Below are 144179 nucleotides of genomic sequence, written 5' to 3'. Positions count from 1 at the left end.
AGTGAAGGAGAGAGTGGGCTCCATAAGGAACAAGCAGGGTAAGCTGCTCACTGAAGCAAAGGATATGGCAGAGGTACTAAATAAATATTTTGCTTCTATCTTTACAAAATTAGAAAATGGTGATAATGATCCATGTTGAAAATAAGGCTATTGAATAATAGATTTGATTTATTTATTTGATTTGATTTATTTATTGTCACATGTATCTTGTTACAAAATACAGCAAGAAGTGTTATATAGTGTAGCCACTCTCTGGTGCCATCTTAAAACATGGAAAAATAAACCAAAATGTAGAATAGAAAGGCAAAGAGTAAAGGAATAAAGAAAAAGTGTTCACCCTTACACTCCTTTTTGTTCAGTGCTCAGCTAAGGGCCATGGACCATGGGCCTGTTGGCCAAGCAGAATTCCTTTGCGTGCCACGGCTGCTGGAACAAAAGTTTTCACTCTTCAATGCCATCGCGCCCCCCACTGATGCCCTCACCACTATGAATCCTCACTGGACCTTGCTGATGCAGCCGCTGCCAATGCTGCCAGGTACCACACTGGCACAAACTCCCTTCTCCTGCCAACTCCATGAATCAACGCTGGATGCAGATGTCGCTCTGAACCCAAATTCACCTCCGACATGGCTGCCATGAGTCCACGCTGAGCCCATTTGCCACTGCTGGTGCCTTCACTGTGACCAAACTGTTCAACAAGAGGTAAGTAAAATAAAAGAGGAAAGAAAAGGGAAAAGAGAGAAAAGAAAAGAAATGAAAAGAAAAGTGGACTGAGCAAATGAGCCCCGGTTTCTGAAGCCCTGCTCCACAGTCATGTTACCAGAAGTTCTTTTAGAACTGAGCAGTATCGTGATAAACAAAAAAGTTGTGTTAAAAAGTTCAAAGTTTGTGAGAAGATTTGTAGCTCGGGTGCTCGTTGTTGTGGTTCTGTTTGCCGAGCTGGGAATTTGTGTTGCAGACGTTTCGTCCCCTGTCTAGGTGACATCCTCAGTGCTTGGGAGCCTCCTGTGAAGCGCTTCTGTGACCTTTCCTCCAGCATTTGTAGTGGTTTGAATCTGCCGCTTCTGGTTGTCAGTTCCAGCAGTCTGTTGCAGTGGTCGGTATATTGGATCCAGGTCGATGTGCTTATTGATTGAACCTGTGGCTGAGTGCCATGCCTCTAGGAATTCCCTGGCTGTTCTCTGTTTGGCTTGTCTTATAATAGTAGTGTTGTCCCAGTCGAATTCAGGTTGCTTGTCATCTGCGTATGTGGCTACTAAGGATAGCTGGTCGTGTTGTTTCGTGGCTAGTTGGTGTTCATCGATGCAGGAACCGGAGTTGTTCATATATGGCGCTTAGGTGGTTGGCACAGAATTCCCACTTCCTGGCTTGTCTTAGCGTCTCTCGCCCGTAGGTGTTCAAAGTTTGTGAGAAGATTTGTAGCTCGGGTGCTCGTTGTTGTGGTTCTGTTCACCGAGCTGGAAATTTGTGTTGCAGACGTTTCGTCCCCTGTTTAGGTGACATCCTCAGTGCTTGGGAGCCTCCTGTGAAGCGCTCCATGAATACCAACTAGCCACGAAACGACACGACCAGCTATCCTTAGTAGCCACACACGCAGATGACAAGCAACATGAATTCAACTGGGACAAAACTACTATTATAGGACAAGCCAAAAAGAGAACAGCCAGAGAATTCCTAGAGGCATGGCACTCATCCACAGATTCAATCAATAAGCACATCGACCTGGACCCAATATACCGACCACTGCAACGGAGAGCTGGAACTGACAACCGGAAGTGGCAGATTCAAACCACTACAAATGCCAGAAGAAAGATCACAGAAACGCTTCACAGGAGGCTCCCAAGCACTGAGGATGTCACCTAGACAGGGGATGAAACGTCTGCAACACAAGTTCCCAGCTCTGTGTTAAAAAGGCTCTCCAAGTAGACAAGTCACCAGGCCCAATTTGGATGCATCCTAGATTGCTGAAAGAGGTAACGGAGCAAATTGTGGAGCTATGGACAGGAACTTGCCAGGTCTTTCTGAACACAGGATTAGTCACAAAGGAGTGCAGGATTGCAATTGTAACACCATTATTTAAGATAACCCAGTAAACTGCCAACCTGTCAGCTTGACGTCAATAGTGGGAAAACTGATGGAGGCCATAATACAGGATAAGGTAAATATACACTTAGAGAAAAATAAGTTAATACTATAGTCAGCATGGCTTTGTCAAGGACAGGTCAAGTCTGATAAATGTAATTGTGTCCTTTGACAAGGTAACACAGACAATGAATGAGGGTAGTGCTATGGATGTTATATATTTGGACTTTCAGAAAGCATTTGATATGATGTCACATGGCAATTTTGTTTGAAAAAGAAATGTTTCAGATTGATGGGTCCTTAGCAGCTAACTTCCATTAAGTTCTTAAATGGAATTTTATGTAGTGACAGCAGTTAACTCAAAGCAGTTTAATACCTAATAAGTAATTTCATACAGTGATATATTTGTTTAATCTGATTACCCTGGGAGGGAGGATATTTTGTTTCAGGACCAAGTGTTTAACTAGTAGCACTGACTAAACTTTTGCAAAGATTTTACATTATTCCTAGCCTAGACTCATCAATGTATATTTTTGTGAGGATAAAGGTAATAGATTCATTACAACAATATAACATGATGCGACAAAGCAACATCAAAGCAGGAAAGAAAAGGAGCAAATCCTGCATTCAGAGTTCCATATTTGATACTTGTGACAGAATTGACTTTAACTGCAACTCAAGGGGGTAATGTTGACAATCTGACAACCTGAAAGTGGCCCCTTTATTCTTACTTCCTGCTTGTTGTCCATTAGCCTCAATTATCCTCAATCTCATGAGTTCTAATTTTTCATAATAACCTCTCATATGGTATGTAATCTTAAGTTTTTCTAGTAAATATAAATATGCTAAATCCTTTGGTTCCTCTCTATCTACCAAAACAGTTACATTCACAAAGGATCTAACAGATTTGTCTGACATGATTTCCTTCACCTAAATCCATGCTGACTCTGCTCTGTTAAATAATGATTTTTTTTAAGTGGATGTTCATTGTGTTCCTAATGATAGCATTTTCCCAAAAATAAATGTCAGATGATCTAGCCTGCTTCCTTTCTTGCCTCATTTTTGAATGACAGTGATGCATTTACTTCTCCAATCAATTGGGACAATTTTAGAATCTAGGGAACTTTGGAAGATCAAAACCAATGCATCTATTATCTGTGTAGCTCCCTCTTTCAAACCTACAATGTAGATCATCAACTTCAGATGTTTGCCAGCTTTCAGCCTCATTAATTTCTCCAGCACTATTTAGTTATTTATACTAATATTCTTAAGTTCCTTATTTTACTAGAGCTTCAGTTACATGAGTGTTAATTTTGTTTTTATTGTGAAGACAGATACAATAGACCAGTTTTTTTAACATAACTAGATGCTGCAGACAGTTATGCAACATTTGGAACACTGATGTTGGAGATATCAGGAAGAGGTTTATTAAAATATCGAGCGCATGGAAGACAAAGCATTCCAAATGATGGATAGTTATTACATAATACACAGTTTACTATTGTACTGTTGAGACTAACAATGGTCAAATACAGCCTGCTGAAAATAAAGGGTCGAGTGTGATCTGGTAAGGGCATGATCTATAATGGACAGCAAAAATCTCTGAATCATGATAAGCATTTTCATTCTTGCACAGAAATTCAGCATCCTCAGAAAAGTCTGGTTAAAGAAAAATGAAATTACTGAAATTGTGCATTCAAGGCTCACAATAGTTGTTAGAGATTTGGACTATAGAACTCTGAAAATAAAATGATGATATTAAGATATGGAATTGCTATAATTTCTATTGTATTGGAAAAAAGTGCAATAGCCTTTGTGCCCTTGCCTTCCAGGGATAATGTTATAAATGAGTTAGCCTTGCCAGACAATGCACTTAATATCTGTTGTACTTATTGGTACCTACTTGAATGATGGATGTTAAAAATATACATATCTATGGACAGTGTGACTGCACCCAGAACCATAAAAGTTTGAATTGTGATTAACTTTATAGCAAATAAGTGGGCCAATTTCCATCATTTGACCTTCTCTGAAGCATAAAACTTGAGGATGTACTATAACTCACTCTCCACTTTCCTGTTAAAATGTTCCCAATAAAATAAATTTCTTTGTTCCATAAGCAGCTGCTCAGTGAAGGAAAGATATGTGCAATTTACCTTTTGCATAAATGCACGTGCATAAATGCAAATGCCACAACATTGAGAAACAGGACTAGTAGTTCTCAAAAAGCAGAAATGAAAAAGATGAGGTTATAGTCTGAGTCTGTCCAGTGGATTATTGGCACCTGAAAAACTGAACAAAAGCATTGAATTGCTACATTAAGAGAATAAGAATAGTGAAGCCATGTAGAGAAAAATTGGAGGAAAACTACGGAAGAATAATGTAGGTGCAAACGCAGACCTAGAGCCAAAGTGATAACTTAGTGGTCTGCAATTGATTTGATTCCATTTTGCCTCCAAACAAGTTCATATATACATCCAGATCAATTTACAGTCTGAAAGATATATTGCAACTACCAGGACAAGGGCAAAGGGACAAGCTGGAATCTTAAGATTGTTAACACCGGTCAATTATAAAGCAATAGTTAGAAATGAAATTCAGCCATACAGCACTGAAGTGAAACCTGGATTTAGATTAAAAGAGTTGAAGCATAAAAAGATGTTTTCAAATTCAAAATACTAAAGTTCTTGCAGAGAACTGACAGCAGATGCCCACGAGAAAATGAGGCATTATTGTGACTATTAATCCCGACATAAAGCTCTGCATGCGAAGAAAGTAAATTTGTGATCAGCATTACAGAGGATCAACTTCAATGACACATGGCAAATTAAAATCTGAGAAGTTGATGTGGAAGCAGTTTCACAAAAAGGCCATCATTATCAAAGTCATTTGAATAGTATAATCCATGTATAAGTCAACTATGTAATTAACATTTAAATTCATGAATAATTTCTTTATGAAATAAAGGTTAAGTAAATTATACTGCCGATCTGTGTCTTCACAGAGTCTACTGTTCTGAGTGAATCAACAATGCCTCAGTTCCCCTCCCACAGTGTGCCACCTACCTATTGTTTTGATAAATGATTAGTTATGCCATATGGGAACTAGCTAGAGACCTTTAAATACTTGCTTTGCATTTTATGGAGATTCTGACTTGAATAGTGTTATGAAGGTGTATTATCCTAAATATTAAGTAACAATATCATTGGCTGGACATATATCTTGAGCCTTTTGAAAGAATTTCTCAAAGTAAAGGGCACTGGCTACTGCAGCAATAATGTTGCATTTGTGAAAAATGTGAAGGGAGTCTGCAATATTTTGATGGCGGTCACTGGAATAACTCCATGAAAGCCAATATCCCGTCGCCAAGTCACCCTTTATTTACACGTGCACAGTACACGACACTGACCCAGCTAGCACAGAGCCAGTTCCTAGAGTCAGCAGAACCCTGACTCTTCTGTTTATGCTTTTCCCCCACACTACCGCCTAACTGCAGTAGTGCTTATTTTTTCCCCAGCACCCATGTTGTGTGTGTGCAGGTGTGAGACACAGTGAAAGACACAAGGTGCATGAATCTTTATTCAAATTTATTCTCCTGTTTTTTTTAACCCCCATACTACCGCCTAACTGCGGTAGTGCTTATTTTACACTCCTGTTCTTTTCTTTCTTTTTCTTTTTTCCTCTTTTTTTTTAACACCCACACTACCGCCTAACTGCGGTAGTGCTTATTTTTTCCCCTAGCACCCATGTTGTGTGTGTGCAGGTGTGAGACACAGTGAAAGACACAAGGTGCATGAATCTTTATTCGAATTTACTCTCCTATTTATTTTCTTTTTTCTTTATTTTTCTTTTTTCTTTCTATTTCCTTTTTCTTCTATTTTTTAGTATAACCCTGAGGTACTGAAATAACTCCACAGAACCTGGTATCCCATCATCAAGTTGCCCTTTATTTACACATAAATAGTATTTAACACTGGTCTGCTCCCTTACAACCAGCTCTCAAAAGTGGACAGAATCTCTGACACTCCTGTTTTTTTTTTCTCTTTTTAACCCCCACACTACCGCTTAACTGCGGTAGTGCTTATTTTTCCCCCAGCACCCATGTTGTGTGTGTCTTTCAAGGTACACGAATCTTTATTCAAATTTACTCTCCTTTTTTTTGTCCAGCTCCCTCAGAGCCAGCTCTCAGAGTGAGCACAATGTCTGACACTACTGTTTATTATTTTTTTTCTTCTAGTTCTTATTTTTTCCCCCAGCACCCATGTTGTGTGTGTGCAGGTGTGAGACACAGTAAGAGACATAAGGTGCGCAAATCTTAATTCAAATTTACTCTCCTGTTTATATTTGTCAGCCAGAGCTCCCTGATTGGACCAGATTAACAATCTCAATCAGGGAACTTATATTCAATGAGAACCAATCATTCCAATCACTACATCTCTCCCTGACTAAATTTCGGGATGTAGACCTGTTCTTTTTCCTATAGCTTTTCCTGGTGCGTTTTCACACTTGTGGTCCTACAATCAAACAGGAGCTGGGACAGACTGGTATCGAGTGAAGCTGCCGGCTGTTTCTTTAAGCTGACCTTCAAAATTTGGACTGCTCTTTCCACCAGACAATTGGATGGTGGATGGTGTGGAGCTGTCCTTAATACCAAATGCTATTTGACTGCAGGAAATACTCAAATTCCCTGCTGCCAAATGACGGCTTGTTGTCTGTAACAAGTAATTCCAGGAATCCATGATTTGCAAGAGATGCTCACAACTTTTCAACCATCTTCCCCGTGTTTGACAAATTAACACTATGCATGTGCAATCACTTTGATTGGGCGTTCACGATGACTAAAATCGTAGATCCTATGAAAGGACTAGCATAGTCGATATATCATCAAGTCCAAGGTTAACTGGCCATTTCCATGAATGTGGAGGAGCTGCTGGTGGTAATTTTGTCCTTGTTGGAATTCTGGCCACTGCCACACCAATGCAGCTTTGTCAGTATCCAGTCCTGGCTACCAGACGTAATGTCTTGCCAACATCTTCAATTTGGAAAACCCCTGGCTGACCCTAGTGGAGTTCAACCAGAATCTGGCAGAGACCTTTGCTAAGGACAATCTTACTCCCCATATGCAGTCTTCTATGGTGATCTGGTCTCACTGGATCCAGAAAGGTTTCAATTCTGGTTGTGATGGCCCTTTTGCTTCCCCCATCACCACCAGCTATTTTAGTTTTACTAGGATGGGATCCTTTTGTGTTCACAGTCAGATATTGTCAGCGATGACCATAAGAGTGTCCAGAGGTTTAAACCAGAATGGACTCTTCAAGTGGTGTCATCACTTTGGTGCATCTGCCAGTGGGAGGTGTCTCAAGGCATCTGTATTTGCCACTTTTCCTCCCCAGCTTGTAATTGTACACACTCAGAATAAGAACCCATCACTGAATTTGACCTGAGATATGGATGACATGGCTTTGTCCATTTTAAATAGCCCTAGCAGGGGTTTGTGGTCCATTATCATTATAAATTTACATCTGTAAACGTACTGGTGAAACTTCCTCACACCAAGAGTAACTACCAAAGTTTCCTTCTTTATCAGGTTTGTCTTCACTCAGCATCAGCCAAAGTCTGGGAAGCATAGGCGATCAGGCGTTCCTCTCTGGGATCAACACCACATTTCACTTGGGATCGCAGTGACCCAATATCTGAGATGACAATAGCTACTTCTTAACTTCCCTCAAGGATACATCTTGGTTACAAGACCATTTTCAAGGATCACTCTCTTTCAGTAGCAAATGTAAGGGTGGAGGCCAGGTCACATATGAATTTTCCGTATTACTTCACCATCCAAGGAAAGACCTAAGCACTCATACAGACATGGGAACCACAGCATCTTTGATCACCCTCACTTCATCTTCCAACGAGAAGAACACAGTCTTATTAAATTGGTAGCCCAAGTGGGTCATTTTGGCCTTTGATACTTAGAAGTACATTTAGAGTCATAGAGTCAAAGAGATGTATAGCATGGAAACAGACCCTTCGGTTCAACTCATCTATGCCGACCAGATATCCCAAACCAATCTAGTCCCACCTGCCAGCACCTGACCCATATCCCTCCAAACCCTTCCTATTCATATACCCATCCAAATGCCTCTTAAATGTTGCAATTGTACCAGCCTCCACCACTTCCTCTGGCAGTTCATTCCACACACGTACCACTCTCTGCGTGAAAAAGTTGCCCCTTAGGTCTCCTTTATATCTTTCCCCTCTCACCCTAAACTTATGCCCTCTGGTTCTGGACTCCCCCATCCCAGGGAAAAGACTTTGTTTATTTATCCTATCCATGCCCCTCATGATTTTGTGAACCTCTATAAGGTCACCCCTTAGTCTCCGACGCTCCAGGGAAAACAACCCCACCTTGTTCATCCTTTCCCTATAGCTCGAAATCTTCCAACCCAGGGAACATCCTTATAAATCTTTTCTGAACCCTTTCAAGTTTTACAACATCTTTCCGATAGGAAGGAGACCAGAATTGCATGCAATATTCCAACAGTAGCCTAACCAATGTCCTGTACAGCCGCAACATGACCTCCCAACTCCTGTACTCAATACTCTGACTGATAAAGGAAAGCATACCAAGCGCTTTTTCACCATCCTATCTTCCTGTGACTCCACTTTCAAGGAGCTATGAACCTGCCCTTCAAGGTCTCTTTGTTCAGCAACACATCCTAGGACCTTACCATTAAGTGTATAAGTCTTGCTAAGATTTGCTTTCTCAAAATGCAGCACATCGCATTTATCTGAATTAAACTCCAATTGCTACTTCTCGGTCCATTGGCCCATTTGATCAAGATCATGTTGTCATATGAGGTAACCTTCTTTGTTGTGCAAGACACCTCCAATTTTGGTGTCATCTGCAAACTTACTAACTATACGTCTTATGGTCACATCCAAATCATTTATATAAATGATGAAAAGTAGAGGACCCAGCACCGATCCTTGTGGCACTCCACTGGTCATTGGCCTCCAGTCTGAAAAACAACCCTCCACCACCACCCACTGTCTTCTACCTTTGAGCCAGTTCTGTATCCAATTGGCTAGTTCTCCCTATATTCCGTGAGACCTAACCTTGCTAACCAGTCTCCCATGGGGAACCTTGTCGAACGCCTTACCGAAGTCCATACAGATCACATCTACTGCTCTGACCTCATCAATCCTCTTTGTTACTTTTTCAAAAAACTCAACTAAGTTTGTGAGACATGATTTCCTAGGCACAAAGCCATGTTGACTATTCCTAATCAGTCCTTGCCTTTCCAACTACATGTACACCCTGTCCCTCAGGATTCCCTCCACCAACTTGCCCACCAACGACATCAGAATCACTGGTCTATAGTTCCCTTGCTTGTCCTTACCACCCTTCTTAAACAGTGGCACCACATTTGCCAACCTCCAGTTTTCTGGCACCTCACCTGTGACTATCGATGATACAAATATCTCAGCAACAGGCCCAACAATCACTTCCCTAGTTTCCCACAGAGTTCTAGGGTACAACTGATCAGGTCCTGGGGATTTATCCAGCTTTATGCGTTTCAAGACATCCAGCACTTCCTCCTCTGTAATATGGACATTTTTCAAGATGTCACCATCTATTTCGTTACATTCTATACCTTCCATGTCATTTTCCACAGTAAATACTGATGCAAAATGCTCGTTTATTATCTCCCCCATTTTCTGCAGCTCCACAGAAAGACTGCCTTGCTGATCTTTGAGGGGTCCTATTCTCTCCCTCGTTACTCTTTTGTCCTTCATATATTTGTAAAAACCCTTTGGATTCTCCTTTATTCTATTTGCCAACGCTATCTCATGTCCCCGTTTTGCCCTCCTGATTTCCCTCTTAAGTATATCCCCCTTTTGCCTTTATACTCTTCTAAGGATTCACGATCTATCCTGTCTATACCTGATATATGCTTCCTTCTTTTTCTCAACCAAACCCTCAATTTCTTTAGTTATCCAGGATTCCATATACCTACCAGCCTTTCTTTTCACCCTAACAGGAATATAATGTCTCTGGATTCTCGTTATCTCATTTCTGAAGGCTTCCCATTTTCCAGCTGTCCCTTTACCTGCGAACATCTGCCCCCAATCAACTTTTGAAAGTTCTTGCCCAATAGCGTCCATATTGGCTTTTCTCCAATTTAGCACTTCAACTATTCTTTTCCATCATTATTTTAAATCTAATAGAATTATGGTTGCTGGCCCTAAAGTGCTCCCCCCACTGACACCTCAGTCACCTGCCCTGCCTTATTTCCCAAGAGTAGGTCAAGCTTTGCACCTTCTCGAGTAGATACATTCACATACTGAATCAGAAAATTTTCTTGTATATAATTAACAAATTCTTCACCATCTAAACCCTTAACACTATGGCAGTCCCAGTCTATTTTTGGAAATTTAAAATCCCCTACCATAACCACCCTATTGTTCTTCTCGACAGCTGAGATCTCCTTACAAATTTGTTTCTCAATTTCCCTCTGACTTTTAGGGGGTCTATAATACAGTCCCAATAAGGTGATCAGCTCTTTCTTATTTCTCAGTTCCACCCAAATAACTTCCCTGGATGTGTTTCCAGAAATATCCTCCCTAAGTACAGCTGTAATGCTATCCCTTATCAAAAATGCCACTTCCCCTCCTCTCTTGCCTCCCTTTCTATCCTTCCTGTAGCATTTGGATCCTGGAACATTAAGCTGCCAGTCCTGTCCATCCCTGAGCCATGTTTCTGTAATTGCTATGATATCCCAGTCCCATGTTCCTACCCATGCCCTGAGTTCATCTGCCTTCCCTGTTAGGACCCTTGCATTGAAATAACTGCAGTTTAATTTATTAGTCCTACCTTGTTCTCTGCCTGCCCTGACTACTTGACTCGCTTCTGTTCTCAACTGTACCAGTCTCAGATTGATCTCTTGCCTCACTATCTCCCTGGGTCCCACTGCCACCCCCTCACTCCTCACCTTACCAGTTAAATCCTCCCTATCACTCTAGTAAATTTCCCTGCCAGTATATTAGTTCCCTTTCAATCTGTCCTTTTTGTACAGGTCGCTTCTACCCCAAAAGAGATTCCAATAATTGAAAAATGTGAGTCTTTCTCCCATACACCAGCTCCTCAGCCATGCATTCATCTGCTCTATCCTCCTATTCCTGCCCTCACTAGCTCATAGCACCGGGAGTAATCCAGATATTACTACTCTTGAGGACCTCCTTTTTAACTTCCTGCCTAACTCTCTGCAATCTCCCTTCAGAATCTCAACCTTTTCCTTTCCTATGTCTTTGGTTCCAATATGGACAATGACCTCCTGCTGGCCCCTCTCCCCTTTGAGAACATTCTGCACCCTCTCTGAGACATCCTTGATCCTGGCACCAGGGAAGCAACACACCATTCTGACTTTTCCCCGCTGGCCACAGAAACGTCTGTCTGTACCTAGGACTGGAAAGTGCCCTAGCACAATTGATCTCTTGGAACCTGACGTACCCGTCATTGCATTAGAGCCAGTCTCAATACCAGAAACTTGGCTGTTCGTGCTACGTTCTCCAGTGAATCGATCACCCCCTACATTTTCCAAAACAGCATACTTGTTTGAAATGGGGATAGCCACAGAAGACTCCTGCACTAACTGTGTACCTCTCTTAACTTTCCTGGAGTTAACCCATCTATGTGGCTGTATCTGCGACTTTTCCCCTCTCCTATAAATGCCACCCATCACATGCCGTTGCTGTTGCAAATTCCTCATTGCCTCTAATTTTATTTAGTTAAACACAAGTGATTTGAATGGAATATTTTATTTTAATCTGGAGTCCTGAAGAAGGTTACACCCAAATCATCGACTTCTCCACCACCTGTTGCTGCCAGGCTTGCTGTGTTCTTCCAGCCTCCTGCCTGTCTACTTTGGATTCCAGCATCTGCAGTTTTTGTTTGTCTCAAATAAATACATCACCATGTTTTAACTATTTTATCTCACCAGTTGATATAAATCTCCTGTTTATGTTAGCAGATTCAGAATACTGGGGCTTTAGGCCAAACTATCTTTGTAGCATTTTTATCAATATATCTTTATCCACTTGATCAGTAAATCAAGCATAAAAAACCAAACATCAAAAGAAGACAACACCTAGAGACATCGCAATTGAACTAAGGATCCCATGTTATATTGAAGGCTGCAAAAAGACTTCAGTCACACTTTGAAATTGTGTTGTTTGGCTTTTGTTTACACATTTTATAGATAAGGTCCTTAAAAATTGAGGTGATGCAAGTTTCATTTCAATTCAGAGAGAATTAATCTGATCTGATACGTAGGACACACTTAAAGAAGGAATTTAAATTGTGTGGTTTTAATGAGCTTATCTGACTGTCGCAACATGCTTCATGACCAATGAATAACTTTTAAATATGGTCACTTTCTGGAGGCAAATGCAATAGCCAGACAGCAAGTTGCAGTTTTTAGTAGACAAGCAAGGGATACTTTATAAATTAACCTTGTTGCAATCAGCTGAGTATGTGGGTGGATAAAGAAGAGGGGGCCAGTTCCTCCTCACTTGGAGGCTTTTCAATTTGGGGATTCCCTCAAATTTGAACCAAACCTTAAAATAAAAATGCAAGAAGTTTTCTTAAGGTTGCACTACTACAGTACAGAGATGTTGACAGTCAATACCAGAGCATTCTGAGCAGACTTAGAGGGGGAGTAACTTTCAAGGATTGTCATTTACATAAATGATTTGGATGCAAGCATAAGAGGTACAGTTAGTAAGTTTGCAGATGACACCAAAATTGGAGGTGTGGTAGCCAGCGAAGAGGGTTACCTCAGATTACAACAGGATCTTGACCAAATGCGCCAATGGGCTGAGGGGTGGCAGATGGAGTTTAATTCAGTTAAATGCGAGGTGCTGCATTTTGGGAAAGCAAATCTTAGCAGGACTTATACACTTCATGGTAAGGTGTTAGGGAGAGTTGCTGAATAAAGACACCTTGAAGTGCAGGTTCATAGCTCCTTGAAAGTGGAGTCACAGGTAGATAGGATAGTGATAAAGCGCTTGGTATGCTTTCCTTTATCGGTCAGAGTATCGAGTATAGGAATTGGGAGGTCATGTTGCAGCTGCACAGGACATTGGTTAGGCCACTGTTGGAATATTGCGTGCAATTCTTGGTCTCCTTCCTATCGGAAAGATGTTGTGAAACTTGAAAGGGTTCAGAAAAGATTTACAAGGATGTTGCCAGGGTTGGAGGATTTGAGCTATAGGGAGAGGCTTAACAGGCTGGGGCTGTTTTCCCTGGAGCATCAGACGCTGAGGGGTGACTTTATAGAGGTTTACAAAATTATGAGGTGCATGGATAGGGTAAATAGGCAAAGTCTTTTCCGTGGGGTGGGGGAGTCCAGATCCAGAGGGCATAGGTACAGAGTGAGAGGGGAAAGATATAAAAGAGACAACTTTTTCAACTTTTTCACACAGAGACTGGTACATGTATGGATTGAGCTGCCAGAGGAAGTGTTGGAGGCTGGTACAATTGCAACATTTAAGACGCATTTGGATGGGTATTGAATAGGAAGGGTTTGGAGGGATATGGGTCGGGTGCTGGCTGGTGGGAGTAGATTGGGTTGGGATATCTAGTCGGCATGGACGGGTTGGACCGAAGGTTCTGTTTCCATTCTGTACATCTCTATGACTCTAAAAGATCTGTTCCTCAAACAGAGGAATAGGAATGCTACGGCTTCCCAAGAAGACATCACAGGCTCCAGTTTTAAGGTGCAGGCAACATGGATTAATTTAATTCCTCCATTTATGGAGACAGAGGTGGAAGCTTTCTTTATCTTTTTTGAGCAGGTAGCACAACAGTGAAAATGGCCAGTCCAACATTGGTTCTTATTCCTGCACAGTAACCTTCCAATGAAAGCGCACAAAGTTTACACCCTCTTGCCTGAGGAATGTTCCACTGATATGAGGTAGTATAAAATACTATCTTAAGGATTTACCAGCCCAAAGCTGGAGATGTAAAGTCAAAAATTCTATACTCTGTTAAAACAGTTTGAATAGATATATTTGGAATTTGAAAGGCTTAACTGGCTGACTTTTGACTGGTAGGCATGAACACTTAAGACTGAAGATACTTACCAAAACCTCCATAAAATAATTCTCCTTGAGGCATTCAAAAGCTCCATTCCTTTTCCCAATAAGAATGCTCCTTGAGAAATAGAAAATGTCTCATCTCCAGATAGACTGTCAGATAATTATGAACTAATTCACAAGCTCCTGTTCCAGAAGAAACTCTTTCCTAATCACCTCCAAACACCCAGAAAGGGTAAGGGTAGGAAACGCACTGAACACACCTGGGAGAGAAAGCGCGAAATGCTGAAATTCCTCCTCATGAGAGGAGGGTGGTACTGAGTTGAAAGCCAAGGGCATGAAGCCTGTATGTTTTAATTGCTGAAAGGTATGGCATGTCAGGACTAATTGCTGAATGCTATGGGGAAAATAAGCAATGAGATTTCTTGGGGCAATTACACTCTATGCAGCGAATGGGAGTCAGTGACATAGCATACCCAAGCTTTGATTCTGACTGTGACTGTGATTCTCTGTAAAGGCACTTCTGAGAATATAAATGTGATTAAAGAAATTGCTGAGAGTTATCAGAACTCTGTGTTCAAAGTTAGTATGGCCACATTTCCCCAGGATGAGGCAAGAAAGCCTGGACTGATATTGAGGGATACCAGGGCCAGCCACGTGAACTGCTAGGAAAAGGTGAGACCTTCTCACCAGAGAGTCCAGAGTTGCCAAGGTGTTGGTAAAAAGGATTGAAGGAGGGTAGATGCCCATTCCCATTTACCAGGTGCACCTGGAGTGTGACCCTGTGTCTGGGCCAGTGACCATGGGTGTTGTCTCTGTGGATGGGGTGGATGTGCTCCTCAGCAAGGAGTTGGAGGGATTAAAAGTCATAGCATCCCCAGTGGTCTCTGTGAAGGTCACTGGAGTCAGAGAGACTAAACAGCTGCAGAAGAAAGTGCCTGGCTTTTTCCTGGCTGTGTGGTCACATGATCCATGACCAGACAAGTTCAGCCAGAAGACACTGAGGTGGAACTGCAAACAGAAGGCCCTCTGTCAGAGGTTATGTAAAATTTCCTTTGGGAGTTTGGAAGACCCCCAACAAGGTTCAAAACAGAACTGCCTTGGTCGCATCCCAACAAGCTGACCCACTGTTAAAAAACACTCAGACTGTTCACAATGTAACTGAGGCAGAGGTAGAACTTAAGTGTTACTGTATTAAAATAACCCCCTTCCCCTCAGCAACCTGCAAATGAGAGTGGACAGTGATCCATCAGGTATTGGTGTTGCTAAGATGCTGTAGGTAAATATTGTAGCTAGCTCACAGGATTCAATGGCTCAGCATGTTGTGACATGCATCAGCCAGCAGTTTTACTGGCCACACCTCCATAAGTACGTAGTAAAGCTTTTCAGAACCTGCCATATCTGCAAAGATGTGAGAAAGCCCTATCCGACTATTAGATCTGAAATTTTGATTGCTGTGCCACATTTTAGGAAACCATTCAGCCATGTGCTAGTGGACTGCGTGCAACACCAGCCCAAAGCAAATGGGGATACGAGTACATCCCTACCACGTACATGTGGCTACACATTTTCCAGAGGCCGTTCCCCTGAGAACTGTTAACTACCAACACTGTTGTGAGGGAATTGACACAAATCTTCACTGGCTCAGGTCTGCACACCAAAACAGATCACAATGTTCAGTGAAGTCATTGGTAACCCATGCATTACCCAGTGGAAATTTTCAGCACATCACCTACAGTCACAGGGGATGCTGGACTGGTACTATCTGATGCTAAAAACAATAGTCAGAGCATACTGCTATGAGTTCCCTCAGGAGTGAGGTAAAGGGCTAGATTTTCTTCCATTTTCCCCCTGGCTCTCACCCCATGAGTACACTGGTTTTATTCCATTCAAGTGTAAATGCTTTTAGAACAGAATGAGATTGGATTCATACCTGGCAAGATGTTGGAAGATAGATGTGGTTGTTGTAGGTCAGTCATCTCAGCTCCAGGACAACTCTGCAGGAGTTCCTCAGGGTAGTGTCCTAGGCCCAACCACCTTCAGTTACCTCATCAATTACCTTTCTTCCATCATAAATGATTTTGATGAGTATATAGAGGGCATGAATAGTAAGTTTGTGGAAGACACCAAAATTGGTAGTATAGCACAGTGAAGAAGGTTTTCTAAGATTACAAAAGGATCTTCATCAAATGGGTCAATGAGTTGAAAAATGGCATATGAACTTCAACCTGGATAAATGCGAGGTATTGCATTTTCATACAACAAACAAGAGTAGGGCTTATACAATTAATGTTAGGGCCTTGAATAGCGTTGTAGAACAGAGGGACCTGTGCAGGTACATAATTCTTTGAAGTTTGTGTCACATATAGACAGAATAGACAAAACACCTTAAAAAAGGCTTTTGGCACACTTGCCTTCATTGCTTGATCCTTTGAGTGGAGGAGTTGGGAAGTCATGTTGAGGTTGTACTAGATATTAGTGAGGCCTCTTCTGGAATACTATGTCCAGTTCTGGTTGCCCTGTTATAGGAATGGTATTATTAAGCTGGAGGTGGTTCAGAAGAGATTTACCAGGATGTTGCCAGGTATGGAAGATTTGACAGAAAGAAAGATTAGTTGGGCTGGGACATTTTCCACTGGAGCATAGGAGGTTGAGAGATGATCTGATAGAAATTTATGAAACAATGAGGGGTATAGATAAGTGAATGGTAGTTGTCTTTTCCCAACGATGGGAGATTTCAAGACTAGGGGGCACATTTTTAAGGTGAGAGGAGAGAGATTTAAAAAAGACGCGAGGGGCAATTGTTTTACACAGGTGCTGGGCCACATGTGGAATCAACTTCCTGAGGAAGTGGTGGATGTAGGTACAATTACAATGTTTAAAAGACATTTTGTTAAGTACATGAATAGAAAAGGTTTGGAGGGATATGGGTCAGGAGCCGGCAGGTGGCACTATTTTAGGTTGGGATTATATTTGGCATGGACTGGTTGGACTAAAGAGTCTGTTTCCATGCTGTATGACTTTATGACTGTGACTCCAAGACTGTATAAGGTCAGAAGTGGGGATGTTGTCCGATGATTGCACCATGTTCAGCTCCATTTGTGACTCGTCAAATACTGAAACAGTCCATGTTCAAATGCAGCAAGATTTTGACAACACCCACACTTGGTCTGACAAATGGCAAATAACGATTTGTGCCACACAAATGCTAGATGATAACCATCTCCAACAAGAGATAATATAATTCAAGTCCCTTGAAGTTCAATGGTGTTATCATCACTGAATCCCTCAGAATCAACATTCTTGGGGATTACCATTGACTGGAAACTCAGCCTGATTTGCTATCTAAATATAGTGGCTATAAGAGTAGTCAGAGGCTAGGAATATTGTGGCAAGCAACTCACCTCCTGACTTCCCAATACTTGTCCACCATCTACTAGGCACAAGTCAGGAGTGCGATGAAATACTCCACACTTGCCTAGATGGGTGTCTGGAAGATTTTGAAGTGTACATAGGAAACTTCACAACAACAATCAAAAACCACCTGATGAAAGAGCAGCACTCCGAAAGCTGGTGCTTCCAATTAAACCTGTTGGACTATAACCTGGGTGTGTATGATTTTTAACAATCAGAAAGCTTGACGTCATCCTGGACAAAGCAACTCACTTGACTGGCACAACACCACAAACATCCACTTCCTCCACCTCCCATGCTCAGTAGCAGCACTGTGTACTATCTACAAGATACACTGCTGAAATTTATCAAAGATCCTTGGACAGCACTTTCCAAACACCTGACTGCTTCCATCTAGAAAGCAAAGGGCAGTAGATACATGGGAACACCACCATCTGCAACTTCCCCCCAAAGCCACTCACCATCCTGATGTGGAAATATATCGCTTTTCCTTTGCTGTCGCTGCGTCATATCCTGGACGTAGCTCACTAAGAGCATTGTGGGTCTGCCTGGACTGCAACAATTCAAGAAGGCGGCTCACCATCACTTTCAGAAGAGCATTTAAGGATGGGTAATAATTGCTGACCAGCCAGCGATGCTCACGTCCCATGAGAGAATTTAAAAATATCTCCACATTAGACTATGCAGTAGAAATCTGAGAACAAGCATCATGAGTTTATGAAGTTGCCTGTGAACACTTTAAAATCTTCCAGACAGTGAGAAAAAAAAGCATACAAATATGTTCAGACCTAAATCTTCCTGCATAGGAGGCTACATGCTAGTACTTTTCCCAAAGCGGGTGAACCTATAAATGCCTGGTTTAGTGGCTTGTATAGAGGAGTGAATTATAATTGAGTACCCAGAACAGGGAAAAAAGCAAAAGATTTGTCATGTCAACATGATAAAACAATATGATTGCTGAGAAGAGGGCAAGCAGGTAAGAAATAGGTCTATCTGCTCCTGCCAACCTGAAGGAAAAAATTGAAAACTGACGCTGGAAAAGCACAGCAGGTCAGGCAGCATCTGAGGAGCAGGAAGGCAACGTTTCGGGCATAAGTCCTTCATCAGGAATGAGGAAGGGGAAGGTGGCTGAGAGATAAATGAGGCATGGGGGTGGGGCTGGGGGAAGGTAGGTGGGAAGGCAATAGGTGGATGCAGGTAGGAGGTGATTGTGATTGGTCGGTGGGGAAAGTGGAACAGATAGGTGGGAAGGAAGATGGACAGGATAGGTCAGGTCAAGACCTGCTCCTTGGATGCTGCTTGACCTGCTGTGCTTGTTCCAGCTCCACACTATTCCATTCTGACTCTCTAGAATCTGCAATCCTCACTTTCTCCTAACGTAAAGTACAAGATTAGCAGCTGTGATGATTTGAAGGAACTGAATCCTTGCTACCTGTCCAACTAATACAGAAGTACCAGCAAATTTAGACTCCTATGTACTCACTTAACAAGGAAGCTCACTGCATTTAAACGCTTATGTTGGGAGACAGGCCAGGTTGCAACACCCTACATCTCTATGATGTGGATGTGGGACAGGCTCATCCCGTAAGGCAACATCCCAATCAGCCAAGCCAGGAAATGTTAGCCCAGGTTGGGAAGGGATTATCTACATGCTGGAGCACCAACTAGAAGAGCCTAGGAACTGTAGCTGGAGCTCTCCAGTTGTGCTTGTTCCCAAGTCAAACAGTTGCACAAGGCTCTGCATTGATTACTAAAAAGCAACTGCAGTGACCAGAGATGTCTCCTACACACTGTGCCAGCTGGAAACTTTCATATGGAAATTGCCCCCATTAATAAGATAGATTTACTCAAGGGTATTGGCACCTTCATGACTCCAGATTGGTTATGCCAGTGCCAGTTCATTACATTTAAGCTCTGAAACTCCCCAGCCACCTTTCAAAGGTTGATGAACCAGATTGTAACAGTTTTATCTAATAGTGTTGTGTACCTAGACAACCACCTTGTGTACAGTGACACTTGGGAAACACATTCAGAGCAAGTGGAAGTCAGCTGACTTGGTGGTTAATCTTGCAAAGAGTGATTTTGCAAAGACCCAAGTGAGCTATGTTAGTGGTAAAGGGTCAAGACTGCAAAGATGCAAGCAATAGCAGAGTTCACCATTCCCACACTAAAAGGAGAAATCATGGGTTCGACTGAAAGTTATTCCCAAACATCAGTATAGTAGTCACATTGTTGACATTCCTACTAGAGAACAAAAGCAAAAAAACATTGTGCAACTGTCTGTGTGGAGTTTGCATATTCTCCCTGTGTCTGCATGGGTTTCCTCCGGGTGTTCCGGTTTCCTCCCAAAGTCCAAAAATGTGCAGGTTAGGTGTATTGGCCATGCTAAATTGCCCCATAGTGTTAAGGGATGTGCAGGCTAGGTGGGTTATCCATAGTAATTACAGGGTAGGGATTGGGGCTTGGGTCTGGTGGGATGCAGTTCAGAGTGTTGTTATAGACGTGATAGACTGAATGGCCTCTTGCTGCACTGTAGGGATTCTATATGTCCAAAGTGGGTACCATTTTAAAGAGACTACATTTTAAAGTGACTACATCCCATTAACTACTGTGTTAAGATTCGGACCCACAATGCCAGGTTATTCTACTGGAGTTTATTCTTTCAACTGTACTGTTTAAAAATCACTCATATTGTCACAAAACCAAATCTGATTGCAGACACCATGTCCAGAACCCCGATTAGAATTCAAGTGATATAATTAAACAAAGGCTAGAGTAATGAATGTGTGCAAGAGTAGCTTGGTTGCATGGTAGCGTGTCCTGACCATCTAAGATATTGAATTTAGGCTCCACTCTCTATTGAGGCATTGGTTTGAATCCCAGCACGACCATATGTACTGGTAGATTGTCACACCAAGCCTTGTGTGGCAAATTTGGTTTGATTTGTATGCACAAAAAGGTGATTGATTTGTACTGCTGATGAGTACTGCTGCCTCACAGCTCCAGGGACCTGACTGGATTCCACCTGTGGGCAACTATGTGTGTAGAGTTTGCATATTCTGCCTGTGTCTGCACAGATTTCCTCCATGTGCTCTTATTTCCTTCTACAGTGTAAGTATGTGCAGGAAAAGTGGGTTGGCCATGGGAAATGTGGGGTAGGTGTATGGGGATGTTCTTTCCAGGGTCACTATGGACTTGATGGGCTGAATAGCCTGCTTCCACACTCTAGGGATTCTATGTCCTGTTGTTTTTGTTTATTTTTGATTTTTTTTCATTTTTCTCCTTTTGTATCTAATGTCTTTCATGACGCAGTGGTGGTAACATGATCAAGGATTAGAACGTGGGATCACTGAAGGGCATACTGAACTTTTACATTCCAACATGTGTATGTGAATTGCTTTATTTTCATATTTAGTAACTAATAAACTTACTGTTTTGTTAACTCTGAGAAAGCCTGGTTAAAATGATTCCTTTATACATAAATTTGTTTTTGGGAGGAAGTTATTCACAAGGGAGGGGATCCTTTGTAAATTAAACTTCTTGAGACAAACCAAGGGGCAAGTAAATAAAGAGGGGGAGCCAGTTCATCCGTCCTCACCCAGGGGCTTGACAATTTGCAGTTTCCTATCTTGAACTGCGCTGACTTGGGGTACGTCTCCTGGGATCCGTATTTAACAGATCAGTATAGACTGGAAATAAAATCTGAACTTTTCTTGGCTTTACAGCTGAGTTACTGATAAGGAGATCTGTTCTACTTGTTACAATGACTCTGACCTTTATAGCTAAAATATTTAATAGACATTTTCTTAAAAATGGACAATCCTGTTTCATTGTTTTGAATATTGCTACCAAAGCTGACATCAATGAAGGGCCAATTCTTAAGGTTTCTAGTGTGAAACAGCGTAGAATTTTATTTCCTGTTAAACCTAAGGAAAATAAGAACGTGCGACATTAAAAACACGCACACACATAGGTATAAACTTTTGCTATAAATTCTGCGTCTTACAATCTTATACTCCACAACCACTTGATGAAGGAGCAGCACTCTGAAATCTAGTGCTTCCAAAAAAACCTGTTGGTGTTGTGTGATTTTTAACTTGATACAATGGCAGTATAGTTATTTCACTACCCCTGCTGCTAAACCCAGGCTTGCCTGCTTTGACCTTCTGCTGAAATCTGAGCTATGGGTACTTTCCTTTTGGATTCAATCATCCTCAACTACACTAGCAACCTGAGGTCAAGCCTAATTTACCAGAATTCTGATGTTGAGGCTGAAATTGAAAATTACAACTCCACCTTTCCTAAAAACTGAAGTTTTGCTTTCTCTTTCAGTTGGAACTGTCTGAAATAATGACATGCTTTGAAACAAAATTTACTGCAGCAGGCAGCTTGTAACCATTGCCCTTCCTTGGTTTCACAGCCTGTGGCTTTCATCACATTACCAAGGAATGCAAAGGTTTACAGCAAAATCGAGACAAAGAATGGTATTTTGCAAATGTAACTCTAGGACTGCTGCGTTGAAGGTGGTGGGCGTTATGCTTTCAAAATTAACACCAGAGCAACTTGGAGAAGGATAGCAGAAAGTGTCAATTATATTTCACCCATGTCAATTCTTGAGGTCTAGGAACTATAATAACTTGCCAAGTTAAGTGTATTCACACAGTATTTACATTGCATGTCTACTTTACAAAAAAGGGTTGCAGTTAAATTGATGGATTAATTCAAAGCTAGAATGCACAAAATTCTGGCAATTCTTCCACACTTGTCCTCCATCCCCTAGAATTCATGATGAAGAGCTTATGCTTGAAACATCGACTCTCCTGCTCCTCAGATGCTGCCTGCCCAGCTGTGCTTTTCCAGCACCACACTTTTTGACTCTGATCTCCAGCATCTGCAGTCCTCACTTTCTCTCCACCTCCCAAAACTGGCAGGTGGAACTGGTTGGCCATTTCACCATCCTTGGATAGTATAATCAACAACCAGCTGACATTCAAGATGGCAAATATGACACTGGTTAAAGAATATGCATCTTTAATAAATCACAAAGACTGTGTTCAAATTGAATTATTTGCAATTGGACTCTGAAAGCTGGATTTACTGATATCAGTATGAAATAAGGGATTGGGATGTTTTAGGCTCATCTGGCTAGTTATTTAAATATCCACAACTATTCACAATTGGATGTGCAGCAGTTTTTCAGAGGACTGCAGAGTTTTGATTTTATCCATGGCTATGAGATTGCCTAATCCTGTTTATAACATTCTGCTCCACTTTCCAGCATGCATCCAGTGCTGTGGTGGCGACTCATTTTCAGCAGGTTGACTTCTCATTTTTGCATATGCATAGTGTTGTTTCTTGTTAGTGAATGTAATTCCTTTGTGCAAAAAGAGAATGAGACAAAAGTAGCAAACTTCAGGCAGGTTAGCTTAAAATTTGTATTGGGGAAAATGGTGAAAGTTATTATTAAACATATCATGACACATTATTTAGCTAAATTCCAGGTAATCAGACAGAGCCAACATGGTTTTGTTAAAGGGAAAGTGATGTTAATCAATTTATTGGAATTTTTTAAAGAAGTAATATATGTTGTAGATTTAGGGCTGCTGGTGGATGTACTGTACTTCGATTTACAAAGGGTAATTGATAAGATGGCAATCCAAAGTTTATTGTAGAAAATGAAAGTTCATATGTAAGGGGTAACATGTTGGCATGGATGAAAGTTTGGCGAGCTAACAGGAAATAGACAATAGGCATAAATGAGTCATTGTCTAGTTGACAGGATGTCATAAATTGTGTGCCACAGGAGTAACTGCTGGGCCCTTAACTGTTTATAATTTACATAAATTACTTGGACAAATGGACTGAAGATATGATTGCCACACTTGAGAGGTGACACAAAGGTCATTAAGAAAATAAGATATGAAGACAAAAGAATGTTATAAACGGATATCAAAAGGTTCAATAAGCAGGCAAAGCAAGTGGAGCATAAGGTGGAATAATGTTAATTTGTGCATTTTGGTTGGAAGAATAGAATAGAAGCACATTGTCTAAATGGTGAGAGATTGGAGAGCTCTGAGATGCAGGGGGATCTGGGCATCCCATTCATCGTTATGGATGAATATGCTTCTGCTGCTCATGGTCTATCGTAAGTCATAATTCTCAGTTTTGAGCTACCTGAAATGTTCTGAATCTATCCCACTACAGATATCACACTGTAAAATTTTGCTATAAATTCTGTGTCTTATGATCTCATACTCCACAACCACCTGATGAAAGAGCAGCGCTCCAAAAGCTAATGCTTCCAATTAAACCTGTTGGACTATAACCGGGTGTTGTATGATTTTTAACCAGGTAAAGTGGTGCTACTTGGATATGGGCCGGGTGCTGGCAGGTGGGCCTATATTGGGTTGGGATATCTAGTCGGCATGGCCAAGTTGGACCGAAGGGTCTGTTTCCATGCTGTACATCTCTATGACTCTATGACTCTATGACTTCTCTCAACAGACCGGTTGAAAACCATTGATACAAACATCAGGTAGAGGTAGTTTGTAAACTGTTTGATATACACATCTCTTATTCCTCTCTATCATTCTCTTAACTTCTTTAGGAATGACATGAATTTTATTTAATATCTCAAAGTTTCTGCAATTTGCCGGTTGCAACAACAGATCCATGACAGATGCCAAATCATTTCCCCTTCACTCCTCTGTAGAACATCTTAACACCAAGAACATCAATGTAAGAATCCTTCTCATTGACTACAGTTCAGCCTTCAGCACTATTATCTCCTCAAGACTGATTACTAAACTTAGTGATCTCAGACTAAGCCCCACTTTCTGCAACTGGATCCTCAGTTTCTTGACCCACAGGCCACAATCAGTGAAGATTGGGGACAATATTTCATCCTCACTAACACTGAAGACTGGAGCCTCCCAGGGGTGCACACTCAGCCCCCTACAGCACCCACTGTATACCCATGACTGAGTCGCCAAATATCAGACTAATGCCATTTACAAGTTCGCTGATGACACCACCATAGTCGGTGGAATCTCAGATGGCGATGAAACAGACTACAGGGAGGTGGAAGACCTGGAAAAATGGTGCACTGAGAACAACCTAGCTCTCAATGCCAACAAAATCAAGGAACTCATTATTGAGTTTTGACGGGATGTTACTCAGGCCCCTCTGCACATTAACAGCACAGAAGTGGAGCAAGTGGAGAATGTCAAGGTCCTGGGAGTGGTCTTGCACTCTTCATTTTAATGCAGTGGTTACAAAGGCCCAACAATGTCCCTTCTTCCTCAGGCAGCTGAGAAAATTTGGTATGATGATGAATACCCATGCCAACTTTTATAGGCGTGCCATCGAGAGCATTCTGTCTGGATGTTTAACTACCTGGTATGGCAACTGTACCATTCAAGATCGGAGACAGTTACAGAGAGTGGTGAACTCGGCCCGGACAATCACAAAGGCAAATCTCCCATCTATAGAATCCATCTACAGACCCACTGTCAAGAAAAGGCTGCCAGCATTCTGAAAGATCCATCCCACAATGGCAATGCTTTTCTGCAACAGCTACCATTGGGGAGAATGTACAGAAGCCTGAACACACACACACCAGCCAGTTTCGAAACAGTTTCTACTCTACTGGTGTTGGAATACTGAATGGACTCACAAACTCTTAGCATTCGAGTGTACCTGTGTTTTGGATTTTGTTGCTGTTTACCTATTATTTACTTACCTATGCTATTTAACTATGTGTGTATTGCTCGCAAGGTAAAGCTTTTCACTGTGGAGGAGAAAGTGAGGTCTGCAGATGCTGGAGATCAAAGTTGAAACTTTATTGCTGGAACAGCACAGCAGGTCAGGCAGCATCCAGGGAACAGGAGATTCGACGTTTTGGGCACAGGCCCTTCTTCAGGAATGAGCAGAGAGTGTTCAGCAGGAGAAGATAAAAGGTAGGGAGGAGGGACTTGGAGGAGGGGCGTTGGAAATGTGATAGGTGGAAAGAGGTCAAGGTGAGGGTGATAGGTCGGAGTAGGATGGAGGCGGAGAGGTCAAGAAGAAGACTGCAGGTCAGGAAGGCGGTGCCGGGCTGGAGGGATTCGGCTGAGACAAGGTGGGGGGAGGGGGGATGAAGAAACTGGTGAAGTCCAAGTTCATCCCCTGTGGTTGGAGGGTTCCCAGTCGGAAGATAAGACGCTCCTCCTCCGACCGTCGCGTTGTTGTGGTTTGGCGGTGGATGAGTTCATTGGACTCATCCACCGCCAAACCACAACAACGCGACGGTCGGAGGAGGAGCGTCTTATCTTCCGACTGGGAACCCTCCAACCACAGGGGATGAACTTGGACTTCACCAGTTTCTTCATCCCCCCTCCCCCCACCTTGTCTCAGCCGAATCCCTCCAGCCCGGCACTGCCTTCCTGACCTGCAGTCTTCTTCTTGACCTCTCCGCCTCCATCCTACTCCGACCTATCACCCTCACCTTGACCTCTTTCCACCTATCACATTTCCAACGCCCCTCCTCCAAGTCCCTCCTCCCTACCTTTTATCTTCTCCTGCTGAACACTCTCTGCTCATTCCTGAAGAAGGGCCTGTGCCCGAAACGTCGAATCTCCTGTTCCCTGGATGCTGCCTGACCTGCAGTTAAAGCTTTTCACTGTGCCTTGTTACATGTGACAATAAATTCAATTCAATTCAATTATTTTGTTCCAAGCCCCTCTTTAAGAAGGATGGTAAAGATAAGACAGGGAACTATAGACCAGTGTGCCTGACGTCAGTGGTGGGCAAGTTGTTGGAGGGAATCCTGAGGGACAGGATGTACATGTATTTGGAAAGGCAAGGACTGATTAGGGATAGTCAACATGGCTTTGTGCGTGGGAAATCATGTCGCACAAACTTGATTGAGTTTTTTGAAGAAGTAACAAAGAGAATTGATGAGGGCAGAGCTGTTGATGTGCTCTATATGGACTTCAGTAAAGCGTTTGACAAGGTTCCCCATGGGAGACTGGATGGCAAGGTTAGATCTCATGGGATACAGGGAGAACTCACCACTTGGATACAGAACTGGATCAAAGATAGAAGACAGAGGGTGGTGGTGGATGGTTGTTTTTTAGATTGGAGGCCTGTGATCATTGGAGTATCACAAGGATCGGTGCTGGGTCCTCTACTTTTTGTCATTTATATAAATGATCTGGATGTGAGCATAAGAGGTACAGTTAGTAAGTTTGCAGATGACACCAAAATTGGAGGTGTAGTGGACGGCGATTACACCAGGATCTTGATCAGATGGGCCAATGGGCCGAGAAGTGGCAGATGGAGTTTAATTCAGATAAATGCGAGGTACTGCATTTTGGGAAAGCAAATCTTAGCAGGACTTATACACTTAATGATAAGGTCCGAGGGAGTATTGCTGAACAAAGAGACCTTGAAGTGCAAGTTCAAAGCTCATTGAAAGTGGAGTCACAGGTAGATAGGGTAGTGAAGAAGGCGTTTGGTATGCTTTCTTTTATTGGTCAGAGTATTGAGTACAGGAATTAGGAGGTCATGTTGCAGCTGTACAGGACATTGGTTAGGCCACTGTTGGAATATTGCGTGTAGTTCTGGTCTCCTTCCTATTGGAAAGATGTTGTGAAACTTGAAAGGGTTCAGAAAAGATTTACAAGGATGTTGCCTGGGTTGGAGGAGTTGAGCTATAGGGAGAGGCTGAACAGGCTGGGGCTGTTTTCCCTGGAGCATCAGAGGCTGAGAGGTGACCTTATAGAGGTTTACAAAATTATGAGGGGCATGGATAGGGTAAATAGACAAGCCTTTTCCCTGGGGTTGGGGAGTCCAGAACTAGAGGGCATAGATTCAGGGTGAGAGGGGAAAGATATAAAAGGAACCTACGGGGCAACTTTTTCACGCAGAGGATGGTATGCGTATGGAATGAGCTGCCAGAGGAAGTGTTGGAGGCTGGTACAATTGCAACATTTAAAAGACATTTGGATGGGTATATGAATAGGAAGGGTTTGGAGGGATATGCGTTGGGTGCTGGCAGGTGGGACTAGATTGGGTTGGGATATCTGGCCGGCATGAATGGGTTGGACTGAAGGATCTGTTTCCATGATGTACATCTCAATGACTCTATGACTCAATGACTCAGGCATTGTATTTTATTTTTATATGTGATAAAGGCCATGTACCAGCTTCCATAGTCGATGGAATAAAGGTTTTAGGCCAATGTAATGTCAGATCATATGGAATTGGGGCATGATAGAAGAAGGTCCTAGTGAAATCTTGATATGTCATGGTTTTCTACAATTAATGAATGTTCATCAGTTTGCACTTCTGCAGTGCCCAATCTCCATCTGTCTAAACCATCTGGAACACGGTCATAATAATAGTTTGATGATCTGGCAGTAGTTGAATTCTGTGTAGTTGCTTCTCTGTTATTTAAATTTTAACACATTCTGCTTTGTTTCAGTTCCTTCTATGAGGCTTCCTGAGTTATTTTGGTATGAAGAATTTGTAAGCATCTGAATTGAAACAGTCGCTATGGAGTGACACAACAATAAACACTTGGATACAGTAGACCCATCAGTCATTCATTTATTGAGCAAACTCTATAATATTGCTAATATATAATGTTAATTCCTGACAATAGATTTAACATTCAAGGACAGTGGGCAGTCTTAGACTGTAACATATAGGAGCAAAGTTTGGCCATGTAGCCCATTGGGTCTGCTCACCATTCCATCATATCTGATATGTTTATCAAACCTATTCTCCTGCTTTCTCTTCATAACCCTTGATGCCCTTGATCAAGAATCTATCTCTGTCTTAAATACACTCAGTAGCTTTGCATCAAAACTCTTCTGCAGCAATGAGTTCCATAGATTCACCACCCTCTCGCTGAAGAAATTCCTCCTCATCTTAATGATTCTCACTCTGAGGCTGTGCCCTCAGATCCTAGTCTCTTTCACAAGTGGAAACATCTTCCCCATATCCATTGTATCCAGCCCTCTGAGTACCTAGAAAGTTTCAATGACACAACACCTCACAAAACTTCCCATCCTTCTGAGCTCCATCAAGTACAGACCTGAAGTCCACAACCACTCCTCATCGGTTTTATCACCCCACTGTGTTTAGTTTGCAGGCAGAATTGGAAGTAAAATTCCAAACTTATGCTGTCGGCAGCTGTTCCAACAGTCTAACTCAAAGAGAGATTGCAATCTGCCTGGCAATGGTAGGTAGACAATCAAGCCAGTTGAAGGACCAATTGAAGGAAGGTTGCTGAGGCCACATGGGGATTTCACTGGCATTGGACTTGTCTCTATTGAATCAGGAGGCTGGCAACAGCTTGTTATTGACAATTTTTAATTTCAAAAATATACTTTATTCATAGAAAATAAATCTTTAGTACATGGACAATTAATGAACACTCTCAGATCTTTATTCTTTTTACTTACAGATGACAAATTATGTCTTTGATGTCCACCATACTCTATATTTACAGACAACCTCTTCGTTTATAGCTAAGGTGACAGCGGAGCCCAATTACTGAATGGCACACCTTATTCTTCTGCAGAGGGACCTTACACGGTGGTCTTTCCCCACCGCGCCTTGGCGGCAGCTGCCCCGAGCTTCGGTGCGTTCCTCAGCACGTAGTTCTGGACCTTGGAATGTGCCAGTCTGCAACACTCAGTTGGGGTTAACTCCATCAACTGGAAGACCAGCAAGTTTCAGGCAGACCAAAAAGCATCTTTTACCGAATTGATGATCCTCCAGGCACATCGTCTGGATGTTCGTCTCGGTGTGCCTCCCGGGGAACAGACTGTAGAGTCCTGCGTCCCACATCACATAGTTGCTCGGGATGAACCTTGACAAACACTACTACATTCGTCTCCGGACTTGCCTTGCTTAGGCACATTCCAGAAGGAGGTGTATGACAGTCCCATTCCCTCCACAGCCGCTTCGAGGACAGCATGCGGTGGCACAGAGTCCAGGCATGCATAAAGGATCTCACCATGAGGGACCCTTTTCACCACCAGCCAAGCCATGTCCTGGTGCTTGTTGGAAAGTTCTGGCAATGAGGCATTCTGACAAATGACCTTGCAGGGAATCGCTCGACAGATCCACTCTCTCCTTTTCCCGAAGTGTCTCAAGGACACTAGGTGCTGACCACTTCCTGATGGACTTGTGGTCAAAAGTGTTTTTCTTCACAAGTTTCTCCACTAAGGACAGGTGATACGGAATGGTCCAACTACTCGGAGCGTTTCGCGGCAGCACGCCAGGCCCATCCTTTGCAACACCGGGGACAGGTCAAACCTCATTGTGTAGTGACACTTGGTGTTGCGTACTGGGGATCCATGCACAACTTGACGCAGCCATGCGCAAAGATGTCACTATAAATGAGTGTCGCAAATATAAATGCTTCAGCCTTGGCCATACTCAAACCCCTTGCCTGAATAAGACCCTGAAGAGATGTTGATTACTGTGGCAGGATGTGAATCTAGAGAGTCACAGCTCTATGCAAAGGAACAAATTTTAAAATGATTGATCAGTAAGGGAGCAGTTAGTGTGAGTGTGAGTTCAATTGACTGATACAGTAACCAGGAGAAAGTGAGGACTGCAGATACTGGAGATCAGAGTCGAAAAGTGTGGTGCTGGAAAAGCACAGCAGGTCAGGCAGCATCCAAGGAGCCAGAGAGTCGACGTTGAGTATAATCTGGGAATTTGATTCATATTAGGAATTCACTGCAGAAGGTGAAGGAGGTGCCTTAAGTAAGGTTTACAATAAATAAAGTGAGCTGAGTGGTGAGTTTAGTAAAGGATGGGGAGAAGGTGCTTGTTTTTAATGATTTTTTTTCAAACTGCAGCATTTGGTTCCCAATCTGGTGCAGCAGAAGGAGCAGGGAATCAGCAACAGTATTATTACAGACTGTAAGTTTTCTCAATATTGTAATTATTGTACTGTCTCATCAGTATTTGTAAACTCTACGAGTAGTGCTAAAACATTTTGAAAGATGTATGTATTAGATATAAATTAGTTCATTAAGGAATTAATAATTAATGAACATACATTAAAGATGGCAGTCAAGTTATGTGCCGTGATTTCAGACTGTGGGAGTCTCTGGATGCTGGTGTGATCCAGGGCAAACACATCTGCATTAAGTGCTTCAGACGCAGAGTTTAGCTCAGATTTATTGAGCTGGTTGTTGAGCTACAGATACTGCAGAACATCAAGGAGGTAGGTACATCACTTGAGACAAGGTCTCTGATTTAGCACATCATCAGGGACAGGATGGTGTGACTGCAAGTGAGGTAGGTAAGAGAAACACATTGCCAAAGCTTTTTGTCTTACAGATGTCAAATATTAAATGATGATAACATAGGAGAAAATGATGCACGATAGTTGGCAAATAGATTCTAATTGTATTAGGCGTAGCCTTGGAAACAGCAAGGTGGAACTGTAGGCCTCTCAATTTCTGAGTACTTCAAATCAGGTGCAAGGGCTGATATCTATTTCTTCTATTTGTAAAAACTATTGTCAGACTGGGCCTGCAAGCAGCAGAAGAAACCTCTGCGACTTCGATCTAACCAGATCAAATCTTCCAGATTTACCTGCCCATGTGGTATAAAGGTCCTGTCTTCACACTGATGTCAAAATGACCCCGTATTGATGCCTTGAGTAGAACCACCATTTTGTAAAATGGGATAGATTCAGAACATTTCAGGCAGCTCAAAACTGAGAATTATGACATTCTATGGGCCATCAGCAGCAGAAGTATATTCATCCATATTGATGAATGGGACACCCAGATATATCTACATCTCAGAACTCTCCAATCTCTCACCATTTAGACAATGTGCTTCTATTGTATTCTTCCTACCAAAATGCACAAATTAACATTTCCTGATGCTCCACCTCCACGATCTTTGCCCGCTGATAGAACCTAATAATATCCCTTTATAGCATCCTTATGTCTTCATTTGGGGCAGCATGTTGGCTCAGTGGTTAGCACTGCTGCCTCACAGCATCAGGGACCCATGTTTGATTCCAACCTCGGGTGACTGTGTGGTGTTTGCACATTCTCTCCATGTCTGCGTGGGTTTCCTCCAGGTGCTCCAGATTCCCTCCATAACCTAAAGATGTGCGGGTTAGGTGAATTTACCATGCTAAATTGCCCACTGTATTCAGACATTTGTAGGTTAGGTGCATTAGTAAGGGGTAAATATAGAGTAATAGGGTAGGGGAATGGGTCAAAAAAAGTTACTCTTCAGAGGGTCAGTGTGGATTTGTTGGGCTGAAGGGCCTGTTTCTACACTGAAGGGACTCCATGATTCATATCTTATTTTCCTTATGATTTTTGTGTCATCAGCAAATGTGGCAATAGTACCTTTGGTCTATTCATCCAAAAGGTTAAAGCAACACGAGGTGGAATTAACCAGAGACCAGGCTATACTAGATTATTCAATGTGACAGGATAAACTAATGACTCCGAATAAATGTATCTCAAAGTAGCAGCATACATTATGTTTCAATTTTGGATTAGCTAGAAAGGGAGAAAAGTGGGTCTAAGCTTAGTATCTTTGACTTAAATAAAGACAACTATGTGGGCATGAAAGTTGAGCCAGTTAAGGTGAATGGGGATATTGGGTTGCCAGATGGATAAATAGAGAAGCAGTGACAGACATTAAACGGGGCATTTCTGAATATTCAGTACAAACCTGCTCTCAGGAAAGAAAAAAGTTCTAAAGGGAGGACCTCCCATCCTCAGTTAACTAAAAACTTCAAGGTGAGCAACAAATAAGAGAGAAAAAAAGATTGGACAAAGGTGAATGGGAGGCCATATACCTGGATCGAGTCCAGAGAATTAATAAAATGCTAATCAAGACAAATAAATTTGAATGTGAAAGGAGGCTAGCTTGAAATATCAAACATGAGGGTTTCTATAAATTACTAAAAAAGGAAAAATGTAAATAAAGTGAGTGCTGCGCCTCTAGAGTATGAAAGTGGGGAACTGTTAATAGATAATAAAGAAATGATGGATGTAAAGAATAAATATTATGCTTCTGTCTTCAAAATTATTAGATGATACAAAAAAATTCCTGTAATACCTGTAAAGCAGGAGGTTGAAGGAAGAGAGGAACTTGCTGAAATTGTAATCACTACAGAAGTGAGACTGAGCTGTGAATTAATAAGTCTCTTGGTTCTCATGGAATTTATTTTAGGGTATTTAAAAGAGGTAGCAATAAGGTAGCACATGTGTTGACATTAATTTTCCAAGTTTCTTTGGATTCTGGAAATGTTCCATCAGGATCAAAAATAGCACCTATAATCCCTCTGTTCAAAAAGGGAGGAAGGCAGGTAACAGGAAGCTGTAGGCAAGTTAGCTTGATGTTAAGGTGTCATTAAGGAAGTCATAACTGGACACTTGGAAACACTCAAGGTAATTGGGAAGAGACAGCTGGGTTTTTATGAGAGGAAAATCATATTTAAGCAACTTATTGGAATTTTTCAAAGGAGTAACATGTGCTTTGGCTAGATGTAAGCCCACTGATATACTATACTTGGATTTCCAGAAACATTTGGTAAAGTGCCATGTAACAGGTATTGGGCAAAGTTGAATCCCATTCTGTACAGGGTAGCCTACTAACGTGGATAGAAACAAAATGCTGAAGCAACTCAGCAACAACCTTCCCTTTAATTTTCTTACTGGGTGCATTAGCCTCCAAGGCCTTAACATGGCAGTAACTTCTGCTTTGAGTCCAGCAGGGCTTCGGAACTCCAAGGTGTCGGAATTTAAAAAAAAACCCTTTAAAGAGGCAAAGGAGGAGCAAGAGGACAGATGATATAGAGGCCTAGAACAAAAAGGTCATTAATGGTGGTGAAAGAGAAAAATGGATGTAAATTACAGGTGTGAAACAGAGAGAATGGATTCTGTCTGCTAAGAGCAAAATAAACAAGATCGAGGCTGTGGGACAGAAGAGGGAAGAGATGAATTTCATAGCTTTAATGGCTGATACCTCAGGTTGTAAAATGCCTGATTAGAAATGTAGGTGTTTTTCCTTGACCTTGAATTGATCTCCATTAGAACATTGAAGCAAGCCTAGGACAGAAAAGTTAGCATGACAGCAAGGTGAGTTATTGAATTGGCAAGCATCTGGGTGGTCAGGGTCGTTTCAATGGATGGAGCAGTGGGTTCTGCAAAGCAGCCACCATTACCAAGAGGGCTGGAAAACAAGAAGTTGATCAGCTGAGACTGTATAAGGGTTTGGTCAAACCATATTTAGAATGTTGTAAGTAGTTTGTCACCCGTAACTTAGGAAGGTTGTGCTGGCATTGGAGGGGGTCCAGAGGAAGTTTACAAGAATCATCCCGAGGATGATTTAGAATTGGAATTAGAATACAGTGAAAAGTGTAGAAAGTCGCCATCCTTAAAATCCAAAATACAAAGCCAGAATTTAAAAAAAAGAGAAGAAACCAAAGAAACAGAGCCAAAAGAAAAATAAAATCATGCAGACCTTAAAATCCTTACCTAAAAGAAAAGAAAAGGTCAAGATTTTAACGTCCCGTCTCCCTGGGCCTAGCCCTGGCCTAGAGTTTCAGTCAGTCCCCTCCTGGGTCATGCTCCACCAATCGCCTTCACTGTCGCCACCAATCAGAGGAAGGAGTGTCCTATGTTGCCGCTGCTGCCACCTCCGATCACCGAATAAAGAATGACAGGGTCCCCAACATGCTTCCGAAGCCTCTCAGTTCAGTTGCTGGATCCAGTCGCCCCAGTAGTCCAGCTGAATTGTTAACAGTCCCGGAGCACATTCATTAAAATTTACAGGAATGAGAGATGATAATGAAGTGCAAAAGATTCTAAAGTGATTTGACAAAGTGGCTGCTGAAAGAATGTTTCCCCTTGTAGTAGAGATTAGAAGTAGGTGACAAAGTTTAAATATTAGCGGTCTCCCATTTAAGATGGGGACAAATGTTTTTCTCTAAGAGGGTTGTGAGTCTGTGAAACTCTCTTCCCCTGACAGTCATGAAAGTAGGATCACTGAATACTTTTAAGGTTGAGGTAGATAGATATCAGTAGTTATCAGGGGCAGGCAGGAAAGTGGTACAGAGACCACAATCAAATCAGCCATGTCCTTATTGAATGGGACCGAATGTCCTGCCCCTATTCCTAAATCATGTGTTCATATTTATGAATGAGAAACACCTTAGTTGTACTTTCTATAATGAATGGACTATATAGAAAAGGAGTAATATGACACAGAGGCCTTGGGAATGGTCAGAAAGAGATACTAACTCACTTGGAGAGCTAGGGAGCTTTGGAATGAGGGGATATAGGAATGCAGAACATTGCAGATCCTGGAATTCTAAAGAAGGAACAAAAGAAACTCTGGAAAAGTGCAGATCAGGCTGCATCCATGGAGAGGAACTGAGTTAACAAGCAGAATCTTCAATTCCCTGAGATGACGTGATTGTAAGCAGGGAGGGGGCATTAAATTGGGCATGGCCAGTACCCAAACTATACTGTCTTCTCAGGTGCACCTGCTGACCCACCCTCTTCCTCTTACCTGGCTTCTCTCAAACAGCTGAGCTCAGGGGGACACATCATCAAGTTACACACCCTGCAGCCAACTGAGACACATCAATGGCCAATTAAGGTGCATTGAATGGCCTCAAACAAAAACAAGAATTGAAAAGGCACATCAGATCTGGCAGCATCAACAGAGAGAAAGCAGAGTTATTTCGGGTCAAGTGACTTTTCTTCAGAATTGGCCTTATCCTGGCACCAACACAGCTACAATCAGGTCAATCAACATGCGACATGAACAACAATGCCAAAGGTGCTGCCAACACAGCAAAGCTGTCACCTTGAAAGTGGCATTTTGGGTGTGCTGGGCTTCCTCGGACAAAATCATGTTAACCGGTGAGGTCCATGCACGAAGTAGGTGAGGCCAATATGAAGACCACAAGTAATGAAAGAAGAAAATGCATGTGAAACTCAGATGGCCTGGCAGAATCAGTGGAGAGAGAGTCGAGTTCAATATAACTCTTCTTTGAAACTCCAAGAGCCTGAATTTTCGTAAAGTTGCAAGAACTCTGCGCCTCAAGCCAAATGGTACTGGAGTCCACTAGTAATCTATGTATTTAAGTTACTTTGTATTCATTATTATCTTAGTATTAGTTTAGATTGTCATGCATGTACACTGGGACTAATATTCCCTCTGATCTCCATATATGAGAAACTGCATCCAGGATGAATTATTTAAGCTTGTTTTAAACTTTAGAGGTATGCTATGACCAGAACTTCCTGTTAGTAAATTTTCAGGTGATTTCCCTTCAACAAATTCTTTTTCTTTCATTCTATAAATCCTATATCCTCCTTTCTGGCCTGTGCATGATGCTGGTGTTGGAGGTCTAGGTTTCTTTCAGTGCCAAAAGGATCACCTACAAAGTCAGTATGAAGATCTGAGAAATTAGCTTTGCAGAGATCTGTAGTAAGTTCTGATCAGTGAGGGGAAAGCATCACAAACCAATGTGCGCAAGAGCCTTCGGGGCTTGTCATAAGAGGAGTGGTTAAAGATTTTGAGTCTTTATTTATGTATTTAAATGGCTCAGTGCAGAACCTAAGGCTCATTTCTGTACAATTTCTGTATTTAACAAGGAAAGTGAAGTGGGAGAGTTGTTTATACCTACTCCCACCTTATTTCTGCTTTCTGCTGTGCTCTTAACTATAGGAAAATTTCTGAAAATCTCCAGGCAATATACAGGGCACAGTGCAGAGACTCCTTTTATTTCTCCCTGACATGGAAAGTGAATGTTCCCCAGTCCCACCATTTACACACTTGAAGAAGAATTGTAAATTAGCTTGTATAGTGCACAGTACCTTTTTGGACATTATCTGAAAAGAATAAGCTTTCATCATGTCTATTTGTATGAAATTTGAACTTAAGATTCAGGGATAGGACATGATACACAAACCTTTTGTTTATATATAATATTGATGATTATCCTTTCATCTACCTAAACTGTTGCATTTACTTTATACTTTGTATGTCACCATACTTCCAAATCAAACTTTAACATCAGTTCTTGATGCTATACATGCATGCAAATTTCTTGTCAATGTTTGACTTAGCTTTTAGTATTTGCAAAATAATTCAAATATAAGGAAAGCAAGTAGATAACATTCAATGAGGAATTACTGATGGTATGAAAGCAACATACCTGTAAATGTCTGACACTCTTCTCTACTTTGTGAGTGTGAATGTACTTTAGACAAAAGCCCTACAGGAAAGGACTTGAGTTCTACTGCATTTTTCTACAAAACATGAAAAATAAAACAAGGTATGAGCTCACACTCCTGAGGTAACAGAAAGAAAAAGCAATGGATACTGTGTAGTTGTTACATTTTTGCAGTGATAAAATGACTTGGGCCTTTTTTATTCAATTAATTGCTTTGTTATATAAATCCAAATTGCTATAATGTAATCTGAATATAAATACAACTGAGAAAAAAAACCCTTAAAGGGGGGAGAGGGTTTTTAGAAGTTATAATGTATAGTAAATGGACAGAAGACTGGTTAGCTCTCTTGGCTAGTTGGTTTTGTATGTTTGAGAATAACATCAAAGCATCAAGTTAAAAGTCACACAACACCAGGTTATAGTCCAACAGATTTACTTGGAAGTTTACTAGCTTTCGGAGCATCGCTCCTTCATGAGGTGGTACAGGAGGGCTCAATCCTAACACACAGAATTTATAGCAAAAATTTACAGTGTGATGTAACTGAAATTATACATTGAAAAATTGATTGTCTGTTAAGCCTTTCATCTGTTAGAATACCGTGATAGTTTCACTTCTTTCATGTGTAAATCACAAAACCTTTTTTTAAAAAGTTGCATTCTCGGGTTAGTTGTTAACAATGGTGATAGCCAGACAATATGTTGAAGGTGTTAGCCCCCTGTGTTCTCTGTCTACGCCATGATGTTTAGATTGATTCTCATCTAAAAAGTGAGGTAACGGAGTTTTACATGAATTCATGCAGTTTTTGAGCTCAGAGTTCTACATGAATGCATGCAGTTTTTGAGCAAATTACAATGTAACCCTGCAAGTACAAATTCACCCCACAAAATATATGTGTGTGTGTGTGTGTCCGTCTGGGGTGGGGGTTGTGAGTGTGAGAAAGTGTATGTGTGTGTAGTGAGTGTCTTAAGTCTGTGAGGGGGTGCATGTGTGAGTGTGGGAGTGTGTGTGTCTGTAAGGGTGTGTATGGGTGTCTGTGTGCGCGTCTGTGTGTCTGTGTGTATGTGTGTATAGGAGTGCCTGTGTGTGTGAGAGAGAGTGTGTGTGTGTAGGAGTATCTGTGTGTGTGTATAGTGCAATGATGGTCACCTGTAATGTGACATGAACCCAAGGTCCCGGTTGAGGCCCTCCCTATGGGTACCAACTTAGCTATCAGCCTCTGTTCAGCCACTTTTCTCTGCTGCCTGTCCCGACAGAGGCTGAACAGAGGCTGATAGCTAAGTTCGGTACCCATAGGGAGGGCCTCAACCAGAACCTTGGGTTCATGTCACATTACAGGTGACCATCATTGCACTATACACACACACAGATACTCCTACACATACACAGGCACTCCTATACACACATACACATGGACACACATATACAGAGAAGCGCACACAGACACCCACACACACCCTTACAGACACACACACTCCCACACTCACACATGCACCCCCTCACAGACTTAAGACACTCTGCACTCACTACACACACACATGCACTTTCTCACACTCACAACCCCCACCCCAGACAGACACACAGACAGACAGACAAAGACCCACATGCACATATATATTTTGTGGGGTGAATTTGTACTTGCAGGGTTACATTGTACTTTGCTCAAAAACTACATGCATTCATGTCGAACTCTGAGCTCAAAAATTGCATGAATTCATGTAAAATTCCGTTATCTCACTTTTTAGATTAGAATCAATCTAAACATCATGGCATAGACAGAGAACACAGGGGGCTAACACCTTCAACATATTGTCTGGCTATCACCATTGTTAACAACTAACCCGAGAATGCAACTTTTTAAAAAAAGGTTTTGTGATTTACACATGAAAGAAGTGAAACTATCACGGTATTCTAACAGATGAAAGGCTTAACAGACAATCAATTTTTCAATGTATAATTTCAGTTACATCACACTGTAAATTTTTGCTATAAATTCTGTGTGTTAGGACTGAGCCCTCCACTACCACCTGATGAAGGAGCAATGCTCCGAAAGCTAGCGAACTTCTAATTAAACCTGTTGGACTATAACCTGGTGTTGTGTGATTTTTAACTTTATATACCCCAGTCCAACACCAGCATCTCCAAATCATCAAAGCATCAGTTTGATTAATGTTTGAGCTGAGCTAATTGTGGGACCAGCCTCCTCTCACTGCCACTACCATTGACAAAAACTGCCAAGTAAAAGGCTTGGGAGGAAACAGCAGCAGATAATGAACCAACAAGCTGCCTTCACTCAGAATACAAAATGATTATTCATCTTTCTTAACCTGTTAGGAACCTTGATGACCAAACTATCCTCTTCCAAAACCTCTCACCCTATCCAGAGTATCACTGGCAATTGCATTTCCTCCCTCATTCATATCTTGACCCTGAAGTCCCGATCACCGGTTGTAGGCAACTCACTAGTTTCCATTTACATGCTCGCCCTTGGTGATACAGGTTTCATACTAATGTTGATAACACTCACCTCTACTTCAACACTTCTCTCAAACCCTCTGCTATTTTTGATTCGTCAAACTGCTTTTCTGTTATCTGGCTGCAAACATGAGAGGACGATAGAGCAGATATATGTAAGCAAATTTGAGGAAGGTGTGAGAAAAATGTGGTAATAGTTGTTGGGGATTTCAACTTTCCTCACATCAACTGGGATCATCTTAATGTGAAATGATCAGAGAGGATGGAATTTTTAAAGTGCAACAATGTAGATAGAGTTAAGTGTTGCACTGGAAAAGTACAGCAGGTCAGGCAGTATCTGAGGAGAAGGAGAGTCAACGTTTCGAGCATAAGCCCTTCATTAGAAATGTGGGGACGCACAGGGGAGGGGGGAAGGGAACTGAGAGATAAATAGTGGGGGTAGGGTTGGGGGAAGGGAGAAGCTAGCTGGTAAGGCGATAGGTAGATACAGGTGGGGGTGATGGTGATTGGTCGGAGAGGAGGGTGGAGTGGATAGGTAGGAAAGAGGATGGACAGATCAGACAGTTCAAGAGCGCGGTGCTGAGTTGGAGGGTTGGATCTGTGATGAGGTGGGGCGAGTGGAAAGTTGGAAATTGCTGAAGTCGATGTTGATGCCATGTGGTTGAAGGGTCCCAAGGTGGAAGATGAGGTGTTCTTCCTCAAGGTGGCTTGGATTTGGCAGTGGAGGAGACCCAGGCCTACATGTCCTTGGTGGAATGGGAGGGAGAGGTGAAGTGGTCGGCCACAGGATAGTGGGTTTGTTTGGTGCATGTGTCCCAGAGATGCTCCTTGAAACAGTCCATAAGTTGTTGTCATACCTCCCCACTGTAGAGGACACCACATCAAGAGCAATGGACACAGTGGATGAGGTAGGTGGATGTGTAGGAAAATCTCTGTTAGGTGTGAAAAGATCCTTTGGGGCCTTGGACGGAGGTGAGGGGGGAGGTGTTGGTGCAGGTTTTACACCTCCTGCAGTGGCAAGGAAAGATGCCGGGTGTAGGGGTGTGTTGGAGGGGAGCATGACCCTAATGAGGGAGTCATGGAGGGAATCGTCTCTGAGGAACGCAGATAAGGGTGGGGAGGGAAATATATCTTTGGTGGTGGGATCTGATTGTAGGTGGCAGAAATGACAGAGGACGATGAGCTGTATCCAGAGATTGGAGGAGTGGAAGGTGAGGACCAGGGAGGTTCTATCCAGTTGCAGTTGGAGGGGTGGGGTTCAAGGATGGAGGTGCGGGAAGTGGAGGAGATGTGTTGGAGGACATTGTTGATCATATGGGAAGGAAAATTGTGGTCCTTTAAATAGGAGGTCATTTGGGATGTCTGGGAGTGGAATTGCTCCTTCTGAAAGCAGATATGGTGGAGGCAGAGGAATTGGGAGTAAGTGGTTGCATTTTTACAGGCAGGGGGCTGGGAGGAGGTGTAGTCAAGATAGCTGCGGGAGTTGGTGGGTTTGAAAAAGATGTCCGTGTTGAGTTGGTCACCAGCGAGGTCCAGGAAGCGGGGGGAGGTGTCCAAGATGGTCCAGTTGAACTTAAGGTGAGGGTGGAAGGTGTTTGTGAAGTTGATAAACTGTTCAACCTCCTTGATTTGGTGCCAGTACAGTCATCAATGTAGTGGAGAAAAAGGCGAGGAATGGTGCCAATGTAACCGCAGAGGATGGACAGTTCTGTGTACCCTAGGAAGAGGCAGGAATAGCTGGGGCCATGTGGGTGCCCATGGCTACTCCTTTGGTCTGAAGTAAGTGGGAGGATTCGAAGAAGTTGTTGAGGGTGATGACCATTTCTGCCAATCGAATGAGTGCATCAGTGAAGGGGTACTGGTTGGGTCAGTGGGAGAGGAAGAAATAGAGGGCTTGGAGGCCTTCACCATGGCAGGTGGATGTGTTTAAGGGACTGCATGTCCATGATGAAGATGAGGTATTGGGGACTAGGGAAAACAAAAGTCATGGAGAAGATGGAGGGTGTGGATGGTGTCCCAAATGTATGTGGGGAATTCCAGGATCATGCGGGACAGGATAGTGTTGAGATATCAGGAGTTAAGTTTGATAGGGCAGGAGCAGGTGGAGACAATACATCTACCGGGGCAGTCAGGTTTGTGGATTTTGAGTGAGAGGTAGAACCGGTTGGTGGATTAGAGGCTGTGGATGGGAGATCCTCTGAGGTGATGAGGTTGTGGATGGTCTGGGAGATGATGGTTTGGTGTTGGAAGGTGAGGTCGTGGTCGATGGGGTGGTAGGAGGAAGTGTCCGTAATTTTGCACCTGGCTCTGGCGATGTAGATAGTCCAACTAGAAATGTGGCAGTGCTAGATTTGGTGTTTGTTGGTCGGCATAGACATGGAGGGCTAAAGGGCCTGTTTCTATACTGTTTGACTCTATGACTATGATTATGACCCAGGAGGTGCAAATGTTTCCTCAACTAATGAAAAGCCAAAAGATATTGTTATCAGAGGCTGTCATATTTTATTCCATTCCTGTCTCTGATTATTCTCTGAGACAGAATCAAACAGTTTGTGTTCTTAATGTGCATGTTGATGCTGAGCTGAACTTCTAGCTCAATCACCTCCATAACAGAGCCCACCTTCATTCTTGACTCAATTCCTGTGCTGTCAAAATTCTCATCCATGCCTTTTTCTTCCTGCACTTTCTACAGTTGTACATGATGAGTGACAGCTTTGGTGAGGATCTAATAATAAAAGTTTGCCTTTACAAAGCACTTTAATGTTGAGAAAGAGATTCACAGAGGTGTAAGGAAAATATGAGTGTGCATTGACCAAAAGATTAGTTGTTGATTGGTCATGGGTTTTGAGAAGGGTCTTAATGTGGGAGGCAGCATTGGAGAGGGAATTCCAGAGGGCCGAAGGCACAAGTTGCAAGGGCAAAGGGTAAGGGATGGGGAGTCACAAGATTTGATTTGATTTATTGTTATTACATGTACATGATACAGTGAAAAGTATTATTTTGAGAGTTATCCGGACAAATCATATCTTACATAAGTACATCAAGATAATAGAACAGAATACAGAATATAGTATTACAGCAGACAAGATACCCAAATATAGGAATACAGAAATCAGGCAGGAGTTTACAGTCTCTAGGAGGTCTTAAAATTCAAAAGAGCTGAAACCATGAACAGATCTAAACAAATTTTAGACTTGAGGCATTTAGGAGGAGTCAATGTTGATCTGTATTGGCATTGGCAGGGGAGGGAGAATTGATACAGGTTAAGATTTGGGGAGAAGATGAATTGAAATCTACAAAATGTGGGGAATAGGAGATCACCAAGTAGAGTCATGGAGCAATCAGAACCAGATTTAACTGAGAAATGGAAAAGGGTTTCAGCTCAGGGCAGAGACAAGCAGTGATCTGGAGGTGGATGTAAGCTGTCCTTTGACGAAGTCAGCACTACTAAATTAGAGTGGATTTATGGATCAGTTCACTTAATGGAATTAGCCCAGTTGGAATCTTGGGCCTTATCCTAACCCTAACTTTTTTATTCAATAAGAAACGAACCCTCGTGTTCATTATAGTGAAGAAATTCAAATTAAATACTCAAATGGCGATAGAACCAAAACATCTTATTTCCTGTTTTTTTTCACTAGTAGTACTTATTTTCTAAGAACTTCATGCAGAAAAAATGAAAAAGATACAATGTCCATGATACTGTTCCACTGTAACCGTGAAAATACCAAGGGCAATGGCAATATTCACTGCAGCAAGTCACATTTTCCAATGTACTCAGGAGATATTGAAAAAATGTTTCTTTGTACTGCATGCTTTCATTTCTGTTTTCTTTTTTATTGTACATTTCTTTGGGGAGGGGGTAGCTTGTACTCATCAGATTGAAGGAACTAAGTACGTCAGAACAGAGACTTTCCATTGGGTATTGGCGTCCCTTGCCTCATGTGTTATTCTTATGAAGGTGGTGGTTTCTAAACTCATAATACATTTTTATTTTGTGTTTTTCATTTGACTACAAATTCTTCATGAGCTTGCAGTTTTATTCATTGGAGAAAAGCTTGAGAAAATGCATGAACTAGTCTTTAAAACATTGAGAATAATTTGTACATTAGATTCAAGCAAGTCATTTTACTTGAACTCTAAAGTCCAAACACTGCCACAACAGAAAATATCTTTGTGGTGAAAATAATGGAAGTGCTCAGGAATCTGAAGTCTCACCCTCGAGCTGAGCATTTCCCATTTTTGGGAAGCATTCCTGTAACTTACAGGAGGCAGCAGTTCAGTAAATCACTACAGCCCCTCCACCAACAGGTGATTTTGGTGAAGAAATTGTCTGAAAGCTAAAGTGTGCAGATGAATGCAGATCTGAATCTTGTCGCTTCATTTAGATAGTCAAAACTCCCTTTGGAAAGGTAAGGTATCCCTTTGGATCTCATCCTGGGACACCATTGGAAGAGTGATAAGCTGTAGTTTTGTGGAGATAAAGGCCCCTTTTGGAGAGATCAAGTATCACATTGGGTATGGTCAGATGCCTTTTAACTTTAGAAAGGTTCCAGTATAGAATTAAACCATTTAGTTCATTATGTGTGTGTCAGATGAATAAATGAGCCATCCATTCTAATCATACATTCCAGCATCTGGTCTGTACCTTTGCCTGTTACAGTGGTTAGGCACAGGTGGTTTTCTTATAATACATGTTTCTTAAACACAATTTGGCTGTAACGTGATTTATGTACTGTGGACTTTTTTTAATAAAGTTGTCGTGGTGCACAGAGGACTGGACTCAGTGTCAGCATCATGTGGTCAATCGATTCGCATGCTTTCTGGTGAAGAGCTTCGTGAATGGTACACTGCTATAGTCAGAGACTTTAGTGTTCAAGCTTTAAATTTACTCTATTTCATTAAAATGTATGATTTTAAAATCTACTTAGTTTGTGCTATCGTTTGTGTTAGGCTAACTCTTATTTTTGTTTCAATTTTTACTGATATTTTTAGTGGCCTTAGCCTTGTTTAGCCCATTGCTCCCATAACTTGTATTGCATGGTTTTCTATATAACAGCATCACACAGGAAGGCAACTAAAGTGTTACAGGAGAGCTACTTGTATGGATCCAGATTCCTTTTACACGAGTCGATGGTTTCTGGCCAACCACCATACTGGGCAGAAAATTCCAAACATCCACTGCCTTCTGGGTGAAAAAGATTTTCTGCATACCCTCTCCAATTCTTCTACCAATCACCTTTTATTCTGTGTCCCTGATAATCGATGTTTGCGCTAGTGGAAAGAGGTTTTCCCTGTCCACTCTATACACATGCATCTTTATTTTATACATTCCATTAAATCTCCCCTCTGTCTCCTGTATTCTAAGGAAACACTAGCCTATACAATCTTTCCTCAGTGCTATAATCAATGAGACCATGTCCTGACAAGACCAAAAGACTGTCTTGGTGAACCTTGTGAATAGAGTACATTGAACTGCCAACCCAGTCAGCTCCTCTGTCCATAACACCTATGTTTTCTTCCCGTCTGTCTGTGTCATAGAATCCAGACAGAACTGATGAGGCCATTTGGCCCATCAAGTCTTCACTGACCTTTTGAACAGTATCCTACCCAGATTAGCCTCACATTTACCGTGGCTAATCCAGCTATCTTACACTTCCCTGGAGTACACAGGGTAATTTACATGGCCAATCCACCAAACCTGTACATGTGGGATGAAACTAGAGCATCCAGAGGAAATGCTGCAAACACTGGGAGAACATGCAAGCATGTGTGTTTGTGTGTGGGCTGAGTTTATAAGTGATTTTGTAATAATTAGCCATTCTTGTTAAGAACAGAAACCTAATGCATGTTTTCTGCTCACTTGAGTCTGAAAGACCAGGAAATTAGGTAATTTTGCAGACTTTTATAAAATCTTTGACTTTTGTGATGATTCTGGGAATATCAGGGCTTGATTTCTAGTGTGTTATCCTAATGAGGCAAGACACAGCCATGTAGGACAAAAACCTTGAGTAAAATGGATGTAGTTAATATCCATTGCACTACACTTATCAATCCTCCTTGTTAATTTTTTTTAAAAAATTCAGTGAAGTTAATATAACATGACCTTTCCTGCACAAAATCATGCTGATCATTCCTGGTTAATCTCTACCCTTCAAAGTAACAGCTAACCATATCTCTTGATATTGATTCGAGTCATGTGCCTACCACCATGGTGGTGCTGGAAAAGCACAGTAGGTCAGGCAGCATCCGAGGAGCAGGAAAATCGATGTTTTAGGCAAAAGCCCTGCTGTGCTTTTCCAGCATCACTCTGATGTAAACTCTGGTTTCTAGCATCTGCAGTCCTCTCTTTTGCCCACCACCATGGTCAGACTGGCCAGTCTATAATTATTTGGCTTATCTCTTGCATGTTTTTTGAATAATAGTCTCTAATCTCCCGGTACCTCACCTGTATTTAGTAAAGATTCAGAAATGATTCTCAAAGTACCAGCTCTTCCTCACTTTATTTAACAGGCTAGGATGCAATTTATCTGCCCAAGTAATTAATCCACATTGAAGGTGATCAGTGTCTCCTATCCTTTCCTTTTCATTATATTATCTAATATTTCACACTCCTCCTCTTTAACTAGGAAGTCTACATCATCCCTGTCTTTTACAAAGATAGAGGCAAAGTACTCCTTAGAACCCTGCCCAATCTTCTGCATCCTCACATAAGTTACCATATAAATTTCTGTTATGCCAAACCCTTTTCTTGGTCATCTTCTTGCTCTTAGTGTACTTGTAAAGCATCTTTTGAGTTTTCTTTAAATTTACCATCCAATATTTTTCTGTAACCAATACAAAATGCAGGAGAAACTCAACAGGTCTGGCAGAATCTGGAGAGAGATACAGAGCTAATCTTTTGAGTCCAACATGATTCTTCTTCAGAAGACACTGAAGAAGACTCCTACTGGATTGAAAACAATTCCTCTGCTTCTCTCTCTGCAGTTGGTGCCAGATCTGCTGAATTTCCCCAGCATTTTCTGTATTTCAGATTTCCAGCATTGGCTTTTATTTGAATATTTTTCTGATTTCCATTTCAATTTAGAGCTCCTCTAAGTTCCCTAAGGTATTACTTTTGAGATTGTCATATGCTTTATTCTATTATATCTTACTCTATATGCTTATGGATCACCACTTGGCTCTAGATTTGGCAGTACCATCATTTCTCTATGAGTATCTATCTACACTGTTTGTAGAATCTCTAGTTTGAATACCTCCCACTGATGTCTCTGACTTTGCTTCGAGTAACTGCAACCAGTCTGCTTTTACTAGATCATCTCTCAGATCTTTACAGCTTGACTTCTCCAAATTTAAAATTTTTATTCTATATTTGTCCTTTCTATAATGATGATAAACATAACTGTATTAAGATCAGTATCTTCAAAATAATCATGCTCTGCTACCTCATTCACCTGACCAGCTTTTTAAGACTAACTCTAGAATTGTGCCCTGTCCCAATAGGTTTCTTACACACTGATTTCAAAATATTCTCTTGGATACATTTCAAGAATTTTATGCTCATTGTGGCTTTCATAATGTTTATTTCCTTGTTGATATTTGGGCAGTTTAAGTGCCCAACTATTATTGCCCTATTATTTTGGTATTTAGAAGCTTGTCTACATTTTTGTTCTACTGACTCTTTCTCATGATTTTTGAAGTACATAGTACATACCTAGCAGTATGGTTGCTCCTTTATTGTTTATGAGCTCAAGGTAAGTATCCACATTTGATGCTTCACTTAGTTTAACATCTTTCCTCTCAGCCATAATTGATTCTTTAATGCTACATTCCAACTTTCTTGATCCCCTTTCTATTTTGTCTGAAAACCTATATCCAGGATGTGGAGCTGCTATCCTTTTCCCTTTTTATGCCAAGTTTCCATTATAGTTATGGTATCATGTTGCCAGGTGTCCATCTATGCCCTCAGCTTATCAGGTTTATTTGCCATAGTCCTTGGGTCTACATATCTTTTAAGACTGTACTCCTGTCATCTCCAACATTGAACATAGATCATAGGACAATACAGCACAGAGCAGGCCCTTCAGCTCTCAATGTTGTACCGACCTGTGAACTAATCTAAGCCCATCCCCTTATACTATTAGAGAACATAGAACAATACAGTGCATTGAAGACTGAGATTGACTGGTCAATCACAGAGGATGACAGTGGATCTCATTGTCTGTTGTGTTCCCTTGCCACTCTCACACTGATGGTCATGAAGCTGATTGAACTCCACTTCCAGAAGCCACATGGCTCAAAGTACATGCCCTGAACAGTCCTGCTCCTCTGCCTATTCTGTATAGACCTGCAGTTTCTCTTCAGCTGCCTATACAACAGGCCAATGCAAGATGAACAAATATTCTAGGGATCACTGCTGTGCCCAACATTCACTATCAGGACAATGGATGTCAACCATAGGCCCAGAAACAAATGGTGACGAGAGAGGTGGCCTCCCATGCCTCCAAGCTTGAAAGGATCTAGCCCATTCTGGATGGTTCAATGGCGTAGATCCAGAGGCCTAGTTGCAGCTTGACCAACAGCAGAGTGACATCAGGAACTACAAGGTAAAACAATATTGATGAGTAATGAACCTGGAATAACTGAAACCAAAAGTGTACAACTACCATGTGGAATGGAAAAATGAATTTCTGTTCACAATTATAAAAGATGAGATTAATTTAATGCTTAACCTTTCAACTCTGTACCTGAGGTTTTTTATACTTAGGTAAGTTTGTACCTAAGAGGGCACTGCGTGTGGCGATATTATACACTTTACTCCTGTACTTCTGTACTTGAGTACATGTGACAATAAAAGTCTAAATCATGATTTGGAGGTGCTGGTGTTGGATTGGGGTGTACAAAGTTAAAAATCACACAACACTGATAGGTTTATTTGGAAGCACTAGCTTTCGAAGTGCTGCTCCTTTATTCAAGCACCTGATGGTTGAATAAAGTTGAATCTAAGAGATTCATCTTACAGGTCACCAAAGTATGAAAAGGGAAATTGGGAACAACGATGCACAGTAAGTTAATTTGAACAGCATATTTCAGCAAAGAAAATGGATGAGCTGAAGGCTGTTTTGAAAACTCGTGTCATTTATTTCTAAAGCAGCAGCAACAGTAAGGCCTGCATTGAAATGTCATTTCAAATTTGCCATTTTCTAGCAAAACATAAGAAATCATGCACAGATGGTGAAATAATTGAAGAAGCAAGGCCTGTGGCCAATACTCTTTATTCAAATACGTTAACAGCAAAGAAGAAATGCGAATGACAATCCAGAGCATGTCACTTAGTGCTTGCACTGTAGCAAGACAAATTAAATCATTGGCTAAAGATATGCAACAGGACCCGAACGATCGTGAATTCTTCTCTCTGCTGTTTGCACAATCCACTGACATGACTGACATAATCTAGCAAATTGTTCTGTGTGCATGGTTTTTAAGAACATAACAACTAATGAGGATCCTCTCACTCTTTTGCCCCTTAAAGGAGAACAAGGTCTGAGGATACTTACAACAAATTCAAAAGGTATCTGTTTGAAAAAGAGCATTCCAATCAAGAAACTGGCTTCTATCACAATGAACCATGCTTGGTGTAAATGTGGGCACGGTTGTAGAAATTTGCAGAATTGTTCCTGATTTCCCCTTTTTTATCAATGATTACTGTATATTACATCAGCAAGTATTAGCAAATAAAGCCCCAAACTTTTCATATATAATGAAAGTTAAGATTGTAAACTTGATTGGACAAGACCCCTGCAGTATCACTTGTTGAAATCCTTACTCAATAAACTCGGTGCTGCCTATGGTGAATTAATCACCTAAAACTGATGTGAAATGGTTATATTAAGGGAAGGTGTTACAAAGGGTTTTACCGCCAATGCCTGAAATCATCACTTCTCTTAACTCAAGGAATGAAGTGTGAGTTGTCAGTTCTGTGAGATGTCAAATAATGTCTGACTGCTTAACAGACGTGCCATCAAAACTGAATGAGCTGAACTTTTAACTGCAGAGAGAGACTTAGCACATGACTGGTGCTGTAAGCACAATCAAATTTGAGCTGGGTCTAGTATTGTCCCAGTTTTAAAAAATACAAAGTGCTGCAATATTTCCCAAGTCTGGAGAAAATATTTGAAAGACATCAAAAGACAAAGAAAAATGGTTCCATCCAGAAAATTTCTCTGCACACTTGAAGTTGGCAAGGCAATTCAGCAGACAATCTTAGGAATTAAATGTAATGGAATGAATCATCACGATTATCTCTCATCCATTCCTTCAAGTTAGATTGAGTTTGGTAGACAACTTACCATTCAAAGTTTTGATTTACATTGCAGTGGAGTGTAAATTAATATGGAGGTTATTACTATGCAAAATGATATTGAGCTGAAATTTGGATCAAGTGACAGTGATTCCTGGTGACTCATAAACAGAAATACCCTCTCCTGTCATTGTGTTTTTAAAGTGAAAGCTTTCCTTGGCATATGTCTGTGAGACAGCATTCTCTCAAGTGAATATAATCAAGTCGAGGCATTGTACCTGTCTCACCTATAACCATTTGATGGACTGGAGACAATTGGCATTTTCAAACTATAATCCGGACTTCAAGGCACTGACACACAATGTGCAGTCACAGGAGTCACACTGAGACTTGATGAGTAGAGGATAAAATTAATAATTATATGTACTTGGTTTTAGATTTATGCAGCCCTAAAAATAAACTAGGTAAAAACAAAGACTGCAGATGCTGGAAACCAGCGTCTAGATTAGAGTGGTGCTGGAAAAGCACCGCAGGTCAGGCAGCATCCGAGGAGCAGGAACATCGATATTTCGGGCAAAAGCCCTTCATCAGGAATAGAGGCAGGGTGCCTGCAGAGTGGAGAGATAAATGAGAGGGGGGTGGGGGTGGGGAGAAAGTAGCATAGAGTACAATAGGTGAATGGGGGTGGAGATGGAGGTGATAGGTCAGAGAGGAGGGTCGGGGAAGGTAGCAAAGAGTACAATGGGTGAATCGGGGTGGCGATGAAGGTGATAGGTCACAGGGGAGGGTGGAATGGATAGGTGGAAAGAAAGATAGGCAGGTAGGACAGGTCTTGGGGACTGTGCTGAGCTGGAAGGTTGGAACTGGGGTGAGGTGGGAGAAGGGGAAATGAGGAAACTGGTGAAATCCACATTAATGCCCTGGGGTTTAAGTGTTCCGAGGCGGAAGATGAGGCGTTCTTCCTCTAGGCGTCGGGTGGTGAGGGAGCAGTGGTGGAGGAGGCCCAGGATCTGCATGTCCTCGGCAGAGTGGGAGGGGGAGTTGAAATGTTGGACCAAAGGGCGGTGGGGTTGATTGGTGCGGGTGTCCCAGAGATGTTCCTTAAAGCGCTCTGCTAGGAGGCATCCAGTCTCGCCCATGGCTTCAAGGTGGATTTCACCAGTTTCCTCATTTCCCCTTCCCCACCTCACCCCAGTTCCAACCTTCCAGCTCAGCACCATCCCCATGACCTGTCCTACCTGCTCCTCGGATGATGTGCTTTTCCAGCACCACTCTAATCTAGACCCTAAAAAAAAACTGTTTATTCTATATTTTCCATTAGGGCTGATCCTTGATTGCACTTCAGTTCAAAAAGTGATCATTTTTAAACAGGTTGTAGAACACTGCTGTTCACTATAAGCTCAGCTTCCTCTATCTTTCAGAGTCATGCAAAAAGTTTCTGCTTCTCTTTCCCGAATTTGTTTTCTAATTCCCATCCCCTTACCAATCTAGGTTAAACCCTCCTCATCTATACTAACAAACTCCTTGCAAAAATATTTTGTCCTGGTTCTATTCCAGTATTGATGAGGAAGTGGAAGAGGAAGTGGTGGAGCCTGGTACAATTGCAGCAGTTAAAAGGCATCTGGGTGGGTATATGAATAGGAAGGGTTTGGTGGGATATGGGCCAAGTGCCAGCAAATGGGACTAGATTAGGTTTGGATATCTGGTCGGCATGGACGAGTTGGACCAAAGGGTCTGTTTCCGTGTAGTACACCTTTATGACTCTATGACTCAGACTCCTACAATATCTGCCTGGTTTTCTGTGACTGCTTGACCCAATCCCTCTCTGCCCATGCACTTCTAACTTGTATTGTGACTATCTCCCTAAACATGCTATCCATCTATTCCTGTGCATAATGGATGCTCAACCGTGACTCCAGCTGCCACTCAAGTTACAATACATTGAGTTCAAATTTGTGCAGCCAATGATATTTCCTGCTGATGTATTCATTTGAGATACATGGTGTATCCTTGACTTAACATGTACTGTAGAATGTGCATGCCTCTTGACCTGCCATCCTGTGAGAGCCAACTATAGGAAACTGAAATCAGTAGAAGAGTAAATAAGCACTTCCTCCCTCCCCTCAAGTGCTGTGGGTTGTCTTTTGATTAAAAAAAACTAATTTGTCTTAAGAAATTAATCTGTTAAAGCTAAATGGCCTTTTTATTCCATGCTTTATTAATTTTGTCTTAGATATTCCTATGCCAGTTGCACAATAGGAGTAAAATAAATCCTTATCTTGCTCAGCTATCCCTATATGATTTTCTTTTAACATCAGTCAAAGGCCTGTCCAATAGAACAGTTGTGGCATTTTCATTTCTCATTCAACAATCGTTTTATTTCTCGAGTGATATGGCTGTCGTACTACTACTTTGTGTGAATTGTGTTAAGAATTAGGGTTATGAAAGCAATAGAAATTATGACCTGCGAACTCTGAGGAAAAGTAATAAAAATGTGATATGAAACTCTCAAAACAGGTATAAAGCTTTAAAAAGGTAAGTGCCTAGTACAAAGGTCAAAAGTGTTTAATATTTTTGAAAAAAAGCAAAGTCCACAGAGTCCTTGAGGTTTTAGATGTCTATTTTGAGGCTTTGGTTGTTTAAAGAAAGACTTGTGCCCTAAGCAATGATGAAATCTGTAAATAGCCTTGAGTTCTGGGTGAATCGATATTTCTCCAACTTGCTTCATCACTGGGCACTGTTTTCCAAGAGGCAAATGGAAAGAAGGTGGAGGGAGTCAAGACAAAAGGGTCTTCCAATTTTGTCCTTCAAAACTACTTTCTCAGCTCTGCTCAAAAATTGTTTTGCTGGAAATGCAGTCCTGGCATCACTATTCTTTGAAGCTGGATAATCTCCAGGCGAATTTCATTCTAATGTGAAGCTTTCAGCAAGGTGTCAGTCAATAATACAAAATGAGTGCTTCTTCACACCTGACTGATTTCTTTTGGTGCCTTTTGACAAAATATTAATTTTAGCTCAAATTGTCTCCTGTGCTGGCTTCAAGCGCTTAGCTGAACTTGGTCATGTGATCACTGTGGTCATCTGAAGTCTATATTTTCTCCTTTATAAAAAAACTATCTTGGTCCATAAAAGTATGAAGCGTTAAAGCCGGATGATAGATGTTCACACCTGATAAGGATAAAAATATGGACTGTCGTGACAATTGTACAATTGAATCATATGAATGCGTCACCCTTAGCAGCCAAGTTAAGGCTGGAGCTTAGAATCAGATCTTGGGATCCCAAGACCCATGTGAACTTCCTGCCAACATGTAAATAAAGGTGAAAACCTACAGTAAATTTCAACATTTCTCATAATACTCCCTGTAACACAGAAAAATAATAAAGAACAACACGTTACCCATTTGTATTGATTTGTAGATCTTTGAAGTATCAGATAAAGGACTGAAATGACAGGAGCTGAGGAAGCATAGAAGTGAGTTTCTAATTTTTCAAAGGCTGATGTGGAAGTGCTGTGGTACAAATTTTAAACTGGTGGGACACCACGACTGAAATATAATAGAGGAGATTGTCACAGGCAACAAGACATGAGACTGCAGTAGCTTATTAACAAGCAAGCAAAAACAGCCCACAATTCCAGCAAATGCTAAGCTAATGGAGGAAGACATGTCAACAGTGGTCACTTGACCACATGAAGTAGTGTAAATAGTTAAACTTGTCTTTCGTTTGACCTGACAATTGCAAATGTGGTGTGGGAAAATGAGCGTAAGCAGGAGTACCGGGATATGAAGCAATTCTATAACATGAAGGGAGCACAGGTCTACACATTTTAGATGCACCACCTCCTCTTTATAAAACTGTTCCATTTAAATTATAAGAAGCTTTCATGACTTGAGGGAGTGAATAGCTTGATTAACCACTGGATGGAAAAAATGTCCACCTGCCTCCCTCCCTCCCACAACTTTCTTTACTTACTCATTTCAATCATGTTTATTGCTTCACCCTATTAAAACTAACTTGAACTGAAGTGGAAGAAAAAAATTAAATATAATATTACAACAGTTTTCAATGCCTATCTTAAAATGGAATAATATCATATGCAACTAGCCTGATGCAGGCTGCCTTATGTTATAGCATTTGTTTGAATAAAAGGAGTGAAACAGATAATAACAGGATTACTCAATAACTCTGGTTAAACAGATCCCTGGTCAGAACAAGAATGAATTCAGTTCAAAGTTTCCATAATCTAGTCAATATCAGAGGTCAACAATCCAATTGTACTGCAAGCTGTTTATAAGGTTTATATGCCTTATATAAGGCTCATTAATTTCCTGTATTCAAATCCAATTAACAAGTACAAAATGATTCTAATAATACTCAATCATAGTACTCGAACCTAATACCCACCACAATGCTCTTGTCTCTGTGCCATTTTTGTTCCCACATCTACAGACTAAACTTTGTACTTTTGACCCCTGCCTGGTGCCACTCCCACATGCCATTCAAATGGAAGGATAGTGTCTCTTCACTTGATGCTGGCTTTGAACCAATCAGAAGAGGAAATGTACTGTTGAAGTTTTATGGTATGATGAATTAATTGATGTATACGTGGAGTTTGGGCAGTTTTAACACCGTTAGTGCTTTGCTTTGCAATGTTATATCATTGAACCCCTCCAATATGGGCTTGAAGAATGATCACTTTCTTGAACGTCTAGCAGTCACTGGCTTTATTCAATGAAATGAGAAAATTAGATAACAAATAACCAACTCAACATTTGCTGCACAAAGTTGTTATCCATTTTAACTTGTGCGAATCCAGCAGATTTTGCCATAGAAAATTAGTCATTGGAGGACAAAATTACTAGATTTTTTCAGTTAGCTACTTTTAAAAATGTGCTGCGCATACATATTAAAATAGATTAGATAATACAACCTCAAAGTCATTGTAGAAATGTATTTCTAAATTTGGCAAACATCTCCACAATGCTGGTATACAAGAGGGTTTTGTATGTGCTTAATTTATTAAGTGGAAAATATGATGCTGTTTTGCTACCTTCATGCAAGTATATCAATAATAAAATTATGTGGAAAATATGGGTTCTGGTTTTTAAAGTATGTGTTATAAAGTGGAAAGTTAAAATAGATGAGAAGCTGTTGAATGAATTCAACAGTCTAGCTGATTCGACCTTTCCCACTTTCAGTAATGAAACCAAATAAAACAGCGCAATATCTGGTCAATTCTGGATACAATATAAGCTGTTAAAATTGCAACTGCTAACAAAACTACAGTTTACACAATTCAATCCCAGAAATCCAGTGTCAAATGCTGATTGATAGTCAATCTGTGTGAGTTTCTAAAGCACATGTAATTTACAAAACACCTTGGGAGTCCTCTCTACAGTATGAAGCAAAGGCAATGATCTATTTATTTTAAATAACAACACCTTTGCTAGAAATAGCAGAGAGAGAAATTTCAATGGGTCATGTAAATATTCAGGCTGAAACTTTATTGCTGGAACAGCACAGCAGGTCAGGCAGCATCTAGGGAACAGAAGATTCGACGTTTCGGGCACATGCCCTTCTTCAGGAATGAGCAGAGAGTGTTCAGCAGGAGAAGATAAAAGGTAGGGAGGAGGGACTTGGAGGAGGGGCGTTGGAAATGTGATAGGTGGAAAGAGGTCAAGGTGAGGGCGATAGGTCGGAGTAGGGTGGAGGCGGAGAGGTCAAGAAGAAGACTGCAGGTCAGGAAGGCGGTGCCGGGCTGGAGGGATTCGGCTGAGACAAGATGGGGGGAGGGGGGATGAAGAAACTGGTGAAGTCCAAGTTCATCCCCTATGGTTGGAGGGTTCCCAGTCGGAAGATAAGACGCTCCTCCTCCGACCGTCGCGTTGTTGTGGTTTGGCGGTGGATGAGTCCAATGACCTGCATATCCTCGGTGGAGTGGGAGGGGGAGTTGAAATGCTGTGCTACAGGGTGATTGGGTTGGTTCGTCCGGGTGGCCCAGAGGTGCTCTCTGAATCGCTCCGCAAGTAGGCGGCCTGTCTCCCCAATATAGAGGAGGCCACACCGGCTGCAGCGGATGCAGTAGATAATGTGGGTGGAGGTGCAGGTGAATCTGTGGCGGATATGGAAGTTTCCTTTGGGGCCTTGGAGAGAAGTGAGGGGGGAGGTGTGGGCGCAAGTGTTGCAAGGGAAGGTGCCGGGAGTGGAGGTTGGGTTGGTGGGGGGTATGGATCTGGATCTGACAAGGGAGTCGCGGAGGGAGTGGTCTCTACGGAAAGCTGATAGAGGAGGGGAGGGAAATATATCCTTGGTGGTGGGGTCCGTTTGGAGGTGGCGGAAGTGACGGCGGATGATGCGCTGTACATGGAGATTGGTGGGGTGGTAGGTGAGGACCAGTGGGGTTCTGTCCTGGTGGCGGTTGGAGGGGCGGGGCTCAAGGGCGGAGGAGCGGGAAGTGGAGGAGATGCGGTGGAGGGCATCGTCGATCACGTCGGGGGGGAAATTGCGGTCCTTGAAGAAGGAGGCCGTCTGTGTTGTGCGTATTTTGAACTGGTCCTCCTGGGAGCAGATGCGGCGGAGACGAAGGAATTGGGAGAATGGGATGGCGTTTTTACAGGGGGCGGGGTGGGAGGAGGTGTAGTCCAGGTAGCTGTGGGAGTCGGTCGGTTTGTAGTAGATGTCCGTGTTGATTCGGTCGTCTGAGATAGAAACAGAAAGGTCTAGGAAGGGGAGGGAGGAGTCCGAGACTGTCCAGGTGAATTTGAGGTCGGGGTGGAAGGTGTTAGTGTAGTGGATGAACTGTTCAACCTCCTCGTGGGAGCACGAGGTAGCGCCGATACAGTCATCAATGTAGCGGAGGAAAAGATGGGGGGTGGGGCCAGTGTAGTTGCGGAAGATGGATTGTTCCACATACCCTACGAAGAGGCAGGCATAGCTGGGGCCCATGCGGGTGTATAGTTGCAGCCTATTCAATGGCACAGTTGCTGAATGCACTGCTCAGTATATAACTTTATAAAGGTGGACCTCCTCTATCACCAAACCTGAATCACCCCATGCTTGGAGGGAGAACGCCTCATCTTCTGACTTGGAACCCTCCAACCACACGGGAATCAATGTGGATTTCACCAGTTTCCTCATTTACCCTTCCCCCACCTTATCCCAGATCCAACCCTCCAACTTGGCACCGCCCTCATGACCTGTCCTACCTGTCCATCTTCGTTCCCACCTATCTGCTCCACCCTCCTATCTGAGCTATCACTATTACCTCCACCTCCATCCAACTATCGCATTCTCAGCTACTTTGCGCCCAGCCCCAACCCCCTCCCATTTATCTCTCCATCCTCTTGGCTCACAAGCGTCATTCCTGATGAAGGGCTTTTGCCTGAAACATCAATTCTCCTGCTACGCTTTTCCAGCACCACAATCTGATCTCCAGCATCTGTAGTCCTCGCTTTCTTCTATATAATTTTATAGTGCCTAGCATGATGCATCCCAAGTTATTTCATAGAAGTGTTATAAAATCGAATTTGATACCATGACACATAAAGGCATGTTAGGATAGATAACCAAGAAAGGGTTTTAACGAGCATCCTATAAAGAGAGGTATGGAGAGGTGAAGATGTTTCAGAAGGGAATTCCTGAACTTAACTCTTGTCCTGCTCTGAGCCGGTCAGTTGTGGTGAAGAAATACCAATGTTGTTGTACTAAGGAGAGAAATCATTGATGGTGACTGCTCTTGATTAGTATGTGGTCCCTCCTGCTGTCTTGATAATAGTTAAAAATCACACAACACCACGTTATAGTCGCACAGGTTTATTTGTAAGTACATTTGATAATGGATGACAACAGGATCAGCCATGGCTGTGGTTTTCTTCTCAGTCTAGATTAGAGTGGTACTGAAAAACACAGAAGGTCAGGCAGCATCCAAGAAGCAGGAAAATCAATGTTTTGGGCAAAGGCCCATCATCAGGAATGTGGCAGGGAGCCTAGAGGGTGGAGAGACAAATGGGACGGGGTGGGGCTGGGGAGAAGATAGCTATGAGTACAATAGGTGTATGGAGGTGGGGATGAAGGTGATAGGTCAGAGAGGAGGGTGGAACGGATAGAGGAGAAGGAAGATTGGCAGATAGGACAGGTCATGAGGTTGGTGCTGAGCTGGCAGGTTGGAAATGGGGTAAGGTGGGGGGAGGGGAAATGAGGAAACTGGTGAAGTCCACATTGGTGCCCTGATGTTGAAGTATTCCGAGGCAGAAGATGAAGCGTTCTTCCTCCAGGCGTCGGGTGGTGAGGGAGTGGCAGTGGAGGAGGCCCAGGACCTGCATGGGAGGGGGAGTTGAAATGTTCAGCCATGGGGTGGTGGGATTGATTGGTGTGGGTGTCCTGGAGATATTTCCTAAAGCGTTCTGCAAGGAGGCATCCAATCTCCCCAATGTAAAGGAGACCACATTGGGAGCAACGGATACAATAAATGACATTGGTGATGTGCAGGTGAATCTTTGATGAATGTGGAAGGCCTTGGGTGGAGGTGAGGGAGGAGGTGTATGGGTGCAGGTTTTGCAATTCCTGCGGTGGCAGGGGAGGGTGCCAGGACGGGAGGTGATTTGTTGGAGGCGTGGACCTGGCCAGGTAGTCACGGAGGGAACGGCCTTTGTGGAAAGCGGAAAGGAGTGGGGAGGGAAATATATCTCTGGTGGTGGTGTCGTTTGGAGTGGCGGAATTGTCGGCGGATGATGCGGTAGGGTGGAAAGTGAGGACCGGGGGTTTCTGTCCTTGTTGTGGTTGGAGGGGTGGCCTTTGAGGGCGGAAATGCGGGACTTGGATGAGAAGCGTTGGAGGGCATTTTCAACCACGTTGTTTTCTTCACAGTCAAACAATCTTCCAAGAGAAAAAATTCAAACTACTGTCGGCATTCATACATGACCAGTTAACAAGAGACAACTGTCAACAGCCCACGAGCTGCAGACTAAGAGATGAAAAAACTGGGAGAGAGGTCAATAAGGAGATGAGCAAAAGACTTGTTATCCAATCAGGTATTGTGATCTGCTAATACAAATCCTTTACATAGAAACATTGAAACAAATGCATAATATATTGGCAAATTATGTATACAAATTACGATTCTATAATGAAATCATCATGATTCACTGATGTGGAGTCTCCACAATGTTAATGCATTTGTTGTAACTAAAGAAGCAGAACAAATAATAATGGACTTTCTCAATAATTATGGTTAAGTAGGTATCTGCTAAGATCGAGATTGAGTTCAGTTCAATGTTTTCATACCCTAGTCACTATCAGAAGTCCATAGACCAATGGTGATCATTCAATTGGACTGAAGTGCAGACACCTAAGGCCTGTAGCATGTTCAAAGTTCCCAACACATCCCAATGCAAACCAATGGCTCACAAGGCTTATGGAAAACTAAATTATTGAATTAATTCAACGGTCTCTCATCTATTTTAACTTTACACTTTATAACACGTCCAAACGAGAATCAATATTTTTCACATAATTTCATTATTGACATGCGAGTTACATAATACAAACACTCAAACCTTGTTTATCCTTGAGACTTGAGAGCTCACATCAGTCTACTGAGTTAAGTAAAGATACCATCATGCTTGTTTGCAGTGTAGATTAAAGTAAAGCACTTATCTTTACAAGCAATACTGCACATAACTGCATGGTCAACATGGAATTTGTATTATAGCTCACGTGATAGTCATTCACAGAAACAGGAATGTGAACAAATACAAAATTAATACTGATATTTTACCTTTATGATATTAACACACTGCTCACTCCAAGTTCTCATTTATTTTCTAGTTTACTTTATATAATTTGATTAAGCTCTTCAATTATACTTTCATTTTAAAGTTGACCCACATTTTGATAAGAAATAAACTTTGAATCCTGGCAACATGAAATAGAACAAAACAGATTGCAGGTTAGCCAGCATTTACTACACAAGGCAGGCTAATTCATGGGTGGAATTTTTAATTGGAACTGGAACAATTAGGAGGAAAGCCCTTTTATGTATTAAAAGTGCATTATGGCCATAACAGCAGAGAATAATAAGGTATTTTAGGCGTCATTGACTCGTTCCATACACACAACACCCTCTGTCTGAGAAAGGTTGCCCTGAGATCCCTTTTCAATTTTTGCCCTTTCACCTTAAATCTTTCCCCTTCTAGTTTTGGACTCAAATTCACTCTGGCGAAAAGACTTTGGCCATACAGCTTAATTATCCCCCTCATGATTTTACAAACCTCTATAAGCCTCCAATGCTCCATGGGAAAAAAATCCCAGCTTCTCCAACCTTTTCGTATAACTCAAACCTTCCAGTTTCTGTAACATCCTTGTAAATATTTTTTGCACCCTTTCCAGTTTAATAGCACTAGTCGTATGATTCTGTGACTCTAAGTGTAAGTAGAAAAGTAGAATGAGTCTATAATCAGACAATCTATGATCTTATTGAATGGCAAAGCAGGCTGAGGGGCTGAGTGGTCTTCTCCTGCTCCTAATTTGTCTGTGTGTTTGTGGTGCTTGTCAATATAAAAAGGGTATGTACAATATTCAGTGGAATTCCTGAGTGTGTATATATATATATATATATATATATGTGTGTGTAGGAGGAGAAGGTGAGGACTGCAGATGCTGGAGATCAGAGCTGAAAATGTGTTGCTGGAAAAATGCAGCAGGTCAAGCAGCATCCAAGAAGCAGGAGAATCGACATTTCGGGCATAAGCCCTTCTTCAGGAAGGGCTTATGCCGGAAACATAGATTCTCCTGCTCCTTGGATGCTGCCTGACGTGCTGCGCTTTTCCAGCAACACATTTTCAGCTCTATATATATATGTAGACTAACTGCCTCTAAAACTAGGCAACGACAAAGCTTGGTAGCCTGTAACAGGCAAGTGCAAAAAGAGGTGTCACATTGTCTCATGTAAAGCATGTGCACATTTATTAGTACATCAAACTATGAGCCAAACATGTCCTTAGAAATTGCAGAGGCACAAGCCATAATATTTCAGTCTTCCCTGGATTCTAGGGAGCTGCCAGAAGACTGGAGAATTAGCAATATTATGTCCTTGTTCAAAAAGGGTTGTAAGGCTAATCCCGGCAATTACAGACCAGCTAATTTAAATTGGGGAGGGAGGAAAAAGTTTGGAAACAATTATTTTGAAAGAATCAAGTCACACAGAAGACGCTAGGTTGATTAGGAAGCGTCAACAAGGATTCAGAAATGGGAAATCCTATTTAATTAACTTAGGAGTTTTTGAAGAAGTAAGAGGAAGGGTTAATGAGGATAACAATTATTACGTGGTATACATGGACTTCCAGGTTTGATACAGTGCCTCACAACATACAATGTGAATACAGAATTCATTGAGTGGTTGAAAACAAAGTTTAATGGTCAATGGATATTTTTCAGGTGAGAGGAAGGTTTGGAGTCGAGTTCCCCAATGGTCAGTTTTGGGGCTCTTGCTTTCCTGATATATATTAATGATCTAGATCTTGGTGTGTAAGGGACAATTCCGGGTTTACAGATGACATGAAATTTAGAGGAATTGCAAACTGTGATAGGACAGTGTAGAACTCCAAAATAACTTTTATAAGTAAGTAGAGTGGGTGGGTAGGTAGCAGATGAAGTTCTATAGAGAAATGTGAGGTGATTTGCTTTGGCTGGAAGAACACAAAGACAATATAAAATAATGGGTATATTTTTAATGGGCTACAGAAACAGAGGGGCATGAGTGCATGGGTGCACAGATCATTGAAAGTAGCAAACAGATGGAGAGGGCAGTAAATAAAGCATACAGTGTTTTCAAGTTTATTAATAGAGGCATAAAATACAATATCAAGGAGGTGATGTTGTACTTGTACAAAACATTTGTTAGACCTCAGATGGAACATTATGTATAGTTGTGGGCTGCACATTAAATGAAAAACGCGAATACTTTGGAGAAAGTGCAGAAATAATTTAAAAGAATGGTTCCAGCTATGAAAAACTTCAGATTTGAAGATAGATTGAAGAAGTTAAGACTGTTCTCCCTGAAGGCTGATTGAAGTTTTTAAAATCATGAGCGGGCTGGATAGAGTAGTTAGGATGAAGCTGTTTTAGCTCAGAAAAGAAACAAGAATGAGGCAGTATAGATTTACAGTGACGTGCAAATGAAGCAAGGGTGATGTGAGAAAAACACTTTTTCACACACCGAGCAGTTAAGGTATGGAATGCACTGCCTTGAAAAGTAGTGGAGGCAGTTTAATTGAAGCAGTCAGGAGGGCATTGAAGAGTTTTTTTTGGATAGTATTGGTGTACAGGGATAAACAGGAGATTGGCTAGAAAAGATAATAGAATCAGAAAATATAATAGAGGTAGTGTAGGCATGATGGGCCCAATAGCCTCCTTCTGTACCATAATAACTCTGTGATTCATGTTCATAGCCTTTTCCACTGCAAAATGATGGAATCATATTAATCAAGTATTTACTTTTTCACTCCTTCCAAGACGTATTGACACAGTCATTTCAAAATAATGGATAAAAATATGCCTTCAAATTCGCTATACAAAACAAATCAAGGACTGGATTTTTCCAGCTCCTTGGGGATAGTCTGGGACCTGACCAAGTTGATCTTTTCTAATCAACCTGTTCAGAATTGTTATTACAAGCTTCTGGAGAAAGTGCTACTTGAATCCAGACCTCCTGGTCCAGAAGGAGGGGAGCTACCATTGCATGCTGATGGAATGGCAAATGAAGGCAGCAAACAGCATGCCTGTCATCTTTTCAGCATTATGCCATCTTTGCAGTGGTAGAAATGGTGGAAGATGACCTGTCTGCCTTATTAAGCAGCCCCTCACACCACTGCTAGCTTTGGGTGGCTCATAACTGTATGGGAAAACTGTCAGGTATTTACTGGGGATTTGGCATTGGCACCCTATCAGGCATTCTTTGCCTATGGCAACTCTCTAGACAAATGGTCAGAGACATCTGAGCTCTCATCAGCTGTGAACCTCTGCAGCATTTCATAGATGGTGGCACAGTGGATAGCACAGCTGCCTCACAGTGCCAGGGACTAAGGTTCAATTCCAGCCTTGGGCAACTGTCTGTGTGGAATTTGTACGTTCTCCCTATGTCTGCATGGGCTTCCTTCGGGTGCTCTGGTTTCCTCCCACAATCCTAAGGTGCACAGGTTAGGTGAACTAGCCATGCTAAATTGCTTATAAGAGAATTGACGTTTCAGACTAAAGCCCTTTGCAAGATTCTTGATGAAGGGCTTTAGCCCGAAATGTTGAGTCTCCTGCTCCTTGGATGTTGCCTGACCAGCTGTGCTTTTCCAGCACCACAGTCTCAACTCTAAATTGCCCATTGTGTGTAGGTTAGGTGATTAGTCAGGAGTAAATATAGGATAATTAGGGTAGGGGAATGGAAAGACCATAGAATTAGCTAACCCTACTTCATCCTCATGGCCTACTTCCTGACCAACCAGACTTGACCTGCTGGTTTAAATTTCATCAGTTAACTAAAATTGATAGTGAACAGTTCCTGTTCCATCTCCTTGACAACCATTGCCCAACCAACCAGCACTGTCTTATCAAACTGCATAACTTGTTGTTCCCTTTCTGAATTTTGTTTCCTTGCATTTCAATCCTGATGAGTACAAGACAAAAAGCTTCAGCTTCACATCTATTTTTGAAGCAATGTTTACTGTTCTATTCCAAAGCACTTCATAGTTGTTCTGTTGTCTACACTTCAAAGACTTTTGATACAAGTTAATAACTTAGATATAATTTGACCAATCTGCTCTGTCATATCAGAAAACAGACCACCTTGGACATACATGAGCAATTACTCAGAATAGTCAGACCAAAGACACTGATTGTAACATTTCGGGCAAACCCTTCCTGCATCATTGAACTCTTTGAAAAGAAAGAAGTGTAATCTTCTTCAATTACTACTATACTTGCTGTCAGAAATCTCTCTGTTGAAAAGATTAAACCATTTTGCTTAATATCCCTTCTCTCACGATAAGTTCCAATCTTATTTGTTTTAGATTACTTACAGTGTGGAAACAGGCCCTTCGGCCCAACAAGTCCACACCGACCCGCCGAAGCGCAACCCACCCATACCCCTACATTTACCCCTTTAACGTAACACTACGGGCAATTTAGCATGGCCAATTCACCTGACCTGCACATCTTTTGTGACTGTGGGAGGAAACCGGAGCACCCGGAGGAAACCCACGCAGACACGGGGAGAATGTGCAAACTCCACACAGTCAGTCGTCTGAGTCGGGAATTGAACCCGGGTCTCTGGCGCTGTGAGGCAGCAGTGCTAACCACTGGGCCACCGTGCCGCCCATTATCAGGTTATCAGGTATTACAAAGTATTTATAGCACAGAAATAATTAATTTTCTGAATGAGCCTCCTCCTATCCTTCATCTCACCTCTATTTCTTTCTTTACCCTCTCACCTACTATAACTGGACGGCACAGTGGCACACAGCGCCAGAGACCCGGGTTCAATTCTTTGTGTGGAGTTTGCACATTCTCCCCGTGTCTGCGTGGGATTCCTCTGGGTGCTCCGGTTTCCTCCCACAATCCAAAAATGTGCAGGTTAGGTGAATTGACCATGCTAAATAGTCCGTAGTGTTAGGTGAAGGGGTAAATGTAGGAGTATGGGTCTGGGTGGTATACCCTTCGGCGGGTCGGTGTGGACTTGTAAGGCTGAAGGGCCTGTTTCCACACTGTAAGTAATCTAATCTATTCTAAAAAAACTTTAAATTCAGCATGTGATATTCGCCTCAGCTGTTCCTTGTGGTAGCAAGTTCCACATGCGAACCATCCCCCGTGAAGAAAACGTTTCTCCTGAATCTTGCTCACCCTTTTTAATTTCCTCTTCTATTGCACTCTCTGCACAGTAATCTCTTTAATAGGAAGATCAAACCACTTTTCTAAATGTCTCTGCTCTCACCAATGGTAATTTTTCATCTTATCTGTAACCAATTCCCTTCTATTTGACTGTTCCATTTTTCTATATTTCCAATCAAATTCAATGGTAACAGTAAGCAATATCTTTTTTCTATTGAATTTCACTTCCTTCAAAATCCTTGGATGTATCTCATCCAGTCCTGGAGCCCAACAAAATATCTAAGATTTCTTCCTTATTAAATTCTGATCCTTTCTAGTGACAGAGCGACTTTTGCTGTCACCATGGCCTGGTCAGCAACTTCCTTTTTTGCAAAGACAATCTTCAGTATTCCTGTTGATTCTCAATTGTACTCTCTGCCTTTCACCTGTCATAAGCACAACTTTCTTTCTAATGTTAACTTCTACCTCCTTTGTTATCCAGGATTTGGATTTATTTGATCTACCTTTCCATTAGAGGGAACAAACCTCGACTGTATCCAAGTCATCTGTTCCTTGATGGTTGCCCATTGCCCAATCTTCCTGCTGACCTCTTACTCTGATCAATCCTGCTCAGCTTTGTTCTCGCCCCATTGAAAAGCATGCAACCTGAAGGGTATTGTTATTTGGACTTTTAACACCACAGTAAGCTATGATTTTGACAGTAATTTTTTAAAAAAATGTTGTTTCACCTAATTTTTAACTTTTCCTGACAACTACCTGAGCTTTTTTAATACTTACTTCAAAGCTTGTCAGACAGATAACATCCTATCTAGGATTCAGTGACAAGAACAATGCACAGTATCTGCACATGACTGTTTCGTTATTTAGCTTGGCAAAACCTGAACTTTTCAAAGGCCTTGTGAAAGAGACTCAGTTCTTAAACAGAATGCTTCTATTTGTCTGCAGAGCAACTTGGGCTTGGATTGTGTCCCAGGTGGAGGACACATACTGTCTGTAGGCCTGTGCAAAAACAAAAGGCTACCCATATGAAACAGCACACTGTGTGGTTGCAGTCTTTGTTATTTTTAAGGCCTGACAAATCTTCCTCCAGGATATTCACAGAGAAGTCAGTCAAGTTTTTGTATTAGCTCTGAGCTGCTTAAGCTCTGGAATCTAATTCACATTTTATTCTTTCAAGAGGATCTAACAAAGAATTATTTTGGAGGGACTAATTATTTCCTAAAGCAGTAAAGAAAATTGGGCTAAAATCAATGCTGATTCTAAATCTCTTTGGTCGCCTGAAGTAAAAGGTTATTTTTCCAAAAGTGTGTTTAGATTTTCTCTTCAGTAATATTGTTGACAGCCTAAGTTCACATATCTCATTCAAATGGTAATCAGAATTTTACATTTGGGTTTTGAAGCTAATTTTTCAACTGTATAGAATCTATGAAGTAATTGTTCCCAACAGGCAGCTTTCTGAGTCGTATTCATAATTCTCTGAAAAGAAAATTATGGACATTCACATCCACCTCCTCTAAATGAAAACAAATATATTTAGTGACATATATTACAGAGTCTACACTAATTAACCCATCACATGTCTGCACTAGATTCACCAAAACACTGTACGTCATCGCAGTGCAAAGAATTACTGTTTTCTTTAAACATACCTACACAAACACTGGCTCAACAAACCTAAGAGAGAACCAAACACATGAAAAAGGTTCCCAGGCTTAGTAATGGCTGATATGTAATTCCATTTGTTTGCTCTATGCCTATGATGATAAATTTCCACTTGTTTACGAACTGTTGTTGGGTGAAACACTTGACAAACTGAACACTCTTCTTCACACCCCTGCTCTGCCAAATGTGAATCATCAGCAATGGAACATTAATTTTCTGTGTAAGTGCTTTATTATTTTGTTTTTAGTATTTGGTTCTCTCCTGTTAAATTGAAAAACTAAGAGTGTGCCTTCATTGGAGAAAGGCTAAGAATTGTTAGTTATTCATTTTCTTAATATTTTCTAAAATATATCTATTGTATACTTTGCAAGATCCAATCTTTCCAATATAAATGATGCACTGCAAAAGCATTTCCTAATATTAAAATAGTTAACTTTTTTTTATTAGCTCCAGTTCCATTCCCATCCCCATCTCATTGCAGGATAGATCCAACAAGGGTGGGGGCAGAGGATTGACAGTGGGAGGTTGCATTATTCATTCCAGATCCTTTAAAGTCCAAGAGCATGTGATCAAATGAGCAAGGGAACTTCCTGCTGATTACTTCTCACTGGTCTCCCTGAACTGATGAGTCCTTCTCCTTGTTCCTTACCACTTGAAAGATACACAAGGACAGCAAAAGCACAGAATACAATGTCTATAACCAAAAATGGCTTATCTTTCAGACTTAGCCACATATTGGCAGAAGTGGCTGACCCCAGAGGTTCCAGCAGCAGCAGTCAAGCCATATACCCAACACACAGCAGTGTAGATCACGCTAGGCTGTACACCAGAATCATTTAAGTGAGGTCGTAAAATAAAATTTATGTGCTGCCTTCTTCCACTAAAACCGGAGCAAGAACATCACAAATTGAAAACATTATGCCTGAAAAATTATTCCTAGTGAATTATTAGACATGAAGAGGTTGTAACCAGACACTGCTGCCTCATTATCTCCTGAAGTCTGTGTGTGACAAGTCACCAAATCCTCTACCCTCCCTGTCAAAACCAGCAAGTGAAAACATAGTTTTTAAAAACACTCCAGAGCACTTGCGGAGATTTTGCAAGAGCAGAGGTTATTCAAATTTACCTTATATGCCAGTGGTACTTTTATGAAATGTCCATGCTACATCTCTTGTAGATGGATGCTTGATCTTTGGTAATTATGACAAGTCTACTGGGTCTATTTAGTCTGAATTTAATTTATAGGCATAGAGTCATAGAGATATACAGCACGGAAACAGATCTTTCTGTCCAACTCATCCATGCCGATCAGATGTCCTAAATAAATCTAGTCCCATTTGCCAGTATTTGGCCCATATCCCTCGAAATCCTGTTTCTGTGCAGTACATTTCTATGAGTGTAAACCCTTCCTATTGAAATACTCATCCAGCTGCCTTTTAAATGTTGTCATTGTACCAGCCTCCACCACTTTCTCTAGCAGGTCATTCCATACACACACTATACTCTTGGATCCACTTTTGGACTCCCTGATCCTGGGAAAAAGACCTTTTCCCTGTCATGATTTTATAAACCTCTGTCGGGTCATTCTTCAGCCTCCAACACTCCAAGGAAAACAGCTTCAGCCTATTCAGCCTCTCCCTATAGCTCAAACCCTCTAAACTTGGCAACCTCCTTGTAAATCTTTTCTGAACGCTTTCAAGTTTCACAACATCCTTCTTATAGCAGGGAGAGCAGAATTGCACGCAACACTCCAACCATTACAACATTCAGAAAGATTGTGTGTTGTTATGGAAAAAAACAGTTCACAAGCTTCTGGCACATGCAGGGAATGCCCAAACAAGTGGTCTTCTCAAGATGATGCACAGCTTGCTTACATTGCAAGCAACTGAAGGCCAAGTGTACACAGGAGGACAATTTGTTTTCAGAACTCAATCTTCAGTTGGGCTGTGAATCCAAATTTCATGTCAATTTTGTTTAATTTATCCACAATGCTAATAATTTACAAGATATCACGAGAATGCTCAAAAAAACTCAAAAAATTTCAAACATTTAACTCAACCTCATTGTTTATTTTGCAACTTTTGTTCTGTCACATGATCCTTTGAGTTCTTGTCAGATTGTCTTTTTAACTGTTGCAATGATTGACAAAGCTTTGTGATAATGTTTAATCTTCTAGCATTTAAGAAGCTTTCACACAGATGGTGTGTGTGTGGAATAAACTGCCAGAGAAAGTGATGGATGCAGGGAGAGTTGCAACATTTAAAAGACATTTGGACAGGTACATGAATTGGAAAGGTTTAGAGGGTTATGGGACTTGTTTAGTTTGAGAAACCAGGTTGTTGTGGATGAAGGGTCTGTTTCTGTGCTGTATGATTCTATGATTCTCTAAGCTACAATCTGTGAACAAATTGTAAAGTGTTCCAAAAGTAACTGGAGTTGAAAAGCCAAATGATCAGCAATGTGAAGAAACACCTCCCTGTTGTTTGGACATTTTTGGAGGGGAGAGGTGGAGGAAATCTTGCCATCCTTGCTCTTCAATCTGTATAATCTGTATTATTGTTTCAGTGTTACAAAGACAGCCCAGAAGGTTCGACCCATGCCGATATGGAATGGCAGTGCACTCTAAACTTTTATACCTCAAAAACAATGGATCAGCTCCACATTTAACATTTCTCATTTAACGTCAGTTACTTCCTCCAAACAGAAGGTATTTTATACAGACCCACAGGGGTCCTAGCTATGCCTGATATTTGAAAGATTATGTGGATCACTCAGTGCCCTAGTCCTACTTAGGTTCTCTCCCTCAACGTTTTTGAAATTACATTGATAACTTTAACAGTGATGTTTCCTGACTTTGTCCTGAACTGAAAAATCTCATCAGTTTTGCCTTCAGTTTCCATCCTTCTTTCACCATTGCATGATCTATCTTAGACTCTTCCTAATTCTCTTCCTTAGCTTTTCTATCTCCATTTCTGGAACAGGCAATCAACAAATAATCACTATATACTGACTGACTCCCATAATAATATCAAATGCACTTTCACAAATATCACTTTGAGTAAGACAGCCACTCCATTCTCCTATTGTTCTGCCTTCATCGCGTGTGTCCTATGATGTCTTCCTTTCTCCTCGCTGTGGAGATACTGGTGTTGGACTTGGGTGGACAGTCAGAAGTCACATGACACCAGGTTATAGTCCAACAGGTTTATTTGAAATCACCTGATGAAGAAGTAGCGCTCCAAAAGCTTGCAATTTCAAATAGACCTGTTGGACTACAATCTGGAGTCATATGACTTCTTCTGGTTGATGGGATGATTGACCATGTCTGACCCATTTCTAACATTTCTGCAGTCACTTCTTTCCCTCTTTTTAGAGTCACAATACTGCTCCTCTTGTATTCACCTTCCACCCAACGGTTTCCACATTCAACAGATCATCCTCCATAATTTATGCTACCTCCAGCATGATACTACCACCACACACTTCTTCCAGCCCATTTCAACATTTTGAATGTGCTGTTCCTTCCACAACATCCTGCTCACTCTTCAATCACCCTAATACACTTCTATCCAAGTACAGTAGCTGTTACATCATTTTAACATCTCTCTCCTCACTGTCCAAAGCATTAAGCAGTGACTTACCTGTACTTTTTTCTGTTTAGTACAACAAACGTTTTACCAACTAGCACCTACAGGACCAGGAGTGTGCTAGATGATTAAATATTCCAGTTGATCAAGAGGTCCACATAATCAATGTAAAAACATACACTAAGTAATAGAAATGTAATACGGGGGTATACACATCACTGTTAAACTTTATTTACAGCATAAATCACTTAAATAACAATGCAACTTTGTCTTAAATAAAGCTTACCAGCAGAGAACTCTCTTAATCAGATCCTCAACTGACTAATTGGACATTATGGAGATCGTGATACTGCAGTAAGCTTTGTGTAATTTGAGGTGTATAATGTTTGCTTGTTTATCGAGAAGTGCCAGCTCATAAGGTTTCAGTTAAAAAAAATGTTTGCTGTAAATGTATTTGCTCCTTACACTGAAGTCCACTTCACCTTGGGGAGAACAAGTGCTAATTTGTGGAACATCTTTGTACTGACCACAATTATGACCCTGAGCTTCTGGTTGTCTGGCATTTTAGTTAAAGTCATAGAGATGTATAACATGGAAACAGACCCTTCGGTCCAACCCGTCCATGTCGACCAGATATCCCAACTCAATCTAGTCCCACCTGCCAGCACCTGGCCCATATCCCTCCAAACCCTTCCTATTCATATACTCATCCAAAAGCCTTTTAAATGTTGCAATTGTACTAGCCTCCACCTCTGGCAGCTCATTTCCAAACACGTACCACCCTCTGTGTGAAAAGGTTGCCCCTTAGGTCTCTTTTATATCTTTCCCCTCTCATTCTAAACCTACGCCCTCTAGTTCTGGACTCCTCGACTCCAGGGAAAAGACTTTGTCTATTCATCCTATCCAAACAAAGAACTGCAGGTACTGGTGATCTGAAACGAAAACAAAAACTGCTGGATACACTTAGCAGGTCTGAGAGCATCTATGGAGAGAAAACAGAGTTAATGCTTCAAGTCCAGTGACCCATCTTTGGAATTGCTGAAGGAGGGTCACTGGACTTGAAATGTTAATTCTGTTTTCTCTCCAGACTTGCTGGGTTTCTCCAGCAATTTTTACTTTAATTATTCACTTTACTCCCACTTTATTCTCTGCCCTCGGCCTACTGCAGTGTTTCAATGATAGTCAATGTAAACTCAAGGAGCACTGTTTTATCCTGGGATGAGGACATTTTTAACTCTGGAATCAATATCTCTGCCCCAATTTTGTTCATTTTTACTTGCTCCTCCTCTAACTACCCCCAGATCACCTCCTGCCTACATCACTCCCATCTCCATTTTCCCAACTCTTGAAACTCACCTCTGACCTGATTACCCCTCCCAACATGACCCGATCCAACTACCAATCACTACCAACTGGCCCTACTCATAGATGTATCTATGCTCTGACTTGACGAACTCTCTTTAATGAACTCACCTTCTCCCCAACCCTTCTATCCATCTCATGTACATACCATTTTATCTACTTTTTACCCTACTCACTTATCACTTCAACACTATCCACTTATCTCACTCACACAATCCACTCTGTCCATTAATTCAGTCATCTGTTCACTAATATGACATTACATCCATTCATGAAACACTCACACTGGACATTTAGACTTACATTCCAGTCCTTCAACAAGTTGGCATGGCCCAATGCTATTGGTGTTCTCTGATAGACTTTTCACTTTGCATTTCTAAAGAAGCCAGTGTCAGAAAACCCAGCCAAAAATGCAGAGCAGCATCAGGGCTCACAAAATCAGGAGTGACACAATTATTGGCAATTCAATGATGATTGCCATTTCTAAACAGCTCTGAGACATTAATTCCATAAATATCCTTCTGCAGATGCATTTCTGGTGTTTTTCTGTGTTTTTATATGTAAACATTTGTAACCTGGTTTTAATCTTTCCCTTGAATGCTATGATTTGAGATGTAAATGATGCTGTTGCATTCTATTTCATGATGTTCAAGGGCCAATTTAACCCTTGTGAAGTTGATGTGTTTCAATGAGTTCGAACATATGTGATTGTACAATGTTGTCGTGCTGCAGCAGCTTTAACAAATAAACAACTAAGAAAATCTGACAGCCATCTTCCACAAACAGTGATAATCCTTTAATAGTTTTTGATATTAAATATTTTAAAATTATACTTTAAATGATTAGCACAAATAATTATAACACTTCTACTGTCTTAATAATGCTGAAATAACGAAACATATTTACACAATTCATTGCGCTAACTTGAACTTTACCACCATACACACATTCAGAGAATTATTGTGCAAGAATCAATTGTCTCACTTCAGCTTTGTTGAAACATTTTAAATCACATGGGATTCATGGAGAGCTTATCAATTGAATACAAATTGGCTTGACAGAAGGTGGTGGTGGAGGGTTGTTTTTAGGACTGGAGACCCGTGACCAGCGGTGCCTCCACAGGAATTGGTGCTGAGTCCACTGTTGTTTGTCATTCATATTAACAATTTTGATGAAAATTTAGGAGGCATGATCACTAAGTTTGTGAAAGACACCAAAATTGGAGATATAGATGACAGCGAAGATGGTCATTTAAGGTTACAAAGGTTCTTGATCAATTGGGCCAAATGGCTGAGGAGTGGGATATGGAGTTTAATTTGGATAATTACAAGGCATTACATTTTGTTAAAGTGAACAAGAGTAGGACTTATACAGTTAATGGTAGGGCCCTGCATAGGGTTATCAACTCCTATGTATCTCGGGGTTCAAATATATAGTTCTTTGAAAGGTGCATCACAGGTTGTCAGTATGGTAAAGAAGACATTTAGCATGTTGGCCCTCATTGCTCAGACTATTGACAAAAGGTTACCACTCAATCCCCTATGCTCCAGTGAAAGTCATATTGAAGTTGTATAGGAACTGGTGAAGCCACTTTTGGATTATTGTGTGCAGTTCTGGGTGGCCTGCTTTGGGTAGGATATTATTAAATTGGAGAGGGTTCAGAAAAGTTTTACCAGGATGTTGCTAGGGCTGGAGGGTTTGAGTTATAGGGAGATGCTTCATTGGCTGGGATTTTTTTCACTGGAGCATAGTGGGTTCAGTGGTGACCTTTTGGACGTTTATAAAATCATGAAGGCAATAGATAAAGCGAATAGCAAAGGTCTTTTCTCTAAAGAGGGAGAGTTCAAAAACTAGGGGTCATATTTTTAAGGTGAGAGGCAAATTGTTGGATAGAATCCTGTATTCGGAAAGGCAAGAATGGATTAAAGATAGTCAGCATGGTTTTGTGCGTGGGATATCATGTCTCATGAACTTGATTGAGTTTTTTGAAGAAGTAACTAAGACGATTGATGAGGACAGAATAGTGGACATGATCTATATGGACTTCAATAAGGCATTCAACAGAGTTCCTCATGGTAAACTGGTTAGCAAGGTTAACTCACATGGAATCCAGCCATTTGGATACAGAACTGGCTAAATGGTAGAAGACGGAGGCTGGTGGTGGAGGCTTGCTTTTCAAACTGGAGGCCTGTGACCAGTGGTATGCCACAAGGATCGATGCTGGGTCCAATGCCTTTTGTCATTTATATAAATGATTTGGATGTGAACATAGGAGGTATAGTTAATAAGTTTGCAGATGCCACCAATAGTGAACAGCGAGCAGAGTTACCTCAGAGTACAACAGGCTATTGATCAGATGGACTAATGGGCTGAAGACTGGCAGATGGAATCTAATTTAAATAAATGTGAGATGTTGCATTTTGGGAAGACAAATCAGGGCAGGACTTATATACTTAATAGTAATGTCCTGGGGTGTGTTGCTGAACCAAGAGACCTTGGAGTGCAAGTTCATAATTCCTTGAAAGTAGAGTCATAGGTAGATAGGATAGTGAAGAGGGTGTTTAGTACGCTTGCTTGTATTGGTCTGGGCATTTAGTATAGAAGCTGGGAGATCATGTTATGGCTGTACAGGACATTGGTTAGGCCACTTTTGGAATACTGTGTGCACTTCTAGTCCTTCTGCTATAGGAATGATGTTGTGAAACTTGAAAAAGTTCAGAAAAGATTTACAAGGATGTTGCTAGGGTTGGAGGATTTGAGCTATAGGGAGAGGCTGAACAGGCTGGGGCTTTTTTCCCTGGAGCATTGGAGGCTGAGGGGAGACCTTATAGAGGTTTACAAAATCATGAGGGGCATGGAGAGGGTAGATAGACAAGGTCTTTTCCCTTGGGTGAGGGAGTCAAAAACTAGAGGGCAGAGGTTTAAGGTGAGAGGGGAAAGATTTAAAAGGGACCAAAGGGGTAACTTTTTCATGCAGTTGGTGGTGCACATATAGAATGTGCTGCCAGATGAGGTGGTGAAAGTTGGTACAATTACAACATTTAAAAGGCACCTGGATGGATATATGAATCTGAAGGGTTTAGAGGGATATGGGCCAAATGCTGGCAAATGAGACGATTTATTTTGGATATCTGGTCGGCATGGACAAGTTGGACTAATGGGTCTGTTTCCATGCTGTACAACTCTATGAGTCTAAGATCCATAGTTCTGTGGTGAAAGAACATGTGTTCTAAGAGATACCATTTCAATCATCTTAAGCTAAAAGTCAACAACAGGACCGGAATCCCACGCACTTTCAAGACCCGGTGGAAATAACCAGTCATAAGTCATGACAGGGTGTCCTAGTAATGAAATATTACATTTTAAGGGCAGTTAATTTCTACAGCATATTTTCCCACAATTGCCTTGTTCACTGTAAAATGTATCCAGCTACTTGAGCTTGCACCAAAATCCTTCAGGCCCCTTTGATTTTCTTTCATTCAAAGATGAACTGTAATCTCTTGTGAGTTGACCAAACAATAACACATGCTGTCTTTGCAGAGATCACAAGATAGTCAAACAAAAAAGATAGAGTTCCAGTGAGAAGTGAGTTAGAGCTCAACCACAGCATCAACAGCTGCTGCACAAATGCACAATGGTTGCCCACCATGCAGCATATCAGTTTCACTCACAGAGGCATGCTTGGATACGTTTCATGGCTCTTGTCATTTTTATGGTCTGCATTTTTTTTTGAGTTGTCATTATTTTTACAGTTTATCATTTTATACTTCTCATTATATTTAATATAATTATTGTTCTTTATAGATTTCATAGCTATTGTTTGTACAGTGTTTATAGCTTTTATACTTGGACAGTTATGGTTTTAAAGGCTTTATGCCATGCAGATTTTTGCATTAATAAATTCAGATGCTACTTGCCAGTTGTTTCCTCGGTCTGCATTTTTTTTCCCTTTTTTCCATGTGTGTGGCTGCTGAATGTATTCAATATCAATTAGAGTCATAGAATTTGATGCCGTTGTGAGTTTTAACAATGCCTAGAGAATTTAGTTTCAACAGAGACCTATTGATGCCTGAATTGAATTTTTGCAATATCTTTATGAGTTTCAGTGTTTTGATGCCATTGAGAGCTTATTCAGTGCTTAAGATACCTACTAGCTCTTTGATATCGCCAAATATCACTCATTTGATATCACTCTTTGATATCACTCATTTAAAATAAAAACAATTGGCAACTTCATAATTTCTAAGAACAATGAAAGCAAACTGAATGTTGAAGTTTTCTGGTAGGACTCCCACTCTTCTCCAGTGATGTTGGTAGAAAATTCTCTCCAAAAACACAGAATTGCTACTTCACAAAAGCCACTCCACTTGCCACAATACAACTACAAATGACTCAACCATCCTCTCACCTCTCATTCAGTGCCTTGCCCATGGTAAAGTTTTCACACGTTCCCATTCCCTGGTTAATTCTGCTGTGACAGCAAAATTTCCCTTCCTGATATTCATCAAGTTCTACTGGATCTTGACGTCTTCTGCCAAAACCTTGCACTCCCCAAGGATCATCATAGACAGTAAGGATATCCCTGGCATCTTTTCTGCACGATAAACCATCTCCCTAAACTCTCCTCCAAGTTTGTTTCATTCTCTCCTCCGGTAAAAAGGTTTGAATACTCATAACTATGTTCATCAAGGGAATATAAGGGTTAATTATAGGGTGCCTCTAATTATACCAGTATTTGCATGGAGTACAGCCTCAATAACTTGGAGATCCCACAGAATCATGAGGAGATGATGGCCTTTTGGTATTATCACTGGACCATTGACTGAGGTAATGTTCTGTGGACTAGTGTTCAAATCCCACCATGGCAAAAGGTGGAATTTGAATTCAATAAATATCTGGAATTAAGAATCTAATGACTACTGTAAATCCATTGCCAATTGCCAGAAAGCCCCATCTGGTTCATTAATGCCCTTTAGGGAATGAAGCTTCCATCCTTACCTGATCTAGCCTACATATGACTCCAGACCCACAATAAATTGGTTGACTCTTAACTGCCCTCTGGGCAATAAATGCTGCTTAGCTATCGATGCCTTCATCCTGTTGTAGAATTTTAAATTTCTGCCTGAAGAGATGTTCTTTCCCATTAACCTCAAGCAATGAAGGCTATAATCAAATAACATTTGGCCTCTCACCATCTGTATATATGAGTGATCCGTGAATTGAAAGCATGTGGAATTCTTTGTGGGACCAACTGGCATTCATTTAGATTAGTTTTTGCCTCTAATTATACCAGTATTTGCATGGAGCACAGCCTCAATAACTTGGAGAACCCACAGAATCAGGAGTGCATCACCAAATGTGCTTAAGTCAGCTTTCTTTATTTTGTGGATCTTAAAAAGGGGGCAGTTCATATTTTAGAAGGTTCAGGTATCTAAATTAAATGACCCACTTAGTCATTGTTTCAAATGTGTAACCAGTTGTAATTTCAACTAATACATCTTTTATTATTACAATTTCCTAAATCATTAGCAGTCAACTATTATTGGGCAAGGCTAGCTGATGGAAACACAACCACTGTTGAGTTCTTGATCTTGTATTCAGGCCTAGGGCTGTTCCTCAATTGCTACATTGTGGGAACAATCCAAATGAGCTTCTCCCATTACTGCTGCACTGGTTGGAAAAAATAACATTAATATATATACGAAAATCTTATGAACAATAATACGTTAAGTTATCAATTAATCTGTTTTCGAGAGATAGGCACAAGAAATACTCTCCTTTTCCATCCATCTCATGGGGTGGAATCCATGAGATGTCATGGGCTATGGCAAGATTTGTGGCAGAATTGTGTTAAAAAACTGAAATACCCATATCTTAATGTTTGGAGAAATCTTTTATACATTTTCTGACTGGCAAGCTCAAGCTTTCCACTAGGCAATGGTTAATTGCCAATTGAGGAAATTATATCTTGTAAAACTTATTAATACCATAAGCCCCTCATTAATATTCAGTTTGCTGTCTTACCACATAAGCCAAACAAGCTGGATATCAACAACTCTTGACACCGAAGTAAGAGCAGGTATCTGGCTACCTTAGCTTGCCACTGGCTCCCAGGAACCTCCATGTTGTTCAGGACCAAACAGTATCTCAGGGCATGATCAATGAGTAACAGCTACATGTCATCCGCAGACATTGGCATCTGACATCCTTGTGATCCTCATGACATTTCTTTGATCTACTTGTAGACTGCTTAGAAAGTACAGATCTGCATTGCAGGACACAATGGCAATGAGCAGTATAAGGCTGCAGCAAGGGCACTTAGTGTAAAAGGACAGGCACTCAGCTCACATATTGGAGCAGATGGCATCTCAGGGCTGTGAGCTTGCTCTCTTAGCATTCACTCACTTAGCTTCTACCTGCCGGCTCACTACATCCATGCATTGCAGAGCCATGCTATGCTGTGAAATAGCTGTTAGCACATTAGTGCTTCAGCCAGGGCTAAAGGCCACCAATGCTGTCATATTGACCTGTTATTTTGCAGATACACAGAGAGGCTGCCTGTCATGCTCGTCAGTAAGGATCTGGTCTGTATGTTACGGCATACTGAGATGTTAATCTACCACTTACACCATGTGCCAATTGCCTGTGTGGCAAGCATACCACGTTTATTTATCCAAATAACCATGGCTGCAAGCAAGTAGGGACTCAGTCTAATGAAAGGATGGGGGAAAATGCTGTTTCTGAGGGCCTCCTGGTACTGTCAGTCACATGCACAGTCTGCACAGCGTGCAGGGGCTTAGCCACAGTCAGGGTTGCTTCCAGTCAAAGAAGATATCTGACTACAGTCTAGGGAGTGGGCAATGGTCAGTCCTGGAGGGCCAGCACCAACAGTCAGGAGATTCACAAATCATCAGTTAGGAGCTGTGAAGACAGTGGTTAGGGGTCTGGTGCGTCATGTGTTTTTGAAATCACTCACCCAACACTGACTCGTTTGATGATTCCAAGGGAAGGCAAGAATGGCAAAAGGTCCATATTTTTAAGTATAACAACCTCTAGTGCAAACGTTATATTCAAAACAAGGAATTGAGTCATGGACCAGTTTTTTCATGATATAACTCTGTTATCCCTCATTCAGCATTTAAACCTCCATCCAGATCTCATCAGTACAAGGTTACAACTCATGCAAGTGATTTCGGACAGATGGAAGCAATTGTAACAGATTTCTAGATGATCGGTAAATATTATGTCGGCACAAATGATGTCGGGAAGAAGAGGAGGAACATACTACAGCGAGACTTCGGAGATCTAGGAAGAAGGCTGAAAAGCAGGATGTCCAAGGTGGTTATCTCCGGTTTGCTTCCAGTTCCTCGGGCTGGTGAGGCCAGAAACAGGGAGATAATGGACTTGAACGTGTGGCTGGGGAACTGGTGCAGGAAGCAAGGATTTAAATTCTTGGATCACTGGGGTGTGTCTTGTGGTAAGCATAAATTCTATAAGAGAGACGGTTTTCACCTTAATAGGTTGGGGACCAGCATTCTGGCAGGCAGGTTTGCTACTGCAACACAGCTACGTTTAAACTAAGTAGCGGGGGGGAGGGGACAAACTGGATTTTAAGAAGGAAATTGGAGGGAAAGTTAGAACAAGGGAAGTCAAGAAAGACAACTGTATCAATGAGGCAGAAAACTCAGAAAGGGATCATGCTGTAAGGTTGAGTGAAATAGGAGTTGATGGGAAGGGTGAGGGCAGTAACAAATTAAAAATACTATACATGAATGCACGAAGCATTAGAAATAAGATGGATGAGCTTGAGGCTCTTTTGGAAATTGGCAGATACGATATTGTGGGGATAACTGAGACGTGGCTTCAAGTGGACAGGGCCTGGGAAATGAATATTCAAGGCTACACGTGCTATCGTAAGGACAGACTGACGGGCAGAGGGGGTGGGGTGACCATGTTGGTAAGGGATGATATTCAGTCCCTTGCGCGGGGAGACCTAGAATTAGGGGATGTAGAGTCAGTGTTGATAGAGTTGAGAAATACTAAGGGTAAAAAGACCCTCTTGGGAGTTATCTACAAGCCCCCAAACAGTAGTCTGGATGTCGGATGTAAGTTAAATCAGGAGCTGAAATTGGCCTGTCGCAAAGATGTTATTACAGTTGTTATGGTGGATTTCAACATGCAGGTAGACTGGGAGAATCAGGATGGTATTGGACCTCAAAACAGAGACTTTGTGGAGTGCCTCCAAGACGGATTCTTAGAACAGCTGGTGATGGAGCCGACCAGGGAGAAGGCAATTCTGGATCTGCATTGTGCAACGAACCAGAATTGGTCAGGAACCTGGAAGTGAAGGAGCCATTGGGAAGTAGTGATCATAATACAATAAGCTTCAATCTGCAATTTGAGAGGGAGAGGGTACAATCGGAAGTGACAATATTTCTGTGGAATAAAGGGAACTATGGAGCTATGAGGGAGAAGCTGGCCAAAGTTCAATGGTGCAATACCTTAGCAGGGATGACAGTGGAGGAACAATGGCGGATATTTCTGGGTATAATGCAGAAGATGCAGGATCAGTTCATTCCAAAAAGGAAGAAAGATCCTAGGAGGAGGCATGGGTGGCCGTGGCTGACGAGGGAAGTTAAGAAACATATAAAGTTAAAAGAGAAAAAGTATAACATAGCAAAGATAAGTGGGAAAACGGAGGACTGGGAAGCTTTTAAAGAACAACAGAGGATTATTAAGAAGGATAAAAATGAGAGAAAAAATGAGGTATGAAGGTAAACTGGCCAATAATATAAAGGAGGATAGTAAAAGTTTTTTAGGTATGTGAAAGGCAAAAAAATGGTTAAGACTAAAATTGGGCCCTTGAAGACAGAAACAGGGGAATATATTATGGGGAACAAAGAAATGGCAGAAGAATTGAATTGGTACTTCAGATCTGTGTTCACTGGGGAAGACACAAGCAATGTCCCTGAGGTAACAGTGGCTGAAGGACCTGAACTGAAGGGAATTTATATTTGCCAGGAATTGGTGTTGGAGAGACTGTTAGGTCTGAAGGTTGATAAGTCCCTGGGGCCTGATGGTCTACATCCTAGGGTACTGAAGGAGGTGGCTCGAGAAATCGTGGATGCGTTGGTGATTATTTTCCAGAGTTCGATAGATTCGGGATCAGTTCCTGCGGATTGGAGGGTGGCTAATGTTGTATCACCTTTTAAGAGAGGTGGGAGAGAGAAAACAGGAAATTATAGACCAGTTAGTTTGACTGCAATGGTGGGAAAGATGCTGGAGTCTATTATAAAGGATGAAATTACGACACATCTGGATTGTAGTAACAGGATAGGTCAGAGGCAGCATGGATTTATGAAGGGGAAATCATGCTTGACTAATCTTCTGGAATATTTTGAGGATGTAACTCTGAAGATGGATGAGGGAGATCCAGTAGATGTAGTGTACCTGGACTTTCAGAAAGCCTTTGATAAAGTCCCACATAGGAGGTTAGTGAGCAAAATTAGAGCGCATGGTATTGGGGGCAAAGTACTAACTTGGATTGAAAGTTGGTTGACTGATAGGAAACAAAGAGTAGTGATAAACGGCTCCATTTCGGAATGGCAGGCAGTGACCAGTGGGGTACCGCAGGGATCAGTACTGGGACCGCAGCTTTTTACAATATATGTTAATGATATAGAAGATGGTATTAGTAATAACACTAGCATATTTGCTGATGATACTAAGGTGGGTGGCAGCCTGAAATGTGATGAGGATTTTAGGAGATTACAGGGTGACCTGGACAGGTTAGGTGAGTGGTCAGATGCATGGCAGATGCAGTTTGATGTGGATAAATGTATGGTTATCCACTTTGGTGGCAAAAACAGGAAGGCAGATTACTACCTAAATGGAATCAATTTAGATAAAGGGGCAGTACAGAGAGATCTGGGTGTTCTTGTACACCAGTCAATGAAGGTAAGCATGCAGGTACAGCAGGTAGTGAAGAAGGCTAATTGCATGCTGGCCTTCATAACAAGAGGGATTGAGTATAGAAGCAAAGAGGTTCTTCTGCAGCTGTACAGGGCCCTGGTGGAACCATACCTGGAGTACTGTGTGCAGTTCTGGTCTCCAAATTTGAGGAAAGACGTTCTGGCTATTGAGGGAGTGCAGCGTAGGTTCACGAGGTCAATTCCTGGAATGATGGGATTACCTTACACTGAAAGACTGGAGCGACTGGGCTTGTATACCCTTGAGTTTAGAAGACTGAGAGGGGATCTGATTGAGACATATAAGATTATTAAAGGATTGGACACTCTGGAGGCAGGAAACATGTTTCCGCTGATGGGTGAGTCCCGAACCAGAGGACACAGCTTAAAAATACGGGGTAGACCATTTAGGACAGAGATGAGGAGAAACTTCTTCACCCAGAGAGTGGTGGCTGTGTGGAATGCTCTGCCCCAGAGGGCAGTGGAGGCCCAGTCTCTGGATTCATTTAAGAAAGAGTTGGATAGAGCTCTCAAGGATTGTGGAATCAAGGGTTATGGAGATTAGGCAGGAACAGGATACTGATTAAGGATGATCAGCCATGATCATATTGAATGGTGGTGCAGGCTCGAAGGGCAGAATGGCCTACTCCTGCACCTATTGTCTATTGTCTATTATGATAATATCATCTAAATCAGTCAATTATTTGGAAAAGAAAAGTATGTACTTTTGGGCTGATCAGTGACAAATGGATTCAATCCAGATAAGTGTGATGTGATCCATTTGATAGGACCAACAAAGCAAGGGGCTACATAATAGATGATAGAACCCTGGGAAGCACTGGAGTTCGGAGTAACCTGTGTGTCCATGGGTCCCTTCATGTATCAGAACAGATGAATAAAGTGGTTAATAAATCATCTGGAATATTTGCCTTTTTTAGCCAAGACATAGAGTTTAAGAGCAGGGTGATTGTACAACAACTGTATAAAACTTTGGTAAGTTTGCAGCTAGAATATTGTGTACAGTTCTGGAATCTACATTGTAGGAGGGATGTGATTGCACTGGAGACAGTACAGAGGAAATTTACCAGAATGATGCGTGGGCTGGAGAGTTTCAGTAATGAAGAGAGATTCGATAGATTGGAATTGTTTTCCTTGGAAGCAGAAGAGACTGAGGAGGCAACATGAGAGAGATGTAAAGACAATTATACAGGGGAGACAGGAAGAATCTTTTTCTCTTGGGGAGGAATCAATTAGTAGGGGCAGAAATTTAAAGTAAAGGGACAGGAAATTTAGAGGTGATTTGAGGAAAAATATTTTCACCTGGCTTGGGGGGTGGGGAATAGTTGGGATAATGCTAGGAATCAGGAAATCACTGCCTGTAATTGTGGTAAAGGCAGAAATCATAATAACATTTAAGAGGCATTTAGATGTGCACTTGCAATGCCAAGGTGCACAAGGCTATGGGCCAAGTGCTGGAAAGTGGGATTAGAATAGTTACGTTAGATAGGATAGTGAAGAAGGCTATTGGTATGCTTTCCTTTATTGGTCAGAGCATTGTGTACAGGAGTTGGGAGGTCATGTTGCGGCTGTACAGGACATTGGTTAGGCCACTGTTGGAATATTGCGTGCAATTCTGGTCTCCTTCCTATCGGAAAAATGTTGTGAAACTTGAAAGGGTTCAGAAAAGATTTACAAGGATATTGCCAAGGTTGGAGGATTTGAGCTATAGGGAGAGGCTTAACAGGCTGGGGCTGTTTTCCCTGGAGCGTCAGAGGCTGAGGGGTGACCTGTAAACCTGAGAGGTTTACAAAATTATGAGGGGCATGGATAGGATAAATAGACAAAGTCTTTTCCCTGGGATCGGGGAGTCCAGAACTAGAGGGCATAGGTTTAGGGTGAGAGGGGAAAGATATAAAAGAGACCAAAGGGGCAACTTTTTCACGCAGAGAGTGGTACGTGTATGAAATGAGCTGCCAGAGCATGTGGTGGAGGCTGGTACAATTACAACATTTAAGAGGCATTTGGATGGGTATATGAATAGGAATGATTTGGAGGGATATGGGCTGGGTGCTGGCAGGTGGGACTAGATTGGGTTGGGATATCTGGTCGGCATGGACAGGTTGGACCGAAGGGTCTGTTTCCATGCTGTACATCTCTATGACTCTATGACTCTATTGTTTATGATCAATGCAGACTCAATAGGTTGAAGGGCCTTTTTCTGGACTGTAGATCTCTGACTCTGACTCTATTTGTATATCTAATTATTTGGGATATCAGCAATTCTATAAAAAAATCTTGTTGATAAGTTCTCACTGCTCAAGTTTCTATCTTTTAGCTAGCCAGAGTTTATGTGGATATTATAATATGATTAATTGTCCTTCATATTTTCAAGAAGTGAGTTCTGCCCAAATACAAATTGTTGGTTCATTGTTAGATGATGCTTCATTCTGAACTGTTTCTTTTAGAAGTTTTTATCAGTGATTTTTTGTCATTGCCTCTACTCTATGGACAGGTTGAGGAGACAGGCCCCAAATCGATCTCAATTGGAATGGTAATCAACCTATGTTTTTAAATATCCAGAAATGTTGTTTTACTCAACTGGATGTTTGTTTTTATCCCATCACCAAATCACTCACAGTGGGAATCCAACCTACACTGCTGACACTAGTTTGAACCACATATTAACTATCTAGCCAAATGGACCTGCTGTCTGAATTCTCTGAATGATAAAATAAACATGGGGTACATATCAAATGAAAAGAGTGTTCATTTTGACTGTGGATGGAAAAGATGACTAACTCTTTAACCGTACAGTTGGTTCAGCTATAACACATGTTTCTTCAATGCAAATTGGCTACAATACGATTGAAGAATTTAGACCACTATTTGTAGAACACGAACTCTCCTTCCCTGTCCCAGCTATAATGTGATTCTGGTCCCATTGATTTAAATGGTGCTGCTATTACGTGATTTTCTCATAAATCATGATTGCATGGGAATGGAAATATCGCATTATATCAGAACAGACTGAATTTGTAATTCTTGGCAAAAAATAATGATTTTCTGTTTCTCTCAGTTATATCTATGCAAAATATGGGAATTAGACAATTTCCTTTTAAATGGGGGGGCGTGATATTTTGTCAGAAAATGCAGTGAAAGAAGTTTCCTAGAAATTAGAGAGAGGAAGCAAACAGAAATATCCAACATAAAGTATTTACTTTAACAATTGGCTCCTGTTCTTAGTAAATTTGGAGTGAAGGAAAGAATAGTTCATTTAAGCCTTTTCTGCCATTCAATAAATTATTGGCTGATCTGAGGTTTTTATCCATGCACTGAACTGTAAACCATTACTAACAATCCTGACATTGAAACATCTTGATATGTATTCCTTGGAATTAAGAAGCTTAAGATCAGATTTGATCGAAGCTACCAAGCTGTAAAGGGAAACATGGTGAAAACGAGTTTCCATTAATTTAGGAATCTAGCAATAGGAGTCGTTGACAAAATAGACCTTTCCAGAGTCAAATTAGGAATCACTCCTTCAAGGAAAGGGTGATGGAAGTTTGGAATTCTCTACTGCAAACGGCAATGGATTTAGATCAATTGTTAATTTTAAACCTCAGATTGACAGTCTTCTGTTAACCACAGGTATTACAGAAAAAATGAGTTAGGTCACAAATCATCGAGCTCGCTGGATGGCAGATAAAGTTCCAGGGTTAAATGGCTTATTGCTGTTCCCATGTGTCTCTATTTATTAAGAGCAGGAGTCAACTGTATTTTTCATTGGATATCTCTAATGCCTTCCTCTTCCTAACCTCTGGTTTCTTTTTCAACGGTAAATTCTGACAAAGAATTCACCTCATTTATATTGAAAACAATCCACTACATAATTCCCACATGGAAACTAGAGTCATTTTTGACATTTGGAAACTAGCACTAACATCCAGTGAGGAAGCTGCTGTGGAAAAGTGTGTGGCATTGCATCTGGCAACAATTTGCAACATTTCAAAATGAGAGTGGGAGTGTAAGATTTCCTTGCTAGTACAAATTCATCAAGCAAAGTCCAGTATGTTCTGAAAGAAACCTTCAAAATCTAAATCATAACCTTTGGCCAACTGCTATTTTCATTGCCACATGACGTAAAATGGCTACTGCAGTGATTGGAATCAGGTCAGCCAGGTGACCTCATAAAATGAGTTCCCTGATTGGACCAGATTAACAGCCCCACCAGGGAGCCCTGGCTGACAGATATAGACAGGAGTGTCAGAGGTTCTGTTCACTTTGACAGCTGGCTCTGAGGGAGCTGGATCAGTGTCAAAGACTTGCCATGTGTAAATAAGGAGTGACTTGGTGATGGGATACCAACATCTGTAGAGGTTTTCAGCTAATGTAGCTGAATGTTGGGATGATAAGCACATTTGCTGTTTTCCAGATTCCTATTTATCTGGCCTTGATGTGAACAGCAAATTTACTGCTCATTTATTCCCACCCAAAAGCACTAAACAGAACTCCATTTACAATGGAGCACCAAATCTCAGGAAATCCATGAGAATCATAACTCAACTAACAACTTATAACAGAGCAGGTTGAAAGAGTCAAGGGGCCTTCTGCAGCTCCCATTTCATATCTTCTTGAGTTATTACTTATATATGAGGGCTCTGATAGTTTTTGATCTTATACCATGTGAACATGCAGAATATTATGTTCACATTTGTTGTGTATTTTATATCTTGGAGAAACGCAGGTATGATAAAATCCAGGTGTTATGTGAATGGGAAATTACTTCCACTACTTTTAAAATATCACTGGCTACAAAATGTCTGTACTCATGCTGAAGCTCCAACTTTACAACTTTTATTTGAATCTGTACCCAGCTTAATCAATCACACGCAGTGATTATTAATAGGCAAAAGGCTCACATAATCAAACAGAACAAGTGAGCATATCATAATGCAAACCAAAAACTCAGGCTTGCTGCCTGTGGATCAACAACTTAATTTATTGAACATTTTTAATGTAGAAAAACATCCCTCACTCTTTATAAAGGTATACTTGGAAAAGAGACTGAGCCAAAACAGAGATATAAGGACAAGGCGGCCAATAACCTAATCAAAGAAATGGGTTTTATGGAGAAACCTAAAAGAGAGGAAAAAGAGATTTGGATAGGAAATGAAATATGAAGACCTGAAATCATGGTTACCAATGGTGTAGTGAGAAGGAGCGGAATGCACAAGGGGAACAGATAGGTGGAGTACAATAAAAAGTGACCAGACGATGAACAAATTTAAAGACAATCATGAATATCTCACACATGAGTTTTATAAGGCTAGGATCCAGTGCCAAAGCAAACACTAACAGTCAAAGAGACCTTGGAGTGTAAGATCATAGTACCCTGAAAGTGGAGTAACAGGTAGATACGATAGTGAAGAAGGTATTTGGTATGCTTGCCTTTATTGGTCAGAGCACTGAGTGTAGGAATTGGGAGGACATGTTGTGGCTGTACACCTGGACAATCAAGATCAAATTTGTTACTGATTTTAATTGCACAGAATTTCTTTTCCTGATTCTAGTGTGTTGTAAATAGGTAAGCCACAAACCCAACTGAAAGGCATCTTATCTATGAATTCCACTGAAGTGCAATTTAGATTCTTTTCTCTCACAACATAGCATATCAGGCAGACAAAACATATTCTTGCATCTGTTTCTATAGAAAACCTTTCATAAATCAGATTACTCCTATACAGATAGCATTAGAATAGAATCAAATCCCTATAGTGTGGAAACAGGCCCCTCAGCCCAATAAGTCCACACTGACACTCTGAAGAGTATCCCACCCAGAGCCATTCCCTCTACCCTATATTTGCCCCCAACTAATGCACCTAACATACACATCCCTGAACACTATGGGCAATTTAGTATAGTCAATTCACTTAACCTGCGCATCTTTGGACTGGGGGGGGAAACATACACAGGCACAGAGAAAATGTGCAAACTCCACTCAGACAGTGACCAGAGGCTGGAATCAAACCCAGGTCCCTGGTCTGTAAGGCAGTAGTGCTAACCACTGAACCATCATGCCACCCCAAATTAGATTGTAAAACTTGAATGTGACACAGCACATTTTGTACACCAGCTGTAAATGCAATTAAGCCTATTGATGTTGAGATAATTGGCATTGAACTTGGTAATCAACCATGTTCCAGAAGCTCAATCATATAATTCGGACATTGTAGATGAAGTACAATTGATCAGGGACCTGCTGCTTTGGGAGGTTTTAAGACACATGATGTTGGAGATCAATATCAGTGCCCACCTTCTACTTGACTTTGTTTCAAAGACAGATAGCTTGAAAGAACTATCGAAGGGGTGTAATATAGTTCAAAGGCCACACTGTTTGTACTCATAAGCTACCCATATGGTAATCTATAGAGACACAGTTGTAATGGATTCTGAATTTCACAGGTTTAGAACCTTGCCTTTCCTAATTTATATTCAGTATTTAGATGGTGGTGTGAAAGGGACAATTTCACAGTATTTTAATGATGCAAAGCTTAGAAGCATTGTAAGTTCTGAGGGGGATAGTGTAGAACTGAGGTCTGCAACCCAGGTCCATTGATGTCTAAGTACAACAGTTTCTGACAGTTAATCTCACAAGCTGCCCATGTTTTCTTGCCACACTTGTGTTGATTGTCATGTTGCTGCTTGATTTACACTTCTGGAAGCTTTATGGCTCAAAAAAAGTGCATGATCTTAAGAGACTTTACCAGCTGCTGCATTACATTTCAATGAGTGATGAACTTGGAAGACCTAAAAAGAAACCATAAATGTATAATTTCCACAAGGAATCAGAAAATGAAATTCTGTTAATGCCTTAGAAAACACCAAAATATATCAAGAAGTTAAAAGGGGAATTTGGTACAACATTACGCAACAATGCATGATAAATTCAAGGATAATTTTCTCTTGGACAGCACACTTCAGGCAATGGAAGCTGATGAGCTGGACTCCATTATGAAAGCTCAGCAGTCATATTTTTCTAAACTAGCAGTGATAGTAAGGCCTGCACTGAACTGTCATTTAAATTTGCCATCTTCTGACAAAACAAGGGAATCATGGGGGTGGCACGATGGCTCAGTGGTTAGCACTGCTGCCTCACAGCACCAGGCTCCCAGGTTCGATTCTAGCCTCAAGTGACTGTCTGTGTGGAGTTTGCACATTCTCCTCGTGTCTGCGTGGGTTTCCTTCGGGGGCTCAGGTTTCCTCCCCCAGTGTAAAGATGTGCAGGCCAGGTGAATTGGCCAGGCTAACTTGCCCATAGTATTAGATGCATTCGTCAGAGGGAAATGGGTCTGGGTGGGTTACTCTTCGGAGGGTCAGTGTGGACTTGTTGGGCTGAAGGGCCTGTTTCCACACTGTAGGGAATCTAATCTAATCATTCACAGATGGTGACGTAATTAAAGAAGCAATGACTATGGCCACTGACTCTTTATTCAAAGACTTAAGAATAAAGAAGAAACAAGGATGGCAATCCAGAGCATGTCACTTACTGCTTCTATAGAAGAGAGACAACTGCAGTTATTGTCTGAAGATGTCTTTCAGCAACTGCAGCAGGACCGGAAGCATCATGAATGCTTCTCACTGCTCTTTGTAGAATCCATTGATATGACTGAGATAGACCAGCAGATTGTTTTTGTGCACATGGAGTTAAGGACATTACAACTAAAAAGTATTTTCTCACCATTTTGCCCCTTAAAGAGGGAACAAGGCCTCAGGATATCTGCAATGAGTTTAGAAGATACCTGCTTGAGAAAAACATTCCCATCATAAAACTGGCTTCCATTACAACTGATGGTGCACAAGCTAGTGATAGTGAAGTTCAATTTTGGGAAAGGTAAGGTGATGCAGTTTGATAGGAAGAACTTATAGAAACAATATTTAAAAAGGCTACAATACTAAAGCGCCTGCAGGAGCAGAGAGACCCAGGGGTAAAGATGCATGTCATCACAGGTGTCAGATTAAGTTAATGACACAGACTGTATTTTTTGATTTTTAAAAAAAGTCATGGGGGTCTGGACAGAGTAGATAGGAAAAACCTGTTTCTGGGTTGAAGTGGATCATGAATGAGAAGGCACAGATTGAAAATGATTTGCAGAGTCAAGGTGATAGAATAAGAGGCATTTTCACATGGGTGAGTGACTTGGGTCTAGAATCAACTAGTGGGCTGTATGACACTTAACAGATAATGAGATGATTATTTAAATAGAAATAATATACAGGGATATGGGATAGGACGATGGATGGTACTACACCAGGATGCTCATTTGAAAAGCTTGTGTGTACATGATGGGCCAAATTTTGTAACATATTAATTCCATGATTCTGAATAATGTGAATCAATTGTCTGGAAGATTTCACTATCATTTTTTTCTTGGAAATACCTCAACTCTAATTTGTGCTTTTGCCATTACCCCCTTTCCCCATCAGATGGCTGAGATCTTAAACTACTCAGGGAATCACAGCTAAGAACTGGAACTGTAAGACAAGAAGTTGATGGCACTCAATTAAGGCACACAGGAGGTTTGAATGCGAGCAATGATTGAAAGCAACCATTGGAGCCAACATGTATTAAAAGCGACGTACAGGATCAAGGAGAAAAAAGTCAATGATAGGGGTAGCTTAGATTTTTTTTTGTATGAGTATGGTTTTTCAGACAAGGCAATATCTGGAAGCACTATAAATTCCTGGAGTTCCTAATTTTCTTATTTTTTTCCGGTTTCATTTAAAACTTCTGTTCTGAATTACCAGGAGGTATTTCATGCTGCTTTGTCCTTGCAGACCGTCCATTCATTTTTTCCCGTAAACCTTTACAAGATTGATAGAAAACTGAACCAGATGGTTTTTAAACCAAATACAGAATAATTTTTCTAAGTAGGTATTGTTTTGTAATTCAAGAACCTTTAGGTTTGCTATTAACCCCAACAGCCCCACAATGTCAAAAAGTTAAATCCCAAAAATGTGAGCCTAATATACATACATAAGCACCAGCAGTAATTTTAGTTAGAATTTTTCTGGACCTGTGGGAGAGGTCGTGAAGGCAGGAATGGGAGGAAATACAGTTACATTTGCATTAGGTCAGTGGCCTGACAGACTCCTAGATCTGAGAAATCTTAGCAGAAACAACCTAAACAGCAATGGTGTTAGCGAAGAAAATGAATTAGTGCCCATTTCTGCACATATTTGAGACATCTTCCCAGTGGCATAAGGGGGTCCATTGAGGTCTGAACCCAGCAGGTTCCTGCAGATAGTTTCTGAAGAATAGACGAGGCCACTCCTATTCTGACACCCATCCCTATTCATCATCCAGCTTCCCTCTCCTCATATTCCATTCACCACTGCAATAGCATTTAACAGTAGACAACAACTGCCTTGGTGAGGCCACACCTAGAATACTGTGTGCAGTTTTGGTCTCCTTTTCTGAGGAAGGATGCTCTTGCTCTTCAGGGAATGCAGTGAAGGTTTACCAGGCTGATTTCAGGGATGGTGGGAATGATGCATGAGGAGAGATTGACGAGGTTAGATTTGTTTTTGCTGAAATTTGGATGAATGAGGTGGGAGATCTCATAGGGACTTATAAAATTCTAACAGGACTAAACAGGGTAGTTGGTGAGAGGGTGTTCCCGATGCTGGGGATCCAGAACCAGGTGTCACAGTCTGAGGATTCAGGGCAGACCATTTAGGACAGAGATGAGGAGACATTTCTTCACCCAAAGAGTGGTGAGCCTGTGGAATTACCTACCAAACGAAGTAGATGATGGTAAAACATTTGAATGTATTCAAAAGGTGGCTTGATATAGCACTTGGGGTGAATAGTTCAAAGATTGTGGAGAGAAAGCAGGATTAAGCTTTCAAGTTGGATGATCAGCCATGATTGTGATGAATGGCAGAGCAAGCTGAATGGCCTCTTCCTACTCCTATCTTCTAAGTTTCTATGTGCGCAGAGGAGATTCCCATGCACAGGGTGGCTTGGCACCTGTGGTCAGAGTTTATTTTTAAGAAATGGAGGACATCTCAAAATGGAGGCACTTTCATGGTCTCCGTCTCACAGTAGCAATATCCATCATCATCATTGCTGTCTTTCCAAAGCAACAGACCTCCAAAGCCTTCTTGCTTTCTTTAGTTGGACTGGAGACCTGGGGGTGTGGGGCCTGTAAACTTACAGCATCTGCAGTTCTTTCAGTTTTCACCCTTGGTGATTGCAGGTTGTTGTTTCTAACTATGTGGGACAATGCAACAATCTGTACTTATGTTTTGGAGTCCAATTTGCCCAAAAACATACAAGAGTGAGTGTGTCTAAAGAAATTTGGTTTTATAAGTTTGCCATCAGCACAATTCAAAAGCTTGTTCCAAGGTCTACTGCAAACATTTGCTACGTGTGTAAAGTTTTAATGGGCAGTAATGGGGCATAAGTAGGCTGTTAGCCCAAAGGACACAATGTCTCTCAGCCCCCTGTGACAGCAATGAATTATTGTCCTGTTCCATGTTTCTCAGTAAAGTCATATACTGTCAGAGAGCAAGAACATACAGGAGTGTCAAATTACTTTTCAAATAAAATGATGCGATGCCTATTATTTTACTCGCCCTGAGGACTAAACTCGAGACTCTAGTTATTTCCACAGAGGGAATGTTCTTTTTAAAAATGCTTTAAATTGAACCATTCAATGTGCTGCTAAGGACAAATTCTTACAATACTCTATTCCACTTGAAAGACAAAAAAAAAATAAACTAGGTATTGTTGATGTGTTTACATTTACCTGCAACACCTGTAAATAAGCTCTTCGAACAGTTTTACAGTTGTGCTATTCAGGAAATGCTAGGGGTTTGCTGCCTCATTAGGTGGCAGTTAGATCTGAATTGACCAAAACGACCCTTGAAGATGGACAGGAAAATCAGCTATTGTCCTGCCCTTGATCAATACCCAGTAACTTCTATTTGAAAATATATTATTATAGACTTTGAATTATATTGAGAGACAAGTACAGCCAACATGTTCTATCTTCAGGTTACAACTACTGGTAACTTGTGGTACACTGCCACCAATTTTCCTTTCCATAGAGTAGACCTTTAAGGAGTCTTAACATGAAGAGGCACATTTCTTATTAACATGGTATAGTTTATTGCATGATAGCAATAGGTACAATTAACATTAACTATTTAGAGACTTACAAGCATCCTGAACCAGATATGTCACCTAAGTCTCCACTGCGACTTCATATAAGGCCAAATGCTTCTCAACCCAAAGACTGTGTGACTTCATCAGATTGGGTAAAGCTAATGAGAATTCAACATTAACTCTTTCAGAAATGTTACTTATCAAATCAGCACAGTATTGAACAGACGTACCTTCGATTATAACTCAGACTAATCTCACAGAGTAAAGAGTTCGGACTGGTGACTGGTATCTATTGGACTCCATTCTTGACAGATTCAATACCTTCAGGAGATTAGGAATAGAAATTTGTAACATAAAAATAACATACTTTGAGTTCCATACTTAAGGGTACTGAGCAGAAAGTGAATTGCAGGCATTGACTGCTTCTCACCTGTTGCAGGGGCAGAAGACTCATTGCCAAATTAAAGATGTCTGTTGATATGAAAAGAATAAATAAAACCCGTGAAGTTAAAATTTATTGTCCAATAATTTGTGCAGCCCATGCCAGCAACCACTAATTTCAATACTCTAAATGAGCACATTTCAATGGTTTGGGTTTCTCCTGTCTATCCCCTAGATTATCTCCTGTTCAGCCACCATTCTTTTATTTGGAAGAAAATAATGGGCCAGATATTCTAAGGGGTGCCAGTTCCTCACATTTTGTCATGCTCCTCCTTCTTTTTTTATGCCACAAAAGAGCTCTGCATTTCTGACAGGAAATTCTGATTACAACCTCCTTCAGAAATGCAGAGCTGTACTGTCATGCTGACTGTCCCTGGTCATACAAGAACATACAATTCTGCTGGGGGTGCAGGAACAGAAGGATTGATTTGAATTTATGCATAATTCATTGCAAGTGACGGGACATGTAGAGAAAAAGGTTAATATAGCACACAGTATCTTGGCTTTATTAATAGGCGTTTAGGTTACAATACTGAAAACAAATATGATGGAAATCATAGTGGGTTAGACAGCATCTGTGGAAAGAGAACAAGCTAATGTTGAGTCTAGATGGCTCTTCATCAGTATTTTTTGATTTCAGTACATAGTCCAGCATCTGTAGCAATTTGTTCTTATATTGTAGGTTATAATACTTATGTTAAATCTCTGTCAAACAAGAAGTTATGACAAACTTATTTAACTCTGATTTAGCATCAACTAGACTATCAAGTCCTGTTAGAAGTATCAAATTTTTGGAAGGACGTAAATATATTGGAGAGAGTGAAGAGAAGAGTTGGATTCTAGGCATGAAAAGGTTGAGACGAGATTTGATAAGGCTGTTCAATATCATGAGGTGTCTGGATAGAGTTGATAGGATAAACTGTTTCCACTAATGCAGGGATCAGGAATGAGACTGTACAGATTTATTGTGATTGCCAAAGAAGCAACTCTTATCTGAGGAGAAGCTTTTTTCACACATTGAATGGTTATGGTCTGGAATGCACTCGGTGAAAGTGTAGTGGAGGTAGGATCAATTGAGGCAGTCAGGACGGAGTTGGATTATTATCTGAAATGGAGGGTGTGCAGAGTTGTGTGTGGAAGGTGGGAAATGACTGTAGGTTTGTATGCTTGTATTGTCTCCCAACATTCTTAAATTTTATCTGCCTCTTGCTCCCTATTCCACCACTTAGTCTATAATCTTTCGATGTTCTGCACTATCCTTCTCAGCCATATGATTGAAAGTAAGTTCAAGCCTCTACCATTACCATCTATAACAAGTAAACTATAACACACCACCATCCCACATCCTCCTCATGGTTCAGAATACTCCCAAGTTTCATTCACCTGCAAATTTTGAAACTGTGCTCTATACACCAAGGTGTAAGTTGTCAATATATATTAGGGAGAGCAAGAGTCCGATCAATTCCTGGAAAACTTCACCACATCCCTTCCTTCAGTCTGATAAAAGACATCATGACTACTCTCTATTTTTCCGAATTTAGCAAATTTCATATCCCGATTGTCACTATCCCTTTAATTCTATGCACTCCGATTTTGTTCATAAGTCCCTTTGTCAAATGCCTTTTAGAAATTCATGTACATCACATCAACAATATTACTCTAATTAAACCTTTCTGTTACTTCATCAAAAAAATCGAACGGGCTAATTAAACACAATTTACCATATGTAGGCCAGACTATGAAAGGAATAGATTCCTTTTTTTAAGGATATTAGCGATCTATAGGATTGCCATTTTATGATAGTCTCATAGTTTCATGTTTGGCATTATTCATACCAGGTTTTTACTCCATTGGTAGGATTAGAAGTCACAACTCAAAATCATTAGGTAATGTATCTATATTACACATTCAGTAACATAATCAATACATCACAGCAGCTGTAAACCTAGCCAGAAAATAACAAATATAAAGAAACAGAAATCCTCTCTTTCACACAATCTTTACATTTCTCCTGAGCTTTCAACTGGCTAGAGAAAACAGTTTCACCTCTGTCTGGCACTTTATTTATATTGGTATAATAATTCAGTCGATTATGCTCCAGAATTCTTACACTTATTCTATTGAACAGGTTTGAAGGTTGACATTAATACTGGGACAGCTGGATCTGCATAAGCTTAGTGCAGAGGATGGTGCTGGAATAGCACAGCAGGTCAGGCAGCATTTGAAGAGCAGGAGAATCGACGTTTCAGGCAAGAGCTCTTGATCATCATCATTCCTGATAAAGGGTTCTTGCCTGAAGCATCGATTCTCCTGCTCCTCGGATACTGCCTGACCTGCTGTGCTTTTCCAGCACCACACTCTCAACTAAGATCTCCAGCATCTGCAGTCCTCACTTTCTCCTATAAGATTAGTGCAGTTACAATCAATGGGTAAAATCCCTAGAAGCCAATATTGTGAATGATTTGCATAAGATTTCAGCACACCCCAGGATGGAACAGCATGGCAGTTCTGATGACTACAGTTTCCTTTTCCATTAGCAGCATTTTGCCCCAGAAGCATAGACACTGTCTTGTTTATAATATAGCACTTCCTTCAGAGGAAATATAACTCTAGAATGGAAAGGATTTATCCCCAGTTCCCAAATATGAAATGCTACTATTTTTAAACTGAATCACTTGACATCAGTAAGTATATTAATCAGGATAATTAAAATTTACTGAACCTGATGTACTCTACAATTAAAAGCTACCATCTTCAAATAACTTAGCTGACGTTGCTATGGAAACCAAGTCAATAAATATTCCATGTTATGTGATACAATTTACTGAAATGTCAGTGCAGAAACTTTATAGATATATACAGTAGTTGTGGTATCGGTTAAACCCTTCCAGGCTCTTGAAAGAGAGTTTTTGTTTAAAATTATGCATGGTATGCAACTTCAACTATTAAAGGCTACCACAGCATCTTTGCAAATACAGCGGTAACGTGATATTTTGATCACATATGCTTAAGGCAAATTGTGATGGATTGGCTTGGCTCCAGAACAAACACGTCAGATTTGCAGAGAGAACACCAGAGATCTGTGACCTGAGGCTGAGTTATCAACATGTACGGATGGCTTGAGAATGCAGCCCTTTTGGGTGGTCAAAGATGAATTGTGTAAAGTTTATGGTTCGGTATGTATTCTGTGAATCGATTCAATTTGCTTTCAGGGCAGGGTGAAGCTTTTCAGAAACTTTCTACAGGTACCATCTTCTTCATGGCTGTCCTGCTGATGGCAACTGAAAAGCAATAGGCACGTAAATGGTGTAACATTCAAGTCACTGAAATTAATGTGCACCAGTAAACAAAACTCCTGCGGACACAGGGGAAAAATGTTTGTGCCCCTTACAGCAAGCAAAATGCTGAAACACTCAAACTGCAATTCAGTCCTGATTTATCTTTCCAAATTCCATGAATCACTGAATGTAGACAGGTAACTTATTCAATGACATGCAAAGTCCAGGTAAAGAGGAATATCCTTTACAATGTGCTCACCCTGGTTTAAAAAATATTCTGAAGAAGTGTATTAGTTAGAACACTGGAGCTCTTTAAACTTGTTACTGTCTTCCAAATCAATTCCCATCTTTACTGCAACTCCGTGTTTAGATCTTATGAGGCAGGTTTCCATTCCTGTCAAAGCATCAAACTTACCTGAAACAGCATCACAAGTAGCGATCCTTTGTGGCTGAAGCAGTTTTTCTTCCATCTCCTCCACATATTCTCTCCATCTTTCGAAATAATCAACCATACCTTCCTCCTCCTTTCTTTCCCCATTGTCCAATGCAGTGAGCGTTCCCTCACCTGGATGAACTCTAACACTAAAAAAAATCTTGATTGCTATATTTAGCAACGGCTTCTCCTCAACTATACAACAGTGTTTGTGAAGTTGTGAAGCTTTATAGTTGATACTATCTGCTTTCTCATTGTATACTAATTCTTGATGACATAAGCAAGGGATATAGGGTCACAAACTTCTGTCACAAACTTCTACCTCTCCACCAACTCTCTTCACCCTTCTATTGTATCCTTGATATCTCTGATTTCGTGATGAAGATGCAATTTATGTCAAATAATGATTTTAATCTAGTTGCTATGAAGTAGACTTTAGCAACATGTTGTATGAACAGAGATTGTAATGACTTAGTTTAATGTTGTTCAATATTTGGGTATGGGCCATTAAGGTTAATGGCCCATACCCAATCGAACCCTGGATCAGAGGGCTTCCAGACATGAGCTAATCAAGTTATCTTTTGATATACAGCGTTATGGATCTGGCCAAACCCCTCAAAACATTTCAAGAAGGTAGCTCAGACCCTAACTTTGCTAGTTGTTTTAAGCAGGTGTAAAGTGGAGATTCCAGGAGAGAATCAGCTGGTCAAACCACTTAGTTTTAAACAAAACAGAATTTATTTACAAGATGACTGATTGAAACACAAAATACAGAAAACAGAATACCGAATAACTTATCCTATCTGAAAACCCACAGACCATCCCAATTTAATGATGCTGTTCCAAATACTTGCAACAATCTCCATAATCACCCCTTAGTACAAAAGGTAAAATCAAACACAGGGTCTTATAGGAGAGAAGTTGAAGAGAGAATACCAGCTTGGACCTGCTTCTGTGTGTTCAACAGCCTTTCTTTCACAGGATATTACAAATTTAATTGTAGGGTATTTACTTCCTTCGAAGCTTCTTTGACACCTCAGCACTGAATAGAGGAAATACATGGTGATATGGTGTAAAACTAACAATCTCTCCCTCAGCATCAACAAAATCTAAGAGCAGATCATTGACTTCAGGAAGTAAGGTGGGGGGGCATGTCTACATCAAAGGTACTGAGGTGGAGATGGTCGAGAACATCATGTTCCTAGGAGTGATGATCACCAACAATCTGTCCTGGTCCACCCATATGGATGCAATGTTCAAGAAAGCACAACAATGCCTCTACATCCTCAGGAGGCTACAAAAATGCGGCATATCCATAATGACTCATCACTTTCTCAGATGCACCATTGAAAACATTCTGTCAGCATGCATCATGGCTTGGTACAGCAACTGTTCTACCCAGGACCATAAGAAACTACAGAGAGTTGTGAACACAACTCAGTCCATCATGCAAGCCAACCTTCTACCTGTTGACTTCATCTATCCTTTTTACTGCCTCAAGAAGTGAGCTAACATAATCAAAGACCCCTCCAACCATGGTTATAATCTCTTCCAACCGCTTCTATCAGGCCAAAGACACAAAAGCTTAAGCCCACGGACCAACAGATTCAAGAACAGCTTCTTCCCTGCTGCTATTAGACTTCTGAATGGACTTCTCAAATTTTAAAATTTAATTTTGATCTCGCTCTTTGTGTGCCTTCGCTGCAGCTGTAACATTGTATTTGTCACTCTGTTCTGTACTTTGTATGGTATGATCTGCCTGTATTGCACGCAAAACAATACTTTTCACTGTATCCAGGTACATGACGATAACAAATCAAATCAAATCACATGTGACATACCTAATTCATCTTCTTCTCAAGGCAGCCACTGAATTTATGTCTGCAATTGACATTTGGCTTTATATTCTTTCTTTAAAAAAAATTGAAGTTTGGTGCTTAAAGTTTGACATGTCAACTGGTGTTCCTGAGTTGTAATCTACTGTCAGGACAAAGGGGTTTGATTGACACTAATTTGTACATGAATGAAATACAGAGTATAGTAGGGAGTCCACTGTTAAACAATTCCCTTGCTTCTTCTACCTGATTCCTTTAAACACTAAACCTGGTCCCTAACAAGGCACCTTGGTCCTTGGGACATTGGATGTCTTTTGGCAGCAGCCATGGCTTTCATGGTGATAATGCTCAGTGCAAGAGATTCTAGTCTCTGATTGGCTGTGGTTTGGATTTCTGCTTCCAGTGATTAGATTATGGTGAAATGCCTGCTGCTGCTCTCCAAGCTGATTAAGAAATGCTGGTAAAAATCCCAGCTCTACATTCATTACTGGTGACCATGAAATTATTATCAACTGTCTTCTGGTTCACTAATGTCCTGTAGGAAAAGAAACCTGCCATCCTAACCTGAACAAGCTTACATGAGACTCCAGATCCTCACCAATGTGTTGTTAACTCTTACCTGTCCTCTGCCTCTCAGTTCAATTGTAAATTAGGATGAGCAACAAATACTGGTTTAGCCAGTGACTCAAACATCCCATGAAAGAATAAAAAGAGAATGGCATAAAAAGAAGCTAGAACTGAGAGAATGAGAAAGAGAGTATGAGGGAATGAGAGAGAGAGAGTGCGAGTGTGTGTGAGAGAGAGAGAGAGAGATGAAGACAGAGATAGTGTAGTAGAGATAGAGAAATTGATTGGCTTTATAACCTCACATTGTTTCGCCGCTCTCCACAGATACTGTAATAAGTAAGCCTATGTTTGTTGTGATGAAATTGCAGAAAATATATCATGTTTGAAATTTGGATTGTTTTAAAAAGAGAGGTGTATGCATGGGGATTAATGTTGTGACGTTAGAAGATAGAACATAGAACCTTTAAGAAAGGTCAGAAAGTCATTCTGGCAAAGTGAACTAAATGCATCAATTCCAAAAGACAAGTGATTACAAATAAGCTTTTGTTAATGGAAAAGGATGTCGTTTGGATTTATGACAGGCAGTATATTGCATTTAGCCGTTAGTTTTGTTATCAGTTTGGTTCAGAAAACAACAACGTTTTAATTGAGAACAATCAAGAGTTGAAGTCAGATTCAAGTTTTAGTTTCTCTCCCACTATCAGTTTTTCAGTTCGGAAACCCAGTTACCGTTCCAGCAGAACAAAACCGAAAGACCCGCGAGTGTTGTAAATCAGAAACAAAAACAGAAATTGCTGAAAAAGCTCAGCAGGTCTGGCAGCTCTGTGGCAAGAAATCCACACATACTTTCCACAAATACTGCCAGACCTGCTGAGCTTTTCCAGCAATTTCTGTTTATGTTTACTGTTACAGCACTATTTCTTTCCAGTTTGTGACGTTTTCCAAGCCAGGAGACTTTATAGAAATATTCATGAAATTCAAATTGAAAAAGTTTAGACCTTCTGAAGTGTGAAAAGCTTTGCCATTAGGCTTGGGGATGAGTCATTAAATTGTCTCTTCAGTTCAAGAGAGGAGTTAGAAGGAGTTAGTTAAATACAAAATTAAATAATTAAGATCAGACTATAATTCCTCTTGATTTGAGTCTGTTTAATAAAGAAAATTTGGAAACTAATTGAAATTTTGTTTCAATGTTTGTGTTAAGCTCTTACTAATATTGTGTGGTTCCTTTTGTTTCTTTCTTCTGTATAATAAACTTGTATTCTGTTATCAAAGAACATCAATAGCCTCCCATAATTATGTTTCAGTCACCAATTGAAATATCGGGAGCACCTTGCTCCATCCTTTGTTTTGACAAACAGTGTGGCAGGTTTTTTTCCCACGCAATGGTAAGATGCCAGTTAAGGGGGATTATTGCTTTACAAAAGGTCAAACTCAGCTGATTAATATTCAGCTTCCTATCTAACCAAACATGCCAAATAAGCTAGACATTGAGAAATTGAAAACAGAACAGATTCCTGGTGTCTCAGCCTGCTGCTAGTGCTGAGAAGCATCTATAAGGCTGACAACCAGACTGCATCTCAGGGCACTAATAATGGGCACCAGCTGTAAGCACCCCCGCCCCCCCCCATCCATGGACATTGGTATCTGGCATTCATCAATTCCTCATGACCATGAGTGTACCTCTCCAGTAATGACGAGTTGAGAAGCACAGATTTGCACTGCAGAGTGTCGACAAATATTGTGAAAATGCTGCAGAATTTGCATTTTGCCTGAATGCTGACAGTGTCCATACCATGTCTTGACATGCGTGCCATGCCTGTCCGTGCATTAGTACTTCACTTAGAACCAAATACTATCAGTACTACTGGACTGACATGCTCCTTTGTACAGAAACACAAGAAGATTGCCTGTCATTCTCAATCACAAACCAGAAATTATTGGGAAAGCTCAGCAAGTCTGGAAGCATTTGTGGAGAGAAATCAGACTTAATGTTCAGAGTCCAGTCACCCTTCTTCAAAACTGAAGAAGTTCTGAGCAAGAGTCACTGTACCTGAAATGTTAACTCTGCTTTCGCTCCACGGATATTGCCAGATCTGCTGAGTTTCACCAGCAATTTCTGTTTCTGAATTCCAGGATCCACAGCTCTTTGGTTTCGTTGCTTGTCATGCTTATTGTTAGGGACCTGTCAGAAGTGGCAAGACACTTTGCTGTATAGCACACCAAGATATCAGTTCAACAACTACAGCATGTCGCAGCTGACTGTGCAGTAAGCATACTTCACATTCATTCAATCAAATGGCATGCCAGAAAGTGATGGAGGCTAGTCCTTGGTCTATATAAGGGAGGGTTTTGTTAATCTGGGGTGCAGATACTATCAAGTATAGGCACAATCTGCACAAAACTGAGCTGTACTTAATTTACAATAATATTGCTATGAACACAATGTGAAGGTGCTTAGGCGTCAGGTGCTGGTCAAAGGTGATATGCTCCATGCCATTAATGTGGGCAACTGTTCTGAGGTCTAAAAAACTCTTTCATTCCTTCTGTTTCTGTTTCAGCTCCTTTCCACCAAATGTGATACTGGTGCTGTTGGCCCTGGTCTCTTTGGCTGCCTCTCCCAGAAGGTGAAGACGACTAATGACCAGGACCAATGGTGAGCCCAGGAGCAGCAGCAGGCTCCTGCTTCTCTCTCACTCTCTCTCTCTCGCGCTGCCTTTCCAGAAAAACAAAGCACCCAGTGACAAAATAACTTGGAGAACAACAGCAAGATACCTAGAATACAGATCTGCAATATTCTCAGCTGCCATTGATCTAAGGCACTTCTAGCCAACATAGTCTCAAGTGAAACATAATAACAGAATTTTACAGTGCAAAAGAAGCTATTCAGTCCATTGTTTCTATACAGGCCCTCTGAGCATTTTATTTTAGTGCCAATATCCTGTCTTTTTTCTGTAATCTGGTACATTACTTACTTAGAAAAAAAAATGACCCAATGCCCTCTTGAGTTCCTCAGTTGAACCTGCCTCCACCACACTTCCAGGCAGTGCATTCCTTTGAGAACTTGCAAATGGAATGTGGTTAGACAACTGGACGTTTCGTATATTTGGCCTACCACTGGCTCATGTTTATGCCAATGGTCATCCTGAGAGTGGGGCTGCCCCACATTCTGCTTATTGTTTGAGTGTATGCATTCTAATATGTTAAATTGTGTCATGAAGAGAGTGCTGTAGCCTCATTTTTCTGGTTATAGATAACATGAATAGACCAGTTTGAATTTCAACATCCTAATTGATACTATCTGAACCTCTAGATCAGGTTACACATCTGTAATTCTATCTCATGGATTTATCACTTTGTACTCAGAGGTCCTGAGGTGAAATATTCTGCTGCAAAGTGCCAAAAGAGTTCAATCCTCAAATAGTTAACTGATTTATTTCAGATCTCTTGCTTCCTGATACAGTGTTGGTGATAGTTATATCAGGGCTGTTTAAGAACACTTCCTGTTTAGTAGGAATGCATTAGGGGCTTTCCATGACTTTTCAGACAAGGCCCTGTATGTGGTTGGCTGTGTGAGTGTTTTTATGTGAAGGCAAATGTTGCTTCCATTATTCAAAGTTCCCTGAAAACAGATACAGAAGGAAAAATAAAATTAGAGACAAATCCATATATAGAGGTCTAGTTGACATGCACCAATACTTTCAAATCAGCATTACTTAATTTTTAATTTTTTACGGTTTTGTGCTAATGAAATTCAGAGATATTAATATTAAAGAATGAAATGCTTTTTCATCCCTGGCAATGTGTCAGCATTGGATTTTCAGGTCAAGTAAAGTAAAAACTTAGGGGCGGCATGGTAGCTCAGTGGTTAGCACTGCTGCCTCACAGTGCCAGGGACCCAGGTTCGATCGCAGCCTTGGTGACTGTCTGTGTGGAGTTTGCATATTCTCCCTATGTCTGCGTGGGTTTCCTCCCACAGTCCAAAGATGTGCAGGTTAGGTGAATTGGCCATTCTAAATTGCCCTCTAAGTGCATTGGTTAGAGGGAAATGTGTTTGGGTGGGTTACTCTTTAGAGGGTCGGTGTGGACTTGTTGGGCCGAAGGACCTGTTTCCGCACTGTAAGGAATCTAGATTAAACACGTCTCCACATTGTCCAAAAATAGCTCTATCTTTAGAAAGTACTTTGAATGGTTCAATGTGACATTTCTTTCCCATCTTTCTGCCAGACATCCTATAGCTGCAATGCTTGATTTTAAAAAAATCATTTATGGAATATGGGTGTCATTGGCTAGGCCACTATTTATTTCCTTTAGCTTCTTGTCTGGACAGCTAAGAGTCAATCCCATTACTGTGAGTCTGGAGTTACATGTAGGCCAGACCAGGTAATGATGGCTGATTTCTATCCCTAAAGGACATTAATGAAACACATTTATTTTGTGTCATTGACGGTGATTACATGGTCACAATTAGGCTGCAGTATATTCCAGGTTCTTTTATCAATTGAACTCAAAATTTGTGATCTGTCATGGTGGGATTTGTACTGATGTAAAGAGAAAATTTACCTCAGGTTCTGGATTGTAATCCAGTCACATTGGCACTACACCAAAAGACAGCCACATGATGGCTTGATGCAGTAAGATCAATTTTGACTTGGGTTCACTAAGGTGGGCAGGCAAGAGCCCCCATTACAATTTTGGCATGAGGTCCAGTAATATTAAATTCCTATTGAAAGAAATGAGAGCCAGGAGGGAATGTCCTAGAACAACTATCAAACAGGCATAGAGAGGGAAACCTCTAATATCAATGGGAATGGGTATTCATTCACTAAACACAACATTGATTCAGCAAACATGGAAACTTCAACCCTTAAGGCAGCCATCTGAAAATTTTGAATATCTTATTCCTAACTACATCTCCTCCCTCTTCCCATTATCATATGTTATGACCAATCCCCAAGTGAGGTTCTCTAACTTGTTACATTTCCCAACAGGATATCCCAAATGTTATGCTCCCAGGTGAGGAGGGATAAACTCTTTATTCACATTCCCTTTGGTTGGTCCCAACAAGATTAATTAAAAAGGATTTTCTCCCTCTGGATATCTTTCTCCAAGACCTAATGAATTTATTTTTTAAAATGAGCCAATTTAACCAGATTTTCCTAAGATAAAAGAAATGTGTTCATTAGTAACAAAACCTGAAATGAAATAATATTGCAACACATACCCACACAGATCAAAAATGAGAAATGAGTCCAATAAAGATAAAAGTTAAAAATATATGATCAGTCTGAACAGTAGACAGTGGAATATTGTGGCTGTTAATTGGATGATACCTGTAGAGCTGACGTTGGTAATTGAGTTTGATTTTTGGATCCTTGCTTTGTAGTTCAATGAAATTCTTTTGTCTGTATCCTTTTTGTTGAAAACCACCTTTCAGAATTCAGAGCAATAAGGTCTCATTTATTTTTGCCCTCAGTATGGTGGTATTTACTGGCTGTCCTCAACTACAACTTTCACAGAATACTACTCTGCTCTAGCCAATCAGCCTGCAAACACACAGAGACCAGGGATCCCAGTTGGTTTCTGACAACTTTTTTTTTATCACATTCTGGAAAAATAGAGCATAAGAATGTCTTCAACTCATCTCCACAGGAGAGGTTTTCCTGCTGACGAAAGATAAATGGATTGCCTTGAATCTCTGCCTTTTGAAGCCTTTCTCTTTGAAGCTTCTTTGGCATCCTACAAGATGCAAGGAGGAGAAAGTGAAGACTGCAGATGCTGGAGATCAGAGTTGAGAGAGTGTTGCTGGGAAAGCACAGCAGGTCAGGCAGCATCCGAGAATCAGGAGAATTGATGTTTCGAGCATAAGCCCTTCATCAGGAATGAGGCTTGTGGGCCAGGGCTGAGAGAGAAATGGGAGGGGGGTGGGGTTGGGGGAAGGTAGCTGAGAAAGCGATAGGTGGATGAAGGTGAGGGAGAAGGTGATAGGTCACGGGGGGTGATGGACAGGTGCAGACGGTAGTGCCAGGTTGGAGGCTTGCAACTGGGATAATGTGAGGGGAGGGGAAATGAGGAAGCTGTTGAAATCCACATTTATCCCGTGTGGTTGCAGGGTCCCAAGGCAGATTATGAGGTGCTCTTCCTCCAGGTGTCAGGTGGTAACGGTTTGGCAGTGGAGGAGGCCCAGGCACACACAGGATGAATGTGGATTTCAACAACTTCCTCATTCACACTCCCCCTCCACCCCTCATTATCCCAGTCCCAAGCCACCAACACGTCACCTCACTCTGGACCTCTCCATCACGCCCTGCTCCCCCCCCACCCCGACCTATCAGCTTCTCCCTCACCTTCATCCACCTATTGCTTTCTCAGCTACCTTTCCCCCAACCCCACCCCCCTACCATTTATCTCTTAGCCCGGCCCACAAGCCTCATTCCTGATGAACGGCTTATGCCCAAAACAACGATTCTCCTGCTCCTCGGATGCTGCCTGAACTGCTGTGCTTTCCCAGCAACATACTCTCGACCCTACAAGATGCAATATTCCACTGGTTGACACAGGGAATTAACAGTCATTATCTGTCTCTTTTCTAATCTTAATTACTTGTTATATGAACAGCAAATTCCCAACTCTGAATACATAAACATTGAGGAGTACTTTATCACATGGATCTTATGTCCCTATCCCTAAATAGTTGAATTGCTTGTGACATCTGGATTTTAATTTTCTCCAGCTGCAAATAGGTATCAGCTGAAATACTAAGGGGAGTCCTACTCACCAGGATATTACACTAGGCACTCACCTCAAGCTCAAAAGGTTATGTGTTTCAAAACTCATTCCAGAGATTTATGTACATAATTTATGTTTGGCAATCCAATACAGAACTTCAAGGAATGCTGCACTGTCAAAAATCTCTTTCCCAACTGAGAAAAATCAACATCTAAAATTAGAAAATGTAGTCATTCATTTCATTGCTGTTTTGTTGTGCACAGATTTCATCCTACATTTCCGATATTATAAAAGCTCTTAATTGCATTTAAAATGCTTTGGCATCCTGAGGCTCTGAAGGAATTAATTAAATAGAAGTGCCTTCCTTCTCTTTCTCCTTCTCTATCCCAACATTGAATTTCTTCATCCCTACTCCTGCAAAGGGGGTGGAGGGTGGGGGGAGCATGGGTACACATTGGCTCCACATAACTTACCCAAGCTACCACATTTTTGTGCTATATGCTGTGCCACTATTGCCCATGCAGGGTCCAACAGCATTGGTTATAACCCCTGAGAGAAAGGGAGAAGGATTCCCTAATGCCCTTTGGGGAAGTGGACCTGCATTATGGGCTCCTTTCATTCCAATCAGGCCAAGGGACTGTGCCTTTGATAACTTGGTCCTTCTCAATCTGTGAAGACCTCTGCTACCATTACCTGGGATTCTGCATCCTACTCTAGCTCTGCTGGGGTTTCTAGTGTTGGCTGGTGCAGGTCTCTTTCTAATTGGCAGGAGTTCTGTCAGGATTTTGGCTGACACACATAATGATCTCTGTCGCTGAAAAACAAACAGATATCATAACAGGGTTGTGAAAAATGGAAGTCTTGTTGCAGCCCTTCTGGGACAAGAAGAGGAAAACCCAAGTCCTATTGTCACAATTCACATCGTAGTACGGTGATTTGATGAGTTGTGCAGGGTGGGTTGGTAGAATATAAGGTTGAGACAATGTGTGCAGAAAATTGGAAAGAGAAGGAAGAAACTTAAAAAAAAATGTAGTTGAAATTAAGCACCCTTGTGTTACAGGGACAGCATATTGCAAAGATCAGTGTGATCTGGATTGAGTTACTCACGTGGAAATGCTTAAGTTTCAGCTACACTAATCTATTCAGTATTTATTGAGTTTCAATTCATGTCCAACACAGCAATCTGCACCTAATCAATCACCAGCAAGTATATATCCCTTCTGACGTGTATTTTGGTATCTTCTAATCTTACATTTCTAATCGTTCCTTAATGTATCCTCTTTGCCCCATTTCTACTATTCTTCTTCTGAGGAAATAATTCCATAGCCTCCAGTAATTCTCCATTAAAATACCCCAACGACCATGCATGAGCGCACATAGTGAGTTTCCTTGCCCTCACTCAACAGTTCAATATTTGCACTTTCAAACAAAAGTCAATGGAAAACAAAACATGGCTGAAATCTTTCTTTCTTTGCTTTTGACCATTGAATTCAGCTGTAGCACATAAATCAATATTGCTGCAGGGATCTGCAAAACCAGTGTTAAATTCATACTATGATGGCCGAGAGGACTCAGTGCCACTCTGAGCAGCATTTGTATGACTGAGGTTCAAATTTTCACAATGCTGGAAGTGCTCCATGCCTCAATGGAGACTGGAATCTGAAAGTTTCACACCTATATTCACACTCAATCTTTCCCAGGATGTTGGTGAGGATGGGATATATTTTACACAGATGCAGTCTACAATGTTTGCAGCACTTTGGAAAGTGCAGTTCTCTTCAAACAAATGCAACTTTGATAAACCATGTTTTCGAAGTACAACCTGTGAGCTTTATGAAAGTGATAAATAGGTCTAAGCTGGCCAAAGTTATTTGGAACGGTTAATCACCGTCTTGGAGAGCTCGGGTAATTTTTTTTATAGAAAGGTCAGGTATTACTTTAGGATTGTTAACAGCAGAATAAATATGCACAAAGAGACATGGATAAGACCGATAGAACTGCTAGTTGTCAAGTAATTTAAATAATTTGGCCTTTAAATTTTAGAAAAAACAAACCAGCCTACATTTGAAAATATAGTGGTGTTTGTAATTTCAATATGTTTCTTGACATAAAACTGTGTGATTTCATTAGTCATATATTTTGAGTGACTATTTTAACAGTCTATCATTGCATCAGTCAAGTGATTGAGCCTTTAAAGTGGTTGGGAAAAGAGATTAGCTGTCTTTGTTATGGGTTTTGAATCCAAATATGATTTTTTGGAGTTTTAAGTACTTGAAGGGATTGACCTGTGTTTAATTTTAACATGACAAAGTTCATAATGGATATTTAGAACTTTATTGCATATCATATTGACTCCTGAAGTCCCCCCATGGTCCATATTAGTGATTTATAAGAGTATAAGGGAATTATAGTTGGTTGGGGGCAAGGTTTCTCATGAGCTTACATTTAGTTGACAAAGGGACTATATAGGGCCGTGGGGATCCATGGGTTAGCATGGAACAAAGGAAAGGCCCATGGAAGGTAGATGGGTGGCGTGAACTGGCATGGATGGGAGGTCAGAGTCAAAAAGTGTGGTGCTGGAAACGTACAGCTGGTCAGGCAGCATCCAAGGAGCAGGAGGATCGACATTTCCTCGGGAGTCCAGGATTGATGGAATGTGAGAGACAAGAGTTTTTTTTGCTGTCCTGTTAATATTACAACTGAGACAAATCCTATTCCACTGAGGTCGATTTTTAACCAGCATGCCATATTACTTTGGAGTCTGTGTGGCTGCTTCTGCATCAAATCTAGAGATGGGAAGATTCACTCCAGTTAACATCAGTACTCCCAGAATGAAACTCCAGCAGTAGGGGCCAGTAAATGCGAAAATTCCCAATTCTGCATGACCAACTCAGGAGTGAAAATTTGTGCCAGAGCTAATGGGAGTTCCAGCAATTATTTTCCATACATAATTTTGCATACTTTAGCAAAGTGTTGAATATGTATTTGCAACGGATACAAAACTATGTGGAAGGATAGATTTTTTGCTGCATTCTACCACAGACCAAAAGCTACAGTAAAGTCTGCCAACCTTTACTATCTCAGCTGATATTTAAGTTTAAGTTTCTGTCAAATTTTATGTCATAAGTCTGGGCCATGATGTCATAGCAGGTAAAATCAAGGATTGCAGATGCTGGAAACCAGAGTCTAGATTAGAGTGGTGCTGGAAAAGCACAGCAGGTCAGGCAGCATCTGAGGAGCAGGAAAATTGACGTTTCAGGCAAAAGCCCTTTATCAAGAATAGAGGCAGGGTGCCTGCGGAGTGGAGAGATAAATGAGAGGGGGGTGGGGGTGGGGAGAAAGTAGCATAGAGTACAATGGGTGAATGGGGGGGGATGAAGGTGATAGGTCAGAAAGGAAGGTGGAGTGGATAGGTGGAAAGGAAGATAGGCAGGTAGGACAGGCCATGAGGATGGTGCTGAGCTGGAAGGTTGGAGCTGGGGTAAGGTGGGGGAAGGGGAAATGAGGAAACTGGTAAAATCCACGTTGATGTCATGGGGTTGAAGTGTTCCGAGGCTAAAGTAGAGGTGTTCTTCCTCCAGGTGTCCGGTGGTGAGGGAGCGGCGGTGAAGGAGGCCCAGGACCTCCATGTCCTTGGCAGAGTGGGAGGGGGGGGTTGAAATGTTGGGCCACTGGGTGGTGTGGTTGATTGGTGCGGGTGTCCCGGAGATGTTCCCTAAAGCGCTCTGCTAGGAGACGTCCAGTCTCCCCGATGTAGAGGAGACCGCATCGGGAGCAACGGATACAATAAATGATACTGGTGGATGTGCAGGTAAAAGTTTGATGGATGTGGAAGGCTCCTTTGGGGCTTTGGATGGAGGTGAGGGAGGAGGTGTGGGCGCAGGTTTTGCAATTCCTGTGGTGACAGGGGAGGGTGCCAGGATGGGGAGGGTGGGTTGTTGGGGGGCGTGGACCTGGCCAGGTAGTCACGGAGGGAACGGTCTTTGCGGAAAGCGGAAATGGGTGGAGAGGGAAATATATCCCTGGTGGTGGGGTCTTTTTGGAGGTGGCGGAAATGTCTTCGGATGATGGGTTTGTGCGAAGGTTGATAGGGTGGAAGGTGAGCACCAGTGGAGTTCTGTCCTTGTTACGATTGGAGGGGTGGGGTCTGAGGGCGGAAGTGCGGGATGTGGACAAGATGCGTTGGAGGGCATCTTTAACCATGTGGGACGGGAAATTGTGGTCTCTAAAGAAGGAGGCCTTCTGGTGTGTCCTGTGGTAGAACTGGTCCTCCTGGGAACAGATACGGTGGAGGCGGCAGAATTGGGAATATGGGATGGCATTTTTGCAGGAGGTAGGGTGGGAAGAGGTGTAATCCAGGTGGCTGTGGGAGTCGGTGGGTTTGTAAAAAATGTCAGTGTCAAGTCGGTCATCATTAATGGAGATGGAGAGGTCCAGGCAGGGGAGGGAGGTGTCAGAGATGGTCCCGGTAAATTTAAGGTCGAGGTGGAATGTGTTGGTGAAGTTGATGAATTGCTCAACCTGCTCACGGGAGCACGAGTCCTCAGCAAAGGTCTCACTTCACCCCCCCCCCCCGCCCACGCATCAATGAATTTAATACATGCCGTGACGTTGAACACTTCTTCCGCTGCCTCCGCCTCCGAGCTTACTTTTACAATCAGGACTTCCGCCCACCTTCCGAGGACCCCTTTGCCCACCTTCAACACACTCCATCCACCTGGACACCCCATGCTGGCCTATTACCTGCCCTTGACCTCTTCATTTCCAATTGCCGCCGAGCCATTAACCACCTGAACTTGTCTACCCCTCCCCCACTCCAACCTCTCACCCTCACAACATGCAGCCCTCCAATTCCTCTGCTCCAATTCCGACTTCACCATCAAGCTATCAGATAAAGGGGGTGCAGTGGTAGTTTGGCGCACTGACATCTACACCGCTGAAGCCAGATGCCAACTCAAAGACATCTCCTCCTACCACCCCCTTGGCCTCCTCCTACCACCCCCCACCTCCCATCATCAAACTGTCATTTCCCAGACCATACAGAACCTCATCACCTCAGGAGATTTCCCACCCACAGCTTCCAACCTCTTAGTCCAGGAACCCCGCACTGCCCGATTCTACCTCCTTCCAAGATCCACAAGCCTGACCACCCTGGCCGACGCATTGTCTCAGCCTGCTCCTGCCCCACCAAACTCATCTCCACCTACCTCAATACTGTCCTATCCCCCCTAGTCCAGGAACTCCCCACATACATTCGGGACACGACCCACACCCTCCACCTCCTCCAAGAATTCCGTTTCCCCGGCCCCCAATGCCTCATCTTCACCATGGATATCCAATCCCTCTACACCTCCATCCGCCATGACCAGGGACCCCAAGCCCTCCGTTTCTTCCTCTCCTGATGTCCCCAACAGTACCCTTCTACTGACACTCTCATTCGTTTGGCTGAACTGGTCCTCACCCTCAACAATTTCTCCTTCAAATCCTCCCACTTCCTCCAGACCAAAGGAGTAGCCATGGGAACCTGTATGGGCCCCAGCTATGTCTGTCGCTTTGTTGGCTACGTAGAACAGTCCACCTTCTGTAGTTACACCAGCACCACTCCCCACCTCTTCCTCTGCTACATTGATGACTACATTGGCACCACCTCGTGCTCCCGCATGGAGGTTGAGCAGTTCACCAACTTCACCAACACATTCCACCCTGACCTTAAATTCATCTGGACCATCTCTGACACCTCCCTCCCCTTCCTGGACTTCTCCATCTCCATTAACGACGACCGACTTGACACTGACAATTTTTACAAACCCACCAACTCCCACAGCTCCCTCTTCCCACCCTACCTCCTGCAAAAATGCCATCCCGTATTCCCAATTCCTTCGCCTCCGCCGTATCTGCTCCCAGGAGGACCAGATCCACCTCAGAACACACCAGATGGCCTCCTTCTTTAGAGACTGCAATTTCCCGTCCCACGTGCTTAAAGATGCCCTCCTATGCATCTCGTCCACATCCCGCACCTCCGCCTTCAGACCCCACCCCTCCAACCGTAACAAGAACAGAACTCCCCTGGTGCTCACCTTCTACCCTACCAACCTTTGCGTAAATGACATCAGCCGAAGACATTTCTGCCACCTCCAAATGGACCTCACCACCAGGGATATATTTCCCTCCCAACCCATTTCCGCTTTCTGCAAAGACTGTTCCCTCCGTGACTACCTGGTCAGGTCCACGCCCCCCAACAACCCACCCTCCCATCCTGGCACCCACATCTGCCACCGCAGGAATTGCAAAACCTGCTCCCACACCTCCTCCCTCACCTCCATCAAGGGCCCCAAAGGAGCCTTCCACATCCATCAAAGTGTTACCTTCACATCCACCAATATCATTTATTGTATCAGTTGCTCCTGGTGCAGTCTCCTCTACATTGGGGAGACTACACACCCCCTAGCAGAGCGCTTTAGGGAACATCTCCGGGACACCTGCACCAATCAACCCCACCGCCCTGTGGCCCAACATTTCAACTCCCCCTCCCATTCTGCCGAGGACATGCAGGTCCTGGGCCTCCTCCACCGCCGCTCCCTCACCACCCAATGCCTAGAGGAAGAACGCCTCATCTTCTGCCTTGGAACACTTCAACCCCAGGGCATCAATGTGGACTTCAACAGTTTCCTCATTTCCCCTTCCCCCACCTCACTCCAGCTCCAACCTTCCAGCTCAGCACTGTCATCATGACTTGTCCTACCTGCCTATCTTCCTTTCCACCTATCCACTCCACCCTCTCTTTGCTACCTTCCCACACCCTTCTCTCTGACCTATCAGCTCCATCCCCACCCCCATTCACCTGTTTTACTCTATGCTACTTTCTCCCCACCCCCACCCCCCTCTCATTTATCTCTCCACTCTGCAGACACTCTGCCTCTATTCCTGATGAAGGGCTTTTGCCCGAAACGTTGATTTTCCTGCTCCTCGGATGCTGCCTGACCTGCTGTGCTTTTCCAGCACCACTGTAATCTAGACCATGATGTCATAGCAGACTACACTAACAGATCTGAAAGAAGGATTCCAAAGCAAGTTTATGGCTCTTCCTAGTGGTTGACCATTATTGTCTACCTTATGAAAAAGCATGATGGTTGAATAAAGAAAAGCTATGACCTTGAGTTGTAATTTGACTGTGAGTATTATATGAATCCAAAAGGACAAAAATACAACAAAAAGCAATCAGCAACAAAATAGACCAAAATGGGGAAATTTTTAAACTTGTCTTTTGTAACATAATATTCAGGGACAAATGATACTTGGAACAAATATAAAAATATCAAGTTTCACTTTTATGACAAACAAAATGTGTCCCAACGAATATGTGACAAAGGTCATACAATATTTATACTTTTTAGAATACTACAATAACAACTTGAATTAATATAGCAGCTTTAAAATAGAAAAATGTCCCAAGGTGTTCCACAAGGGGGTGATCAGACAAGAAAACAAACTTAACACAGGTACAATGGAGAATTAATTAGCATACGTGGGCAAAGCTTGATGAATGATGTATGTTTTAAGCCATATCTTAAAGGAACAGAATAAGGTGGAAGGTTTAAGGGAGGAGCTCCAGGGTTTGGGGCTTAGATGGCTGGAGATATGGCTGCTTGCATGGAATGCACATGTCAGTGGTTTCCTTAATGCACTTACTGTGATTACCCCCTACACTGATTGTGGAACCAGCCCAACCACCTCATGGGATTTTGGGAATATGTTTGAAAATGATGGCTGGGAATTTCCTGGGAGCTGTTTGTAATCTGTTGCCGTAACTTTTCGGGAAGTGTGGTAGAAAAAACAGCAGTTTTAAGATCATTATGTAAACTCAATTTGAATAATTTAATGGATTCATAGAAATAGAATAGAGAAATGAATATCTAAGGTCATAGGGTCATAGAGATGTACAGCATGGAAACAGACCCTTCGGTCCAACCCGTCCCTGCCAACCAGATATCCCAACCCAATCTAGTCCCACCTGCCGCTGCAATAAAACTTTTTAATCATTAGAAATGCAAAACTGAAGTTCAAAAGTAAATGCAATATCACTTCCAAAAGCCAAAAAAACTATGGAATAGGAAGTACTCCTGACTCCCTGTTCTGTGATTTTTTTTGTTCTTGGTTTGTGGGATGTGGATATCGCTCATCGCGAATTGCCCTGGCAAAGGTGCTGTGAGCTACCTAAGTGAACCACTGCAGTCTTTGACGTAAAGGGACACTTAGAATGCTGTTGGGAAGGGAACTTGAGCATTTTGACCTGGTGACAGTGAAAGAATGTGACAAAGTTCCAAATCAGGTTTGTGTGTGATTCAGATAGGAACTTGCAGGCAGTGGGTTACCAAACATATTCTACCCTTGTCTTTCTAGGTTGGAGAGGTGTGGGGGTTTGGAGGTCGCATGGAAAGAGGTTAGGTAGTTACTGGAGTGCAGCTTAGAGATGGTACATATTGCTGCCACCGTGTGTTGGTGGTGGAGGGTGTGAAAGTTGAAAATGGTAGATCGGGTGCAGTTAAGCGGCTGCTTTGTCCTGGATGGGATCAAACTTCTCAAGTATTATTGGAGCTGTACCTATACAGACTACTCCTGACTTTTGTGTTGTAGACGGTGGACAGTATTACGGAGACAAGAGGTAAGCTACCTGCCACATAATTAACTAATGCTGTGAGATAAACTTTTTATTTCTTATATTTTCAGAATAGGTTAGTAAACAATTACAATGTAAAACATGTTTTTATTAAACTTCTTTATTCAATTTTCATGAAGGCAAAATCAGATCGGGTGCCAGTCTGCTGCATTGTTGTCTGTTGTAAGGTATCCCTGTGGATTTTAACTGCACCTCCCTTCCACCCCCCCACGCCCCTTCCCTCCCCTCTTGATTCTTGGTTACTAACTGCCCTGTTACAGCTCAATAAAAAGACTATTCTTCATGTTGGAGCTGAAACAGTGAATGTCAACAGGCTATTGCAAACTGGGACATATCAACTGAGTGTAACCCCTCCTCACCCAAGATCCTTGAGTATCCTTTGCAGTGGGGTTTTCAGTTGTGCTCAGAGACTGACTTTGTTGATTTTACAAGTAGCCTTTTCATAAAAGCAAGTTTAAGTGACCCGTTAGAATTTGAAAGTCTAATCCACCAAAGAAAGGTGCATGAGAAGCCCCAAACTGAAAAGTTTATAAAATCAGTCTTGCCCCCCAGCCTGACGACGATACATAGAAGTCAAATTGCCAACTTGATGATATCTCAAGCAGCTGTCACACATCAGAGTGCTATGCTACACAGAGCAGGTCCGGTAAGGATTCTGGCACAATCCCATAGAACTATTTACATTCAAATGACAATTGATGTGTAATGATCGAAACTGATCTCCAGGTAGACACAAAGATCTTTAATTTAAAAACATTTCCCAACCAGTGTATTTATGCTAATGTAAAAGCAATCCAACATTCCATATAGTGTGGCATAAATAAATTATAGCTTGTTTAAGCATTTAACATGTTCATTTATACATCGTGCCTTGTTTAAATGATTTTTAAATTATGCCTTTGCCTTGTTGGTTTTGAATTTGCCACTCCAACCAAGGAGAAAAGAGCTTCCGACAGCTGTGGGCAACCATTCCTATTACCTGCTCTAAACAGTTAAGGGCAGGATCAAACTGAGCTATAATAAGGGTTGCCATCTCTGCTAGGCATAATCTTGGAGGTTCTTTCAGAAGACCTCTGCCTCCAGTGGCCCAATGTTGCTGCTATTGGTTGCTGAAAAGTTTCTATCCGAGCATGTGAGTGGACTGTATTATGTCATTTTTGATGGAAAGTCAAACAGTTATCTTTCTCAAGCCTGATTATTTTAATAACTAATATGTAAATTCTTAAAGAAACTTAAAAATGTATACTGCCTTTCAGGCTCTATGAGCTGACTTTCCCCACAATTTAGGCAAGTGTTAATTTCAGGGACTTTCACGGCAGGTTCCTTCGTGTACTCCAGTGAGTTTTCTTATGCAGTTTTACGTTGCTCATTGCTTAGTAAGTATGCATCATGCTCCCATTGCATTCATCTGTATGGTGGCTCAGTGGTTAGCACTGCTGCCTCACAGTGCTAATGACCTGGGTTCAACTCCAGCCTTGGGCAACTATTTGTGAAAGGTTTGAATGTTCTCCCTGTGTGAGTTTTCTCCCACAGTCCAAAGTGTGCAGGTTAGCTGGATTGGCCATGTTAAATTATCTGTAATGTGCAGGCTACCTAGATTAACTATGGGAAGTACAGGGTTACAGAGACAGGGGTGGGATGCTTTTCAGAGCATCAGTGTAGACTCAATGGGCCAAATGGCCTGCTTCCACCCTGTAAGGATTCTATCAGCAACAGGAGTGCTCACTATAAATGGGATTTGAATTTATTTGCCACTGGTTTCACTTTCATCTCACTCAATCCCTGCCTTGGTCTCATCCCAGGAGAACATGGCCTACAGTGAGGCAAAGAGGGCCAAGAGAGGTGGTGCAATGCCCAACATTCATCTCCTCTCCCCTTTTGAGGCCCAAGTGGGAGACAATACTTTGTTGGGTACTTTAACAAGGTGAGAATCATTAGTATCATCTGGTGAGCACATCACTGCTGTATCTCTGCTACTGGTCAAGCAAGAAATACCCCAGATCTCTGGCAGTCAGAGTATGCTGGGGCCAGGCTCAAACCCAGTCAGGGAAGGAGTGCATGTTGTCAACTTTTAATAACTTCATCAAAATGCACAATTACGCAGAGCAGCAGAAATAAAAATTCAGAGACACTCAGCAAATTGCAGCAAGTGGTGGAAGAGTACACCAGCACCATCTGTATTGCGCTGGCTCTGGCATGTGTAAGTCTGGTTGTTTGAATGTGGCTGCCATGGAAAACCAGGTCTAGCACACTTAGTAAATCTTGCATGTGCTCACAGACCTGCACACCGTTCCTTTAACTAATATTGCTTATTACAAATGACAGGGTAAAAGAGGCACGAGGATCCTCCGCCTCAATCCAGCAACAATCAATTGAAGAAATATGACCGTGGGTCTCTTGCACTTACATCATGATTCGATTCAATTCCCTACAGTGTGGAAACAGGCCCTTCGGCCCAACCAGTGCACACCGACCCTCCGAAGAGTAACCCTCCCAGACCCATTTCCCCCTGACTAATGCACCTAACACTATGGGCAATTTACCATGGCCAATTCACCTGACCTGCACATCTTTGGACTATGGGAGGAAACCGGAGCACCCGGAGGAAACCCACACAGACACGGGGAGAATGTGCAAACTCCACACAGACGGTTGCCCAAGGCTGGAATTGAGCCTGGGACCCTGGCGCTGTGAGGCAGCAGTGCTAACCACTGAACCACCATGCTGTCATGAGTGGACATTTTGCTGGAAACTGCACTAAGAGGTTGCAATCAACTAGGGGAAAGTGAGGACTACACATACTGAAGATTATTAGAGTCGAGATGTGGTGTTGGAAAAGCAGAGCAGGTTAGGCAGTGGGAGGGGTGTGGGGTTGGGGGGAATGTAGCTGAGAGTGCAATAGATGGATGGATGGTCAAGCGGATAGGTGGGAAAGATGATGGATAGGTAGGACAGGTCATAATGGTGGTACTGAGCTGAAGGTTGGAACTGGGATAAGGTAGGGGGAGGGGAAATGAGGAAACTGGTGAAATCCACATTGATGCCATGGGGTTCGAGGGTCCCAAAATGGAAGATGAGGTGTTCTTCCTCCAGGCCAGGTGGTAAGGGAGTAGGAGGAGGATTAAGAGGTTGCTGTTGGCCCTGGTCTTCTAGACAATGTGCATCTCATCAATTTCAGTGGATGCTCTTAGTGCAGCAGCCACAACGACAACAGCAGCTTCTCTGCCTGGATGTATTGGCAATGGCTCCAATGAGCCAAGCTGGGGAGTTCAAAGTTCTTCAGTTGCAAAGGGCTTCGTATTGCTCATAAGTCGAACCTACATTCTCAGATAGAAAAAAGTACTTACTCTGATTAGGTGTGGTTGTAGAAGTTTTCTTTTCCATTGCGATTTGAATGAGGTTGGAGGTGAAGGTGTTATATGCAGCCTGTTAATCTGGATGACTCCCCACTCCTCCAAGTCTTCATGTTCCTTTATGCTTTGCACTCTGTCAGTTTCATCAGGTTTGAGTTTCCTACGATTCCATGCAATGCTTTTATTTAAGGCTTCATCTCACCATGTTACCCACGGATCTCAGGCCTACAGGTTATATCAAACCTCATAATGCACTTTACACCCCTCCCCCCCCCCCCCCCCCCATTGAGTTCAAGGCATTATTGACAAACCCGCTCCAATTTTTCACAACTCCCTACCATTCCATACTGTTATCATCTCTCTCCCTTGTATGCTGAGTTGTCCCCTTCACAATTATTGTCCTCCCTGCTTCCTAGCATGTTACTTCCATTCCCCACAAGTGACTTGCCAATTTCCTCACCTCAACAGCAGTCCCTGTCTTTCAGTGACAGAACTCCAGAACTGATCATAGTCAATCACCCCGAACGACTTGGAATGACAGCCCCAACTGATGACTGACCAGAGTCCCAACTCACTCCAAACTAATTCATTGATTGTTTGCACAGTACCTGCAAGACGGACCATGGCCCACTGTGGGGGTTCAATGTCATGACTGAAATGACACTGAACCCCCACCCTGACTGCTCCAAGTAGTAAACAGATCATGTCCCTGGACTGATCTCAGATGGTGCCCTTGACCGCCTGTGCTGATACCCCCTCACTGACCATAGTCCCACTTGACTTGACTGAAGACTTCTCCTCTTCAACTTTGAGACATTGCTATTTGGTTGAAGCATAGTGTGTTTCCCAAACACGCTTCTGGCACAGAGTGGAGGTACAACATTGAGGACACACGTGCCAAATACCAATATGTCAACTATCTTGGCTGATCATTGTTAGCAGACATAACAAGCCACCTGGCTTTGTTATGCACTATAAGACAGATGTATTGTGCACCTGTGAGTTCTCAATGATATGCTGATGCACAAAAAGTCAAGGTAGAGTTTTGCTGTGAGCATCCAGATCGATGCAAAATGAGGGAATGGTAAAAAAGCAAGCTAACTAGCCCTTTATGCACACCATCCATGTTCATAAAGGAATGCCTGTCTCTGAGGGCAACAGCAATGTAGGGTGTTGGGGAGTTCCAAAATGTAGTTTTAAAGTGATGAACTATACAAGAAGTATGTTGTGCCATGATTTTGTAGTGAGGCTGATGCTTAACTGGTGTCAATGCCCATGGACTGTATCCTAAACCATTGAGGAATGCTGGCCAGGGTGATACCCAGAGAAGACTCCAGCAAGTTGCAGCCACTAGGTACCCTCTTTGACCTCTACATCAGGAATTGGAGGTATCTAGTTTCTCTCCAATGCTTGGACAAATAGCAAGCTGCATATAACGGAGGTGATATTAAGCAATAGTTAGATGTTAAAGCATGCAAATAGACGCATGCTGTTTACTAGTGAGATTCTCATCCAGCATGAAGTCTCATGTTCAAAGCTGGATTTTTTGTCTCAGCATTAAGAATCTAATGTTTTCATTTGCACCCATGTTTTCTGAGCTGTCTCTCTATTGCCCATGTTGTTCAGGGTCTGGGAAAATTCAGACTTAACATTTTTCTTCTTATTTGTCTGCAGGAACATCTTGGCAATCAAGGGAAATCCTGGAGGATATGGCACCATTGCTAAAATGCTGGTGGCAATTATTGTGAAGGCTTTATACAAGAGGAATCATTTCTATGAGGGACCTGAAAACTGCCTCACAGTAAGATCCAGTGCCTTGATGAGGGGATTGATTTGTGTAACAGGTCTGGTGTTCTTCAGCTAATCCCTATACTGCTAAATTACTCAATTGGCAATGCTACTAAGGTTTTCAAAACAATAATGAAGGAAACTTCAGTGCACGGAAAAGTTCAGTGCAATAATGGGAATCAAGCAAAAAAGAGCTGTAATAAAGAATTGTGAGAAATACCAACAGATAAAACTAGTGCCAGGTGTCAACTGGCTCCACAGATACATCAAGGTTTGTTTTCATTTTATTTTCTTCTGTTCCAAGTGACCCTGATTACATGTTTACACAGAGAAGAGCCTCAAACATTGCGTGAATACTAACAGTGTAGCTGTTATGGCTTATTATTTGAATTTGGCATCTGGCCACCTTGATAAGGCTGAATTGATTGCACAGAAGCCATTTGCCATTCCTTCAACAAAAGAAAATATTACAGTGAAATTCTGATACTGTAGCCATTGCAAGTAAACTCTTCAATAAATAATTTTCTGTTCAGCCATGTGTTGACTAACATTGCTTTGGTGCTTATCGAAAGCAAGCAAGGTGATGCCTGATTCCTCAAGAAAATTATATACAGCACTGTTACAATAAATAGCTTATTTCCAAATAAATGAGAGAAACAAATAATTTAGTTATTCTGCTTACTGTAAATAGACACTGAAAGATAACAGCAATTATTAAAATAGACTCAAATGTTGTTGGTTTTATTTACAAATTAAAAGGAGGCCCTTGTTTATAGATTTGGGTTTGTTCATTAGCTTTGTCTTTTCCTGCTCTGAAGAGACTGTCTCCTGGTGAGATCTTGTTCTTTGTGTCTCTAGTCACCATCTATTTCCCAGAGTCCAAAGTAATTTTTTATGTGTGACTCTGGAACATGTAACGATCACACTCAATCTTAGCAGACATGCTTATTCTGTTTTAGAAGGGTTGAAGGGTATTGATAATATTTATTGAAACACAGCCACTCTGCCTAGGTGTTTCTGAAGTCACTTCTGGTATCCAGATTAAAATTTTCATATTTTGGTATTTATAAGTAGGTTTGATTCAAAAACAGGATATTAATTTCTGTAAGTAATTGCATATTAAATATTGATAATGCTTTATGTAGATTACATAGAACTACAGCACAAAGACAGGCCATTTAGTCCATCAATCCATCCTGGCATTTATGCTCCACTTAAGCCTCATCTCATCTTTCTTTGTCCAATTCTTTGAGAATAATCCTTGATTCATTTCTGCCTCATCCTTGTCATGGTTTCCTTAAAACTTTCTATACAATTCGACCCAACTACTTCCTGTCATGGTGAATTTCACATTCTCACTACTCTCTGAATCAAGAAGATTCTCTGACTTCCCTATTTGATTTCCTGATAGCTATTTTGTATTAATGGCCTCTTGTTTTGCTTATCCCCTCAAGTGGCAGCATCTGTGTTTATCTTTTCATCACTTTAAATACCTCTATTAGATCATGTTTCAGGCTTCTCTTATCAAGTGAAATATCACCCATCTGTTCATCGTTTTGAGGGAAGTATAATCTCTCAGTTCTGATACCATCCTCATAAATCATTATGGAACTGTTTCAGTGCCCTTCTATCCCTATCATAATATAACAACCAGAACCAATGATCCAAGTGTGATCTTATTCACGAATTTAACACATCCCGCTAGAAGTAAACCTGTGCTTAGTTTACTTTTGCTTTGACTTTATTGATCTGTGTCGCCACTTTTAGTGATTTGTGTCTTTGTACTTTCAGATCCTTTTTACACCTCTACACTACTTGGATTCTTACTTTCTAAACAATACGCGACCTCCTCATTTTTCTTACCAAAACATAATACTGATATTTCCACAGCATCTTATTGTGTTGACACATTTCATACCATTAAAATAATTCCTTTTGGAGTTTGATAACCGGATTTTTAAATCAATGAAATACAAATGAAACCCTATCACAAACATTTAATATAAAATAATCAAGCCAAATTTTAACTTTATCTCAGTTAGTCCATTAATAACACAAATGTAGCATCTCTGATGCTAAGTGGAAGTAGCCGATGGAACATTAAGTTTTATACACCTGGAGGTCCTGGAATCATTCCTTGACTCCAGCACTCCAGAGCTAAGAAGGGAAAGTCCATGCTCATGTCTGGAAGGACCACACTTGTGTGGATATTATTTGAGAAATGGATTACACACAACAGTGATCCCATTCATAGTTAAACATCCTGTCGACGCTCAGTGACAAGATTCAGATGTAAGGGAAGACTGTTCGAATTGAATTGAGTTAGGTTTGCTGTCACATGTACTCATATGAGTACAGTGAAAAGCCTACAAGTTACCACTTCTGGCATATAGATACCTAGTTGCAGATTTTTGAGTATAAATTCTATGGAAAAATGTTATAAAAATAAAGAAATTAAAATGTCCAGCATTACAGACTGTTTGGAGCAATGTAACTGACCTGATGTGCTTGTGAAATCATACCCCATGTTGAGTCAGCGTCGCCAAACAAGGAGGAGAGAAAGTTAGAAAAAAAATAGAATTATTTTTGGAACGGAAAGATAATTTTGCCAATTAAGTGGTATAGTAGAATTATTTTGCAACATTGTATTTTTATTTTGCAATTTCAGTTAAATTGTCTGTGAAGCAGATTGAAAGCTAAAATTGGAAAGCATTAATCATAAAATTTTGGAATAGCTTATTGGTTCAGATTTAGGTCCTATAAGCTTTATATGAATCATTGCCATGTGCCTGAACTATGTATATTTATTTAACTGGGATTTTAAAAAATCAGTTGTATAGAATGAGGCAAGAGTTGGAGGTGCAGCAATATAGGGAAGCCTTGAGAAGTGCCCCTCCATCTGAGCCATGAGGCCTGTGCTGAAGTCCCACCTACACCAGAGGCATGTAATAATGTCATGCAACAAATTGATCAGAATATATATATTAGTTGTACAAGTCTTTACATATGATAATGAAAACATGAATTTGGATGTATTTGACAAAAATATATATCAAATTTATGGTTGTACTTGATTCAATTTTGCACTAATCACAATTACTTCATTACCACCTTCTCAACGGTTTAGGAATGGGGAACAAGTATTGGTCTTGTCAGCAACGCATGAAAGAGCAAGAAAAGGAATTGGTTCGGAAAAGAATTAGTGCCTGAAGGTACATAAGCCTGATACAACATGCAGCCTAGACTGTTGAAAGCAGTCAGAGAAGAGAAGGTAAAAGTCACAAATTTTCAGACCATGCATAGGTTTGGAGAGTAGTCAATATATATATCATTCAACAAGAAGGAGAAAAGTTAAAGGAGGTTGTATCAACCAATTAGCCCAACATCAATTATGGACACTCTCTCTCAAATTATGGATTTCAAAATTAGTAAGCATTTGAAAATGTAATAAATAATTGAGGACAATTAGTATAGATTTTTTTAAAGGTAAGTCTTACTTGACAAACAATTTTTTTGAAATGGTGGGTGGGAAAGATAAAATAGTTCAGTAAACTTAGAATATCAATGCAAGGGGCCAAACAGGGAAGGCAGATGAACTCAGGGCATGGTTAGGAACATGGGACTGGGATCTCATAGCAATTATGGAAACATGGCTCAGGGATGGACAGGATTGGCAGCTTAATGTTCCAGGATACAAATGTTACAGGAAGGATAGAAAGGGAGGCAAGAGAGGAGGGGGTGTAGCATTTTTGATAAGGGATAGCATTACAGCTGTGCTGAGGGAGGATATTCCCGGAAATACATCCAGGGAAGTTATTTGGGTGGAACTGAGAAATAAGAAAGGGATGATCACCTTATTGGGATTGTATTATAGACCCCCTAATAGTCAGAGGGAAATTGAGAAACAAATTTGTAAGGAGATCTCAGCTATCTGTAAGAATAATAGGGTAGTTATGGTAGGGGATTTTAACTTTCCAAACATCAACTGGGACTGCCATAGTGTTAAAGGTTTAGATGGAGAGAAATTTCTTAATTGTGTACAAGACAATTTTCTGATTCAGTATGTGGATGTACCTACTAGAGAAGGTGCAAAACTTGACCTACTCCTGGGAAATAAGGCAGGGCAAGTGACTGAGGTGTCAGTGGGGGAGCACTTTGGGGCCAGCGGCCATAATTCTATTCGTTTTAAAATCGTGATGGAAAAGGATAGGCCAGATCGAAAAGTTGAAGTTATAAATTGGAGAAAGGCCAATTTTGACAGTATTAGGCAAGAACTTTCAAAAGCTGATTGGAGGCAGATGTTTGCAGGTAAAGGGACGGCTAGAAAATGGGAAGTCTTCAGATATGAGATAACAAGAAACAAGAGAAAGTTTATTCCTGTCAGGGTGAAAGGGAAGGCTGGTAGGTAAAGGGAATGCTGGATGACAAAAGAAATTGAGGGTTTGGTTAAGGAAAAGAAGGAAGCATATGTCAGGTATAGACAGGAGAGATCAAGTGAATCCTTAGAAGAGTATAAAGGAAGTAGGAGTATACTTAAGAGGGAAATCAGGAGGGCAAAAAGGGGACATGAGATAGCGTTGGCAAATAGAATTAAGGAGAATCCAAAGAGTTTTTACAAATATATTAAGGACAAAAGGGTAACTAGGGAGAGAATGGGGCCTCTCAAAGATCAGCAAGGCAGCCTTTGTGTGGAGCCACAGAAAATGGGGGAGATACTAAATGAGTATTTCGCATCAGTATTTACTGTGAAAAAGGATATTGAAGATATAGACTATAGGGAAATAGATGGTGACATCTTGCAAATTGTCCAGATTACAGGGGAGGAAGTGCTGGATGTCTTGAAACGGTTAAAGGTGGATAAATCCCCAGGACCTGATCAGTTGTACCCTAGAACTCTGTGGGAAGCTAGAGAAGTGATAGCTGGGCCTCTTGCTGAGATATTTGTATCATCAATAGTCACAGGTGAAGTGCCAGAAGACTGGAGGATGGCAAACGTGGTGCCACTGTTTAAGAAGGGCAGTAAAGACAATCCAGGGAACTATAGACCGGTGAGCCTGACCTCGGTGGTGGGCAAGTTGTTGGAGGGAATCCTGAGGGACAGGATGTACATGTATTTGAAAAGGCAAGGACTGATCTGGGATAGTCAACATGGCTTTGTGCCTGGGAAATCATGTCTCACATAATTGATTGAGTTTTTTGAAGAAGTAACAAAGAAGATTGATGAGGGCAGAGCAGTAGATGTGATCTATATGGACTTCAGTAAGGCGTTCGACAAGGTTCCCCATGGGAGACTGATCAGCAAGGTTAGATCTCATGGAATAAAGGAAGAACTAGCCATTTTGATACAGAACTGGCTCAAAGGTAGAAGACAGAGGGTGGTGGTGGAGGGTTGTTTTTCAGACTGCAGGCCTGTGACCAGTGGAGTGCCACAAGGATCGGTGTTGGGTCCTCTACTTTTTGTAATTTACATAAATGATTTGGATGTGAGCATAAGAGGTACAGTTAGAAAGTTTGCAGATGACATCAAACTTGGAGGTGTAGTGGACAGCGAAGAGGATTACCTCAGATTACAACAGGATCTCGGCCAGATGGAGTTTAATTCAGATAAATGCGTGGTGCTGCATTTTGGGAAAGCAAATCGTAGCAGGACTTATACACTTGATGGTCAGGTCCTAGGGAGTGTTGCTGAACAAAGAGACCTTGGAGTGCAGGTTCATAGCTCCTTGAAAGTGGAGTCGCAGAAAGATAGGATCGTGAAGAAGGCATTTGGTATGCTTTCCTTTATTAGTGAGAGTATTGAGTCCAGGAGTTGGGAGGTCATGTTGCGGCTGTACAGGACAATGGTAAGACTACTGTTGGAATATTGCGTACAATTCTGGTCTCCTTCCTATTGGAACGATGTTGTGAAACTTGAAAGAGTTCAGAAAAGATTTACAAGGGTGTTGCCAGGGTTGGCGGATTTGACCTATAGGGAGACGCTGAACAGGCTGGGGCTGTTTTCCCTGGAGCGTCGGAGGCTGAGGGGTGACCTTATAGAGGTTTACAAAATTATGAGGGGCATGGATAGGATAAATAGACAAAGTCTTTTCCCTGGGGTCGTGTGCTGGCAGGTGGGACTAGATTGAGTTGGGATATCTGGTCAGCCTGGACAGGTTGGAACGAAGGGTCTGTTTCCATGCTGTACATCTCTTTGACTCTGTGACTAATATCGGGGTTTTCAGAAGATACTGGATAAGATATCTTAACAACTGCTTACTCTTCATATGAAAGAACATGTAACACCAGAAATGCTCAGACTGGAGAAGAGTTCAAAGTAGGGTATTCCAGCCATCAGTGTTGGCTCTACTTTTGTTCTTGATATATAATTATGTTTTTGAAGAGAGTTAATAAGGAACATACCATTGACATTTGTTAATGATACAAAAGCAGGAGGTTTGCAATAAAGAACTCTGTAAAACTCTTCACCATGACATGGCTGAATGAATGGACAGGTGACAGATGCAATTTAAGGTGGATTAGAGGGAGATAATCTAATTTGGAAAATAAAGCAAAGAGTAACAGCTACAGCAAAGCAAATTCAGGAATTAAATCAATATTCCCAATCCCTGCCCACTCCGATCCCACTCCAAACTTCTTTAGAATCAATATAGAACTATATACTTGCAGCATCTGTGATAGATTCTAGATTCTTACTGTTACAAATTCTCCAGCATAAATTGTAATCTAATGGAGTTTAATGCGATCATATGGATTAAATCTTTGAATGATGAAGAGCACAATCTTGCAGAGTCCTGAGTGATGTGAGTTATGGTGAATTTATAACAGAATTGAGTGAGAAATTGGCAAGGCCAATCTCACCTCAAGAGTTACTCATCAGATTCTTTAAGTGTGTTCTCAGTATTAAGGTGAAATGCTGACTAGGAAAAGGTGAGTGGCCTTTTAAATAGGGTTATAGCTTGTTAATGATTTATTGACTGTACATCTTGTCTCATTCACCACTGGCTGTATAGAGCCTCCATGTTGCTTTCTACATAACAGCATCTCAGGGCATGGTTCATTGGCAATAGCATCACACACTCTTTGACTACAGATATTGGCATCCATGAACTTCCAACCCCTCATGATCCTCATGGCACCTTTCCAATCCATTTGCAGGGTGCTTAGGATGTACAGAATAGCATTGCAGGACACACCAACAACTAGCATTGAAAGGTTGCTGCACTCTCAACATAGATATTGATCCAAACTACATCCTATATGGACGTGAAGTTGGGCATCATGCTGACAGTTACACAGAGATTGAAACAAACAGATGTAGTGCAAAACCAATCAACCTTATCCAAATGTCATATTTCATGTATGGTGGGCTGACACCTATGACAGCAAAAAACCCTCAAAAGTTTTTTTTCATTTCTTTCCAGCTATGTGTTAGTATTGTCCCAGATTCTGCATGCTGGCTGGGATTGAACTATTTGCCAACGTTCACTGTTTAGATTCACCCATGATTAGTCTCTTTAAAAAAGATATTGGAGGAGAACTGAGGAGCTTTAGAACCATAACAGAGTCAGTTTTTCAGGGGATGAGAAGTAGCTTTGAAAACAAATCGAAAAAGAAAAGATAAATGAAAAGAAATATGAAGAGAGACAGATTCAGTAACAAGGCCATTATCCACTTACATATTGTAGAGCTCTGGCTGTTCTTGGGCTCAAATGCAAATAATTCCCATCTGAACATTGTCTCCAATTCACAGATAAAGCCAAATTGGATTTCATCCCAGAATAGATCAGGTCCAAGTGGGCAGCAGGAGCACAGAACGAACCAAGAGCAATGTTTTAAGTGCTCTGCTTGGAACTGTAACCAATACACCATAATGATTTACTGGCCTGTAATACGATGATAGGCTGTTCCTATCATTCCTACTGAATAATAGCTTTAACCCACTGAGGCCTTTTATAATATATCCAGTGATACAGAGTCCACAAGCAACTTGCAAGAGGGTTGATTTTAGCTGAGTTAAGTTGGTGCTTCTTGTTAAATTGAGGCTGGCAAGTCCTCAAAATGGGAGTCACAAGTTTACTATATCTGTTAAAATCTCCATCAATTCAATTTTTAAACAGACTACTCCCTGTTTTGAAATCTTGTGGTACAGTGGGTAGTCTGCTCTGAATAAACACGAAACAAGAGCAGGTGAGATTGCGATAGCCACGTGATGGAAAAAAACATGGAGCCTTTACCATCATTATCTATAACTCCAAACTAAAATGTGTATGTTACCAGTCAGACTCCTTGAGTGATCTTTAACCAATGACAACTCCACATTAGGCTTTTAACTCTTTTAATATGCAAATCAGGCCCAATGATGTAATTAAAACAATGCTTGCCATTTTATAACATAATTGAGTATAGCATAGGCCTTACACTTCCTGACCAGTTTTCATGCTGATACAACAAAAAACCCTAATAGTTAATTGAGTTTTTAATTATTTTTGTGGAGTCAGGAGGAAAAAGATTGCTTCACTGACCCAATAAGAATAAACTGGGCTGTTGGCTCTCAGGCTGTTCTTCTGTTATGATCAGAAACTAGGCCTAAATCCTGTTACAGTAAAAAGGTCAGGGCTTCAAAATGACTGTTCACCCATTGTTATGTTCTGTTTGTCTGTTACCCAGGAGTTAAAATCACCAACCACCAACGCAACCACTCACCCCCCCTGCACCCAAGGCCACCCCGACCCCCAGCCGTTGTGTGATGTTACCTTGATTAGGTTAGCTTTAAGTAGGTTCAAGGTGTGTCTAGTTCTTACATACACACATCCCATTACACGCATCATGCCTTCTGATAGATACTTCCTTTACATATAGATCCTGTCATATGCCCAATTCTTCATGTTAAACCATTACATGTCTTTACTATACCTCCCATGATACGCCTACCTCCCTGTCGCACTTCTTGACGACCTGCCTGGTATGTATCACATATCCATTCATCATATATCATTATGCAACACACCTGTTACAGACCTTGTTAGACATCCAGCCAATCTAATACACCCATCACATATCAAGCTTGTTAAATGCTTAATCTAATTTTCAATTTTATTAATTTCATATTTCAAAGGTAAATCAGGTTAGACTAGTTACTCATGGACAGTTTGATAAGTGTGGAGGGTTCTAACACACTCCTGACTTGTGCCTTGTAGACAATGGATAGTCTGTGGAAGTCAGGAGGAGTTACTTGCTGTAGGATTCCTAGCTTCTTCTGGCCACTGTACTGTATATGCCCAGACCAATTCAGTTTCGGGTCCATGGTAACCCCCAAGATATTGGTCGTGGGAGATTCAGTGATGACAATGCCAGTGAATGTCAAGGGATGATTTTCTATTCTCTCTTACAGTAGATAGTCTTTGCTTGCACTTTTGTCACATGATTGTTACTTTCCACTTGTCAGAACAAGTTCAATATCATCCAATGAATTTCAGTCATGACTTGATGTTGAACTCTTCTCTCATCGCCTTGGCCTCCGTGCCCACAAGAGTCCTTCCCTTGTTCCACACATCCCTACACCCACCTCCAACACTGTCCCTTCACCTGGACCCATCCCTCTGGCTTTTTACCTGGACTTGGCATGTTCATTAAGAATTGACGATACAACATCAGTCACCTGAATATCTCTGCCCTCCTTACTCATCGAGCTTATCTCCCTCTGAACTGACTGCGGCCCATGCTCTCAAATGCAATCCTAACTTTGTAATTAAGTCTGCCAACAAGAGCAGTGCTGTAGTGGTCTGGCATACTGACCTCTACATTGTGGAGGCTGAGCACCAGCTTTCAGATACTTCCTCCTATCTCACCCTTACCATGACCCCATGATTGAACATCAGACTGTGGTATTCACTAATCTCAATTTATCTAGAGAGCTCCTCACCACAAGCCATCAAGCTCATGACCCCTCCTGCACAGCATGCTTCTACTTCCTTCACAAAATCCACAAAAAGGACTGACTGGGCAGACCCATTGTTTCTGCCTGCTCCTGTCCCACATCTTTTCTGACCTCCACTCAATGTTTTCTCCCCTTGTCCAGTCCCTTCCCACTTATATTCCTGATTCTTCTAACACTTTACTTCCATATAAAAAGCAAGAGGATAGCCAGGGAATGGGTTGGCTCATTCAAAGAACAAAGGGGTGATTCTATGTGTGGAGCCAGTAGTAGGTGAGGTGCCAAACAAATACTCTATGTTGGTATTCGCCAAAGAGAAGGACATGGTGGAGGATGCTCTCAGGGTAGGGAGTGTTGAATTTCTAAGCCAAGTTGCTATTAAAAAGGAAGACATGTTGTGCATCTTAAAAAGTCTTAAGGTAGCTAAGTTCTGGGTCCTGTTGGGATCCATCCCAGAATATTGAAGTAGGCAAGAGAACAAATTTCTGGAACATTGATGACATCTTTGTTTCCTCTTTGGCCACATGTGAGTTCCCAGAGGACTGGAAAATGGCCGATGTTGTCTCGGGTAGCACTGATAATCCTGGAAATTACAGGCCTGTGAGTTTCATGTTGGTGGTAGAGAAATTATTGGAAAATATTCTCAGGGACAAGATCTATACACATTTAGAAGCAAGTGGACTTATTATCGACAGACAGCATGGTTTTGTAGGGGGGAGGTCATGCCTTACTAACTTGATCGAGTTTTTTGAAGAGGTAACAAAGATGATTGATGAGGGAAAAGCAATTGATGTTGTCTACATGGACTTCAGTAAAGCCTTTGACAAGATCCCTCATGGCAGACTGGTACAAAAGACGAAGTCACTTGGTATCAGGGGTGAACTGGCAAGATAAATACAGGAGGAGACAGAGGGTAGCGGTGGAAGAATACTTTATGGAATGGAGAGTTGTGATTAGTCGTGTTCCACAGGGATCTGTGATGGGACCTCTACTGTTCGTGGTCTACAATGATTTGGAGGAAAAAGTAGCTGGTCTAATTAATAAGTTTTTTGGCAATACAAAGATTGGTGGAGTTGTGGATAGTGAGGAGGATTGTCAGAAGGTACAGCAGAATATAGATCAATTGGAGGCATGAGCAAAAAAATGGCAGATCGAAGTTAGTCTGGACAAATGTGAGGTGATGCATTTTGAAAGGTCAAGTACAGGTGAAAATTATACAGTAAATGGCAGAACTCTTAGGAGTATTGATATGCAGAGGGAGCTAGGTGTGCAGGCACACAGATATCTGAAGGTGGAAATGCAGGTAGATAATGTAGTAAAAAAGGCTTGTGGCATACTTGCCTTCATTGGAAGGGGCATTGAGTATAACAACAGACAAGCTATGTTGCAGCTTTATAGAACTTCAGTTAGGACTATTGGACTTTGGCCAATGTCTACAGTTCTGGTCACCACACTACCAGAAGAATGTGGATGCTTTGGAGAGGGTACAGAAAAGGTTTACCAGGATGTTGCCTGGTATGGGCATTTTAGCTATGAAGAAAGGTTGGCTAGACTGGATTTGTTTTCACTGCAAGAGGTTGAGGGGTGACCTGATAGACATTTATAAGATTGTGAATGGCATGGAGAGAGTGGAAAGTATGAGGCTTTTTTCCTGGGTGGACTAAGGTACACAAGTTCAAGGTGCAGGGCGGGGAGTTTAAAAGAGATGTGCAATGCAAATTCTTCACACAAAGGGTGGTGAGTGCCTGGAACATGCTGCCAATAGAGTTAGTAGAAGGAAACACAATAGCAGCATTAAAAAAACACCTGGATGAATACATAAATAGGAAGGGAACAGAGGGATATGGATCCTGTAAGTGAAGATAGTTTTAGTATGGAAGGGAAAAATGTGGCGGTGCAAGCTTGGAGTACCAAAAGGCCTGTTCTTGTCCTGTATTGTTCTTTGTTCATCCCCCATCAGGATGGTCTTGGGGCTGTTCACTTCTTCCTGGAGAAAAGGCCTGAACTTTCTCCATCCACCATCTCCTCCTCCATCTGGCCAGGTTCATCCTTGCTTTGAACAATTTCTTATCCACGTACTCCTCCCACTTCCTTCAGGTCAAAAGTGTGGCCATGGGTTCCTACATGGGTCCCAGTTACGCCTGTCGCTGTGAGGTATGTGAGACATTCGTTGTTCCAGTCATACTGCGGTCCCCACCCACAAGTCTTTCTCCCGTGCATTGATGACATCATCAGTGCTGCTTCTGCTTCCCTTTTTGTGCAGAATTGGGAAAATTTATCAATTTTGTTTCCAACTTCCAAATTCCTGCTCTCACCTTCATCTGGTCTATCTCTGACTCCTCCCTTCCCTGCCTCAATATTTTTGTTTCCATTTCTGGGGCTAGGCTAGCCACCAATGTGCACTATAAATGCACTGACTCCCAGTTACCTGAATTATGCATCCTCACACCCTGCTTCCTGTAAACACTCTATTCTTCTACTTCTGATCCCCATTATCAGCTTTTCTTTCTTTTGAGCAGACTGTTATCCATCCCTTTGTGTCACTAGCCATTGTTCTGTCTCTCTGGGCTCCACTTTCACCTATTCTCACACTCCATTTTCACTCCCCATCCCTGTTACAGCATAAATAACCCCTCTTGCTAGGGTGACATTAGTTTGGAAGAAGAGTCACAGGAGTCCAGACATTAACTCTGCTTTAACTTCCTGATGCTAACAGACCTGCTGAGTTTCTCCAGCAATTTCTGTTTTTGTTTTAGATTTCCAGCATCTGCAGTTCTGAATATTATCCAGATTTTGCTACATTTAGACATGAACTGCTTCAGTATCTGAGGAGTTGCAGATGGTGCTGAACATTATGCAATCATCTCCTAAGGTCAGATTCATAGTGGAATTGAAGCCAAATGTCACCTGCTGTGATAGCGAGCTGGTGGGAGTTTACTGCTGGGGTTGATTCAAGAGCCGGGGAACCTAGTCCAGTGGTTTACCTGAGACATGTTGGGATCTTTCAAATTTACATGATATTTCTGAAAACATTTTTAAAGATTAAGATATTAATACCTTGAAGCAAAAGTATCAAACAGCTCACATTTCAAGTTGATAGCCCAGTAGTTTCAATGTAAAATCTTATGTCAGCCACTGGAACAGTTTCATGTTGGATTTTTGTGGGTTGTTTATTGGATCCAGACGGGCAGCCGAAGAATAGAGCACTTACTCAGTACATATGTCCATTTTTGTCCAAGATCTATGTCTAAAGCAGTACTCAGCCTATCCATGTTAAGCCTGCAAGCTGCAGGCAAGCAGCTGTTCGGAAGCAGCTGCCTATTGCAGCAATTTGGACAGTAGGCTTTGAATGGGATGGGAATGGAGTTGAGGGAGCAGAGAGGGAATGTGGAGGTAGAGTGGGTTGTGGCAAGTTCTGGATGACAGTTACCCTATACTATTTTGTGGACCAAAGAGAAGCACTCCTGTTTCTTCCAATCCTCAGAGGACAATATTTTCACATTTTAGAACTTTTTCTCACTAGTCTCCAGTTGTACCTAGAGCCATAGAGTCATAGAGATGTACAGCACAGAAACAGACCCTTTGGTCCAACTCGTCCATGCCAACCAGATATCCTAACCCAATCTAGTCCCACCTGTCAGCACCTGGCCCATATCCCTCCGAACCCTTCCTATTCATATACCCATCCAGATGCCTTTTAAATATTGCAATTGTACCAGCCTCCACTATTTCCTCTGGCAGTTCATTCCATACACGTAACACCCTCTGTGTGAAAAAGTTGTTCCTTTGGTCTCTTTTATATCTTTTCCCTCTCACCCTAAATCTATGCCCTCTAGTTTTGAACTCCCCCACGCCAGGGAAAAGACTTTGTCTATTTACCCTATCCATGCCCCTCATAATTTTGTAAACCTCTATAAGGTCACCCCTCATCCTCCGACGCTCCAGGGAAAACAGCCCCAGACTGTTCAACCTCTCCCTATAGTTCAAAATCTCCAACCCTGGCAACATCCTTATAAACCTTTTCTGAACCCTTTCAAGCTTCACAACAACTTTCCGATAGGAAGGAGACCAGAATTGCATGCAATATTCCAACAGTGGCCTAACCAATGTCCTGTATGGTCGCAACCTGACCTCCCAACTCCTGTACTCAATACTCTGACCAATAAAGGAAAGCATACCAAACGCTTTCTTCACTATCCTATCTACCTGTGACTCCACTTTCAAAGAGCTATGAATCTGCACTCCAAGGTACTGGAAGAAGCAGACCCATCCAGCACAAACTCAGATCTTGTCATTTTCACATCAAAATGTAGTCAATTCAGCATTTCAGTTTGAAATAGACATTTTCAGATTGGCTTTCTGGGTAACTAAAGATTTCAATTTTGCAGAAGCTGCATTTCCAGAATCAATCAGAAATGTCACAAGCTGTTTTAGATTTTGGAACCTGTTTTGCCCAGTTCAAGTCTGAAAGATAGAGCAGCAATGATATACAATTTCTTCAACAAGATATTGTAGGCACTGGCAGGGACTGAAAGCCATACTGAAGAGCAGCAGAACCCCCCAGTCAAGCCCTTTCAGTGTATAATTTGCAAACGTAATGGTTCCGTACATGCTCTAATTCTGCCAAACAACGTTATGGAATATCATTGTTTCAAGATTTTTATAATGCATTCACATTTCAAAGATTCACGTCAAATCTGCTATCCTCTCATCCAGTCAGGTAAGTGTTGTAGAATGATTCAGGACATACCGTGGCAGAGCATCGAACACTATTTTCTGTTACTGAGACCTGTTGCAACTTTATGCTTTATTTTATTTTCCATGTGTAATAAGTATGTGAAAGTGTGAGTTGACAACCACAATAAGAGAAACTGGGCATCTGGCATATGAATGGGCATGTTTGACAACCGGGCATGTCCCTTGTCAGAGTCAGCTTGAAAGACTGAGAAAGAAACATTGCGAGAATCAAGACGATGGATGAAGACTCGCCATCTGAGGTAGTTTGGGCTGAGGTTAGGAATAGGGAAGGTGAGGTCACCCTGTTAGGAGTTTTCTACAGGTCTCCTAATAGTCCTGGAGATGTAGAAGAAAGGATTGCGAGGATGATTCAGGAGAAGAGTGAAAGTAATAGGGTGGTTGTTGTGAGGGACTTTAACTTTCCAGATATTGACTGGGAAAGCGATAGCTTGAGTTCGTTAGATGGGTCAGTGTTTGTCCAATGTGTGCAGGAGAGTTTCCTGACACAATAGACAGGCCAACAAGAGGTGAGGCCATACTAGATTTGGTTCTGGGTAACGAACTAGGCCAGATGTTAGAATTGGAGGTTGGTGAGCACTTTGGGGACAGTGACCACAATTCGGTGACTTTTACTCTACCGATAGAGAGGGATAAGTGTTGCCTGCAGGGCAAGAGCTATAGCTGGGGGCAGGGAAATTATGATGCGGTGAGGCACGACCTAGGATGCGTGGCTTGGAAAAGCAGGCTTCAAGGCATGGGCACAATCGATATGTGGAGCTTGTTCAAGGAGCAACTATTGAGTGTCCTTGATAAGTATGTACCTGTCAGGCAGGGAGGAAAGGGTCGTGTGAGGGAGCCATGGTTTAATAAGGAATTGGAATCCCTTGTTAAATGGAAGAGGGCGGCCTATGTAAAGATGAGGCGTGAAGGTTCAATTGGGGCGATTGAGAGTTATAAGGTAGCTAGGAAGGATCTGAAGAGAGAGCTAAGAGCAGCAAGGAGGGGACATGAAAAGTCCTTAGTTGGTAGGATTAGGGAAAACCCTAAGGCTTTCTATAGGTATGTCAGGAATAAAAGAATGACTAGGGTAGGAATAGGTCCAGTCAAGGATAGTCGTGGGAAGTTGCGTGTGGAGGCTGAAGAGATTGGGGAGACACTGAATGAATACTTTTCGTCAGTATTCACTCAGGAACAGGACATTGTTGCCGATGTGAATATTAAGTCACAATTAATTAGAATGGACGGCTTTGAGGTATGTAGGGAAGAGATGTTGGAAATTCTGGAAAGGGTGAAAATAGATAAGTCCCCTGGGCCTGATGGCATTTATCCTAGGATTCTCTGGGAAGCAAGGGAGGAGATTGCAGAGCCATTGGCCTTGATTTTTATGTCCTCGTTGTTCTACAGGAATAGTGCCAGAAGACTGGAGGATGGCAAATGTGGTTCCCTTGTTCAAGAAGGGGAGTAGGGATAACCCTAGTAACTATAGGCCGGTGAGTCTCACTTCTGTTGTGGGCAAAGTCTTAGAGAGAATTGTAAGGGATAGGATTTATGAACATCTGGATAGGAATAATGTGATCAAGGATAGTCAGCATGGTTTTGTGAAGGGCAGGTCGTGCCTCACAAACCTTATTGAATTCTTTGAGAAGGTGACTTAAGGAGGTAGACGAGGGTAAAGCGGTAGATGTGGTGTATATGGATTTTAGTAAGACGTTTGATAAGGTTCCCCATGGTAGGCTACTGCAAAAAATATGGAGGTATGGCATTGAGGGTGAGTTGGAGGTTTGGATTAGGAATTGGCTGGCTGAAAGAAGACAGAGGGTAGTAGTTGATGGTAAAGGTTCATCTTGGAGTGCAGTTACTAGCGATGTTCCGCAAGGATCTGTTTTGGGACCATTGCTGTTTGTCATTTTTATAAATGACCTGGAGGAGGGACTAGAAGGTTGGGTGAGCAAGTTTGTGGATGATACGAAAGTCGGTGGAGTTGTTGACAGTGAGGAAGGATGTGTCAGGTTACAACGGGATATAGATAAGTTGCAGAGCTGGACAGAAAGGTGGCAAATGGAGTTCAATGTAGCTAAGTGTGAGGTGATTTGGTAAGAGTAACAAAAAGATGGGGTACTGGGCTAATGGTCAGATACTTGGTAGTGTGGATGAGCAGAGGGATCTTGGTGTCCATGTACACAGATCTCTGAAAGTTGCCACCAGGTAAATAGTGTGGTGAAGAAGGCATATGGCGTACTGGCTTTTATTGGTAGAGGAATTGAGTTCCGGAGCCCTGAGGTCATGTTGCAGTTGTATAAGACTCTGGTGTGGCCACATCTGGAGTATTGTGTGCAGTTTTGGTCGCCATACTATAGGAAGGATGTGGAGGCACTGGAACGGGTGCAGAGGAGGTTTACCAGGATGTTGCCTGGTATGGTAGGAAGATCGTATGAGGAAAGGCTGAGGCACTTGGGGCTGTTTTCATTGGAGAAAAGAAGGTTTAGGGGTGACTTGATAGAGGTGTACAAGATGATTAGGGGTTTAAATAGGGTTGGCCAGGAGAACCTTTTTCCACGTATGGAGTCAGCTATTACGAGGGGGCATAGCTTTAAATTAAGGGGTGGTAGGTATAGGACAGATGTTAGGGGTAGATTCTTTACTCAGCGAGTCGTGAGTTCATGGAATGCCCTGCCAGTAGCAGTGATGGACTCTCCCTCTTTATGGGCATTTAAACGGGCATTGGATAGGCATATGGAGGATAGTGGGCTAGTGTAGGTTAGGTGGGCTTGGATCGGCGCAACATCGAGGGCCAAAGGGCCTGTACTGCGCTGTATTTTTCTATGTTCTATGTTTTAAGAAGGAACTGCAATTTTCAAGAGGTGCCTTAATATCAAATTTGATAAAGAAATTGAAATAAAAGATTGAACTTTAATCAATGGAGAAAACAGGCTTGAGTCTGGTGTTAAAGTCTGAAAGATTTGCTTCTGTTCCCTCCTCCAATCCATCTGTGTTTAGCTTTAAAGTTGATCATGAGCTTTTGGGCATGATTGTCATTTTGAGCTTGAACTCTGGCTGACCAGGTTTCTCAAGGCTCAGGAAATGGAACATGATGGATTCATGAGCAAAGTAACTTTACACCTGCTTCTAGATCCTGGTAACTTCAAGAGAGTCATCTACAATAAGTACCTCCACCAATCATCCCCTCCTACCCTCTGGTCCCACATGACGTCAGTCCATCTGCTCCCATTACCATTCCCAATCCTCTCCCAAAGCCCATCATCACCACAGGACCTCCAATATCCGCATGAGACCTCCAGCCTTCCCTTGAGGTCTTTAATCATTCACACCTTGAGACCACTGGCTTCCACCACAAGCCTCCAACTACTCAATCCTGCTCATGGGCAGCATGGTAGCTCAGTGGGTAACACTGCTGCCTCACAGTGCTGGGATATGAGTTCAATTCCAACTTAAGGTGACAGTATGTATGGAGCTTGCACATTCTCCCCATGTCTGTATGAATTTCCTCTGGGTGCTCCAGTTTCTTCCTACAGTCCAAAGATGTGGGTAGATTGGCTATGCTAAGTTGTCCCATAGTGTCCAGGGAGGTGCAGGTTATGTGGGTTAGCCATGGAAAATGCAGTGTTACAGGAATTAAGTGGGTCTGGATTGGATTCTCCTTGGAGTTGATGGGCTGAATGGCTTGCTTCTACAATGTGGAAGCTCTACGATTCTAAGGTCCAATTTCCCCACCTGCCATCATCAGATCACTGCTACCGCATCACTACCACGTCTCTAATCAAACCCTGCTCCAAGGAAGGGAACTCTGTTCAATTGCAACTGCCTTCCTTTGCCACTAGGATTGACTTCTTCAGTGATCACTCATCTCAGCTTTCTGACACCAGTGGTTGATGTTTTTGAGCATGTGGCTTCAATAATCAGCTTATTACATGACTGTAGGTCAAGCTTTTCAATCAGACTGACTTCCAGAGAGGGATTGACGATGTGCTGTGGACAGTATACAGTGAACTCCTTACTTCTGGGTTTCCCTCACCTTTTGCTACTACCACCCACCTCACCCCCATTCCACACACTCAGCAAGGCAGTTAGTTAAAACTTCAACTCAAAGTGGGAGAAATAAAGATTGCGCCTTGGAATATTTTACTATGCTATCAATCAAAGTTGTCTTGTTGCCGTTGATTGGTACTAAAAGACAATGAGAAAGGAAAAATAGACTGAAAAACTGAAGAATAGCTAGACAGAGCAAAACCAAATAAAACAGCTTCCCACTTCAGCAGCTTTTAAAGCAAAACTATCTCCTGTCCAAAACCCCAGTCAGCTCACTCTTTGCTTTTTTTCTTTATTTTTCAAAGTTCTCTGTGGGTGGTTGGCCAGCACTGATCTTCTCTTGATTGGCCAAACTAACATCCAAGCATCAGCCAGTCCCAGAACAGAACAACATCTTGGTGCCAAATTGCCTATTGTGTTCTTAGAGCAGTAACCAACCTGCATCATCTTTCCAGGCAAGTTCCCCACAGCAAATATCTGTCTTTTGATTTCTTCCTTTTAAAAAAAAACAAGCTGCTATTCATTGTTCAGTGTTCAATTTTCAACTGTAATTCACAGTTCCAAATCAAAATGAGAAAAATAAAATAAAAATAGTGATGTTCTCAACAATGCCTTTCAGTGATAGATGTCAGGGGAGGCATTGGTCTAATATCATTATTAAACAATTAAACTAGAGAGGTGAAAGTGGGTCCTGCAGATGCTGGAGATTAGAGTCAAGATTAGAGTGGTGCTAGAAATGCACAGCAGGTCAGGCAGCATCCGAGGAGCAGGAAAATCAATGTTTTGGGCAAAAGCCCTTCATCAGGAATTAATCCAGGGACCCAGGAAATGTTGTGGGATCACAGGTTCAAATCTTGCCATGACAGATAGTAGAATTTGAATTCAATAAAAACCAGTGATTAAGAATCTAGTGACGAAATGGAAACCATTGTGGGATTGTCGGGAAAATCCATCTGGTTCACTAATGTCCTTTAGGGAAGGAAATCTGCCATCCTTACCCAGTCTGGCCTACATGTGATTCCAGACCCACAGCAATATACTTGACTCTCAACTGCCCTCTGGGAAATTAAGGATGGGCAATAAATGTTGGCCTGGCTAGTGACATACACATGCCTTGAATGAATGTTAAAAAAGATAGATAAGTGATGCTATTGTTAACTGAAGACTTCAGCATAGCCACACATTTCAGATGACAACTTTTCGACATTGATCCTTGTATAACACTGAATGTCATTAGCCTCAGTGCTATTGTGACAGCAAAACCAGTTCAGTGAAATATAACACTTTCAGCCTTTGTTCAGTTTGAACCATCAATTTCTTAAAATGAAACAACAAATTTTGAGACAAACAAAAACAGAAATTGCTGCATCTTTTGAGTCCAGCGACTTTCTTCAGAACTTTTAGCAGCTGATTGATTGATTGATTGATTTACTGTTATCACATGTACTGCACTACCAAGAAAAGTGTGGGTTTGTGTGCTATACAGGCAGATCATACCATAGAAAGTGAATCAGGGTTGCAGAACAGAGTGCAGAATACAGTGTTACAACTGCAGAGAACCTGTAAAGAGAGAGGTGCTTTTGAGTGTATTTGCACATATATTCAAACTTCTATACCTTCTGTCAAATGGAAGTAGGTGGAAGAATATATAACCAAGATGGGAGGGGTCTTTGATTATGTTGGCTGTTTTCCTGAGGCAATGGGAAATATAGGTAGAGTCAATGGATGGAAGGCTGGTTTGTGTGATGGACTGGGCTGTGTTCATGACTCTCTATAGTTTCTTGTGGTCTTAGGAAGAGCAGTTGCCATATCACGGTGTGACCCATTCAAATAGGCTGCTTTCAGTGGTGCATCTATAAAAATTGGTAAGAGTTCGTTTGGACACGTGAAATTTTCTCAGCCCCCTGAAGAAGTAGAGACATCATTGAACTTCCTTGACAGTTGAGTCGATGTGGGTTGACCAGATTGATGGCGATCACCAGCCCTAACAACTTGATGCTCTCTAATATCTCCACCTCAACACTGTTGATGCAGAGAGAGATGTGCCCTCCACTCTGCTTCCTGAATTCAATGACCAGCTCTTTCATTTTGCTGATGTTGATGGAGAGATTGTTGTCTTTATACCAAGCTGCTAAGCACTTAATCTTTTTCCTGTATTATGCTTTGTTGTTGTTTGAGATCCAACCCACAATGGTGAAATTGGCAGCAAACTTGTAAATGGAGTTAGGGTGGAATTTGGCTATATAGTCATGAGTATATCAGGAGTATAATAGGGGCTGAGTGAGCAACCTTGTGAGGCATTGGCATTGAGGATTATGGTGGAAGAGGTGTTGTATCCTATCCTTACTGTCTCAGAGTTTCGAGATGAGTTAATTTGGAATTATGGTGTTGAAGGTGGAACTGTAATGAATAAATAGAAGCCTGACCTAAGTATCCCTATTATCCATATGTTTCATTGATGGGTGTAGGAACATGACATTTGTTGTGGACTTCTTGTGCCGGTAGGCGAATTGCAAGAGTCAAGGTGATTTGGTAGGCCGGAGCTGATGTAAGTCATGACTAATCTCTTGGGGCTGGGGGCGTGGGGGGTGGGGGGGAGGAGAAACGAAGTGAGTGGATAATTAGAATCGGAGCTCAGACGCACAGAGAATAAAAAAGATACGCAGACAGAGTGACCATTGATAATCAGCCAGGGAAGAAGAGACAAAAGAAAACTGCAGATGCTAGAATCCAAAGTAGACAAACAGAAGACTGGAGGAACACAGCTAGCCAGGCAGCATCAGGAGGTGGCGAAGTTGGCAGTTCAGATATAACCCTTCTTCAGAAATGGGTAGGAGGAGCTGCAAATAAATGGGGGAGGGGGTAGGGAAGAGGAATTATGAGTGGGGAGAGGGTCTGCATGGTGAGGTACTAATAGGTGATGGGTAAAAGAGTAGCTAGGTAGGTGATAACGGGACTATAGGTAAAAATAGACTGACAGTGCTGAAAGCAATCCAGTTCATGATAGAGCCTAGAGTGTGGGCGTGGGTAACAGACATAGAAGGAGGGGTTCATGTCCTAAAATTGTGAAACTCGATGCTGAAATCCTGAAGACTGTAAGGTTCCCAAGCTGAAGATGTGATGTGTTTCTTCCAGTTTGCACTGAGGCTTGCCGGAGCACTGCAGCAGGCCTGAGAGAGACGTGTTGGCCCGGGAGCGTGGTGGTTGTTGAAGTGGCTGACAACTGGAAGTTTGGGGTCATCTTTACAGACAGAGTGTAAAGGTTCCACAAAGTGATCACCCCTCCTGCATTTCGTCTCCTGACTGCAGAGGAGATCGTATTGTGAGCCGTGAATTCAGTGGACTAGATTAAGCGAAGAGCTGATAATGTGTTGCTGGAAAAGCGCAGCAGGTCAGGCAGCATCCAAGGAGCAGGAGAATCGACGTTTCGGGCATAAGCCCTTCTTCAGGAATGAGGAAAGTGTGTCCAGCAGGCTAAGATAAAAGGTAGGGAGGAGGGACTTGGGGGAGGGGCGTTGGAAATGCGATAGGTGGAAGGAGGTCAAGGTGAGGGTGATAGGCCGGAGTGGGGTGGGGGCGGAGAGGTCAGGAAGAAGATTGCAGGTTAGGAAGGTGGAGCTGAGTTCGAGGGATTTGACTGAGACAAGGTGGGGGGAGGGGAAACGAGGAAACTGGAGAAATCTGAGTTCATCCCTTGTGGTTGGAGGGTTCCTAGGTGGAAGATGAGGCGCTCTTCCTCCAACCGTCGTGTTGCTATGGTCTGGCGATGGAGGAGTCCAAGGACCTGCATGTCCTTGGTGGAGTGGGAGGGGGAGTTGAAGTGTTGAGCCACGGTGTGGTTGGTTTGGTTGGTCCGGGTGTTCCGCAAGTAGGCGGCCTGTCTCCCCAATATAGAGGAGGCCACATCGGGTGCAGGAAATGCAATAGATGATGTGTGCGGAGATGCAGGTGAATTTGTGGCGGATATGGAAGTAACTCTTGGGGCCTTGGAGGGAAGTAAGAGGGTAGGTGTGAGCGCAAGTTTTGCATTTCTTGCGGTTGCAGGGGAAGGTGTCGGGAGTCGAGGTTGGGTTGGTGGGGGATGTGGACCTGACGAGGGAATCACAGAAGGAGTGGTCTTTTCGGAACGCTGATAGGGGAGGGGAAGGAAATATATCCCTGGTGGTGGGGTGTGTTTGGAGATGGCGGAAATGACGGCGGATGATACGCTGTACATGGAGATTGGTGGGGTGGTAGGTGAGGACCAGTGGGGTTCTGTCCTGGTGGCGGTTGGAGGGGCAGGGCTCAAGGGCAGAGGAGCGGGAAGTGGAAGAGATGCGGTGGAGGGCATCGTCGACCACGTCTGGGGGGAAATTACGGTCCTTGAAGAAGGAGGCCATCTGGGTTGTACGGATTTGGAACTGGTCCTCCTGGGAGCAGATGCTGCGGAGACGAAGGAATTGGGAGAATGGGATGCCGTTTTTACAGGGGGCAGGGTGGGAGGAGGTGTAGTCTAGGTAGCTGTGGGAGTCGGTCGGTTTATAGTAAATATCCATGCTGATTCGGTCGCCCGAGATAGAAATGGAAAGGTCTAGGAAGGGGAGGGAGGAGTCTGAGACGGTCCAGGTGAATTTGAGGTTGGGGTGGAAGATGTTGGTAAAGTGGATGAACTGTTCAACCTCCTCTTCGTAGGATATGTAGAACAGTCCATCTTCCGCAGCTACACTGGCACCACCCCCACCTTTTCCTCCGCTACATCGATGTTGCCTCTTCGTAGGATATGTGGAACAGTCCATCTTCCGCAGCTACACTGGCACCACCCCCACCTTTTCCTCCGCTACATCGATGTTGCCTCTTCGTAGGATATGTGGAACAGTCCATCTTCCGCAGCTACACTGGCACCACCCCCCACCTTTTCCTCCGCTACATCGATGCCCCTCCCCTATCAGCGTTCCGAAAAGACCACTCCCTCCGTGACTCCCTCGTCAGGTCCACACCCCCCACCAACCCAACCTCCACTCCTGGCACCTTCCCCTGCAACCACAAGAAATGCAAAACTTGCGCCCACACCTCCCCCTTACTTCCCTCCAAGGCCCCAAGGGATACTTCCATATCCGCCACAAATTCACCTGCACCTCCACACACATCATCTATTGCATCCGCTGCACCCGATGTGGCCTCCTCTATATTGGGGAGACAGGCGCCTACTTGCGGAACGTTTCAGAGAACACCTCTGAGACACCCGGACCAACCAACCCAACCACCCCGTGGCTCAACACTTCAACTCCCCCTCCCACTCCACCAAGGACATTCAGGTCCTTGGACTCCTCCATCGCCAGACCATAGAAACACGACGGTTGGAGGAAGAGTGCCTCATCTTCCACCTAGGAACCCTCCAACCACAAGGGATGAACTCAGATTTCTCCAGTTTCCTCATTTCCCTCCCCCCACCTTGTCTCAGTCAAATCCCTCGAACTCAGCTCCACCTTCCTAACCTGCAATCTTCTTCCTGACCTCTCCGCCCCCACCCCACTCCGGCCTATCATCCTCACCTTGACCCCCTTCCACCTATTGCATTTCCAACGCCCCTCCCCCAAGTCCCTCCTCCCTATCTTTTATCTTAGCTTGCTGGACACACTTTCCTCATTCCTGAAGAAGGGCTTATGCCCGAAACATCGATTCTCCTGCTCCTTGGATGCTGCCTGACCTGCTGCGCTTTTCCAGCAACACATTTTCAGCTCTGATCTCCAGCATCTGCAGTCCTCACTTTCTCCAAATAGGGATTTGACTAAGATAAGGCTCTTTATTATTTGCTGTTTATATTACATTTTAAATTTATTCTGATGCACCATGGCTCTTTTACTTGTTTTAAAAACAAACCAGTGGAGAATCTGCAAGTGACTGTGTGATCCAAATTTATGATTGCAGTGACAATAATTACAAGTATGACTTCATTCTAGAGAAATGTTCTTCACGTCGGTGGTCTTAAATGAAACAAGCTTTGCTGGTCTAACCTCAATAATCAATAAATTAAAAGTTAAGGAAAATTAATGAATACAGTAACCAAACCTCAGAACTCTCTTCTTTCCAACAACAACAGTGTAGTTTCCTGGTCCTCACTTTCCACCCCAACATCTAAAGGATCAAAAGCCACCATTTCTTC

At 41.9% G+C, this 144179-nt stretch overlaps 1 protein-coding gene across 2 annotated transcripts; it reads left to right on the top strand.

Moving 5' to 3' along the window:
* Window positions 1-58470: 58470 nt before the first annotated feature.
* On the top strand, window positions 58471-119956 carry LOC148149149 (uncharacterized). Of its 2 annotated transcripts, none has more exons than XR_015758044.1 (3): window positions 58471-58630; window positions 101334-101428; window positions 119206-119956. XR_015758044.1 is itself a non-coding variant. In XM_087990275.1 (3 exons), the coding sequence occupies exons 1-3, from the start codon at window positions 95788-95790 to the stop codon at window positions 119393-119395; spliced, it is 336 nt and encodes a 111-aa protein (XP_087846401.1). In that variant the 5' UTR covers window positions 95773-95787; the 3' UTR covers window positions 119396-119956. The 2 variants fall into 2 exon arrangements, 1 of the variants encoding a protein (XP_087846401.1); XM_087990275.1 differs by lacking the exon at window positions 58471-58630 and adding an exon at window positions 95773-95838.
* The last annotated feature ends 24223 nt before the right edge of the window (window positions 119957-144179 follow it).

This window comes from Chiloscyllium plagiosum, unplaced genomic scaffold (genome assembly GCF_037043375.1).
Source record: "Chiloscyllium plagiosum isolate Xiang-an unplaced genomic scaffold, Cpla_swu_hap1 HiC_scaffold_9, whole genome shotgun sequence".
Lineage (NCBI taxonomy): Eukaryota > Metazoa > Chordata > Chondrichthyes > Orectolobiformes > Hemiscylliidae > Chiloscyllium > Chiloscyllium plagiosum.
Note: the sequence above shows the minus strand (reverse complement) of the source record. Positions and strands in the feature narration are given on the sequence as shown.

Coding starts and splice junctions, on each gene's coding strand:
- LOC148149149 (XM_087990275.1), top strand. CDS start 95,788: ATGCAGCCCTTTTGGGTGGTCAAAGATGAATTGTGTAAAGTTTATGGT. Junction 95,839..101,333: donor TGTGTAAAGTTTATGGTTCG/GTATGTATTCTG, acceptor TTTCTGTTTCAG/CTCCTTTCCACCAAATGTGA. Junction 101,429..119,205: donor ACTAATGACCAGGACCAATG/GTGAGCCCAGGA, acceptor ATTTGTCTGCAG/GAACATCTTGGCAATCAAGG.